Below are 144,179 nucleotides of genomic sequence, written 5' to 3'. Positions count from 1 at the left end.
GCTAGGTTTTCAACACAGCTAGAAAATCCCGCACCCGGACTTGATTCTTTAATATATTTAGACTGTTTCAATCCATATAGTTGTTAATACTCGTAGGAATTTATTGCTGTGTCGCTTACATGTTCTTTTCCTTCCCGGAGCACCTAAGAACACCCCTTCGGTTTTTGTTGAGGTTCGTGTTGCTAAATCTTTAATTGTATATGCTGTGTTTTGTGTGCTGTTGTGTATCTTTTCGACTTAATAGGTCGAAAGTTTCCTTGGTAGCTTAACAATAAACAAACAAACAAACAACAACAACAACAACAACAACAACAACAACAACAACAACAACAACAACAACAACAACAACAACAACAACAACAACAACAACCAAGAGATAAAAAATATAAGTAAATGCGCAAAAAACAGTCACACCAGTTAGTTTTGGTGAAATTCGCTCTAAAGGGGTTGCATTCCCTTACCGAATATCCGTTAAAATGCATTTTGCATTTGAATAGAAACTGCTGAACCTTTTCGGAACATCCAAGTCTAACGTAGCATTCCTGCTGTACAGTCACCGATATATTCCACTTGTTATTCAAATGATGAATGAAGTATTCTATATACTTAAACAAGAGTGCACACACTGAAATGTCTCGCATTCTTTACTAATCATTGATATTATGTTGATAGTCCTAAGTATAAATCTTTATTACAACTGCCACATAAACTTAACATTAACCAAGATAGCTAAACAAAGACCAATGAACCATGAAAATAAAGTCAAGGTCAGATGAACCATGCCAGGCAGACATGTACAGCTAACAATGCTTCCATACAACAAATATAGTTGACCTATTACTTATAGTTTAAGAAAAACAGACAAAAACACAAAAACTTAACACTGTGCAATGAACCGTGAAATTGAGGTCATGGTCAAATAAAACCTGCGGGACTTACATATAGATCATAAAATATTTCCATACACCAAATATAGTTGACCTTTGGAATATAATAATACTAGTAGATAAAAAGACCAAAACTCAAAAACTTAACTTTGACCACTGAACCATGAAAATGAGGTCAAGGTCAGATGACATCTGCCCACTAGATATGTACACCTTACAATCATTCCATACAACAAATATAGTAGACTTATTGCATAAATTATGAGAAAAACAGACAAAAACACAAAAACTTAACTATAACCACTGAACCATGAAAATGAGGTCAAGGTCAAATGACACCTGCCAGTTGGACATGTACACCTTACAGTCCTTCCATACACCTAATATACTAGCCCTATTGATTATACCAAATATAGTTATCCTATTTCTTATAATAAGAGAGAATGCAACATTACAAAAATTCTGAACTTTTTTTTCAAGTGGTCACTGAACTATAAAAATGAGATCAAGGACATTGGACATGTGACTGACAGAAACTTCGTAACATGAGGCATCTATATACAAATTATGAAGCATCCAGTTCTTCCACCTTCTGAAATATAAAGCTTTTAAGAAGTTAGCTAACGCCGCCGACGCTGCCGCCGCCGGATCACTATCCCTATGTCGAGCTTTCTGCAACAAAAGTTGCAGGCTCGACAAAAAAGTCAACATATTGATACTTAAATATTTTTTTGATATGAGTTCGATTAATGAATTTCAGATCAATGGAACATAAAAAACTTAGGATTGGCTTCATTGGAGCTGGTGGTATCCATTTCGGTAGGCCTGGCTCCAAGTTGCCATGGGCTCATGCAACGAGACTTGAAAAGATTGGAAACATTAAAGTTGTGGCAATCGTAGACACTGACATAAAGCTTGCAGAAGATGTTCTCAAGGCAAAACTTTCATCAGACCAAGTAAAACACTTTTATACCGATTGCCAAGTTTTTACTCACTTCAAAGAGTTACTTGCTCAGAAACCAGATGCAGTCTTTATAGGAATTCCCCCTATATATAGAGGTTCACTGGAGATGGACATTGAACTTCAGTTTGTGAAGGCTGGAATACACGTTTTTGTGGAGAAATCTCCATCGGTAGTACCACCCGAAGAGTTTGATAACTATGTAGAGGAAGTTAGAAAAATCAGCATTAAAAACAATGTCGTTGTATCTGTTGGATACATGTTCAGGTATTATATGATATCGGGGGTGAATAAATGGAACACATCTGTAAATAGAAAAAAAAAACACCAATCAGACAACATCATTTAAAGAAGAAGATGTGGTATTATTGCCAATGAGAGAACTCTCCACACGAGACCAAAATGACACATAAATTAACAACTACAATGTATAGGTCATCGTATCGCCTTCAAAAACGAACAAATCCCATACCGCATAGTCAGTTATAAAACTCCCTAATTGAGAAATGTATTCAAGCTAGAAAACTAACGGCCCAATTTATGTAACAAAATATGAACGAAAAACAAGTATGTAACACATCAACGAACGACAACCACTGAATTTCATGCTCCCGACTTGGGACACACACATGCATACAGAATGCATGGCTAAATAAACGCGATGAACAGTTAGACAACTATCTACAAGAAACTACATAGAAAACTAAATTGTTAGTAAAAAGAACCTCGCCAACAATCAGAAGAGATTTCGGATGCTACAGAAGGGGTAAGCAGATCCTGCTCCGTTAATGGCACCCGCAGTGATGTTCATGGCAAGTATACATTCGGTGTTTGTCGCATTCGATTGTGTTATTACAAGTGAACACAGGACAGGGTAGGTGTTGGTACGATAATAAGAACTGTTCTATGTTCATCTATAATATAGATATTCTACAACAGCTAACTTTCACAAGTATGCAATCATTGATTTTATTATCATGTAGAAACGTATGTTCTAATTTGTTTTGTTTTAGTATTTGATATGAAATGGTTCAATTGTTTCAAATAAATTCATAAATAAGATTGTTTATTTATTTTAGGTACCATGCTGGAATAGATAAAATGAAGGAATTAATCATTGACCATGGCGGGAAAGTGATGGCATGTAGGGCAAAGTTCAGTCTTGCTTATTCTAGAGGTCATAAAGGTCGAGACTCCTATAACAACAAAATAACTGGAGGACCAATTGTCGAACAGGCAACACATGTTTGCGATTTGGCTAGATATCTTGCTGGAGATATCAATATAGACTCAGTTCAGACCATCATGCTGAAAGATAGCGACCCATCTGGTGCCGGACATCTTTCACATCTGCCTCATGATGGAGAAAATAATATACAACCTGCCGATAAAGTCCCAAGAGTTACATTTAGTCAATGGAGATTTGTAAACGGAGGAATAGGGACTCTTATGCACACTATTGCTCTACCAGGGAGTAGACATGAAATATCAATCGAGGTTCAAATGGATGGACTACAGATGTCTCTGTTCAAACCTGTCGAAGAAGACAGTTCATTGGTCGTCCGTAGTATCAAAGCAGACGATCCAAACAGAGATACCAATTATACCTTTAACGAACAAGATTCATTCTTAAATGAGTTATCGGCCTTTATAAATGCAGTCAGAACTGAGGACCACACTGGAATTAGGAGTTCTTATGAAGATGCTGCTAAAACATATGAATTCACATGGAAAATTAGAAGGACCGGCGAAGCAAACAGTTGACTCTAACACTAATTCGTTGGTTAAAATGAGAACCAACCGCTTCAGTTGAATTAACAGTTATGGTTATAGCACCGTAATATATGCTACATGCTGGGTTTTATAATTTATAATACCATGGCTGCAATTAGATAGATAAAATAAACAGATTTATTTAAAACAGATTTCATTTTAATTCAGACTAATTTAATAAAAAACAAACATTTCAAGATTGTTATTAAGCCCGCCTTAAGGGGTGGAAGAGGCATTCTTTTTCTTGTCCGGTTCAATTAGGAGAACGAAAATCAATACAGAATTTTAATTGTGTGTAAGACCCCGTTCACACTAGGACATTTTTTATCGATTTGAACTAGACCGGTTCACTTTAGATCGATTTAAGGGCCAATGTGAACGCTTTGAATCGATCTTCAATCGGTCTAAACTAAAACACCAAAAAGAGGTAGTTTAGTTTGAATCGATCTAAAGTAAACCGATCTTACTTTAAATGTGAACGCAGAGATCGGTTTAAACTAGTACGATTGAATCGAAAATAACTTATGCGCATGTACAGCGCCAAAACTATCTCAGATGTTCATTGTTTAACCCATATTTCTCTGTTTACAGACATTTAAAACAAACTGAAAACATTTTGTCTTCGCCATCGCATAGATTTGCGAAATCTGTGTCTTCTTTTCTTTCGATGATTTTTTTTTCTTTTCAGGAACTGCAATATTTCGTCGTGTTGTAACTTCGTTACTACAGATATTTTTTTCAAAATTAAAGAAAACGACAATAACATATGTACCAAAATGTTAACTTCTGATTCAGGAGAAACAATAACTTTGTCCATTTTTTTTTCAAGTGTGTGTGTCAGAGTATCAATAGATGAATTTAATAAATCAGTTCTATTTATACACAATGTTTACAGTTTTACGGGTAAAAAGGTTAGATCGATTGCGTTTTGAATTGTAGTGTGAACGCAGTGGATCGGTTTAGACCGATAGAGATTATTATGATAATGTGAACGCTAACTGTTTTTATTTAGATCGATTGAAAAAAAAAATGCTAGTGTGAACGGGGTCTTAGTGTAGGTCACATGTCAGCAAAGTAGTTTGTTCCTTACAAATCCAAAATAATGCAATAGTTTTATTTATGAAAAATTCAAAGTTCGTTTTTTAATAGTATTTTATTTTTATAGATACGCGTCATAGAAATTGCATTCATTAACAGATATTATAAAACTTAACTAGTTATAACAATTCTTGTTATTGTCAAATGTGTTGCGGAATAGCAATTTTTTCCGGTTGTGGATGTGCATGAAATATTGGCACTGGACGCATCTGTCATGAATCAATCTTTAATTCCATAACATTTGTTCGATTTCGTGGATTAATCATTGTTATGAAATTTGTCTTTAATTATATATCAAATCTTTAATTTCAATTCATAGATTTAATTTTTAAAACAATTTGTTGTTCATAGATAAATTTCCGTTTCGTATATATATTAACTGATCAAAATTACGCAAACGAAACTGTGATATTACCCGTTTTTCTCAAAATTATACAAATTAATTCAGTTAAGGGTTTTTAGTAACACATACACACCTAAACATGTAGCCAACTGACTCACGACATTATTTTCTCTGGGTGCTCCCTCAACCCCATCAACATAAATATCAAACTTCTCTGGTATGAAGGGTACAGAGTTTCAGTTTTTTTTTGTATTTTGGTGGTTTTATGACTTTTTCGGATTGTTTTGGGTGATATTAAAATGATTTTATTTTTGGAAAAACCCTTTTTTATATTATAGTATTAATGAATGGGTATTTTTATAATGGCCCTGTTATATGTCCAAGGTCTGTAATAATGGTCGAGGAAGTCTGTAATGGCCCGAGGCAACGCCAAGGTCCATTACAGACATCCGAGGCCATTATTACTGACCAAGGACATATAACAGGGCCATTATAAAAACACCCATTTCTTAATACATTTATTAACCAACTGAAAAATACATTTATTAACCAACTGAAAAAAAGGTGTATGTGTTGTTGTCAACTTGATGTACTCTCTTACTCTTTTAATGACAGTTTAGTTTGAAAAAAAATAATTTGTACTTCACCGTGATCAAGCTTTAAATATACCAAATATCCAAGATATTAAGTTGAAAGAAGTAATGTGTTGAAAAACAGGATGAATAGTGATCCCTTTATATGGTTCTTTAATATTTGTTGCTGGTTACTAAATTAAATGAAATACAAAAAGGTATTATACTCTTTACAGCTTAATTTTATTAAATTTATTAAAAACCCTAACTGGGCTTAATACAGACAAGCTTGGCATTAATACAGGGCCATTACAGAAATAACAGGGCCATTTCAGAAAAACAGGGCCATTGCAGAAAATATGTTATTTTTAATAAACAGTCATTTTTGGCAATAATGTACTTAGTTGGTTAATAAAGAAGTAGGTCCGGTATGGACCGATTTTGGCCAAATTTCAGGTTCATCTGACGAAAGATTTTGACCACTTTTTAAACACTTTTAAAAGTGTCTATTTCAAGTTAATGTGAACGATTTTGACTGATTTAGTCAGAAAAAATGATCTGATTCAAGCTCAAATATGAAAAATCTACCAAATGTGCAGAAAAATGTCACTTTTCAGATGGTTTTTGTCAAAAATGAAAGTGGCCGCATCCGTGTTTATCCTCAACCTTTATATACGTTATGTATTATCATAAAATACAACTTGCATTTCAATATTAAGGATGAACACGAATGCGGCCACTTCCGTTTTACACGAAAACCATATAAAATTTAACTTAAATGCTAGAATTGTGAAGATTTCAGTAATTTAGCATGACTTCATGGTGCTAGTACCCAATATATGTGCATTGTATTGTCAAAAACAGCCCATATTTATGTAGCAGAAGCATTCTACTATCCAATAAATAACCAAAATAAACCATTTTAACAATTTTGTAAAACTGCTATATTTTGGGGCCAAAAAGGGGTCTTACTGGACATACACCTTTTCATATTGTTCGCATTTTAAAAATGTTTTACTCCGAGATAATATAATGACCAGTGATAATGTAGTGCATAGGTATTGGATCACTTATAAATAATATGTTATACAGTTTGACTACCTAAAATTTCTTTATCTCTATAGTATAAAATACATTTATCACATACATGTTACGAAAAATCCTGACATCGCAGTTATGAAAGGTAAGACCTTGTGTTGAATATTGTCAAATAATGTAGAAAATATATCATAAATATGTTGTTTTTTGTAACTGGATAATTTTTTATGTCCCATTTATGGGCATTATGTTTTCTTGTCTGTGCGTCCGTTTGATCGTTCGTTCGTCTGTTCCTCTTCAGGTTAAAGTTTTTGTTCGGGGTAGTGTTTGATGAAGTTGAAGTCGAACCAACTTAAAACTTAGTACACATGTTCCAAATGATATCAAAATGATGATTTTCTAATTCTAATGCCAAATTAGAGATTTTACCTCATTTTCACGGACAACTGAATATAGAAAAATAAAGTGCGGATGGGGCATCCGTGTACTATGGACACATTCTTGTTTATCTTAATTTGCATTATCAAAACTTCTTAAGCATAACGTCATAGAAGACATTATATAAATCGTTACCCTTATTTTTAATCAATCATAATTATCCTAAGCAATGACGGAAAGGCATAACTCTTTCTATGTAATACATGTTGAGTACCTATGTATATATTTATTAAGATGTTGAACTATATATATACATTAAAAGGCCACACAGCACTACTAGTAGCTTATGTGATTATAAAATACTAAGAGAAGACGACCAAACACAGTGCATTTTCACATTTTTTCTGAATATCATAATGAAAGTACTTCAAGTGTCGTTTAGGCTTTGGATCAGTGTTAGCAATTGGTCAACTCTAAAAAGGCTACCATCAGTCCTGTCCTTTTCAAACAGTGTATACATTTTCAAATACGAAGGCAAAGAAAAACATGAAGGAGGGTATCTTTAATTTTTTAAAATATATTGTAGAATTTACATTCCTGTGTGCAGCCCTAGTGGTGCTTGTAGGATGTAATAGTATAAAGAATATACGAGGTAAGTGATTTCATATTTTTCATTATCCGGAGCTCCTGATTGCTTTGTTACTTATGAGTTTGACGTTCTCTCTGATAATTAACCATAAGGCCTTCAACAATGAGAAAAAAATCATATCGTACAGTCGTATTTATATAAAACTTCCACATGAAAAATATGTAAAAACTATAAGTTTGTTTGAACCATATCTGAATTATCAAGATTTCAGAATAACATGCGAATCATTAAAAAAAGCTGAAACTCTTACAATCCTAAGGATAATACATTTCGTTTTTTTAAGGAAGCAGTCCATCATAAGCACATATGACTTGTTCAGTATTTGATTGAGGCGTTGTATAGCTTAGGACGCCGTATTTTGGTTTGAGTTCGTGTTGTGCCTATTTTTAGTCATGTTGCGCTTGCTCAGTATGTACTTTTCTATGTTGTACCTATTTTTAGTTTCATGTTGCACTTGCTCAGTATGTAGTTTTCTATGTTGTAACATAAATTGGATTTTTTCCTTTGATGTTTTTATGAAACAATTGGCTTGAAAAGTGTGGTGAGGGAAAACCATGGTATATTATATGCAAATTTATGTTGTACCATACTTTGCTAATTAAATATGCAGCTCGACTAGAATCCAAAGGAAAAAAGGCGGAGCTTCAGCCATGGTATAGCATATTCATTTTCATGTTATTCCATGGCTGAAGCTCCACCTTTTTTTTTTTTTTTTAAATGTATCCGCCTTTAAAATAATTAGGAAACTGTAAAACGTACTATAAAAGGTCAAGTCTTCGTTTGTTTTCATTTTATAAGAAAAAGCAATAAATTATGTGTACCACATTTCAAGAAACCCTTTTCAAACTATAAAGGATTGTTACGAATTCCCTTAATTTTGGAAAATTACTAAATGTTTCTTCTTTCAGTTTTGAAAAAAATAAAATGTAAAACTATCATTTCCTTTGCGAAAATTCAATTAAATTTCGATTTAAAAAGGGGGTATCTATACAAAAGGAATAAATATCGGCTACAAATATCTGTGAAAAAAACATGATTAGGGGACGTACACTTTCCACGCTCCTGGATCCGCCACTGTTAAAATATTGTTTTATCATTAAAATTGTGTTTTAATAAATAATCTAATAAAATAACAGAAGAAAAGCATTTTTCAATTAGATGAAAATTCTGTAAAGTATGATTAATCTGTATGATACATTGAAAAAAAAAACTAATTCTCACCGTCATTAGAATAATTGTTTAATCCTTGTCGCTGGAATCCGACATTTTTGTTTACCTCAGTCCAGTGGCGGATCCAGCCATTTAAAAAAAGGGGTGGGGGGGGGGGGGGGGGTCCCAACCCAGAGTAAAAGGGGGTGGGGGGGATTCCAACTATATGCTCCCATTCAAATGCATTGATCGGCAAAAAAAAAGGGGGGTTCCAACCCCCGGAACCCCTCCCCCCTGGATCCGCCACTACAGTCTGATGACATTATGAAATTACCTGCGCCTACAATCATACAGGGGGCGCAAAACTAAAAAAAAAAATCGGGAAAATCCGACATTCTTTACTTTCTGCAAATTCAGGGGTTCTATTACATGAAATATACAGACGATCATACACGAAGCGCAAAAGTGACTTGCGCGAGCTTCCATTTCATTGGATAAAACTGTAACGTGATCAATTTCCAATATTAGTTGAAGGTCTTGAAGCTGTCAATCATTTTATTTATATTACAAATTTTATATACCATGTGTCTTACTGGTCCGTGTAACACTTATCATTTCAAAGTTTTAAAAAGTTTTGAAACTTTAGATTTTTGGAATTTTGATCAAAGTTTTAAAATATCAAAATTTCAAATTGTGTAAAAGTTTTGAAATTTTGAAATTTTAACCAAATTATCAAAATATTAAAATTCTAAATATCGTTTATAAATTTGATAGTTTAGGAATTTTATCAAACTTTTAAAATACTAAACCTAACGTGCAATTTTGATTATTTCACTTTTTGAAAGTTTGATTTTTTAAATTTTTGATTAAAATATCAAAAATAGAAAAGGGGCGAAAAGAGGGGTACCTGTAAACACTGATGTAAACACGGCTCTGATAACAATCATTCTTAGTTATAAATAAATAGCACAAAATATATCAAATCATTTTTAATTACAAAATAAATGATGGAAAGAAGAAGCTTTTTTTTTTTATATATATAAAACATATTAGACATCACATGGGATAACAGTATCCTGAAATTTTATGGTTGTGCAACTATCAAAAAAAAATTTGTTAAACCTATTTAAACCGGAATTAATAAGTTGATTTAAATCTCTTATATAAGGTTACCGTTTGAGATAAATAATTCAGAGCTATTTGGTGTTCCCAGTGCCCAACATTTAGAAGTAACAGTGAAAACTGACCAACTCTCAGTAAACCAAATAGTATTATTCGCCTTTTTGATGTTCCTGATGAAGGTAGATCCAGAAAAAGCGATTCGGTCGCATGCAGCTTTAAACGTTTTGTTTTCTTTTTTATCGATTGCATGACGATAATATATTGCCTTTTATGATTTATTTCAGTTCCAAGAAATAACACGGAAGGAGTACTTAATGTATAGCGTCGCAATGAACGTTGTGCTAGGCGCGCTTCAGCTGGCCCCTAGACAATAAAGTGTACTGGTTCAGTGATTATAGACGTCATACTAAACTTCGAAATATAACAATGAACTAAAATTAAAATCATACAAGACTTAAAAGGACAGAGGCTTCTGAATTGGGACAGGCGCACAAATGCGACGGGGTTAAACATGTTTCGTGAGATCACAACCCTCCTCTATACCTCTAGCCAATAAAGAATTAAAAACACACAGTAATACGAACAGTAAAACGCACTTGAAAAGGAAATACAAGTCCTATGTCAGAATAGGAAACAAACGAAACTGATCAAAATGACAATGATAATAAATTAACAAAGGACTAATATATACTATATATAAAGCTAGCAGTTACTGCCATACGCCAGTTCCAGACCTCAATTAAACTGATTGAAAGGTTATGTCTTCATTATGCACACTCTCTCCCTGTTGTATTTATTGCTAATTTGTTCCGGAACATTCATGAAATATGCGTCACTGGCAACAAAAAATAGATAATTTAAAATAGGTTGTTTACGTACAAATTACGAAGAAACTTAGGATCCAACTCTCTCGGTCAAAGTAGCCCTTATAGATGGATTTTGGTATGTTTTAACTTCACTTTGGCCAAAACCTCTTCAATTTTTTTCGGTTCTTATTTTTCTTGACTTTCAAATTTTAGTTTTCAGCGTTCCATAGTTGAATTCTTTACTTTTACATTGTACTGGTTTTTCGAGAACAACATTGGTGTGTGGCAAAAAATGGAAAAAAATCATCATGCAGCTGACACTGTGGCTTCTCTTTACACGCCCCATTCTGACTGGATGTACCTGTGTTCTTTTAGTTTGCCAAAAGTCGATTGTCGTACGATAACTTAAAAATGTTCAAATAACAAAATGCAAATACGGAACAATAATATCTCTTAATACAAAACAAATCCCTTTCCTTTTATTACTATTTAAAAACAGTGGTTGATCTAGGACCCATAATGGAGCTACATGTAAATGTACGTATATGATAACCAGTCTATAAGGGAGCAACCATTTAACTTTAAAAGTGGGGTGTTGTTGTTTTGTCGAAGCGCTAACAATTTTGTTAAGTAAATCGCTTATATAAACTTTAATTTGAAAAGAATTTTCAATTTTCAAAATGCCGACACCTACAAATAGATAGATGGGCGCTTAATGTAGTACAGCGGCAACTATTACATACATATGAATGCTGAAAATAATGTTTATGGTATACGTTTATATATGATATGAATGGTTTCAACTTTTACAAAACCAGAGCTATAAGTATGATATAAACGTTTAATTTATTTGGCCTTTTTAATTTTATTTGACTTTATTTGCGTTTTTAACTTGATTTGAATCGAGCGTCACTGATAAGTCTTTTGTAGACGAAACGCGCGTCTGGCGCAAAAAAAACCGGCATAATTTATATCCCGGTATCCATCTATGATGAGTTTATGTAGATACCTTGTAACAGAATCTTGGCTCCAATCTACTAATATTTGGTCTTAGTATTCTTAATTTCAGCGTAAACAAGATAAATATACATATAAAAAAATATATATACATGCTCAACCTATTTTTTTTTATACAGAAAGAAAATTCGTAGAACAAAAATTACACACAAAGAAGATATGATGTACGTGTATATATCAAAAACCTCTCACATTGTAGACTAGCACAACCTTAATTGGGACACCATGCATTCAGTATTCCTACCGTACCAAAAAAATATTAACTAAAATCATTAATACAAGGCTACATAATTATGATCGCCATACAACCGATATATAAAAATGAAAACATAACGTTAAAAATTACGACCGAAGCGCTTTTCTGGATCGACCTTCTTAGGGAACGCTCAAAGCTGAATATTAAGGGCCAACAACTTACAAAGAGCAGATTAAATGATATATTCTTTAGCCGACATGATTGCAGAAATTAAGAAGTCGTAGAGCAAAACAGAAAAATTTGAAATCAAAAGAGATAATACACCGTGTATTGAGCCTTTCTATTGCTTAGAGTTCAGTAGAAAATATATATACATGCTCAACCTAAACATACTATTTGACCTACTGCGAGTTGTTCAGTTTTTACTGTTACTCCTGTTTCTCCTAAAGTATGGGTGCTAGAAAAAACAGCAAGTAAAATGGCCAATATCGGATCCGTACGTCTTGTTTTGAAATGAATTCTCTTCTTTTGAGAAATATTTATTTTGTCATCCAATTTTTCACCGCTTACAACTGTCTGTCTGTGGTTTTATTTCATACATTAACTTTTAAGTATCAGTTTGTTTTCAATTCATATAGTTTCGTTTTGTTCCGCTTTTATTTCGTTTCGCTTTTTACAGGTACCCCTCTTTTTGCCCCTTTTCTATTTTTGATATTTTAATCAAAAATTCGAAAAATCAAACTTTCAAAAAGTGACATAATCAACATTGCACGTAAGATTTAATATTTTAGAAGTTTGATCAAAATCCTAAACTATCAAATTTAAAAACAATATTTAGAATTTTAATATTTTAATAATTTGGTTAAAATTTCAAAATTTCAAAACTTTTACACAATTTGAAATTTTGATATTTTAAAACTTTGATCAAAATTCCAAAAATCCAAAATTTCAAAACATTTTAAAACTTTGAATTGATAAGTGTTACACGGACCCTTACTCATTAACATATTGAAACAAACTCATCCTTCGGATTCGTTTGTTTAAATATGTTAACTCGTAAAAACCATGGTATATATAGTACTTGTACCTATTTTAGTTTCCTGTTGCGCTTGCTCAGTATGTAGCTTTCTATGTTGTACCTATTTTAGTTTCCTGTTGCGCTTGCTCAGTATGTAGCTTTCTATGTTGTACCTATTTTTAGTTTCATGTTGCGCTTGCTCAGTGTGTAGCTTTCTATGTTGTACCTATTTTAGTTTCCTGTTGCGCTTGCTCAGTATGTAGCTTTCTATGTTGTACCTATTTTTAGTTTCATGTTGCGCTTGCTCAGTATGTAGCTTTCTATGTTGTACCTATTTTTAGTTTCCTGTTGCGCTTGCTCAGTATGTAGCTTTCTATGTTGTACCTATTTTTAGTTTCCTGTTGCGCTTGCTCAGTATGTAGCTTTCTATGTTGTGTTTTGTCGACTTTTTTTTTGTCTTTTCGTCGTCTTCGTTTTTTGACATGGCTATTTCAGATTGTCTTCTAAGGTCTCTGGTAGATAGTTGTCTGATTGGTATTCATGTATTTTCTTATTTTTGTCGTGAAAAGGGAAAATTATTAATTGTGCAAACAGATTTCCTAATTGAAATTAAACATTTAACCAACTATATCATCTGTGAAATAAAACCACTCAAAATGATATACATGAATTTTCAGAAAAAAATATATACACGTACTTATGTTAAAAAAAACCCATCTACATGATTTGCTCATTTTTGAAGGCCGTACGGTGACCTACAGTGTTATTTTCTGTGTCTTTTTTTCTCTGGTAGAGAGTTGTCATTAGTAAACATACCGCATCCTATTTTTTTTATACAGAAAGAAAATTCGTAGAACAAAAATTACACACAAAGAAGATATGATGTACGTGTAGAAAATGAAAACACAGGAACTTGTAGAAAAAATTATATACATATACTTGTAGAAAAAGAAGATGGTGGCAACATGAATGGTCGCTATCTGGTAGCCAGTGGCGGAAACCAGGGTGTAAATTTTAACGATGACTATAAGAGCAAGGGTCATGAGTACTTTGATGTTTACTCACCAGAGATAGCAACCCATTATGGTGAGGTCTTTTGGACAGACTTAGGAAATAATCCAATTCCAAAAGAAATCATCGACAGATTTGCAGGTATCTTATGTATTATATATTACAACTTCGAGAACCCTCTGGATCTTTACAATATAATGCCATTACTTCCTACTTTTTTCTTCATTTGAACCAATTGTGGTGATCGTCTGTAAACTTACCACGAAAATGGGTTCTTCGTGACGTCTTAACTTTCAAATGTTTGAATTACGAGTGTTGGGGGAGTTGGGGAGGATCCAGGATATTTGAAAGGAGGGTGATTTATTTTGAAAAAATAAAGAAAATAAATGAACTATTTCAAATATAAAATCGAAGGGGGCATAAACCCACTACGAACCCCTTGAATCCGCCATAGCATGAATTTGTAAAAGTGTTTCAGATTTTTTTCAAAAGTTGTTTGACAGTCATTTTAATAAAAAAAAAACCAAAAAAACAGTAACAGATAAAGTACTGGTAAAAACTTATTATTGAAAATCAGACTTTACATGAAGCACTGCAAAGATTACAGTATACCACTTTAACATCACCGTTATGAATCATCTAGAAAAAAACATTTAATAAACTGATTGTTAAGAGTGTTTATACATTGTATATTGATTGTTTTAACGATGTCCGCTGGTTTTATTTTGATTATTTGTAAGAATTTCGGAATTTCGGAATTTCGGAATCATCTAGTTTTATTATTGTAGTGCCATTATAAAAAATGCCCGCCAACCTCTACTTTATCACAAATTCAATTCAATATCTTATAAAATATTATACTTGTCAAAGAAAAGTAGGTACCAATGTGTATGAACAATCTTGAGAGAATCATGATACTTTCCCGCTTAATTTTAAATGGCTCAAATATATGGAGACGTACAGACCTTTTAATATTTTCTGGGTTTTTTTTGCTCAGTTATTTTTATACAACCAATTATTACAGTATTTTAAAAACCTTGTTATTTTGAAACAGAGTAGCTAGTATGCTTAATCAAAACAAAAATAAAGTGAACACCTTTTGTTAATCATTTTTGAGAGCTGTTTGATAAATACTGAATATTGATTGTTTTCCTTGAATGCTTCTATTTTTTGTTATTCAGGAAAAGTCATGGCCATCACTGGTTACGAACAGGACCAAGTAATGGTTAATCCCGTAAGTAAACCAGGACTAAATCCTCAAAACGATGTATCTGTTCCAATCAACTGGGCGTATAACCACCACTACGTAGCATGGATGACTGGAAAATATTCCAAATTGATAAAAATCCCAAATCCTGACCCCAATGACGTCAGTGTTCATGGATCTCCCATGAAATGGAAACCAGTAGATCTTCCATCGGCAAAAGATCGTGAATACAAAAACGTTCCAACAAGTCAAACATTCAGCGCAGGAAATGGAGGAGAGTCTCGAAAGAGTTTCCATGGTTATCCAGATGGATTTGCTCAATTAATTGACTCTCCTGACACATGGCACATTACTCCCATGCAAATTGATACACGTAATCGAGATTGTGGCGCCACACCTCAAGACATTAATAACTGTACCGTCTTCACGCCAGGAGATGAACCACGTCAAGCCAGATTCGGTCGTGGCATTCCGAAAGAGGGAGCCGTTTATTCTGGAATACTAGAGTGTCCATGTACTAGTCGTTATGGTGGTGACCCAGCGATATACGGGTCTAATGTAAAAACAAAATATATTCATCACCATTATTCTCTTGTAGCAGAACAATCTTGTAAAACTTCCCCACAAAGTGCGATAGTTTGTTTTGATGCAGTAGCTATGTTAGGAGTCAAATCAACTAAGAATGTGACATTGACCATCTCCTCAAACGCAGTTCCTAGTGGTTGCAGTGTTGATTCAGAGTCCGATGGAACATTAACTGTTTATTACAACGAGTTTAAAAGTACCAAACAATGCTCTACATCTAGTAAAAGAACCGGTCGTGCCAATTTCGACATCGGAGTATCTATTAAAGCTGCAATTTCTGAGACCAGTACCATATCCTTAACTGGACCTGCAGACGCCTGGTTTGGAGTTGGTTTCAATGCTACAAATATGGCCAATTCTCCGTACACTTTGATTGTAAACTCTACAGGGGTTTTTGAACAACAAATTGGTACGTGTGGAACTGGGGCAGAGCATTGTCCTGGAAATCCTTTAGAAAAAAGCATCACACTTTTGTCAAATTCAGTTTCCGATGGTGTGAGAACTGCCGTCGTGACACGCCCTTTAAAAGGTTTGACGAAAAAACATTACAGCTTTGATGCTATAAATGCACAAATCAACTTAATTTCTGCTGTCGGTTCTTCACAAGTGTTTGCCTACCACAAAGCACATTCTGTCGGCATAATTGCCTTACTAGCAGACAAGGAGCCTAACTGCATTTGTGACGTAGGACAAACGGGGATGATTTGCGAAACCAATGGAACCAATTGTAACCATTTTGTAAAAAATTGCGTTCCACCACCTGCTGGGGAAGTCTTATCTCAAAATAATCCATCGTGCAGTTCAATAGGATATGCCGGGGGACTCCGATGTTGTAGTCACAAGCGTATTCTGCTGGACGCTGATCAATCTGTACGACCGGAACTCTTACGATATCACATGAAATTTCGCTTTTGGTTTCAGGAGTACAAGGTAGACAACTCAAAAGTTTCTCATCATGATTTGACTCGTATTTATTTTCAAACCGAGGCTTGGTCAGGTGAATATGATATTCCCCCAGCATTCGCCATGCCAGGAAAACCCATACCTGGATATGCCAACTGGCCACTTAACACGCCAACTCCTGGAACTAAATGTACTGGAAACTGTCCTTCTGGGGACGATTGTGAATGTATCCATACGATAGAATTCAAATGGACCATCAGCAATTTTAGACTGATCTACGCCGGAGGTCATTGTCATGCGCCATCTTGTTTAGCTATGGAACTTTATAGAAACGACACTGGTCACGAGATGGAGCTGTTATGCAGACAAGTTCCTGTATCCGGAAAAGGAAATGTTAAAGAGAACAAATACGACGAAGCTGGATATATAGCACTGCCTCCATGTCTTTGGGGAGACGATACAGGTTTGGAACGTTCAGTTCTGTTGCCTAGCAACACACCAATTGTTGCCATCAAACACAACATAAACACTAAAATGGGTCACTATGGTGAAATGGCGTACTGGCAGATGAGAGGAGTAAATTTCTAGAATTGTTATGCTATACATGACGACCATTGATCTAACCATTAACGAACTACTTTTTCTGAAATCTTTTTAGAGTGTCAGACGATGTGATAGATTATGTGTATAAACAGTGATTTTTTTCATATGATTGAAGCTTTATTAAACTTTTGTTGTCTTTTTATTTCTTTAACCATGTGACTATGATCTGTACAACCATATGATAACTCTAGATGGGGTTCACAGACCTGAGCGCTAGAGTAATGAGCAAAACGTGCAGAATAAAGGGGGAACATTGAGAAAAAATGCACAAATAAAAAAAGAGAATAGATAAAAATGGGCTCAAAATATCAAGAAATAAAGAATCCGCCTTATCCAAATCGATCATTTTTTGTATAATGTGCAAAATGTATTAGAGTATTTCTTAAAATCCGTTTGGATGTGCTCCTCATTAGGCTTAAATTAAAATATTGTTTGTTTGCAGTTTACCGACCGACCCTTGAAAATCCTCCCGACTGTGAAAATTTTATTGCTTTAAATTTGAAGAAATTTTTTTTAATACTTCTATTGACGCGATCCGGAACTTTGGGTCCTTTCCGGAAATGATTTAAAGTCTGGGTCAATTACGCATTTCAAGTTCGCAATCGTAACTACTCGGCCATTCTCGCTATGCAATACAATTTCTTCGTGCAACCAGAAAAGCCGAGTAGTTCCGATTGTTCAAGTTCGGTTTTTCTTAGCTTCCCGTCAAGCGTTCATGTGAGCATTTAATGATAAAGCACATGGAAATTGTTTACAGGTATCCATGAAGTCACGGAGGAGTACTTTACGCTGTCGTCTCGTGTCAATTTTAAGACAAATAACAAACAAAAAAGTTTATTAGTAAACTGTTTATACAGATTCAGACAGATGATATCATTGACGATGATGCAGCGGATATTCATAACTGACACGATAACCATTCTGTCTCAAACAAATCGGGTACAGAATCTGTGGAGCCTGACTTTATGGAACCAATTTCAGTGGTTAAATAATTCGACAGCAGCTTGAAGTATGGCATATTTTCTACAAATCGTTGTGAAGACGGCAAAGATGAAACCACTCCTCCGTGACTTAAATCTTCATGTGTAAACACGCCTGTACGGAGGAAGGGCTCATTTGAAATGTTAATGGATGTAGATCATGCCAAATCAATAAGAAGCAACCCTAACTACACAAAGATGTAGAGAAAATGAATGGTTAGCTTGAAAAATAAATATACTCTCTCTATATTAAATCTATCTTCGATTGCAATGAGTATGCTCCTTTAGGATAAGGGGGGCTGCCCCACTCATTGCAATTATTCTCTTTCTTACAATATTAAATATACCCAAACTGTGTGGCCTGTGTGAATTCAATTAAAACATGTCCTTAGGAGCTATGCTGCCAATTTTTTTATGCATTAAAAACATTTCAGTACAGACCATTTACTTTTAATGGGGTGCTATGGATTTCACCCCAAACTTTAGATTTCTATGGTTTTCATTAAAGCCTGGCAAAAAATATAACCTTATCACATATAATTAAATATTGTTAGAAATATGAAAACAGTCGAATGTCTTAATACTTTTTTTTCAAGTTGCCTTTTTTCAATTGAGGAAGATTCAATGGTTATTTTTTTTTTATTAAAAATACACTCTTTAATACATTGTCTTATAAGAGGGTGGTAAAGGGGGGTACGGAACACGGAAACACGTGAAATAAAAATCGCAAAAACGTAGCACGAAAAATAAAAATCGGGAAAAACGAAGCACGAGAAATAAAATCGTAAATATTAAGAAAAAAGTACCAGAAGTTATTACACAGCCGTTCTTGGAGATCATGTAGACATTGTTAGTGGACATCAAGACCTTGTGGTCACCTTTTAGCGTATGCTACTTGCATCTGATTTGAAAAAAATATTACTATGATGGACTTTATTACATGTATAGCATACATATACAATAGAAAGTAGAATGGTAAAAATATACATCAATTTCTATTATATTACACAAGTTTCAAAAGCTAACTCACTGACTTTGAGTTACTTCCAATTCACTTTTTAATCAAATGCGGAACAATGCAAGAACGAGAAATTAAGAGCACCGACACGAAACACGGAAAATAAATAAGGGGAAATACGAGGCACGCACATCGAACCAAACACGAGAAAACGAGAAATAAAACACAAAATCACGAAAACACGTAAAATGAAAAGGCCGAAAACGTTGCACGAAAATAACCCTTTACCACCCTCTTATAAATCTTTAATATCTACATTTTTCTGATGAAAATACTCTACTCATGAAAACATTCTAGTCAAGAAGCATACATGTCTGAATATATTTCTTTAAAACAGTTCTAGTCATAATGACATTCCTTGTTTATAAGTGTTCCAGTATCTAATAATTATACCATATTTTATGTCATAAATTGGATAATGACACTGACACTATGTTAAAGTTTCAGTTTTGGTTAAAAAGTTTTTTATCTGAAAATGCCTGTTCATTTGATGTTGGTTTTCAGCATGTCCAGTGTTTGTTGTTTTAAAATGTTGTTTTTTTCTTCACAAGAAACTTGGTTTAGTGTAACTGCTTGTTTAAACTGTATTTTGGCTGATAAAATAAAATATTTTCCCTACCTACCGACCCTTCAGTCTGAAGGTACAGTCGGAAAACTGCAAACAAACATATTTTTAAGGTTGGCCTTAGCAGGAAGAAGATACAGAAAAGAAGAAGTAGAGACAATAACAAATGTAACCGGCAGATTGTTGTGTAAAGGCGGGGGATAGGGTTGGTGGTGGGGGGCTGGGGGGGGGGTATGGGATTTGAAAATGCATATCCTGGTTTGGTACATGAAAAACAGTTAGATGTAAGTAATACGGTATATCACTGACTACATGTGAATTGATTGGTAAACCGCACAGTTAACACGTGTTATTTGTTTGGTTTAAGTACAATTTAAAACCACTGATGTTACCACCCTTTGATATGGTCAGTTTTAAAATTTTGAAATAATGAAAAAAAAAAAAAGTTATTTCTTTTCAACTTAGCTGAAAAATATATAGAAAGATCAATAATCAACATAATAAAAAAAAAAACGAAACAAATAAACAGTTCTTGCTAAATAGGTTAAAATGAAAGAAATACACTTGCACACTTGCATTACAATGTATATAATAAGTATGATAGAAAATGACAACGAAAGAGTGAAAGATAGTGAGAGACAGTGATAACTACTCAACGCTCAACGACTGTGTCAGAGAGAGAGAGAGAGAGAGAGAGAGAGAGAGAGAGAGAGAGAGAGAGAGAGAGAGAGAGAGAGAGAGAGAGAGAGAGAGAGAGAGAGGAGAGAGAGAGGAGAGAGAGAGAGAGAGAGAGAGAGAGAGAGAGAGAGAGAGAGAGAGAGAGAGAGAGAGAGAGAGAGAGAGAGAGGAGAGAGAGAGGAGAGAGAGAGAGAGAGAGAGAGAGAGAGAGAGAGAGAGAGAGAGAGAGAGAGAGAGAGAGAGAGAGAGAGAGAGAGAGAGAGAGAGAGAGAGAATTTGCGAGTGTGGGATTGTGGCAGTTGTGCGACTGTGCAAATAAACTCATCATATATACCAATACTAAGTTTAGTATATACGCCAGACGCGCGTTTCGTCAGCAAAAGACTCATCAGTGACGCTCGAATTAAAAAAAAAGTTAAAAAGGCCAAATAAAGTACGAAGTTGAAGAGCATTAAGTGAGAGAAAAGACTGTGCGAGTGAGAGAGACTGTGGGACTGTGGGGAGAGAGTGTGAGTGAGAGAGAGTGTGGGACTGTACGAGTGAGTAAGAGAGGATGTGGGAGTGAGTGAGAAAGTGAAACAGTGAGTGAGACGGTGAGAGAGAGAGAGAGAGTGCGATAGTAAACGACAGTGTGCGCCAGAGAGAGAGAGAGAGAGTATGCGACTCGGCGAGTTAAAAGCGAACGACTGTGTGAGATAGAGAGACATAGACAGTGCGAGTGATGAGAGAGAGATAGATAGTGTAAGTGAGAGACAGACACAGTGCGAGTGATGAGAGAGAGAGATAGTGTAAGTGAGAGACAGACACAGTGCGAGTGATGAGAGAGAGAGATAGTGTAAGTGAGAGACAGACACAGTGCGAGTGATGAGAGAGAGAGATAGTGTAAGTGAGAGACAGACACAGTGCGTGTTAAAGTGAGATACTAATGTAGATTTTTAAGAAGAATTGACTGCAATAACGGTTAAATACAGCGTCGATTCCTATGTTTTCTATTTATGCATGCACTGTTTTGATGTTTACGTTGATTGGGTCTCAAATAAAGGAAAGTTTTTTTCAGACAAATATTATTTTCTGTATTTCACCGAAAGCTTGCAAAACGAGTATTTGGCCTGTATTTCCTTTAGTTGAAAATTTTAATACTGGTTTAGATTTATTTTTATTCGCATTTTCTCTCGTGTTTGGAACTGAAAAAGGAGGAAAATTTGTTGATTTCTCTATCTGTCCGAACGGATTTAGCAGTTGTGTGTTTTTTCAGAGTATTTTTTTTTATACATGCCCTTGTGGGAATATTTCTTCTCGGTCTGAACAAGACAGTAGCTGCTGAAATTACACCCACACGGAAATGGACGAGCAAAATCCAAGGCGGGATACCACAATGGCTCAATTCGACGAATTAAACCAATCCAATCTTTAAATTTTAGCAACCCTTCAATCTTATAAAGGATATGTCCAATAAGGTCAATGGAGTCTTGGTAAAACTGACTGATGTATAATGAACTATTCGATGCTTATTGATAACAAGGATTTTGGGTAACAGTAATCTCAAGAATATCAAATGTTTACGGAATTTTTCTCCATTGGGTCGATGGTTTTACTGGTGGACTAATAGTCTCCGAGGGTATAACCATCCCAATAGCCGCTATTTCGGCACTGGCATGAAAGTACGTATTGTGTTATTAAAATTGCTGTTACAAAATATTCTTGCCCAACTTTGGCTATACTTTTGGTCTTTTTTGGTTTATAGCTCTTTATGATTTTATAAGCTTTGGATTGTTGAATATTTTGGCCTCGAGCTTCACTTGAGATACATTGATTGTCGAAACAAAATTGTGTCCTTTTGCTTTTATTCATTGGATATTTTAAGAACTTTCAGTCATTATTCCTAATGTACTAGTACGTTGTTTCATAATTTACCGAAAAATCATTGCATTTCATACATTCTTTTCCGTTGTTATATCAACTAGACTTTCAAGCAAAATTTAATTCAAATACAACATTTAATGTTAGTAAGAACTGAGTAAATAAACCACAAACTAGATATGACAATATTTATAAAATAGAAAATATTCGTAACAAAATAAATATTAGACTAAGAAAGAAATTATTTGATATTTTCATAGATGCTGAACACATGGCATTATAATGGTTCTCTGAAGCTGTCGTCACAAAATTGGTAGTTTCCGTTTTACACTTTCCCTTTATTAGCTCGGCAGAACACGAGTTGTACGAAGATAAAGCCCTGAAAGAAGAAGGAAGGGAAAAGTAAAATCACAAAAATATGCATTAATTTTTTGGCTTTCAAAATATCTGCTTTGATTGTACCTGATGAAGGTAAATCCAGATAATCACTAGCATTTCGAACGCATTAAATTTCAATCTCCCATACAGACAGAGTTATCGTCCTTTCCTCCTCAAGATTGAGGAGGAAAGGACGATAACTCTGTCTGTATGGGAGATTGATTAAATTTATAACGTGTTGTTTTTATTTTTTTAATCCGATGTCTCGTGAGACTGCCACACTTTCTACACGTTACGAACCCTTGCAACAACCCTACGAGAAGTCCATAGGTGACCTGTTGCAATTTTGAAAGCTTAATTTCTGTCCGTAGATTAATAAAAAATTGTTCAGTGGCAGTCAAAATTTCCCGCTTTTCACCCCGGTCCACCCTTATTCCTAAATATACATATTGAATGCATTGTAAATAACTTCCTGTCCTGGATATGGGTGATATATTTGCAACTAAACGTAGATGAACTAAATATTAATAATCAAAAATTTAGTATCCTGAGTCACCTCCTGAAAGTTTACATATTGTGATGTCTATTACTTACGCGCATGGTGTTCCTTTGTATTCTGGGTCACCTCCTGGCAGGTAATAAATTGTAATGTCTGTTACTTACGTGCATGGTGTTCCTTTGTATTCTGGGTCACCTCCAGGCAGGTAATAAATTGTAATGTCTGTTACTTACGAGCATGGTGTTCCTTTGTATTCTGGATCACCTCCTGGCAGGTCATAAATTGTAATGTCTGTTACTTACGAGCATGGTGTTTCGTTGTATTCTGGATCAACTCCTGGCAGGTAATAAATTGTAATGTCTGTTACTTACGAGCATGGTGTTTCGTTGTATTCTGGATCACCTCCTGGCAGGTAATACATTGTAATGTCTGTTACTTACGAGCATGGTGTTTCGTTGTATTCTGGATCACCTCCTGAAAGGTTATAAATTGTAATGTCTATTACTTACGAGCATGGTGTTCCTTTGTATTCTGGGTCACCTCCTGACAGGTGCAAATCACTGATCATTGCAACAGTGCATTGATGTAAACCAACTGTTACTCCTTTCTGGGTAAAACATTCAACTGCTAATACCATTTCTGCAAAGTGAGACTGACATTTATCGGTCTATACAGTAAATGCATTTCTTTAAAGTCCAAAGGACGATTTTCATCTGTATTTTCTGTTTTAATTGAGTGTTGTTGATTGGTGCTATTCTATAGTATTTGTTTTTCCTTTATAGTTTTGTACATATAAAACACTGTTAGTTTTTCTCGTTATCATTTTGCTTTATACTCGGTGTGGGTTATGCTCATTGTTGAAGGCCGAATGATGACCTATATATCTGTGAGATACATTGGAATTTTACCACGTCTTCTTATTTTTATATTTATACATTCTTTTAGACATAATAAATCTGTGTTTATTTACCTTCTTTGACTGAACACATTTCTATAAACTGCTCATTGTTGAAGGCCGAATGGTGACCTATATATTTGGAGTGCTATCTCATTGGAGTTATACCACGTCTTCTTATTTCATATTATTACATTATTTTAGACATGATAAATCTGTGAATACCTTCTTTTTCTGAACACATTTCTATAAACTGCTTCCTCAGAGTATGCTGAGAAGGTACGAATTGTACAAAGTTCTGCAGAGCTGAACAACCAGCCATGTATTCTGGTTTGTAACACTTCACTAGGTCATCAATATCTCTTTCAATAAATAAAATACATCATTAAAAACTATCAGTGATTATATAGGGTATGGATGGATGGGGACCGGGTGGGGTCCTTTTTTTGTCTAAAAATAATAACTTTTCTATAATCACTTGATAACTGTTTTCTGGACATCAGTATACTTTTATCGATTTCTTTAGTTTTCGCAAGTTGTTTATTTTTAAGCAACCTAAAAAAAAGTATTCTCTATTCTTTATTTTTTTTCTCATTATTCAAAATTATCCGCTGTTCAAAAGTCAAGAAAACTAAACCAGGATACAAACTAAAACAGAGTGAAACACATCCACTATAAGAGCAAAACAACGGAACAATAAAAACACTGAAGTGTAATAAAAACAGACGCCAACGTACATGTACATAGAATCGGAATATTTTATTACAAAGTTCCGCCTTATTCCAGACTTGGTACAAGACATTTAATGAAAACAAGTGGGTTTTCAGTGGCGGATCCAGAATTTTTCCTAAGGGGGGCCCGCTGACTGACCTAAGGGGGGGCGCTCCATTCATGCTTCAATGATTCCCTATATAATCAACCAAATGTTTCCCACGAAAGGGGGGGGGGGGGTCCGGGCCCCCAGCCCCCCCCCCCCCCTGGATCCGCCTATGGTTTTAGCAAACCACATAGATTCATCATAGTTTATGTTTAATAAAAGGTTTTAGAAGTGGATAAAACAAGCTATCAACTCTCGTTATTGAATTTCACCAATAATGATAATAAACTAGCCGTCACATTTATTTTGATAAAACTTTTTTTCAAGGGTTTATTCATCGTGTATATACGTGCACTTTCTGTACTTATAAAGTTCCTATTCCTACCGAATGTGACTGTGTATTTATTTATCCCGTAGAGCCAAACGGATTATGAGTCTTCTATAGAACTATAGAGAAAACAATTAGGTAAACTATGTAGTTCAAGTCAAATGAGTTATAAAAAACCTTATAAACGACCTTTACATTTTTTTCATACCATTAGCTCTTAATTCATAAACGTTAATGAGAAGTAAAGCACTTAAATTTCAAAATTTGAGTTGCGGGGGAGTTGCGGTCAATGAGTGTAGAATATCACTGTAATATAAACAAAAATTAAAAAAATACATCGTACTCATGCATAGTCAGGGATTTTGTGATTTTTCTTAACAATGTATGCAATAAAACAGATTATAGCTTAAATTTCTGATTTTAAATTAATCGTTGGAGTAAATTAAGAAAAAACAATTTCAAATTTCAAATCATAGACAAAAAACCCAACACATTTATCTAATGGCTTTAGCTGATTGGGGGATACACCATGGTTTAAATATGATTATCGTCAGTTGTTCAGATAAATCTCAATAACAAGTTGACTTGATAACGTTAGAAAATTATTATATAATTAATGTTCTTTTCATTACTTTGTTTGTTTTGCTTAAATAATCAAAGGTTACTTCAACAGATGTGTGATTGCTAATGAGACAAAAAAAAAAATTATTTTCAAAAGAGTATAAATGACGTGGAATTTAAGAACTATAATTGATCACAATCCGGCCTTGAACAATAAGTTAAAACCATAAGGTATTGCCAGCTGTAAAGGGTCGACATGAGAAAATGTAAAACAAATATGAGAAAGTTTAGAACAGTTAACCAAAATTATCATTGTTTTTACATATATTTCTTAAAAAACAACATCGGCTCTGTAGGCTTTATTTAACCGGTCTTTATATATTATTTGGTCTTCAAACTCTATATTACCGTAGTGAAGGTATATTTAAACTCTTGTTTCAAATATTAGGCCGACACAAACTGCAGACTCTACAAGGTAAACATAAAATACCAACCTACAAACGACGGTATAAAATTTTTCCAAATTTTCTTTGTTAAATTTCTTAAGGTCTATTACAGCTTCTTTGATATGAGCTCCTAAATTTCTCATGCAGTTCGTTAGTCCATCACAGTCAGTGGACCTTGTCACAGATAAAAAAGCAACCAACAGGATAACTGAAACGAAAAACATAATACGCCATTGGTCATTATTCGGAGAATTTGTAGCTTGATGATGAGTCCAGTGACAAATCATAATATTATGCATATTCAGGACGAGATCATAGTATTGGAAGTGTATATAACTACATGGACTGGAGTTACAGCCCTTTCACTGTCGGCTCGGTGCATGCAGGCGTTTAGTTAGCATTTAAATGTTTTTGTTGTTGTTACGCTGGAAGAAGGTGGCTATTTTGGTTTTGCTGGATTGATTTGGGTTTTACTGTTGTTGTTTGGTTGCAGTCTACTTTCTTCAAAACGGACCAGATCATGTTGACTTGTTATGAATATGAACCCTGTTTTGTTTTATACCGGCACGCTGAACCTGAATTTCAAATATGCTAGTTAATTAACATTGTTACAGTAATCAGGAAGATAAGTATGTCATCCTAGCCTTCACATTAATACGACGCGCAATGACCAGTCTTTGATATAACTCCAGAATTCAGCGTGTTATGCGCATTTAACCAGACGCGGAAAGACCAGTTTTTGATATAATTCCAGAATGCCGCGTGCTTTGCGCATTTAACCAGACGCAGAAAGACCAGTCTTTGATATAACTCCAGAATGCCGCGTGCTATACGCATTTAATCAGACGCAGAAAGACCAGTCTTTGATATAATTCCAGAATGCCGCGTGCTTTGCGCATTTAACCAGACGCAGAAAGACTAGTCTTTGATATAATTTTAGAATGCCGCGTGCTATGCACATTTAACGAGCCGCAGAAAGACCATTCTTTGATATAACTCCAGAATGCCGCGTGCTATGCACATTTAACGAGCCGCAGAAAGACCATTCTTTGATATAATTCCAGAATGCCGCGTGCTATGCGCATTTAACCAGACGCGGAAAGACCAGTCTTTGATATAATTCCAGAATGCCGCGTGCTATGCGCATTTAACCAGACGCAGAAATACCAGTCTTTGATATAACTCCAGAATGCCGCGTGCTATGCGCATTTCATCAGACGCAGAAAGACCAGTCTTTGATATAACTCCAGAATGCCGCGTGCTATGCGCATTTAATCAGACGCAGAAAGACCAGTCTTTGATATAATTCCAGAATGCCGCGTGCTATGCGTATTAACAGCAAATACCAATTTTAAAGCATTTGTTTTGGCTCGATTAGAACTGTACTTTGTGTCTTATTAATTATGAGGGATGAGTGATGGATAAGTATTCTATCCATTCCGGTTTATTTTTTCTTTCTTAAGCCAGAAGCCTGTAGTTTAGGGGTTATCGTTGGTTCGTGCATTCATGTTTGTTTGTGGTAAACTATTTTGTATTTAATTAAGCATTTAGATTTGTCAAATAATTTTTTCATATTTTTCATGGCGGGGCATTTTTATAGTCGACTCTACGTTTTTGTTGTTGTTTTTTGTGGTGTTTTTATCTCACTATGATAGCCTACAATTGCACTCTTACATCTACTTCATTTGAACTTTGGTGGATATATAGTTGTCTCATTAGTAATCGTACCACATCTCTTTATTTTTATATACACAGTGTTGAACATGACATTTTGTGTAAAATCTCTATATATAGCGTCAAACATGTTTAACTTTTACATATATTTGTTTGCAAATATTGTTGGTTATAGTACAAACTAAATTAAATATAATATATAACAGGAAAAGAAGTGAAATAAGTTTAAACATATTTGTTTATAGTGGAATGGGAAACAAGTTATGGCAACTTATATCAAGCCCTTTCCACTCAAGTTGCGGGTGCGAGTGCTGCCTTGTAGCGGCATTAGCTTACTCTTTTCAGAAATCTACAAACTTGGGTGTCTTTTAGTGGCTAGAGGTTTGGCTCTCTCTTAACACGGGTCAGCCATTTATCGTCATCTTCCGACGGACTATCATCGTAATAAGCTAATGAGAACACAGATAAACCCTGTCTAAGGTAATTACCACAGATAGGGGTTATAAAAAAGGGAAATGAGATGGGAAATAAGTCAATAAGATAATCATCACCCGCCACCGCTCGCAAAAAAAAACAAAAACAAAAAAAAAAAACAACCTCAACGTCCACAACCGAAAAATCTACAGGACATAGAAAACACAATACAAGTTATTAAAAATATCTACAATAAGGGTTAACCTGGTATTACGAGTGCTTAACTTTACATGCGAAATTTAAATAATGATGTGTGCATGTGCATGTTAAATATCCTATTTGAATAATTATGTGTGCATGTTAAATATCCTATTAAAATAATCCCACAAACCACTTTTTAATATAATTCCACAAAACACATCGCTACTAATCATATTATGACGTTAAAGATTTATTACTTTTATTTATGCAATTCTTTAACAAAGAAATTTTGTCCCATTTGTAGTGAGGATTAATATGTCTATTCTCATGCAGTAAAAACCTTGTAACACATTCACGAATTCCAAGTCGGACACGATTCCTTAATTAATTGCATATTTTAAAAATAATGAGATAAGATACCAAGTGGGCATTTGTATGTTGTAATGTACCAATATTGTTTCAGGGTAGGGCGAAAGTTTGTATCTATTAAAACGTTAGACCCGCTGCATTTGTCTGCACTTGTCCAATGGCAGGAACCCGATGTTCGGTGGTTGTCGTTTGTTGATGTGGTTCATAAGTGTTTCTCGTTTCTTATTTGTTTTAAATAGATTAATAGACCGTTGGTTTTTCTGTTTGAATAGTTTTACACGTCATTTTGGGGCCCTTTATAGCTTGCTGTTCGGAGCGAGACAAGGCTCCGTGTTGAAGGCCATTGTTTGACCAATAATGATTTACTTTTACAAATTGTGACTTGGATAGAGAGTTGTCTTATTCACACTCAAACCAAATATCCTTTTAAGTGGTTTCAGTGCCAATGAGACAACTTTCCATTCAAGTCACAATTTGTAAAAGTAACTGATTATACCCGGTAGGTCAAAAAACGAGACCAAGATTTCGCAAACGTTAATAGGGCTTGGCACTTTTTATATCAGAGGTATCGGATTTAACGTCCCCATTCTGATGAATAAGTATTTATACATCCCACACAGCTAAAAGGACGTTACACTTCTGCAATAATTTGACTGTTGGTCGGAAGAAGACAAAACGTTAAGGATGACCAAATTCATATAGCCCAGTTGCCATAGGAGAAGAAATTATAAGTGGTAGGTGTTTGTATATTTAAACACACTCAGCAGAGATATTCATAGCTAAAAGTTTTAATCTTACTAAACAACGACATATAAAATATTAAACAATTAATTTTAATGTACATTTTACAAGGTTAATTATCGCAGTAAATAACGGAAATCTAAACTAATATGATGCACAATTGGTGATTTGATTCATTTGAAAAAAGGAAGAGTGAAGTAGGTCGAGGAAAAACATCTGTTTGAGAAGAAAAAAGACACAACACTTATCTTATAATTTTGACTTTAACTATAAAAGAAGATTTGAGCTATAATTGATATTATATATCAAGGCAGTTGCGAATATATACAAACATACATAGTGTCCTGGTAGTTTACGTTTACTGCTTTTACTAAAAACGGCCTTTGTTTTTCTTTTAATATGCTTGTATCATACAGTGACATTTGTTGAGGGGTGGACAGGGGCTAGGAAACATAGAAATGAGGGCGAGGGAAACTTCTGTCAGGAACATGGAAATCATTGACCCTTGACCAGCCCCACATAGATATCCTTAAATAACTTAGAAATGTAATGACTATCAATGAACAAACTGTTTTTATGATTAAACGTGTAAGAATCTAAAAAATGAAGAACGACATCAAAACAAGTTTAACAAATGCACTATTTATAGACACCAGACTTAAAATTGTGTGCACCAAAGAGGCATTTCATCTATTACAGGCTCATCATTGACGCTCGATTCAAAAATCGAGAAAGGCCATAGCAAATACGAAGTTAAAGAGCATAAATGACCAAAATTCCGAAAGATTTTGCCAAATACAATAAAATTGACTCATTAAACACACCAGACTTAAAATTGTGTACGTCACAGAGGCATTTAGTCATCAAATGACTCACCATTGATGCTCGAATTAAAACTGAAAAAGGCCATAGCAAATATGAAGTTGAAGAGCATTGTGGACGAACATTCCGAAAGGCTTTGCCAAATACAACAGATTTTACTCACCTATATTTGTGCTGAAAAACTGCATTCTGAAACACGTACTTTTGTCAAATGAAAATAATGAAAATTTAAGTAAGTTAATATCACGAATAGTTTGACATGATATGTAAATAGTCTTTGTTTATTTCTTATGTAAATTATATGCTAATTGTTTCACGCCGCCATGCAAATTTAAAATTTAAAAACAAGGTTATTAATCAGCATGGTTATAATGACACAAATTATTATACATTATATGTTACCTTTGTACTAAAAGCTGTTCTATAAAATGTTTACATCTTTTAAAATGAATACTGTTAACTAAGAAATTATTGCGTGCATTTTTATTGCGATTTTGTCATTTTAGACAAACATGCGATTTAAATTTTTGCAATATTGAGAAAAATCCGTTTCAATTCAGGTAAAAAAGTCGAAATACGAGTTTAGATAAATCCGTTTATAACTCTGTCGCACTTTTCGCAATAATAAAATCATCGCAATAATTTCTGAATTTACAGTATCAGTTAAAGGGGCACTAGCTGTCAAATTCATGTTCATCGATTTTGATCAAATTCTCATATTTTGATTTATAACAATATTATTTTTTTTCCAAACTAATAAAAGTCTAGAATAATCAATTAACATGGTACGGGCATGAAAAAACGTAGCTTCGTTACGTGTGTATATTCTAGACGCCATCTAATTGATTATCGAGTTGACCTCTAAAGTCATCCGATGACCATGTAAGCGATGTAAACATACATATACATATAAATAGATTAAGCAAACTCTTGTTGTTGGAATATTCTAGGTCTATTTAATTTCATATTATAAATGAAAAATAAATGTTTATCATCGTTTTTACCTGTATAAGAATGATGTTTTTGCGGATCGAATCAAGTTATCAAATGATTTACCTTTGTTTTACTTTCAATGTAAGCATTCTTTTCCTTTAAAATATTTACACATACAACTCACGGGTTATCCATCTCAAGCTAAGGGGTTAAATTAAAGTTCACATGAAAACGGATTCAATGAGGCCGAGTTATTCACCTGCAAGTGAATAATTCATAATCAATATTCTTTAGCTTATTTTGACAAAATTGAACCATACTAGCTGCTAAAAGCAAATTATTATTTCACTATTTGCATTTCATTAATGATTTAGCAAAACAAATATTTTGTTTATATATCTCGTAGGTATTGACACTTTAATATGTACATTTCACACAAATGAGTGGTTAAACTACCTTACAAACCAGGTTTAATCCAATATTTTCTTGATACGAGAATGCCTGTACCAAGTCAAGAATATGACAGTTGTTTTTCATTCGTTTGATGTGTTGTTCTCCCATTTATTTGTATTGTAATCCTGTCACTTAATGTTGTCATTTTAATGTAATATTTAACATTGCCATAACAGCGGGAGGTTTGATATGTCATTAAACCAGGTTCAACCCACCATTTCTTTTCTTAAAATATTGTACCGAGTAGAATTTTATATTGCACGAGCTTGCGAGTGCAATATCTGTTCTACGAGGGACAATATTCCCCAATATTCATGCAATAACCCTTTTATTGTATAGCAATATAATATTTGAAAGTAAAAATTGGTTTAAACTAAGATTTTGTCGTTGATGACATCATGAATTTTGAAGATTTATTGCACTAGTGCAATATTGGAATTTATTGCCCGCTAACTTTTGGTTACTTTATGTTGGAAATATTATATTGCTATGCAAGAATATAAAAATCAACCCGGAAGTAAGATTTTCCAAATATTATTCAACACATACAGTCAATTTTATTTTCTATCCTGCTTGAAAATGTACATAGCGAAAACGTAGTCAATGAGAGTCTACACGGAGGGTCCTTCAATTGTTATTCTTTAATTTGTTAAGCCTTTTACTTCCATTCTTTAAACATTTTATATGAATGAAAATGTAAAGGAAACTAATATTTACATGATTCTGTTGCGGAAATAAATCGTTAATGCCTTACTGCATTCATCAACATCAAGATTTCATTCACACGACGTCTTTTTTTTTCACCTGATTAACTTCGCACTCATTTCTGGTACATGTGCATGATGGTGCGAGATTACATGTTTTACCTATTCGCCGTTTTAGAATCTACATCCTGTGTAATATTTTCAAATACTCACCAAAACTTTGTGATTGGTTAAAAAATGTCATAACCAATGGACAATGACGTGACGTTATTTTAATTTTGGGATACGAACAATGAAATTACCCATGATTCCTTAGATTTAGAAAAAAAAAAATATTGCCGTGTACATATTCCGATGACAAATTGTTTTTGAATTAAGATATAAAAATTGAAATTCAAAAAATACCGAACACCAAGGAAAATCAAAACAGAAAGTCCATTTTCGAATGGCATCAAACGCTCAAATAAAGGCAACAGTAGTATACCGCTGTTCGAAATTCATAAATTGATTGAGAAAAAAAAAATCCGGGTTACAAACTAAAACTGAGAGAAACGCATCAAATATAAGAGGAGAACTACGACACAACAGAAACACAACATTAAAATGTAGCACACTTGCAGAAACGAACTATAACCTAACAATGGCCATTTTCCTGACTTGGTACAGGACTTTCCGTTAAGTTATCATCTTTTGTTTTTAGGCCAAACGATCAGTTATTACCTATCTAAGCCAAATAATTCAGCTGTTTTCATTTTCAAGGCAAAACATTTACCTGTTTTCGTTCTTCAGGTCAAACGTTTAGTTATGGTCTTTCGTAATTATTGTCAGATACATCTAACACAACAAAAACGTTGTACTTCTTTGACTTTCAATGAATATAAAGACAATATGTGAATAACAAGTAACAGCTTCGCTAATATAATTAGATTATCAGCACTTAAAATATAATTTGGTCGTCTGTCATAAACAAATAAGAAAAAACATGACAAACAAGATGCAAATAGAAAACAATCCATACATTTGTTTCATCACCAAACTAAATAACATTTCAAAGACTATTTTCAGTGGTTGTCGTCTGCTTATGAAGTTCATAAGTGTTTCTCGTTTCTCGTTTTTATATAGTTTTGACCGTGGGTTTTCCCGTTTCAATGGTTTAACACTAATATTTTTGGGGCTCTTTATAGCTTGCTGTTCGGCTTGAACCAAGGCTCCGTGTTGAAGGCCGTACCTTGACCTATCATGGTTTACTTTGATAAATTGTTACTTGGATGGAGAGTTGTCTCATTGGCACACATACCACATCTTCCTATATCTATTATTTAAACTTAATCATGAGAAATAAATATTCATTAGTCTCTTAAAATTTTTTTACAATAATAAATAAAACATTTTATTTTTTTATTTAGATTTATATTTGACTGTTGTTTTCATTCATCTTATAACGTTAATATAACAGTTCAGCCATGCTAAGTTAGATTTAGGATTTGTGTAGGTCATCTAACGTGATTTTGAGTTTAACATGTACTTAAAAAGAACGCTTTTAATATACTTTTATATCATTTTAATGGCTGCGCTTACTTAGATTATGGGCATATAATAGAATTCATGCATTAAAAATCTGAAATTTACTTTTATGAAAATAAGTAATTTTAATTTTGTAAATCATAAAACCTGCTAATCTATGCTTCATTTACTCGTCCGAGTTTAAGATTTTCAATTTAAATATAATATATATATAATTTTCCAACATGAAAATGAATAAGCTGATAAAATTTCTAATAGATAAATTGATGTGCGTACAAAACATTTGGTTTGTAATAAGTATGTCATAAAGACAAATTATGTAGAATAAGATTCTCGTTTTTATGTATGATAATTATTATAATGTCCATCAGGTATCGTTCGCCTCTCTTTTATAAAAGGATTGTGCACATTTTACTTGCAACTGTAATTTCTTATTTGATTGAAAATTTATCCTTTAAAAGTTAAATTTATTTTTAAATACCACTCCACCATAACATTGTGCAGAAGATATTTTATATGCAGGAACACTACAACTATTTTGAAATTTTTTTTAGAATGCAAATAGTTATCAAAGGTACCAGGATTATAATTTAGTACGCCAGACGCGCGTTTTGTCTACACAAGACTCATCAGTGACGCTCATATAAAAATATCTATAAGTCAAATAAGTACGAAGTTGAAGAGTATCGAGGGTCTAAAATTCGAAAAAGTTGTGCCAAATACGGCTAAGGTAATTTATTCATGGGATAAAAAAATCCTTAGTTTTTTCAAAAAATTCAAAGTTTTGTAAACAGGAAATTTATAAAAATGACCACATAATTGATATTCATGTCAACACCGAAGTGCTGACTACTGGGCTGGTGATACCCTCGGGGACGAAACGTCCACCAGCAGTGGCATCGACCCAGTGGTGTAAATAGTTATCAAAGGTACCAGGATTATAATTTAGTACGCCAGATGCGCGTTTCGTCTACATAAGACTCATCAGTGACGCTCATATCAAAATATTTATAAAGCCAAATAAGTACGAAGTTGAAGAGCATTGACGGTCCAAAATTCCGAAAAGTTGTGCCAAATACGGCTAAGGAAATCTATTCCTGGGATAAGAAAATCCTTAGTTTTTCAAAAAATTCAAAGTTTTGTAAACAGGAAATTTATAAAAATGACCACATAATTGATATTCATGTCAACACCGAAGTGCTGCCTACTGGGCTGGTGATACACTCGGGAACGAAACGTCCACCAGCAGTGGCATCGACCCAGTGATGTAAATAATTATCAAAGGTACCAGGATTATAATTTAGTGCGCCAGACGCGCGTTTCGTCTACATAAGACTCATCAGTGACGCTCATATCAAAATATTTATAAAGCCAAATAAGTACGAAGTTGAAGAGCATTAAGGGTCCAAAATTCACAGTAATTCCAATGATAACTATGGCACTATTATCAAAAGATGATGTCCCATGCTAGCACTATTTGGATTTTTTTTTTCACTAAAATTTCTATTCAAGGCAAAAATCTATAGAAATTGATTTTAAAATATTTTATGTTCTATTGATAATGTTCTTCGCTTTGAACCTGGCAGATTTTCAAACTTTTTATTGTTTTCTCTGGTTAACATTGCGAGAAATACACGCATTATATATATTAGGTAATATGTCTTATTATGAATATAAGAAACACAAAATGTATGAAAAAAAATGTGTTTTTTTCGAATTATTTTATTTCTTATTCTTTTCTTAAGCTGTTGAGTATTTTTTCATCAACGTGTGGTCCTTTAATCTTGATCTCAGTTCTTTATTGGTCAACATTCGATTCTGAATTCAAATGTTCCTGTTTTCGTCTGTATTTCCTATTGTGAAAGAGGCGACCATGCCTGATGACGTCATTTTAAAAAAAGGAGTTTGATTGCACATGGTTTCAAAATCGGTAGATAATTAGATGCCACCACCAAATCTTGAGCAATTCGATATTTATCCACTCTCGACCGTCACATTTCAAATATTTAAACGCTCGGCGAGACTAGCATTTTACAATTTGACACTTTAACTGTCTTTTGAGGATAAATATCGTATCCTATTGATAACAGTGGTAGAATTTAAATATATTGACGGGGTATCCACAATTTTCGACATAAGCTAATGCCTTTACCAAGTCAGGAATAAGACAGTTGTTATCCATTCATTTGATGTGTTTGAGCTCTTGATTTTGTCATTTGCTTAGGGACTTTCCGTTTGGAATTTTCCTCGGAGTTCAGTATTTTTGTTTTTTGACTTTTCATTGATGACATACATCATGATGCTAACTGTATATCTTACCAGAAAAATGATGCTGAAATAATATGAAGGTACTGATATTCAAAAATGATATGATGTTACGTGTTATATTTATGAAATTGTGTTAATCATAATATGAATTGGGTTTGATTCAGAGATGAATATAGATGTATGTGAACTTTGTTTCGTTAAAAATATTTAAAATAATTAATAAATCTGTGTAAACTTTAAGTCAAATATAACATGATGGTATTTAGGAATCGGTGCATTTATTTACGTTTGTGTTTATGTTAACCTTCAAAATCAATTTTGTGTGTAGGCCTATTTGATATCTAAATAAACTCATCATAGATACCAGTTTAAATTTTTGTATTTACGCAAGACGTTCGTTTGTCTACAAAAGACTCATCAGTGACGTTCGAATTCCAAAAAGTTAAAAAGTCAAATAAAGTGTGAAGTTGAACAGCATTGAAGACCAAAATTCTTGAAAGTGTTGCCAAATACAGCTAAGGTAATCTATTCCTGAAGTAGTAAATACCATCGGGGAATTAAAACTTCACCAGAGTATCCTGAACTTTTTTTCGCTGAATATATATTCCTAAACAAAATAATTTAAATCGATTTCAATGAACTGATTGAACCAGAATGTTTTTAAGAAGTTTTATTATAAACGGTTCAATAAAGGAGGCAACACTAGTTTACTGGGTCGATGCCACTGCTGGTGGACGTTTCGTCCCCGAGGGTATCACCAGCCTAGTAGTCAGCACTTCGGTGTTGACATGAATATCAATTGTATGGTCATTTTTATAAATTTTCTGTGTACAAAACTTTGAATTTTTCGAAAATCTAAGGATTTTCTTACGCCCAGGAGTAGATTACCTTAGCCGTATTTGGCACAACTTTTTGGAATTTTGGGTCCTCAATGCTCTTCAACTTTGTATTTGTTTGGCTTTTTAATTGTTTTGATCTGAGCGTCACTGATGAGTCTTATGTAGACGAAACGCGCGTCTGGCGTATTAAATTATAATCCTGGTACCTTTGATAACTATTTACAAATGTTCAAATCTCATAAATCGATTAAGGGGAGACTAATCAAGGTAACACACACACACAAGTCAATCTCATAAATCGATTAAGGGGAGACTAATCAAGGTAACACACACAAGTCAATCGGTGAACATTTCTTCTATTTTGAAGATATTTGAACGTTCTGAATTGGCAGGAGGTAGGGTTGACCAGTCATTTTAGCTGATTTACATTGTTTCTTTACCTATCAAACCAAACATACTATTTTGCTGACCGTTTGAGACTTATGTGTTGTCAAGATCGTTCAACTCCCTTTAGTTAAAGAAAAACAATTCTGAAAGTTTTCTGTATGTTTAATGACTACGGTTGCTTTACCAAAAGAGTTAGATTGGCATAGCCTTACCGAGGTTGCAGGTTTTGATTTAACGTACCAAATGTTTTACGTCAGAAGACAACACGAGTTTTGTGTAGACATAATCAATTAAAAGCCTGGTATCTTTGGTAAGTTTTTAGGGGCATAAAAAAAAATTCCCTTGCCGTTTGAGAATGTCCTAATGTCTGTGGAATGGCTGCAATCGCACCAATTAACATTTGTAATAATTAACAAGTCCATATGGCGACTCATTCTTAGATCGCATGTAGATGTGATGGTAAATAGAAGAAAATGACAACAAAGTGATAACAAAATTGCATTTATTAGGTACATTATAGTTTATTTGTTGACACAGGAGAACATACAAATAATATCAATACAGCTCATTTGAAAAAAAATGAAGAAAATATGTTTTGTAAAGAAAGGTCTTTGGGCAAACTGCAAAGGATTCACTGTGGTGATTTTTTCCTGTAAACAAAATGGAAAATTACAGAAATTAAATCAAATTGATGTTCATGAAGTTTGAATAAAGTTTACAGCGAAAGTTTATATGCATTTCAAAACGTTAAGATCGAGCTTTACCATAAAGCAATTATATCTATATGTTTTCGCGCCTTAAGAAAGTATATACAAGACATAATTATTAGTTACATGTTATATTAATTTTCTGTAACCAATCATTGTCTACGAATTACTTGATAATATTGAAAATTCTCTATTGATAAAGTCGGGCAACATACCGCCTTACAAAAGATACCCGACATATTTATTGCAAATGCGTGTAATGTATGGATCCAAATCATATTTTCTCCATCTATGATCCCGTTGGAATGCTTATGATATATGTATCAACTTTTCGTATTCATAATGTTCAAGGGATGGGGAAAATGCATTATCAATCCTCCTCTTGTATCTAATGTTTATTTAAATATATCTGCAATGGTTAAAAAAAACCACGATATAAATTCCATGCATTCAAAGCGCATTTCTGGATTTACCTTCCTCAGGAAAGCCCAAACCCCAAATTCAATAACATACAGTAGTTTGTGCTTACAAATATTTCAAATAATAGAGCAAGAAACCGAAGGAATCACACTATATTCTTATTAGAATGTTTACACATGGTATGTGCCTGTATTATGTCTAATTTTTAAGAAAATTACTAATACGTGGAACAACACGATACAAATTTCATGCATTCATGTACCGATGACGTCACACTGTTAAAGATGCAAAAGAAGATATAACAGTTTCGCGGACTTTTTCATTTGTTGCACTTTTACGCCAAATCATTTTCTTAAATGGAATTAATTTTAATATCATGCATTATAATGGAGATAACTGTATTGTTTTTATGCTTAGCCTTCTGAAATTTTGAGATTAATAACGAAAATACCCGACTTCGCTACGCGTCGTAAGGTAAACTCAGTTTTCGAGAGTAAAATATAGCTTTACGGAAGCCAAGTTTAAAAAACAATACAGTTATCTCTTGAATCCTCTCAATATAATGTGTTAATTTATTATGATTTACGAAATGAGGGCATACTCTGATGCATAATGACATGTGTGGTGTAACTATCTTTTCACTCACATTTCAAAATTAACATATCTAAGTGAATTCGAAATGTCTAACAAATATTATGTGGATTGCAAGATATCAATTGTGTAAAAGGAGTAGAGCCAGGAACCATAATAAATAAAGGCAACAGTAGTATACCGCTGTTGAAGACTCGTTAATTTATGGACAAAAACAAAATCGGGGTAACAAACCAACAACTGAGGGAAACGCATTAAATATAAGAGGTGAACACACGACCCTGTCAAAGTGTTTTTTTCTGTAAATTCAATTATTGTAGTAAATATAATGGTTATGCATTGGTAAATGTATGATACAATTGTATTTATAATAAATTATGATAAATTTATCAATTTTCTCACCTTTTTCCATGATAAGGTTTGTGTCGCCGCTCTCGCCCATTGAAATTTTTATTAAAAAGAATATGGTATATAAAGAATATTTTATCAAAAATATTTGTTGGCGAAATGTGGCGTCATTGTTCATTTTTCAGAAAACTCTCAAAAATTTTCAGAATTCTGCCTGAAAAAACCTAGGTTTTAACGAATTGCCGCTTAATTATGACGCCACAATAATGCCACTAATGACGCAGTTTCTGAGAACAAAGGAGTTGGTACAGTAAGACCCCTTTTTGGCCCCAAAATATAGTAGTTTTACAAAATTGTTAAAATGTAAACTTTCAGTTATTTATTGGAAAGTAGAATGCTTCTGCTACATAAATATGGGCTGTTTTTGACAATACAATGCACATATATCGGGTAGTAGCACCATTAAGTCATGCTAAATTACTGAAATCCTCACAATGTTAGCTTTTTAGTTAAATTTTAGACGGTTTCCATGTAAAACGTAAGTTGCTGCATTCGAGTTCATCCTTACTATTGAAATGTAAGTTGTATTTGAGGATAATACATAACATATATAAGGGTTGAGGATGAACACGGATGCGGCCACTTTCATTTTCGACAAAAACCATCTGAAAAGTGACATTTGTTGGCATATTTGGTAGATTTTTCATATTTGAGCTTGAATCGGATCGTTTGTAATGACTAAATCAATTAAAATCTTTCACATAATCTATTGAATAAAATGAAATAGACACTTAAGTGTTTCAAAAGTGGTCAAAATCTTTCGTCAGATGAACCTGAAATTTGAGGCCAAAATCGTCCCGTACCAACCCGACTCCTTTAAAACTGAAACAATTGAATATTGTAACATATATTTTAATCAAGTTTGTACTACATTATCACAGTAAAATGTTTTCAGATTTTTAGGGCCAAAATTACGAGTTAGTGAAACAACTTCTTTCCTGTTTTATTCTAACTATTCGATTGGATAACATTTCTTACCTGTTTTTTTTTATTTACAACATTTTTTACAACAGCAAATAATTATCACAAGGATAATAATCACAAAAAGTAAACATCCAACAGCTATACCAGCAATCTCCCTAAAATAAATATTTGAAAAGAACGTAGTGGATTTGCAACATACGACTTTGCGCGATTGGAAATAAGTTTTTGGTTGTTTGCAAGACGTAATCAAAGATTCATATTCGTTAACAATAATTATAATCACAAATTTAACTGCAGTTTTTTTTTGCAAATTTGTTTAACGTCTTTTGAAATATCATTTGTTTATCCGTTCATCATGGTAAAAATCACAAAAAAAAAATGCTAGCAATAATTTCTGTTCAAGTGTGTTTGCAATCGTCAATTTGTGATGTTAGTTCTAAAAAGATATTTTAATTCGTAGAAACCTCGTCCTGATAATAGTAAGACTACTTTTACAAATATTTTAGTTAGGTTGATCAATAAATATTATTTCAGTTATTTTGTTACAAATTATAGAGTTCATATTGTAAGGGATAAAAGTATGAATTTCACCTCTTTTCTTAGGGAACAACTGTAAGTAAGGTACATGGCAAATAGAACTATAATGATTTATAGTGCGACAATATGGTTGACGGATGTCTCCCCCGCAAATTTTCGTTTGATTATTTATTCTTCTGAAATAAGATCTTTTTGGATTTGTCAACATTAACTTTGAAATGAAAAATGAATAATATATGAAAGAAACATGGGAACCACGGGAACCTCGGGAACCACGAACATTACATTAATGAACAAAATAACTCATTTTGATTTTTCTGTTATTTGTACTGTTCGTTTGTTGAGTCAACATATATATCTTTTTATTCAATCTTTAAATATTTTATTGTATATATTGCTGCGTGTTTGTTTATTCTACACTGGCTATAGGAAAAGAGGAGGGTTGCGATCTGACAAATAAACTCATCATACATACCAGGAATACAATTTAATATTTACGCCAAACGCGCGTGTCGTCTACAAAAGACTCATCAGTGACACCAAACGTGTTTAACCGAGCCATATTTTCACCTGTACTACGTCAGGAGGCTTTGGCTTATGTTAATCTTGTATACATTTTAGTTTTTTATATATGTTATGGAGTTTAGTATTACGTCTGATTTTACCGAAATAGTACACATTTTTGTATAGAGCCCACCTATTGGTGCGGGATTTTCTCGCTTTGTCGAAGGCCCATTGATGGCTCTCCGGTCGGGTTGTTGTCTCTTTGATACATTCCCAATTTCCATTCTCAATTTTACTTAAATCATCTTCTGTCTTCATTTTTGTAAGAGTCTTAAGTGCCAACATAATTGGTAAAGGATTGCCAAAAAAATGGACCATATTACACACACAGATAAAGTCCAATGATTTTTTTCAACGACACTGATAAAAATAAAATCAAATAAGACGACTTTGCATTTGTTAAAATGATTTTGTTTTTATTCAATTTCATGTGTTATTACATTTATTTAGTACATATGCATTTTATACAAATTCTATATTATTAATACTAATAATTTTTACCCATCTGATAGTGAATTGGTTTCGGAATCTTCTGAAATAGCTGTTTCTGAAAGATATATAGTTAAATGTAATATAAATTAGTTAGTATCACCTAACAAATTAAAACATGCATTCACATTAAAGATGAATTCTACATAATTAGACAATAACTGAACGTAACAAATTTGACGAAAATCAAAATCCTTTGTGCATGTTGTGATATGTCAAGCTCCTTTCAACCACCTCCAATCCAAAATAGGAGAAACGACTTACCAGGGACAATGATAGATGAGATATTGATAATATGAGGCAGTCATTACCTGTGAATGGGGTCGAAGTCTGTATGAATTTGTTTTGTAACTTAAATACTTGTTAAAAAAAAACAAAACACGGAAATACAGAAACGTTTTCGATTTTGGTTTTGTTGTTAGGGATTTTACTTGTGACGTTATTTAAATTATGACGTCATGTTCAATGTAAACAAAGAAACGCAATGCATCAGGTAACGTTTATACATATCAAAGACAAAGAATGATTAAAAATGAAATATTGGTATTGCGTTCCTTGATTTTACTAGACTAATCAAAGTCTCACGACAACAAGACCAGAAGAAGGAAGTAGATTTCGGCGTCCTGCGCAGATCCGGAAATTAAAAAAAGCGACAAAAAAAGTTTGAACGACTTTAAGTTCATAAGTATAATGAAAAATTCGGGAATTGTTTTTTTATTGATTTTTCTACTGGCCGTATTTGGCACAACTTTTTGGAATTTTGGATTCTCTATGCTCTTCAACTTTGTACTTGTTTGGCTTTATAAATAGTTTGATATGAGCTTCACTGATGAGTCTTATGTAGACGAAACGCGCGTCAGCGTCACTGATGAGTCTTATGTAGACGAAACGCGCGTCTGGCATACTAAATTATAATTCTGGTACCTTTGATAACTATTTACACTACTGGGTCGATGCCACTGCTGGTGGACGTTTCGGCCCCGAGGGTATCACCAGCCCAGTAGTCAACACTTCGGTGTTGACATGAATATCAATAATGTGGTCAATTTTATAAATTTCCTGTTTACAAAACTTTGAATTTTTCGAAAAACTAAGGATTTTCTAATTATCCCAGGCATAGATTACCTTAGCCGTATTTGGCACAACTTTTTGGAATTTTGGATTCTCTATGCTCTTCAACTTTGTACTTGTTTGACTTTATAAATATTTTGATTTGAGCTTCAAACGCGCGTCAGCGTCACTGATGAGTCTTATGTAGACGAAACGCGCGTCTGGCGTACTAAATTATAATTCTGGTACCTTTGATAACTATTATTGGGGACTTCGTCCCCATAATATGAGGCAGGCATTACCTGTGAATGAGGACGAAGTCTGTATTTTTTTTTGTTAAAATCAAACAGGTTTTAAAAAGAGAAACGGAAATATCGCAACGTTTCCGATTTTGGTTCTGTTGTTAGAGATTTAGTTGTGACGTTATTTTAAACTGGAATCCGCTTGTATTCGCTTCGTTCAAACAACCGGTATGACCCGATTTTAGGGCATAATTTGCCCTGGAGATTCCAATGAGATTGGACGATACTTTGTTACATACAATGTAGCAACGTACAATATCAGAACATGTAAACAGACAGAACAATTTGTTTCCTTTTGCATAGAAAACCATTAATTAATGCATCAAACATGTCAAATACATCCCTATTCTAAATTTAAATTATCTATTGCATTACATAAAGAAAAATATCGAAAAAGGGTATAAATTTGACAAAAAAATAAAATCCCGCTAAATTTCATGAATAATTTTCGCAAATCAACGTGACGCCATACAAAATAGAAACTTTTAAACTGAAGGCTGTGGTTTCGACAAAACATTTTAACCTGTGAAAAAAAAGGTTCCATTCGATGTTTGGAAGGAAAAAAGATTATTCCTTCTCATTTGCGATAACATTTCTTGGATTGTAGCATTTAATAAAGTTTCATGGGTACAATATAAAGTGCTGTGTAATACACGTAATTTGATTTGTCGACTTATCAGATTCTACAATAGATCGGTTCACACCGTCTGTCTTTGAACAAAGTGTAGTAGTCAGCCGAGAACCAGCTTAACGTTATTTAAGTTATGACGTCATATTCAATGTAAGCAAAGAAACGCTGTCATCAGGTAACGTTATTTTTTTTATTCATAATAAACAATTTTTAAAAATGAATTAGTATTAAGTTCCTTTCTCAGACTGATACATTTTATTCAAAGTCTCATGAAAATAAGACCAGAAACGGAAGTAGATTTCTGCACAGATCTGGAAATTCAAAAACGCGACAAAATTTTTTTTTGAACGATTTTGAGTTCATTAGTACAATGAAAAATTCGGGAAATTTTCCCGATTTTTTTTATTGAATTTTCTACTGTAATAGGACGAAGTCTGTATGATTATTTTTGGTAATTCAAACATGTTGATAAAAGAAACGGAATTACCGTAACATTTCTGATATTGGTTCTGTTGTTAGGGATTTAGTTGTGACGTTATTTAAATTATGACGTCATATTCAATGTAAACAAAGAAACGCTGTTATCCAGGTAACGTTTTTTTTCATATCAAACAATTATCAAAAATGATTGAGTGTTGAATTCCTTCCTATATTTGTTGACAAATATACATTTTATTCAAAGTCTTCATGCAAACAAGATCGGAAACGGAAGTAGATCTGAAAAAAAAGTTAACGATTTTGTGTTTATTAGTAGAATTCCCGAAATTTTTTATTTTTTTTATTGATTTTTCTATCGTAATTCCCATATAAACTCCCTATATGTCTGTTTCACAGCTGTTTGTAATCACGGTCCATACAACAACACGTTCAGAAAAAAATAATTCTGAAAAAGTATATAGCTTTTGATAGCAGTATAATAAATAACAAAAAAAGGGAACTTAACATTACAAACATCACAAATTAATCGAAATTCCAGCATTGTCCTTGTACGTAACCGGTTCATATGAAGCAATACCGGTCTGCAATTTACTTCGATGCATTCACAATTCACCTTTTCATAATCATGGGTAATTTCATTGTTCGTACCCCAAAATAAAAATAACGTCACGTCCTTGGTTGAATTCCCATTGTTTATAACAATTTTAACCAATTACAACGTTTTGGTATACACTTTTGAAAATTTTACCCAGGATGCATAACATTCTGAAAAGGCGAATTGAGGTAAACGACTGATACTGAAATCACTGATCTTGTCTACTGTAAAGGCAGGTAAATACGTAATTACCAGTATCATTTCAGACTTGCTATTAATGAGACGTAAACAATTCTATTTTACTACGTTTTCGATCTATGGTGAATATTTATTGCAAATAAACTCATCATAGATACAAGGATTAAATTTTGTAAAAATTTGATTATCTATAATCATGATCATATAAAAAAGATGTGGTATGATTGCCAATGAGACAACTGACCACAAGAGACCAGACATTAACAACTATAGGTCACCGTACGACCTTCAACAATAAGCAAAGCCCATACCGCATAGTCAGCTATAAAAGACCCTGATAAGACAATATTAACAATTCCAACGAGAAAACTAAGGGCCTTATTTATATAAAAAATGAACAAACAAAAAATATGTAACACATAAACAAACGACAACCACTGAATTACAGGCTCCTGACTTGGCACAGGCACATACATAATGTGGCGGGGTTAAACATGTTAGCGGAATCCCAACCCTCTCCCAACCTGGGACAGTGGTATAACAGTACAAGATAAGAACGAACTATAAAAATCAGTTGAAAAGGCTTGACTCAAATTATGTCGTTTAGAATGTCAAATGGTCAAAATTTATATGAAATGCACAATTGAAAGTCTAAGTATTTAAATGTCTATTAAAAAAAAATGTTATTAGTAGCCTAACTTTTCTGCGAGTGCTGCCTTGTAGCGGCATTATCCTGCTCTTTTTCCAAATCTGCAAGAGTGTCCTGATGTGCAAGTGAAATGGATCTAACACGGGTCAGTCATTTATCGTCCCCTTCCAACGGACTTTCATCGTTTCCTCAAGACCATACTCTCAAAGGGTGTCAAGGGAGAGCCGAAAATTCATGGGGTTTTCTTAACTGTGTATTGCTAACTTATGGCATTTGAGAAAGTACAGAGTTTCTTATTTCAGCCAATCATACTACAAATCTACTGATTTTACAACATGAATCTACAACCCGAGAAAAGTTTCAGAAATTTAACCAAAAAATTAGATGTTAAGGCCACGGATCAATTTCGGGTTCCGATTCCGTACAATGTGACAAAATCAGACAATCCCGGATCTATCTAGAATATACCTTGAATTTTTATTCACTTAAAAACGACTAACAATGAAAATAACGCAAACAATGTCAAATAGAGATCAATTGTCTTTATAATTGCGTACCATTCGCAACCCACTTAGACACTCAAATCATTAATATGTCATTTCAGTTAGGAGTGCTAACAATACGTATTATTGAACAAATTGTAAAAACTAAGAGACCAATTTACTCTTTTTAGCCAAGAGACGACAGAAAAATATTAAGAGTGAACATTAAAAAAACGTGCATGTTAAGGTAGTAGAACACATTTGACCGCGGTTAATTTTTCAAATAGGAAGGTCATTGTGCAATACAATATATTTTTAGATAATTAAAAATAATACAGCCTTCATAGTGGGTTTTCGTGTAGATGAACGTCACGATTTTGTTTTGTATGTTTTGTAGGCCATTTTCGGTTTGACAGTCTGTATTCTTACATCGGTCCTGCGCATAGGTTCAAAACTGATTATTATGCTTTTCAACAATTATTTTACGCTTGCCAATGGGACGGTAGTAATTTCTTGACCATAGGGATAATGTTTGGTTTTTAAGAATTATAATCACTTTCAAACACTGCCCAAGAACCAAAATAGTTAGTGAACTGAATTACTTTTATCATAATATTCATAAAATAAATTTGAATAGGTACCTAAGGCCACTAGTGATTTAATCATGCAATGGATACAAAATAAATGTTCGTACAATTATTTCATTTTTTTACAGCTGATTTATCCCTCAGCTTTAGTAATATGGTCAGTAGATTCTGTACTGTTGGTTCAATTACAGTGTCCAGATCTATTGTGAGGAATGTGAATACGAACGTGCCACCTAAAGTTTTATGGCAAATAAAGGCAACAGTAGTATACCGCTGTTCAAAACTCATAAATCCAGGGACAAAAAACAAAATCGGGGTAACAAACTAAAACCGAGGGAACGCATTAAATATAAGTGGAGAACAACAACATAACACCGAAACGTAACACACACAGAAACGGACCAAGCATCAGACAAAACACCACGAGAATAACAAATATAACAAGAAAACCAAATACATGAATTTGGGATAGACAAGTACCGTGCCACGTCTGATCTCAATATCTCAAAAATAAGAGAAAACACAAACGACTCAACGTTAAAATGCAACACACACAGAAACGAACAATAATATATCAATGGCCATCTTCCTGACTTGGTACAGGACACTTTTAATGAGGTGAAATGCATGAACTTAATTTGACCTCTTAAAAGTAAACACCAATGGTATAAGAGAGGGGCGTAAGATACCGGAAGAACAGTCAAACACATATATCGAAAATAAACTGACAACGCCATAGCTAAAACTGAAGAAGACAAACAGTCAAATAATAGCACACAACATAGAAAAACTAAAAACTAAGCAACACAAACCCCACCAAAACTGGGGGAGATCTAAGGTGCTCCGTAAGGGTAAGCAGATCCTGTTCGTCTTGTGGAAAAGGTATAACTTAAATAGATTTAAACTCTACTTTGAACTAAATTTTGAGGAAATTTTGGCACATTATTACCCCACTTGTTGCAATCAATTAAATAAAAGGTATTATATTTCACCATTTAAACCAGTAGAAAACAAATCTATAGACGATGCTGTTTCCAAACATGTCCACATACATGACACAAACAGCAAGCCTTATTTGTTCGAAAGCAAGGGAAAAAAGGTGGTTAAAATTTTTATATATCAATTTTGACTTTTTACCTTACTGTGTTACTGTGTATTACTTCTTGAAAGTATTATAACAATGCTAATAAGGATAATTTATGGTATACAATTTATAACAATTAATACATATAACTTACCACAGTTTGTTCCTGTAAAACCTGTAGAACAGGTACACGTGTATTGAATATTCTGAGGACTGCATGTTCCACCATTTTGGCATGGCATCTCGATGCATGCTGAAAAAAAATGTTAAAACGATCAATATTTCTGTTTACAAAACTTTTTCGAAAAAAATAGGATTTTCTTTTCCCTGGCATGTATAACCTGTAATAGCCGTATTTGGTACAACTTTTTAGAATTTTGTATCCTCAATGCTCTTTAACTTTGTACTTGTGTTTAATTTTTATAACTATTTTGATCTTTGCGTCACTGATGAGTCTTGTGTAGACGAAACGCGCGTCTGGCGTAATAAATGACAATCATGGTACATTTGATGACTAATTAAAGAATTAAAATGATTTTTATTTCCTCTATAAGTCTATCATCATTAGCAAAGATGTATGAAGACGTGGAGAAGATGTTCATAAGTTATAAAACATGTGTCTGATCCATTTAGCATTTTGAAAAATATGTAATCTTAAACTATTATCTCTTGACAATGGAATTTAAAAAAAGTAGTCTTTTGGTAGCCAAATTCACAGCAGGTAACATGTTTCAAGTAAAATTAACTCAGTTGTTATTGCGTTGGTACTAACACTATTTTAGCACATTTCTAAAATTCCTCCTTGATAGTTTAAAAAAGTAAAAAAAATACCGAACTCTTATAGAAGAATTCACAATGGAAAGTACGTTCTTAAATATTAAGAAACTCTCAAGCAAAGTTGAATTCAGCTGACTTTGTTGTTCTTTTTATGTAACATGCAGTTGCTTAACTTTCTACTTATTTGCACATCTCTGGCAAGCAAATGTTCAGATTTGAGTGTTTTATTTGAAAGGATGCTATTTTGAAAAACCGAAATGATTAATGCTGTTTTAGCACTTGTAGAAAATCAGGCATATGAATACGTACACTGTACCAGGCTTTATTTAGTTACATATTGTAGTGGGGGGAGTAATCTACCCATATCCAAGACATGAAACATCTGTGGGAAAATCAGAACACCTATTTGTTATGATGTATATCATAACTTCTTATTGCAGGTTACATGACAAGGATTAGTATGTGTAGCGAAAGAAAAAGAATCACTCTCCACTTGACATATATTCGATTTACTTTCTGGAAAATGACACTTGAAATTATTCAATTGAACCGACTGTCATGTATGTCTTATACTTATTTACACAACAGAAACAAATAACCATAAATTAAACATAGCATTTCCAAACATCCAAAGAGTTTCTGACACCCAAACAATAATTTATAATACCGTTGATTTAAGGTTTGTGAAAGAACAACATTACACAAATATAAATAGTTGAACATTTACTTGATGAGGAAAAAATAATTCGATCAGTACATTTAAAAACCAAAAATAGTTTCATACTTATGATGTTCAAAAGCAGCTTTCTGTTCAGTCATTGTTGCCATATCTTTATCATTGTTATTTTCTGCAATCAATGTAGTCGATATTTTTCTCGGAATTTCTGTTTTATTTTGAGACGGTACTCTTCTGTTCGAAGACTTATTGTTTTTCTAAGTTTTTCTAATAAATTTCGACAATAGAAGATGGGCGATATCGTTATCCCTTTTTTTGAAAATAGATAACCTCCGGACGGGATGTGTATGAATAAAATGTAGTGTGTGCTGATGTATTTGATACACAAAAGACTGTAAAAAGAGGTCAACATAAAAGTTTCAACGAAAGACAAATACGTTTATAACTTTTAAACATATCTAACACTACTGACATATAATATTTCAGTAAGGCTCATTAATCAATACTTTGATATAAAACCAACTTCACCATTTTATTGCTATAAAACTTAAATTTTGTTTAATTTGGCAGCCAATTTCAACGAAATTACAAAACATTTTGAAATGTATCTCGTGTATCTCTTAACTAAACACAGTTAACAGGCACAATTTGCCCACGAATCTAACACGAAATTCACGTGAAAAAGTTAGCGTGAGGTTCACCTCAAACGAGCTTATACATGAAACTCACTTGAAAATATTCATGTGAATTTCCCATGAACTTTTACAAAATAAAATTGGTAATTTGAATGATATCATTTTACAAATTCAAGTGAATTTCACATACAAAAAATTCATGTGATTTTCATTTGAAGTTCGTATGAGTTTCACATGAAACTCACATTAACTGATTTCACGTAAGTATCACGTATAAGCTAGTTTGAGGTGAAATTCATATGTTTCACGTGAGATTCACATGGATTTAAATTTATGAAACTGATGTCAACGAAATCTGCATGTGTAACCTGTTTTTGTATAGAATAGAAAATTTATCTCTATGTACAAAATATCTCAAAAACACAATTTGAATTTAAACTGCTATGACTCCAATTATGACTCCAATTAAAGGTTTTATTCTCATTCTGAAATAGTGCAATTGTTGAATTATTGATTGGTGTAAAAGCTTTCAAAATGATCATAGGGTCTCTGTGATCAAGTGGTCTAATTAGTTCTACTGTTATCAAAATTTTATGATTGGACAAAACGAAGTATGAACATTACTTTATCTCTTGAATTGTCCACATCTCAAGCAACATTTTCATCTTTTGATCTCAATGGATGATTTTTTAATTTTTTTTCAATTTTTATTTCTTAACAAAATTTTTAACAACATATCATTCCCAATTGCAAGTATACACACATTTTCAAATAATTCAGGTAAAAAACATATACTTACGATCCGGAGGTAATCCTCCATGAACAATTTGTACAAAACTTAAGAAGAAGATTGTAAAACACAAGATTATATTTAAACTTTCCATACTTTTTAGTTTTCCTTAAAATTAAGTTAGTTTGGCGATTTCCAAACCTTATTCAATATCCTTGTGTTTGTTAACCTGGAACACTGGTTATTATGTTGAACGTATGAAATTTTAACATTTTATAACCTTTAAATGACTAAAAAATATCGATTGAAAGATATTGATTGCCAAAAAGGTATTAAAGAGTAGGTGTGTTGCACTAATATTAAAAAAATATTGGTACACGTAAATTAGTATATTGCTGCTAAGATTTTAAACGCAACAAAGCTAATACATTTGCATGAATCCTTTTATGAAATACAGTTAAAAATTCTAATACAATATGATTTTAATGCACTTTTAAGGTGAGAGGTACCTAAATGAACGTCTTTACCGGAAAACGGGAAAATATGACGTTAGTTACTATGAGAGTTATCACCCGTACACAAAAAAAAATCGCTTCGTCGGAATAATGATCTTTTGGTGGGAGAGTATCAAATACATCTCATAAAAAAATAACAAAAATTGAAGTGTGTAATTTAAAATGTCTTATCAGAGTTAAACAGTGCTTTCTTTCTATGAAAATGATAGTAGCTTGGCATGTCGTATAATCGGAGAATGAATGGGTTGAGTTCAGGTCTACAAGCTGACCAATTAAAACTTGCAAGAACTGCTATGCACCTTTGTTTCTAAAACAAACTATTTAAAGTACAAAGAATCGGTCTCGGAAGTATTTTGTACATACCTTGTGGCGACTGTCCATACCTTAACTTAATACAAGCTGGTAAACGGCACATATATTTTAAAAAATCGCGAATGTTGATATGGAACGGGACTCGAAAACAAAATGTAGTTTGTGTAAGAATATTATAAACCCATACACTCGCACAATTACAAATTGAAATTTACTCATAAATTGAAAGTCCATAGCCAATATAATCACAGACTTACGAGACTCGTACATTGAGTCATTTGCATGCAGAGAAATAAATGTATTTATAAGAATAACTGTGAAAACCAAGGAGATATTCAATCCTCGACAAAAAGAGGAAACACACTTTTATATGCTTTCATATTCTTTTTAATACTGATATTCGTGTTTTATAGCCACTTTCTCAATAACATATTAACATATGGATGTATTTACGAATACAAAAAAACAAACTTTGTTTACAGTGCTTTCTTTCACGTCCGCGAAATGGTCTATACATAGAATTTGAAAGTACTAGTACTCATTGTTAAAAAAATTGAAGCAAATAATTATACTTAAAAAATATTTAAACAAAAGAGTTAAATTAATTCTTGACCTGAATTTGGGAAATATACTGGGAAATGTACTTCATAAGAGTCAGCTAGAGAAAAGGAAAATAAAATTGAATGAGAGTCGAAATGGGGACTTGTGTGCACGAACAAACGGGAAGTAAAATAGTTTTTTCAAAATTGAAGAAATAAGAAAAAAAATTTCAAAATTCAAAATTTGAATTGATTGGAAGATGGTAAATAATGAGTTTCCAGCACAAACATGCGGAAAAAAGGAGATCGGCTTTCTTAAAAAATTGAAACTACACTTTTAATGATTTCAGTATATTTCCGAAGCGCTTTTCTGAATTTTACTCCATCAAGAACGCTCAAAGCTAAACATTTGAAATCCGAGGATGTTTAAAATTACCCAAAAATTAAATTAAACTAACAAAGTACCACAGGCACTTGTCTCAGAACTTTTTTTTACTATACATGATTTTTTTTCCCGAGACACGTGCATGTGCAAAGTCCATAAATTATACTGAAGATATAGAAATATATGCGTGCATCAATCAACTCATTTTAAAATAGGCAAAATTGCTTTACTACTTATTGCGATTTCAGTTAATACTGTATATACATGTACAAATGCTGCTATTAACATTAATAATTATAGTTTTTATTATAACTATACGTATTTCTTCTCAATTTTCACAATAATTAGATTTGGCCAAAAATCTAAAGTGCGAACAAGGATATTGTTGGCATTAATTATGATGCACATAATGCCAATGACCATTTGAGGTGGTATGGAGTCTACAATAGAAATCACAGAATTTGTTCCTACTTTGCCAAAACATAGTACAATTGATATATGTTAAAAAAAAACCTTGTTTGAAAACCTGGACCTTAGGTTCTCTCTTTTTGACAATCCAAGATTGCGAAAGACACCAATACCACCTCAAGCCGGAAATTGTCAAAAACTAACTTAAATGCTTAATTTTTTAAGATCTCATTAACTTCGCATACCTCAAAGATACTAGTACTCGATATATATCCATTGCATTGTCAAAACAAGTTCATATTTTTGCAGCAGAAGCATTTTGCTTTCCAATAAAGCACTAAAAGTTTACCTTTTAAAACTGCTATATTTTGGGACCAAACAGATGTCTTACTAGACCTACTTCTTTGACCTGTTGTTCCTTCTTGTAATGATTTCTTGTTTATTTGATATTTACATTTTCAGGGTTATTTCTGGTCTTTAAAACAAGCTTTGATAAGTGTTTAATATTACTATAATTTTTCACTTCTTCGTACTATAAATTGTAAAAAATATTTATTTTCTTTATCAAAAGTGTATACCTAACAACACAACATTTTTTTATTTACCTGTGTCTGATATTATTGTAAAAGGCGGATTTTTTTTCAAGGTAATTGTTGTTTTTTCTGAAAGTGTTTAACATTTTACGGCGTTGTAATACTTATGATATTGTTACTTTTATTATTCATCCCTCATTTCATTGATTTTGTTTTTACGTTGTATCATAGATCAAGTTTATTCGTTCAATGTATGTTCACTTGTGTTAATTTGTCTTTTGGTTTAGTTAAGCCATTTCAATTGATATTTATTGTGTATCTTTTTATGTTGCGATGTTACGCTTTTGTTCAAAATGGGGGTGAATGTTTGGTACAATTAAAACGTTTAAACCCGCAGCAGTTGTTTGCGCATGTCCCGAGTGAGGAATCTGATGTTCAGTTCAGTTTTAGTTTGTTGATGTGGTTCCTGTTTCTTGTTTTTTAATATAGATTAGACAGTTGTTTTCCCGTTGAAATGATTTTATCCTGGTAATATTTAGGGATCTTTATAGCTGGCTATTTGGTGTGAGCAGAGGATCTGCGTTGAAGACCGTATTTTTACTTACAATGACATAGAAGAGAAATTCTGACTGAACTCAATCAAAAACTATGAAATATTAATTGCTCAGCTTTTTTCATGTCATTTCCAAAGTAAAACAAAACCCAAACTACGGCCCAAATACAAATCGTATGTTTCAATGGTATAACATTTTATTATTTTGTGTCCTAGGCACAACTTTTTAGAATTGTTGGTCCTCAATGCTCTCCTGTTCCATATTTGTTTGGCTTTTTAACTATTTTGATCTTAGCGTCACTGATGATTTGTATTTAGACGAAACGCGCGTCTGACGTATCAAATTATAAGCCTGGTACAAAATATACCTTTGATAACTATTGATTGCAAAAAAAGATATTAACACATATTCACAATATTCTTTTACAGTCAACTTTATTTATATTAAGGATTAATTATTTACAGTATCTAAAATTGTTATCAAACCATCGCACAGAGGGAAAACGGTTTTATAACCCACTAGAGCGTAACAAAATGTGATATTTAAAATTTTGATAATGTTTACGTCATGTGTAAAATGAATGCTGTACTTACGTACAAACTATTTATAAATTTTTCAATTTTGTTAAGTGATTCTTCTTTTAAATTGACATAAAAGAAATGAAAAAAGAAATCAATTTTAACTTAATAGATTCAGACGCTATACGACTAGGTTAATCTACATAATTTGATTTTGAACTATTCTAACTTCAAATATGTAACAGTATTTAAAAATACTTTTTACTTTATAAAAAAATGAATGAAATAAATTGTATAAAAAAATAGAAACGTGAAAAGATTTTGTCTCCAGTTGAATACTGTATGATGCAGTCTATCTTTTCATAATGTTTTTTTGTCATGGGGTTGCTGTTTCGTCGTTGTTACATTCATATATTTACATAACGATATATCTTCTCTTATGATATGTTTATTACTGCTTTTGGTTAAATAAAGAGAAGCGAAGTAACCTAAATTGATATAAAAAAAAGACGAAAGATACCATAAATTGAAAATAAACTAACAACGTCATGCCTAAAATAAAAATAAAAACAGAAAAGTAATAGTACAGAAGACACAACATAGAACACTAAAGGCTTAGCAACACGAACCATCAAAATAGAAGGGGGGAGGTTAATCTCCGCACAAACTCACTATATGACAACAAACTGACAATACCATAACAAAAAACTAAACTGAACAAATCAAGAACAACAGCATATAAGAACTAGAAAAACTAACGACTGAACAACAAGATTCCAACTTTAACCTCCGGGCTCATGGTTTCTTTTTTTAAGAATCAACGCTTATCCATTGTATCTATATCACTTAAAAGTCTGTAATGTTTTGGAATGGTAACTTTTATTTTGGTTTTACTGAAATTTTATGTGGCTCAATTCGTACGAAAATATGTCTCTACCAGATGACTTTTCCTTTTTATTTAATCGTTGTGATTGCAAACTAAAATAAAATCATTAGATGATAATGCAATGCTAACGCCCGAAGAGAAATAGTTAAAAACTACACACAAAATTGAATACAAAACCGCACCATGGAAACTGCAAACCATAGTTCAAAGAAGAACTGGTTGAACTAATTACAGACCTATGCAAAAGAAGTGCTAAGGATACCAAGGGGACATTCAAACTTATAGATCGAAAATAAGCTGACAATGACATGGCTAAAAAATAAAAAAAACAATAGTAAAATAATAGTACAGAAGACACATAGAAACATCAGACTAAGCAACACAAACCCAACATTAAACTGGGGTGATTGCATGTGTCCAGAAGGGTAAGCAGATCCTGCTCTACATGTGGCAATCGTCATGTTGCTCATGTTATTACAAACCTTGTAAATAGCTAAGATGTATTTATTGATTATTGTTGATCAGGGTTGTTTCCTGATATGTAAACGTTAAAACCGATAATTTCATTGAAAAGTTTTAAAGGATTATTTATTTTAGTGCAGTTGTATGTGTCATTGTAAGTGTGTATTGCTATCTATATTATGTATTTATTCTACTAAGACAAAAAACGACCCTCAACAACATATCCTTTTACAGTTTATAAAAGTAAATTTTGAATAAACGAGTTATCATATGTACTTTATCCGTAGTAAGATTGACGTCCCTATAATTCTAAAAAAACAACTACGCTTTAAAAGTACTGTACTTGATAAAGAAAGTTATACAAGTACAATCAAATGTTTAATATTCCCTTTCCATTTGTAAAATGCACGATTGACTATTTAAGGATGTATTTAGTGAGGTTTTGGAATTTGTGTCAAATGTTCGGACTCTTGTTTTTTTTCCATACAATACAATGTAAAATATTTTGCCCCATAATACCCATTTATCTTTTTTATAAGACGTAATAGCTTTTAAAGGGTCGTTTGGGAAAATTTGAGCAGATTTTTTGTTTGTGATCCAAATAATACCACTGCAAATATAAGGTAAAAGTCAGAGTCAACTTTTTCCCGCCATATTTTAAAAATAAAATATTTCGAAAAGAAGCTCAATGACCTATTAATATTTTGAGCTTATTTTGTTTCTTAACTAATGCTCTTCTTACTAAAAGTATCAATTTTAAATTCACGATTTTTTTGAATTTCACAAACCCTCAACTTAGTACCAGTATATGATTACATGATTTTCATATCTACAAAATCTAAAGTAGGACTGATCAATTTCATTTTTTCCATTAATGTATACTTCGAATAACCATATTGCCGAAACGACTTTTAAACCCTGACTGTGATGTACTTAAATTCAGAAATATTTACGTATATTAATTGTTACGACCTTTGATAAATAAATAGCTTTGGGAGATTAACTTATGTGACTTAAGGAAAGCTTAATACAGATATATGTATTATATAGAGTAGTTATAATTTGGATTCTCACCCATCCGTATTATATACACATAAAAAACCTCGATACCATTTTATTATTATTGTGTGATTCACATACATTTTAAATGAGGGTACCAAGCATATTACGTTCGCAAAATAAATTCATAATTGTTATTTCTATGCTTATGTAAACACAATAAAAAGAAAAGTAATGCTTTAAAGATAATTAATGAAAGCCTAAAATTAAATGAAATAATAAGAATATCATGAATGATCTTGACAAAACGGATATCATCGAATAGCTATCAACGGTACCAGGATTATAATTTAGTACGCCAGAAAAATAATGTTTTTGAGGTTAGTGTTAATCAATTTCCGATTGTTTTGCATTATTTAAACATTTACACTACAATTTGTTGTGTATATTTTTCTTAATAAAGTAACACAGATATATTTTATGAAATTACAAAAGTTTCATTTAATTACTCGCCATATTGTAATACCAAAAATTATATTAAGGACTGAACGTATCAATCTAATTAAAAACCGATCTCTCATCGCTCCCGTTTCTGATATGTCGCGTGGGAGATCTAACGAAACCGGCTTTGAGGTCACATGTGAGTGAACTAAAAGTGATGAATTTATAAAGATATGCAAATGAGTTGACGACCTATTAATAAGCCAATCAAAAAAGTTTATGAATTATTATGACTGACGATTTCGTCGTAAATAAAATGAGTTACATCCCTTTGCCTTACGTTAAACTTCCAAGATCGTGGAAGACTCAATTTCATTGGTCAAAAAAGACACACCTACGAGGTCACTCACATGTGACCTCAAAGCGGGTTTCGTTAGATCTCCCACGCGACATATCAGAAACAGGAGCGATGAGAGATCGGTTTTTAATTAGATTGTGAACGTATATACATAAAATTTTTGTTATATGAATTCAATGCGCATGTATACACAGTAAGACGCCTAGCAAAACCAATAACAACTATAATGTCAATTTTAACACCTTTCCCACAATCAGGGGTTCATAAAGGAGTGAATATAAGATTCTTTTTTTTTTATCTTGAAATAGCTATCAATGCTGTTTACTATTAATATTTAAAAGTAAACAGCATATTTTTATTAACTAATTTATCTTGTTTAGTATTTTAAATGACAAGTCTATAAATTTAGTTATGGAAATAAAAGAATATTGATGAAACAGTTCAATGCAATTTTTAAATGGTTATTAGTATACATGTTTATAACTTTGTAATAAATTTTACAGTCTCTCATAAGTCAATTTCTTTGGCTGGGTGTAGATTATTTTAATTATTGTATATGTTTTACTGTATATTGTTCGGCTGTTAATCAATACGTGACACTTTAATAAAATAATTTATTATCATTATATCAATGTATATGTTTGAGTTGCAGTATAAAAACAAAAATAGGTCGATGTAATAAAAATATTAACTTTTTTGTACTCGGCACAAAACTGGATAAGGGTTCAGTAATCTTGCCCTTACCCAGTTTCTCAGCCTCATAAAAACAGGTTTATATTTTTCTGATTTTATCTCATATTGTATGTTTTTTTGAATTTCATCTTTGAACACTGTTTCCAATGTTCAGGGATTCATAAAGGGGTGTAGATAAGTTTTAAATTTGTTTACGCCTTAAAAGCTATCAATGTAATTTTTTTAATTTGCAGTATAAAAATAATAGTAGATGTAGGTCAATGTAATAGAAATATAAACTTGTTTGTATTCGGCACAACACTGGGTAAGGGCTCAGAAAAATCTCGCCTTTACCCAGTTTGTCAGCCATATACAAAAACGTTAATATTATTCTGACATTGACCTAATATTTTATGTTTATTAAATTCAGAAGTCATTATTGAGGTTAACCTCATAGTTACAATATATCAAATGTACTTTTGATTGTTAATACATTTGTAGTAACCAATAAACAAAATCTACTTTTGATTGTTAATAAAAACCAATAAACAAAACACTAATAAAATCAAAAACTTTAATTGTACCTACAAATCTTGATATCTCTAATCTGTTTGTAGGTTAAAAAACCCGGTTTGCACATCAATATATATAGCTTTTAAAAATGTGTTACTCCTGTAATACATTCTAAAGATACATCATTCATACTTCATTGATTTACAGTTACATTTTTGACAAATATTTTTAAAAAGTCATCTTTATTAAGTTTGACTCATTGATTAATTGTATGATTTTGTTTGAAAATATTTGCCTAACCAAGAATTGATAAAGGTCATATAAGGCATCTTAGCATTACAAATATAGTTGCAAATATCGATCCTGGTATCTATAGTTTGTTTATTTTTAAACCTCTGTTTCGATGTCACTGCTGGTGAACACTTATTCCCCGAGGGTATCACAAGTCCAGTAGTCAGCACTTCTGTGCTGAAATGACTTATCATTGCTATGGTCAATATTATGAATAAACTGTTGACAAAACTTTGATTCGTTTCATTACTAAGGCTCCGGAAAGGATTACCTTAGCTTTTTTAGGTGAATCTTTAGGATCTTTAGTCCACAATGCTCATCGACCCCGTACTTGGTTGTTACCTTTTAAACTTTATTTCGAGCGTCACTGATACGTATTTTGTAGACGACACGTGCGTCTGGCACAAATAAAATATTCAATCTTGGTATCGATATCTTTGATGAGTTAATAGAAATTTTAATAAAACGTATGGGATTGTCTGTAGTGCTCAATGATTAATCATCTACAAAAAATCAACGATAATTTTGTGCTTATCTTTGTTTATAGGGAACTAGATTAGGTAAGAATTCTAATATGACGACCTATTATAGTATAAGAACAGTATATATACTCTTAGCTGAAGCGCAGATATACACAAAACTTGCTGTTCCGTCCAAATTAATTATAGTACTATGTATTCTGAATTTTCGACATCAACGATTATTTTGTGTTTATCTTTGTTTAAAGGGAACTTAATCAAATGAAAAATGGATCTATTGTATAATCTTCAATTATATACAAAAAGAAAATAATGGTCCAGTTAAAATTATACATTCTTCGTTTTTTTTAAATAAATAAGTTTTGACTGTTTTGATATACGAACGAAGTGATTTATAAAGTAAGTTTTTAAATACCTTTTAGTAAAGGCATGTCACTTATACGAATAATTTGAAGAGCATAAATAATGGAAACAGTAGTTAACCGCTGATCAAAATTGATAAATCGATAGAGAGAAAAAAATCCGGGTTTATAAACAAAATCCGAAAGAAACACATTGTTAATAGAGGAAAACAACGGACCAACTGATAATCTACAGAGCAAAAAAAAAACCAAACATACATAGAAACGGACTATTTGATAACAACTACTTAACATTGTTATCGTATGTCACATAGACCATGTCAAAAGTTTAACATTTGATACCATGAATAAATTTCAACAATAAAATAACTATAAATTGTAAATATTTTTTAATAATTTAAATATTTATATCATAAACTGTACTGTTCATTTTCATATGAATTCATACGGTTAATTCTGACGTAAAAGTGATGTAGAAAAATACTGAGTTAAAGTACATATGTATATAAACTAATTGTGCGATACGACTTTTAAACATAATTTAAATCTAGAGGTAATAATAATAAATGAAAATTGATTTTATTCACCATCAATACATGAAGTGGAATATTTAAAATTTACCACGTAAAAATTAAGGCGACTTCTTTCTTCCCTATGTTTAATATTTAATTAATGTGTTTAAAACATTCCCTTTAAATACCAGCACGACAGACGCGAGTTTTGTCTATAAAAAATAATCAGCGATTGTCAAATCAAAAAAGTAAAAAAGCCAAATACAGTACGAAGTTGAGATTCATAAAGGAAAAAAATCTAAAAGAATATAATATTGTGTTTGTCCTTTACGAAATACAACTATGTCGTTATTTATAAGACCTGGACCCCTATGATATATCACACACCGCAACATCTATTGATTTATATTGATAACTACAGGGTAATTAAAATAATGAAAACTTAACAATTTACAGACTACTGTTTATCTGGCAGGTCGATTTAAAAACATATAAATTTCCACCGCTCCATCAAGTGGTATTCGAATTTCTTTCATTAAATACTGATATATTTTGAAAATTAAAACTTTTTTTTTTATTAAAAATTAAATGTCGATTGTACAGTCAAAAGTAAAACACCCTAATAATATTAATTCACTCACATGGTCTTTGCATCGGAATTGATCAATTCTTAAACCAGTTGTTGGCATGCTACGGGTTATGTTCTTCTCATATATCTTATGATGGTTTGATACGAACCCCCTTACAGGAGGAATTGTACTCAATTTTCATATGATGAAGAAATAATCTTTCAATCAGTTTGATTAAGATGTGGAGCTGGGATGTCAGTAACTGCTATTAGACCTTTGTTAATTTATGTATCATTGTCATTTTTCTTCGTTTCTTCTGACATTGGACTCCGACTTCTTCAAAACTCAATTCTACTGTGCGTATTGTTTTTATGCCACACCTACGAAAGTAGAGGGGCATTATGTTTTCTGGTATGTGCGTCCGTCCGTCCGTTTGTCCGTCCGTCAGTCCCGCTTTAAGTTAAAGTTTTTGGTGAAGATAGTTTTTGATGAAGCTGAAGTCCAATCAACTTTAAACTTAGTACACTTGTTGCTTATGATGTTATCTTTCTTATTCTATAGCCGGATTAGACTCTTGACCCCAATTTTATGGTCCACTGAACGTAGAAAATGAAAGTGGGAGTTTCAGGTTAAAGTTTTTGGTCAAGGTAGTTTTTTGATGAAGCTGATGTCCAATCAACTTGAAACTTAGTACACTTGTTGCTTATGATGTGATCTTTCTGATGTTAAAGCCATATTAGACTTTTAACCCGAATTTCACGATCCACTGAACACAGAAAATGAAAGTGGGAGTTTCGGGTAGAAGTTTTTGGAACGGAGTAGTTTTTGATGAAGCTGAGGTCCAATCAACTTGAAACTTAGTACAATTGTTCCCTATGATATGATCTTTCTGATGTTAAAGCCATTTAGACTTTTAACCCGAATTTCCGGGTCTACTGAACATAGAAAATGAAAGTGGGAGTTTCAGGTTGAAGATTTTGGTCAAAGGTAGTTTTTGATGAAGTTGAAGTCCAATCAACTTGAAACTTAGTACACATGTTCCCTATGGTATGATCTTTCTAATGTTAATGCCAAATTAGATTTTTAACCTAATTGCACGGTCCATTTAACATTGAAAATGATAGAGCGAGCGGGGTATCTGTGTACTTTGGACACATTCTTGTTTATTCTATATTGGCTAGATGATTTGGGGGAGGGTTAAGATCTCACAAAACATGTTTAACCCCTTCACTTGTTTGCGCCTCTCCCGAGTCAGCATCCTCTGGCATATGTTTTAGTTCATTTATATGTGTAGGGTTTTGTATAGTGTCCATTTTCACTGAACTACACTAGTACACATTTTTATTAAGGAGCCTGCTAAACCCCCTCTTCTTGTGCTGGATTTTCTCGCTGCGTTGACGACCTACTGGTGGCCTTTGGCTATTATCTGCTCTTTAGTCGGGTTGTAATTTCCTTGACACATTCCCCATTTCAATCCTCATTTCCTTTATTTCAGTAGTTTAACTTCTATTTTCTCTACGTATTTATGAGGGGGGGGCAAGGGGGTCCCAATAACAGCAAAACAGCAAATTGATTTGGCTCATAACAGATAACAAGGAATTAAAATGGACAAAAACAGATACCAGTAAATGAAATATTAAAATAATTCGGTCTTTGACAAATCAGTATTTCTTATTACGGATACAATCCTTTGTAATGCATTCCATTTTTATGACTATGTTTTTAGTATTAATTTATGTATCTAGAATGTGTTTAAATTACTACTCAATATATTATATTATTGTATAGTAATATAATATTTCCAACAGAAAGTAACCAAAAGTTAGCGTGCAATAAATTCTCTTATTGCACTAGTGCAATAAATCTTCAAAATTCATGACGTCATCAATGACAAAATCTTAGTTTAAACCAATTTTTACTTTCAAATATTATATTGCTATACAATAAAGAGTTATTGCATGAATATTGGGGAATATTGTCCCTCGTAGAACATATATTGCACTCGCAAGCTCGTGCAATATAAAATTCTACTCGGGACAATATTCCCCAATATTCATGCAATAACCCTATAATATTTTTTATACGCTCGTTTACGGAATGTATTATGGTATACTGTTGTCCGTCTGTTGTCAACATGTCGGACATTAACTCAAAAACTCTTTAACCATTTGCATTAAACTTTGGGAAATTGGTAATATCTATTGACGTGAGCTCCCCCTTTTTTTTTTTTTTTTTTTATAAATTTTAGATTTTAAGTTTCTGGGTAATGGGTTTTTATTCAATAAAATTGGTGTTTTTTTCAGTGTTCTGATAATATCTCAAAAATGCTTTCACAAAGCAAGGAATTTTGGTGAATTGTTTATATCTATTAACATGAGGTAACCTCAATTTTTATAAATTTTAGATTTTACGTTTCCGAGTTAACGGGTTTTATTAATTAAAAAGGGGTGATTTTCCAGTTTTCAGACATTAACACAAACATGTTTTCAGCAGTTCTCATGAAACGTTGGTGTATTGTTTATATATATTGACTGAAGCTCCATTTGTTGCTAATAAAAAAAGTGACCTAAAAGAGTTTGAATATTCTGACTTTTTCTAAATGACCATTTAATGAGGTGTGTGAATTTTTCTTAATAAAACTTTGAGGCAAAGTGGTATATAGGGTAGAAAAATCCAAAGCACCAATTATAAGCATGCAATTTATCAAGTACTTCGAACGAATTTTGACACTCTAAAACCAATTTATTCCACTGTTTTCAAAGGCTTATTTGAACAATTTTTTTATCAGCTGAGGGTTTTGATTGTACCAAGTGTACTAGTAAGTAGAATACATAGTTTAGTAGGGAAACAATGGCTTGAAACGAAATAAATCTTTGTTTGTAATGAGTTATGTGCAGCTTCGGACCAGGTACATGGTTGGCACTTTCATTGTACAATGCATTTGGTTCTGCTTTGAAAAGAATCACAGAGCTGAGTCTATGTACCATATTATATAAAAGGTTAAGTGGTTGTTAGGACCTTGTCCTTAATTGAGATCCTTGTCAGATATTCCTGGGCATATGTTTTCCTTTTTGTCATATTAAGAATTGTTTTAATTTAATTTTAATATGTTCGTACGGAAAACAAGGAACATTATTCTCATACAAAAAATTAAGATATTTCTAAATACACATTCATAAACAAATGGAATTTATTACAAAGGATAATCATAAGATATACTTTAATTGTCCTGGACCTCACTTCTGTGGTGGGTATATGTTAATGGAATCCTTCTCTGAATACGGGACAAACATATTAGTAGTGGTAGACCCCAATGGCCAATGATCTTCAATTTATACCGAATATTGACTGTCAAAAAAAATGCTAACATTCCAATTTTCAATAACAGTTAACAGCAAATACATTATCACAATAACAGATAACAAAACAAACTAAAAGCCCAATAACAGCTAACAAAGAATAAGACAATAACAGCTAACAGCAAATATATTTTCAAAATAACAGATAACAAAGAATTAAATTGCCCCATAACAGCATAACAGTTAAACCCCTTGCCCCACTCATTTATAAATCCCTTAGTTTGAAATGTTAGTGTTTTGGCGTTCCTAATTGAGATAAATTCAAAAAAAGGAACTTAAGTGATTTTTGTTTTTACTAAGTCTTGTGGATCAGCCTACATTCCGTCCTCGTGTAGTTGTGTTATTATAATTCAGGTTCAGTCTGTATTAACAGTTTATTTCAGACATCAATGACTCAATCAGATATTTATAGAATTGAAAAACGAATTTTGAAAATGTTTCGTTGTCTATAATTTTTTTCGGATTTTAGAAAAAGTGTAACCACGGAACATTCTATATGGTCCGATCCCAAGTCAGGATCCTGTAACTTAGTAGTTGTCTTCGTTGCTGTTTCTCATATTTGTTTTCGCTAATTACTTCGTATAGTTAGTTGTAATGTTTCGCCGTTGCATCACTGTTCCATGTTAGAGGGCGGGTTTTGTGCCAAAGTTGGTTCACATCCGTCGGCTTTGTTTGCACCTGTCTTACATCAGGAGACTGTTGTTCAGTAGTTGTCGTTTGTTGATGTGGTTCATAAGTGTTTCTTGTATATTTTTAGCTCACCTGGCCCAAAGGGCCAAGTAAGATTTTCTCCTTTCTTGGCTTCCGTCGTCGGTGGTCGTCGTCGTCATTGTCGTCCGTTAACTTTAAGAAAAATCTTCTCCTCTGAAACAACTGGGCCAAATAGAACATAGGGGTAAAATACCGTTTTTGGCTCATAGCTCTGAAACTAAAGCATTTAGAGCAAATGTGATATCGGGTCACTATGTTTATCAGATTAAAATATATCTGACCTGAAATTTTCAAACGCATCAGACAACCCGTTGTTTGGTTGCTGCTCCTACATTGATAATTTTAAGGAAATTTTACAGTTTTTGGTTATTATCTTGAATATTTAAATAGATAGAGATAAACTGTAAAAAGCAAAATTGTTCAGCAAGGTAAAATCTACAAATAAGTCAACATGACCAAAATTGTCAATTGACCCAAAAAAGAATTATTGCGCTTTAAAGTCATGTTTTCACACCTTTACTCGGCCAAACGAAACCAAAGTTGGCCTACATCATTCTTAGGGTATCTTATTTAAAAACGGTCTCCGATGACCCCGCCCATCAACCAAGATGGCTACCATGGATAAATGTAGATAATACATGCTAAATGCAGTTTTTGTATTAAATCTCTGATACCAAGCATTTCAAGCAAATCTGACACGGGATGCACATGTCCATCAGGTCCAGACATATCTGCCCTGAAATTTTTAGACGCATCAGGCAACCTGTCGATGGGTTGCTGTCTAAGAATAAGTAATTTGATAGAAATTTTACAGTTCTTGATTAATATCTTGAATATTATAATAGATAGTGATAAACTGAAAATAGCAAAATTGTTCAATAAAGAAAGATCTACAAATAAATCAAAATGAACTAAATAATCAATTGAACCCTTAAGAGATATTGTCCTTCATAGTCATGTTTTCTTTAAAAACATTTGTAAAGTTTTGTGATCTTGTACAAATTTCTTCTCCTGAAACTACTGAGGCAAATTTAACCAAACTTGGCCAAGTCAAAGAAACTAAACAGATTAAAAGATCAGATATACAAGATCAACAAAAAAAGAGATTGTTGTCATGGTCTATTCTCTTTATACAGTGTTGGAGAGTGCTCTTTGTTTGATATGCCCATAGACCAAGGTGAGCGACACAGACTCTTGAGAGCCTCTAGATTTAAAATAGATTAAACTGTTGGTTGCGCGGAAAGCCGAAGACCATACTTCGGAAGTTGATTGGTTGTTGTCATTCTTATAACGCAAAGCAGGTAATACTCTAGTTCAGGGAAACAATGCGCATGTGCAAGGTCGATCGGGATTTTGCGTTATCGACTGATTAGATACGAGATTTCATGAACTGGGGGCGTTATCAGTTTATTGATTTATCAGATCGGCATCGTTATTACTGTAATCAAATTATTTATAAAAGTGATTGACATAATTGACAACAATAAAAACTCATACCCTGAGGTAGTATGGGAGGACAAGATCATTGTTGTATCGTTAATTGTACTAATAGGAGGAGTTCTATGCCGAAAGGATTTGCTTTTCACCGAATACCTGCTGTACCAATTACAAGACGAAACGCATGGATCAAAGCTTCAGGTAGACAATTAAGAAAGAACATTGGAGAATTGACAGTGACAGAACATACTAAAGTCTGTGGTGCTCATTTTACAACAGGGCGAAAATCAAAAGATCCGACGCACATAGATTATGTGCCAACACTGAATTTGCCTATCCAAAGCAAATCTACACCTCAAAGATTTACAACCAGGAGTAGGCGTGCAATGGAGTATGAATTTGCAATCAGCGAGGCAACTCTGGTAAAGAAAAAGACTTTCGCAAAGTCGGGAAAGGTTTTGTTCCCCATAGACATTAACGACGTTCAACATGAAGTAGTTATTGAAAGTGAATCTGCATGTACACGCAATGTTGAACACCTCACTAACACTGTACGTAAAAACTGTGAAGTGACCCCCATTGATCATGATTATCACATGTATTGGATTGGCCCTGTTGACAACTATAAAGAATCTTCATCACAGACATGTAATGAAAACACTGACAATTTCTCACAAACTATTCCAGATACGTCATGTACAGTTACTGCTAGTATTTAGACAGAAACTTAAAGTTCAACTAAGTCTATTCAGGTTGATACATTTTCTGGACATGTGACTAACTTAACTGATACAAAAATGAAACAGCAATCTAGACTTTTAAGTGAAATGAAATCTAAAATGAAGGTATTGACAAAAGAGAATGACTTATTGCAGAGACAGACATTTTGTGCAGAAAATATGCTGATAAGTGATGGGAATGTACTATTCTACACAGGACTGCCTAACATTATAACATTCAAAGCCTTATTAAGCTACTTTGAACCCAAAGCAAAGAGATTGACATACTGGGAAGGGTGTGACACAACAAGAAGAAGTCATTTCACAAAAGGTCCAAGTAGGAAACTAAATATTGAAAATGAACTTTTTGCTGTTTTAGTAAGACTGAAACTTGGACCTTTGGTAGAAGATATTGCAAGTCGGTTTAAAATTTCTTGTGCACAGTTTTCAAAAATGTTTAATACATGGATTCGTTTTCTGAGTATAGAGCTTGATCATCTTTTTCCATATCCGTCAATGGAGCAAGTGAGAGCATTAATGCCAGAGTCGTTCAATAGATTTCCAAACACTAGAATTATTCTTGATTGTACGGAAATATTTATTCAAAAGCCATCTGTATTGAAAGCCCAGAGACAGACATGGTCAAGTTATAAACATCGGAACACATATAAAGCTTTAATAGGGATAGCACCTTTATATGGAGGAGCTGCGTCAGATAAATTCATAATTAATGATTGTGGGATATTAGACTATATAGAGCCAGATGACAATGTAATGGCTGACAGAGGTTTCGAAATTGCCGATGAACTAAGTAGAAAAGGTGCTTCATTGGACATTCCACCGTTCAGGAATGGTAATTTCCAGTTGAGTGCCCAACAAGTAGAGGTAACAAGACGTATTGCTGAAGTGCGCATTCATGTTGAAAGGGCTATCCAGAGAATTAAGACATGCCACATCTTAGATGGGACTATGCCATGAAGCCTGCAGATTGTGGCAGATGAAATATTCCGCACTTGTTCATTCTTGACAAATTTTTAGACTCCAATAATAAAATGTTAATATCTTGATTTGTTCTGTTTCCCCTTTAACTGATAAATTTTAATCATGATCAATGTTTATTAGTAGGAGTACAAATTAAATCATTATAGGTCAATAAACGGCCTGCAATAGATGTAAATTATAAAAATTGCCAGGGTGTCAACAACGAGCAAAACCCCATATAGCAATCTATTAATGGCCCATCATCAAAATTCAAATACCAAAGCTCACCATGGACTTAACTGTTGGCCTTGTGTATTTCAAGTTAGAACAAGTGTTAAGGATTTTGTTTTATATTGTCGTGAATATGCATGAAATATTTGCCACTGTTATATAAGAAAAAATCAATCTATCAATCGCACCTTTATGTCAATCACCCTTAAAAAACAAAATAAGTATAAATAGCATATAAGAAATATTTTTAATGTCATTCGCTCATGTAAGCTCAAGTCAAGTGGCGGTAATCTAAATTTTACAGATGGATATACAACTTCTGGCAGAAAAATAATATTATAAAACAATATTAACTTTTTCTGCAAATCACTCCAAAATTGTTCATCAAATTGTACTACTTTTGTATGAATATTTTTCTCTGTGCACAAAACAAAGTAACACTTTTCAATTCTGGTGACGGCCATTTGTCCCTGTATTTGTGTGAAAAACTCATGTTTAGAATTCAAGTAAACCTTATTGTTCTCATCAATTTTCAGACATGCAAGTTTTTTTAGCTGCATCTAACAAATTCATTTTCCAGGTTGAGGGCGGATTTTTTAGTTCAAGAACATAAGTCTCTCCGTCCTTCTGCACCACTCCATCAACTGATGCTCCTAGGTAGCATTTTTCAGGAAGTAAAATTACACCCCTCATTTGGACATTTAATCCCATTTTTCCCCTTTTCTCCAATTCCTGTACAAATCTTGTAATTGATGGTTCCTCTTGTTGTAAGCCAAAAAGCATGTCTTTTGTTGGTTTTCTAACATTATAGAGTAAAGTCTTTAAGAGACATGTAGGGTCTGTTTTCTTTCGTCTGAATCCTATTTTGTGGAAAGTGGATGCTGTTATTCCAAATCTTCTTGCACTGTGCCATGCACTGGAATTTGATTGACTTCTGGTACTAGATTCCAACTCATTAATGCCGTTTTAGTCTAATTTTAAAGTGCTTTTAAAGTAAAGGCCTGCTTCCCTAATCTCTTTAATGCTTAGAGGTTAGGTGAAATCATTGAAGTTACGTACAGTATATAAAGGATCTAAACTTTCAGGTTCTATTTTATATGTAAGGATAATCTTGTGGTATTTCATAAATCCACATGTATGGTTTGCAGAAGTAAGTGCATCGCATAATTGTTTTAAAGCTCCCTGATTTAAATGTCTATCTGCAGGATGGCGGGGGTCAAAATTTAGACTAGCAAGTGTATCCCTCTCTTTTGGACTTTTCCCATGTTCCTGCCTGAACAAATAGAAAATGCATACATGTAAAAAACTTTATATTGAAATATACATGTATAATTACTTGCCAAAAAAATGACTAAAAACAAATAATGAAAGACAAATATATCAAATAATCAGACACTTGCTGATTATACACAATTATGTTTTTTCTTTATCAAATTCCATTTTATTGGTGTTTTGTTTTTTAATATCACCAAGAAAAAAACGGGTATGTTTCTTTGCAGGTACAAATTTAGATCAATCATATTAAGCCGACCTGTGGCCGTTAATTACACATCTGGTTGACCGCATGTTAATAAACTCAACAGGTAGCAATATTTAACTTCCTTAGCAGTCAATTGTTAAATGACACCACCCCAATACATTATATCTAAATTCACACGTTAAGAATGTTGTGCTGGTAATTTGTCTTTATTATGTCACAGGATGTAACTGACGATTTAAATATATATATGTTACATCAGATATAAATATTCAAATACAAAAATGTGCCACATTACCTGACTCCAATTAAACTTTATAATAACATGTATTTCTAAAAGTACAAAAAAAACCCGATAAAAACGTTGACTGCATACGATATAGAAATTACAAGAGGCTTATACCATATATAGGACTAATTTATCGCTATTTTGTGCATTTTTCCTTTGATCTTTTTTTGTGATAATTTTTCATATCATGCTACTCGCTTGAGATGAAAATTATCGCTAGAAACTAAGCAGTCACGAGGCGTTGCTAAGGAAATTGACATGAAAGATCATGAAATTGATAACTTCGTCATAGGTAAAATAGCGATAAATAGATTATCATTGGTCATCTCAACTTGATTGACTTTCTCGCTTTTGCCGTCCCGGCTCAAGCGAGAAAATCAATCTCGTTGAGACGACCAACGATAATCTATAAGTATATCCCAAATCTCTTTTTAATCATATTGCATACAAGTTTTGTTATGTTGCTCTACCTAGAAAAAAAGACATCAGGGAATATAGGTAAGTAACATGCATATTCGTATATGGAGCTGATGATTATCACATCAATGACATTTTAGTAAATACATAATAGTAAAAATTTACGTACTTCACAATTCGTATGTCGTGTATTTTTTTGGTTCAATCTTCCGTCTTGCTTGTCGGTTCCACGTGCATAGCTTTTCAGTGCCAGTCTGTTCAGCTGTAAGTTCTTTCAGGCCTTTTAAAACAAAGTCATCTATGGCAAATAGTAAATCAGCGATGTGACTACATGCCTCACCTTTCCTGTAAGATAGAGTAGAAATTTCGTTTTTAAAAAGGGCAAACGGAACAAATTCTGATTTATACTATTTCAATTTTCTATCTTTTTAATGCAATATAATCTATTTGCCTCAGAAAAAAATGGGATAAATATTACGTTTGATACGAAATTTTTACGAATAAATAATACATATAATTATGCAGCAAACAGACCAGACCGAATATTTTCTTTCAAAATGAAATGAAAGATTGCTGTGGTTCAATACTGAAATAGAATTTGTAAAATAAAAACAAAATAAAATACGAATGGGAAAGAAAAATAATCTGAACCCTCCCCCCTTTTCCCCTTTTTATAACAAACTTCTTAAGTAATGAAACGGAAGATGTTTTAAAAACAAACAACTTGTTTGATGTAAATTTAACTTCTCCTTGTTAATTACAAATGAAATTCAGAAATGTACATATACTTACCCTGTTACACAATCACAAGTGCCACCTTTAACTTTTCCCTGAACTAGTGTATTACTTACTATTCTGACAGGATGTGAATATGGAGACAAGAGTGATTTGTGCAAAACAAACATAGCCTCACAGAGCGATACACAGATGTGTTACTGGGGACATAATGCAGATTTATGTTGCGGTTCGTGTTCTCAATATGGGAATATGGCACATCATGGTACGTAACGTTTAATTTTCGCATTTGTGAGATTATATTTGTCCTGCCTTCATACATTGTAACACATAGTGCGTCATTAGTTGTTTTGAAATGGTCAAAATGTCGGAAAGTTTTCTTTTCAAAATGCGTCAGACTTCATTCATTTTGTCATTCAACTAGTTAGTGTTTAGGTTATATACCAAGGAATAATGCTTACAAACAGTTTTCACCCCGAAATAAATAATCATGACAAAATTGGAAGCAATGATGCTTTATTCGGATATTAAAATTAAAGTAATGCAACTGACTTTATTAATATGTTATGACTAATAGGTCCATTGGGCCGGATGTAATTTAAGGTTCATCATAAGGAATTGAAAAATATGGCCGTGTTTACACCTCAAAATTTACTATGAGTACAGACAAACTGGTACATCTAGGAAAGTTTTAAGGCATGGCAGGAACTACATATATAAAAGTTATATGTAGTATACGTTTCAGAAAATTAAAAACTTACCTGGATTTTGATGTCCAGTGTTTACCAGTCTGCAGAAGATAGCAAAATAAACAAACACCCGAGTTTCATTTGATACGGTCCACTCAGTTACACAGTTTAAATCACCTATTGTCTACAAATGTTTATTGTCCATCTATTGTTCATTTAAATCAATACTACTCACAACATGTCTAATATGACTTAGTTTATTTTGGCACCTTCTACGGGAACGAAAAAAACTGGACAGCAAAATCTAGTAAAGTTTTTAATTTTCTAAAACATAAAATGTATTTAAAATTTATATATCTAGTTCCTGCCATTCCTTAAAACTTTTGCAGGTTCATAGGTTTGTCTGTACTCAGAGTAAAGTGTGTGGTGTAAATATGACCATGTAAGCCAAAAGGTTATGATGAACCTTAATAAAGATATTTCAATATTGTATATATTTTTGTTATACACAATATCACTATAATAAACATATTTGTATTGTAATGTATGATATGAATATAAAGGATAATTATGTATATATTATGATACTTATTTTGTTAATGATAGAAATATGAATTTTTTAACATATGTAAATATTTATGATTTTTTAAAAGATAAACGGTCGTGTCCTTTCAGTTCAAATGATAATCCAATAATGAACAGAACTTTGAAAGATTATTATTGCTTGAAATAAAAGGTTGAACGTACAGATGAAACCTTTCTGGTTCGAAGAATGTTTAAGCAAGCAATCGTGTAATCTCGTTTCTGTCCATACGGAATCGGAACACGAAGTTTATACATCTGAAAGTATATTTGAAAATCGTATCCAACAGGTTATGAATATGGAGATAAACAAAGTGGATTGTCTCATCTAGATGAAAATTCAATGCATTTTTTTTTTCTTTTTTTCATTGTTTTATTCAAGTTCAACAGTGCATTAATATCTTGAAATGAACCCAAACGATGTTATATGACTCAATGTTGTTAGCCCTAAGTAAATATTCCCGTAGAGCAATATTAAAAGTGTTGACAAATACAACATGTACAAATCGACATGATTTTGATGTGAAGGATAAATAATTTCTCGTAAAATTTAAATCAAAAGTAGAAAAAATGGAATCATAACCACATGTAGATCTTTTGTCAAAATTTATGTAGAACAAAAAGCTGGCCCGTACCTTATTTTGAGAGTTATCATGGACCTTATCAATAGCCAATAAAAAGTCGCAATTTCGTATTTCACACTGGATAGGCCAACACAATTAAAAATATATTGGTACCACTTATTCATATCACGTTCGGTATACTGTGGATTCATTTATTTTCGTGGGTACCAATTTTCGTGGATAAAGAAAAACTTGAATGTTTGTGGATATTTAATTTCGTGGTTTTGTCGAGGAATATTGATTGATTGATTATTATTGACATAAATCACGAGGTTTTGCAAGCCACAAATCCAGGTTCAGCCCACTTTTTTCTTAAAATGTCCTATACCAAGTCAGAAATATGGCAGTTGTTATTTGATAGTTCGTATTGATGTATGTTGTATTGTAGTGTTTTGTCGTTGTTGTACTTCAGTGATTCTGTTGTTTCGTTATATGTTTTCTTCTTAAGAATCCATATGGGTACCAATTGCGCTCCTCTACTTGAAGATTTGTTTTTGTATTCCTATGAAGCAGAATTTATACAAGGGCTTGTACAGAAAGGAGAAAAGAAATTAGCATGGTCTTTTAATTTCACCTTTCGGTATATTGATGATGTACTGTCTCTTAATGATTATATTCACTAACATTTAATATGTCCAAGTGAACTTGAAATTAAAGATACTACCGACACAGATACATCTGCTTCATATTTAAACCTTTTTTTCTCGAAATGAATACTGATGGTAGGTTAAATACCAAAAGTTTTGACAAACGCGATGATTTTAATTTTCCAATAGTCAACTTTCCATATCTGTGTAGCAACATCCAAGCGGCACCGGCATATGGAGTATATGTGTCTCAATTGATACGTTACTCTAGAGCTAGCTCAAAGTACGTTGATTTTGTTGGACGAGGAATACTGTTTTCTCAACAGTTGCTAACACAGGGCTATAAATCATTCAAATTAAGATCATCACTCAAGGAATTTCCGGTCGCCATCATCAGCTGATTGGCCATTATGACAAAATTGTGTGTCAGAACTCATATATGATATTCTTCCTCGGTCATTATAACGTTCCATCCTTACCAAACTTAACAAAGAAATAACACGACGTATACGGTGCAGGAAATGCTTACCCTTCTGGATCATCTGATTTCACACCCTGTTCTAAGTGGAGTTCGTGTATTTTCTTATTTATTATTTATAACTAATGATGTAAAAGAGGGACGAAAGATACAAAAGGGACAGTCAAACTCATAAGTCGAAAATAAACTGAAAACGCCATGGCTAAAAATGAAAAAGACAAACAGACAAATAATAGTACACATGACACAACATAGAAAACTAAAGCAAAAACAACACGAAACCCACAAAAAACTAGGGGTGATCTCAAGTGCTCCGGAAGGGTAACCAGATCTTTCTCCACATGCGGCACCCGTCGTGTTGCTTATGTGATAAAAAATCTGGTAAATAGTCTAATTCAGTAGGTCATATTCATGAAAGGGAAGATGATTGTAGTGACGACGTAAGGAACATATCCGATATCATTCGTGAAACCGTTATTCCATAACGGTCAACCAACTCGTGATGGCGTCCGTAAAATTTACGAAGGGATGATTTCAACTTCACCATTTGGAAAGCTTGTTTAATAGCTTCCTTGTGAGCAGCAACCCTCTATCAAGAAAATCATGATAGAAAATGCAAGCACGGGAATATCGTATTAATTGGGAGATATATACCCCATATGCTGGTTCTGCTGGAAGGTTGCTACTTAGAAATGGAAAGTACATAATTGGAAAGCTGAAATCATCTCTTTTGTCGTAAAGTTTTGTTTTCAACTGACCCTCATTGTCAATTTCTAGATGTAAGTCAAGATATGAGGCCGGCTTTACTGTATCTGTAGTATCCTTTATCTCTTGTTCGATGGGATAGATGCATTTTACATAGTCACCAAATTTTGAATTATTTAGTGAAGGACATCATCTATATAGCGAAAAGTAGAGTTAAAGGATATCGCTAACTTCTTGTCTTTCTTTCCAAGAAGTTCCTGCATGAAGTCAGCCGCATAATAATAAAGAAACAAGTCGGCAAGTAGAGGGGCACAATTTGTTCCCATTGGAATGCCGACAGTCTGTTGAAAAATACGTTTTCCGAACGTAACAAATATGTTGTCAATCAAAAAAAACAAGCATCTTGATAAAATCAGTTTCTGAAAATTTTTTGTTTTAATCAGAGTGATCCTTTTCAAAGTAAGATTTATCCCTCCCTGAGACAAAGATACTTGCATCTACGTTGGCCTTTCTTTTTTATGAAGCAAAACAATACCAACTCTTTCAATTTGTCTTTTAGTTTGGAATGTGGAATACTTGTGTAAAGAGTAGAAAAGTCAAATGTTTTAATACTGTTACAAGATGAAGGAGAGTTAGAGTGTATGTACCATAAAAGATCTTTGGAATTTTTAAGTATTAAGTTAAATGTCTTTTGGTTTTATGAGTTTTTGTTTACTCCTTGGTTTTGATTGTTATTGTCTTATACATGTTATAGTTGATTTTCCTCCGGTTTCAGTTTGTAACCCGGATTAGTTTTCACCAAAACGATTTATGACTTTTGCACAGCGGTATACCACTGTAGTCTTTTTTATCATTTTATTTTCATTCTATCCTTACACATTGTGAAAATTGTCATCCATATCCGTGTCCATTGCAGTAACATTTCATTATAAGTTAAAAGAGAACCAGTTGAAAAGTTCGTACATGTTTACACACCAACTGCTGACAACAGCTCATCCGTCGAACTTTACAATTTTGTTGATCAGATTTTTTTCATTCGAGTCGTGCATAAAACCAAACAGCAAGCTATAACAATGTATAAAGGGTCTGAAAAATGACAAATGTTAAACTTTATAAACGGGAAAACCAACGGATTAATTCATATAAAGACGAGAACGAGAAACACTTATTTGAACATCGGTATACTACTTTTGCCTTTATAAACCACTGAAAATCAGATTCCAGACTTAGGACAGGTGCAAACAGATGTGCCGTGGGTTGAAATGTTTTAATAGGTACCAACATTGACCCTTATCTTAAACGATAGTGTTGCATCACAACCTCGACAGACAAACTACAAAATGTCAACTGTGATGGCCTTACTCAATCAAAAGACATACTCTTTCGGAGCACCTGAGATCACCCGTAGTTTTTGGTGGGGTTGGTGTTGCTTATTCTTTAGTTTTCTATGTTGTGTCATGTGTTCTATTGATTGTCCTTTTGTTTTTTTCATTTTTAGGTAGGCGTTGCAAGTTTGTTTTTGATTTATGAGTTTTACTGTCCCTTTGGTATCTTTCGTCCCTCTTTTTTAACACAAGTGAACATAAACTAATTGAATAGACTTATGACACAATTTCAATACCTATTTGAAAAATAATGCAATTCTAGCTGTCTGTACTTTTGTGTGTAAATTACTCCAGCGGCTCTCGTGTATGGGTTATCTGTCTTTTAATTTCCGAAAGTTTCTATTTTCATTTTTCCTTAGTATGTTGCCTATAAAGATATAAAAAAGGAAGATGTGGTATGATTGCCAATGAGACAACTGTCCACAACAGACCAAAATGACCCAGACATTAACAACTATAGATCACCATACGGCCTTCAACAATTAGCAAAGCCCACATAGTCAGCTATTAAAGGGCCCGATAAGACAATGTAAAACAATTCAAACGAGAAAACTAACGGCCTTATATATATAAAAAAAAATGAACGAAAAAAAAATATGTAACACATAAAAAACCACAACCACTGAATTACAGGCTCATGAAGAAGCTTTTTGAATCAATGGTTTTGTTTAAGTTTATATTTTAATAATTGCAATTGAGGTGGTACATAACACTACGGGGAGACTATGTAAAATATAAAAACGATTTAATATACATTCTATTGATAAAAGTTCTCGGTGATCAAACTTAGTGTTTGTGAAACTGCTATATGTCCAATGAATTTTTTTTCTCAAGAAACTGCGTGGTTCACTGGTTAACGTTTCGTCCCCGAGGGTATCATCAGCTCAGTAGTCAGCACTTCGGTGTTGACATGAATATCAATTATATTGTCATTTTATAAATTTTCTGTTTACAAAATTATGAACTTTTCGAACTACTAAGGATTTTCTAATCCCAGGCATAGATTACCTTAGCATTTGGCATAACGTTTTGGAATTTTGGGTCCTCAATGCTCCTCAACTTTTTACTTGTTTGGCTTTTTACTATTTTGATCTGAACATCACTGATGAGTCTCATGTAGACGAAACGCGTGTTTAGCGTATTAAAGTCTGGTGCCTTTGATAACAATCAAGCTTTTTGAATTTTTTTCTTATTTTTGTCAAAATGTTATGAAAATTAAACGAGACAATTTAAATTAAGTCAAGGTGTTTAATATCAAGCTGAAGTCGACGTACTATTGAAACACTCATATCTGCATGCATGGCATGACCATACCAACCAATGCAATAGTAGAAAAGAAACTGATCACTCTCATAGTTGATTCATTTTGTTTTGTTAATTTTGTAATTTCTTTAGGGGGGGGGGGGGGGGGGGCGTTCTTCAAACAGTCTTTGTGAAGCATTGTTTTATTCTTTCTTTTTTATTTTTAAAACAAAAACATATATGCTTTAAAGATTTTATTGCATCAAGTACTGCAATGGCATACATCCTCTCTACGGACACACTCTCTGAAAAACACAATATTATAAATTAACAGACACAAAAAAAATGACTACTATCTGAATTAAAAATTAATATATCATGCTACATTTTTGTATATATTTGTATAGGTTAGAAAATATTTGTCAACAAGTGATTAATTGCGCTACTGCTCACTAATGATACACCCGTCCTCTAAAAACATACGTTCAACAGGAAGTTGTTAAGTGATGAAACTGAAAACGCACACCACAGTACAACTGACTTAAATAAAGCTTGAAACCAAATTTCAGAAATCATTGTAGTGTAGTTCCTGAGAATAGCGTGATGGCAATTTTCAATTTGGCTACCATGTGTAAAATGATATAAGTGTTTGGTAAACAGGAAGTTGTTAAGGGATGAATCTTAAAGCCAATCACACGGTATAGCTGACTTATATAAACCCTCAAATCAAATTTTAGAAATCCTAGTATTGTAGTTTCTGAGAAAGATGCGAATAAAAATATCCATTCGATGGACGGACTGTCGGATGGATGGATGGTCGGACGAACAGACAGAAGTAAAACAGTATACCCCCAGTTTCCTTCAAGTGGGGATATAGTTATACGGAACATTGTATTGATTTAAATTGTTATGCATCATGTACAAACCATCATTACTTTATTTACACACATTCAAGTCATATGAATGTAATTGGAAATCTGTAAAACCTGTGAAACTGATATTCTTGATTTCTTCGATGTGATGATGTTTCAACAGTTGGTATATTTGGCTCTTTTACTTTTGTTAATTTCTATAAAATCGAGAATGGAAATGGGGAATGTGTCAAAAAGAAAACAACAACCCCACCATACAGCAGACAACAGCCGAAGTCCACCAATGGGTCTTCAATGCAGCGATAAACTCGCATCTATACATTGTAAAATGTTAAATGGAACAGCTTTATTGTCTCAATATTCTCTCAAAGGTGACGGGAAAATTGATGGTCAATTGTTAGTTTAAGATAGTCGATGTGTTAGAAATTATAAAATTCAATGATAAATATAAACCAAAATGTTAATTTTCTAAATCATATTTTTTTTTACATTTACAATCGTTCTTCTTTTGCGCATGTGAGGCCTCGGTGGTCGAGTGTATAAATAGTAACTACTATAGTCTCTAGCCAGTCAACACCGAAGTTGTGAATCAAACATGGCTCGTGCGGGTGCACTTGACTTCAATTTTAATTGACTATAATTGTCAGTTTTTTTCTATCGAAGGTCGGTAGTTTTCTTCTGGCACTACAGCTTCCTCTACCAATAAAAAAATCTAGCCATCCCGATATGCCCAAAAAGTGGTAATTAAAAGTGACAATGTATTTAAGAGGCATATGTTTGCTTTAGGATTACAATGTCCTTTATCAATTTAAAAAAAATGATACACTAAAGCCAATACAAGACAAGAAAGATATTCTTGAGTTTGGTACGCAATCCACAATTATTAACCGCGTCGGGCAATGATGACATTTTCGTACAAAGGTGTTACTAATGAACAACACTCGACATTGACTGTACTACATGTTATCGGATTATTTATCACAGAGTTTACAATACAAATGAGGTTCAGATATTTGTTCAAATGTACAAGAACAAATTCAAGATATGAGTCTTTTATTGCATACAGTTCTGTCTTATGTAGTAATGCTGTATTTTGATTTGATGAGAAATATGATATTTTTCACCAATTTCCTATATATTGAAATATTCTTTTCTTTGTTGGTGTATTTTTAACAAGGGACTTCCATTTGCTGAAGTATTGGCTAGCAACTACCACGGCATATGGGAAGTACCATGTCTTAAGATAACGCGAATTCTGAAACCTCGGCTAGACTTTTCATAGGATACCTGATTACAATAAACATTCCGAGGTCAAAATGGATACAAAGAGCATTCGTTAGAATTAAACAATTAAATCATGCTAACAAGGGGCATTTGCCAAAAATACCGGTTTCGAGGTTAACATTTTTCCCTCGTACGTACGGCTTCAGAAATTTGCTCTTAACCAGTTTTTTTTTGGCAAGAATCCCTTGTAAGAATACGAGTATGAATACTTTATTTCTCAAAAAGACATACTACCGAATACCAGGCGAGACTAACCTTAAGTTTTCATGATTCATGATGATGTTGTACTAGTAGTTATATATTAAATTTCGAAGGGTTTATAATATTTCTAATTAAAGGCTAAACGAAGGAGTATACTTACTCGTTGATACTCGCATAGGTAGCGATTAAGATGATTAGAATTCCGTTTTGTCCATGACCACGTTTCTTGAAAATAGTCAAACTGTATATCCACATACACTGCCTCAGCATCAATACGAAAATGGGCTGAAAAAATTAACCAAATATTTATTTCGTCAATCCTCCTATCAAGTAAAAAAAGAATACAGCTTCAATGTATACGCTGCCTCGTCTTGTGGAATATCTACATGTATCTGCTGTTTCATAATCTCATAAACAAGTTGTCCCTTAATGTCTAGAGGCACTGTTATATTCGAATATTTTTCTACAATTGATGAAAGAATATCTCTATCCACAATAGTCACCGATATCTTTTCAAGTGCCATTGAACCCGATGCTTTCTCCGATAACTATCTTCCGAATTATAAAAAGAATAATTGTTATAATTTTTCTTGGAAATAACGTCACGTCATTGGTTGAATTTCAACTGTTTATGACGTTTTTAACCAATCAAGACGCTTTGTGTACACTTTGGAAAATATTACCAAGAAGTATTAGAATCTGAAACGGCAAATTAAAGGATAATATTTGGTTAGCGATAATTTACCTCGAATTTTTTTTAAATTTTTTATTTGAAAACATATTCTGAAATGTAATGTCATTGAACAGTACCCATCTAATTTAAAGTAATTACTTTTTGTCTATGGTATATTTTTTTAATTTATTTTTAAATGAGCCCACGGTTATATTACGAGATAGTGTATTTTAAAGCGACACATCGATATATTGAACTATATGGACATCAGTGTAAATGCTGCAATTGTTTGCACTAGTCTTAAAAATTGTCTTCTTCGATACCATTTTTAGAGTTAAATCATTTTTAGATTGTATTAAAAAACATGCGAAATATACAAAAGCGATCGAATTGCATACCCATTAGTCGAAAACAAACTTTATTGCTTGCTGTTCGGTGTGAGCAAAGGCTCCGTGTTGAAGACCGTACTTTGACCTATAATGATTTACTTTAACACATTTTGAGACTTTGATGGAGAGTTGTATCATTGGCACTCATACCACATCTTCTTATATCTATTGACAACGCCATGGGAAAAAAACGAAATTTAACTAAAAGAAATCAGCAGTATACGAAATACAACATATAAAAAATAGAAGTGATATCAGGTGCTCTGGAAGTGTAAAAAAATTCTGCTCAAATAGTGGCCACCGACGGGTTTTAAATGTAAGTAAATACCCGTTCTTTAGTCCAATTCGTAAAAAATATTTTTATTGTTTTTTTCTGTTATATAGTACCTAATGTAAAAGTGCTGATTAGTCTATTGATTTTGTTCTAACTTTTTTTTTATACATTTATTGTTTGTTCCAAGTACTGTTCTTCTGACGCTTTTTTTGTGTTGTTTGTTTACTGTCTCATTGACGTATGGTATATAAACTTTAAACTGTAAATGAATTATATTAAGTACGTCAAATTTACCTGATCCAAATGGGAGAGATGAAAATGGACTATTTTCTATGTCAAATATATAGTTCCCATCCTTGTCTCTATCATTTGCACCAGTCCATACAGAATGTTCACGGACTGTAAAAAGAATTAAATGTAAAATTGAAAATCAGTAGAATAAAAATAAAGTATGAACATAAATACCAACTCCAATGAAATATTTTAAAAACGTCCTTAAAACTTAATAAAATTAATACTTAGCGAAACTGATGGGAAACAACTCTCATATTCCTGACTGGAATTTTTCAAAGAAACAAGATAAATTAATACTGTTGAGGTTGAAGGGAACAACACACATAAGTTACAACGATGTAAACTGTTATGATGCGTAACCATATAGGAACAGATTTAAAAAAAAATGTTTTTCGTAATAAAAGTTAGTTTTGTAAATATGGAAAATATAAATATAAAATAAACATATCAAATGAAACGGTTTTTGTAACATTGACTAAGTTACATATATGTTTCTAAAATCGCTTCGATACTAAAATACAACGAACCTAATCTACATAATCAAAGATAAATTCTTTTCTTGAGTAAGAATTTATTAGAGCCAGAAAGTGGATTTTTTATTAATCAATATCATGAATATAACAATGTACCTTACAATAAAAAGAGCTATAATTCGTTGAATTAGGCAATACATAGAAACTTGGATATTTGTTTATGTACTTTGTTTTGTTTGAAGGGGTTATCCTTAACCAATTTACATTTTTTATGAATATTTTTTGAAAATGAGGTTAATTAACAAAGGATTTTTTTTTTTGAACAATTTTTATAGTTTTCAACAGCTTTATCGTGAACAATATCATGAAATACAGTGAAATGAGATATTAATCAAAGAAGAAAGCCATGAATATATATGTTTGAAAAATGATTTGCACCTTATACGACCATTGTCATACATATCTTCCGTCCTGTACGAAATGGCACACATATAAATCTGTACTTGGCAAGAAATGGTAAACATAGATATATTCCATTGCGTATGAAATAGCAAACATAAGTCTCTTTCGTGAAACACGAAATGGTTTGCATATAAATATTCAAAGAATTATAAAATTTCATTCGTATAAATCTTCCAAAAGGTACAAAATGATTTACATATAAATATTCGTTGAGGTATGAACTGGTCATCGTACGAAATAATCATGGTACAAAATGGGTTTTGTAAGGGAAAGAAATCGGGGAATGAAATTACTATAATTCAACGACTTAGACAGATACACATACATATATATTTAACAAAATAAAACTCAATTTCAATTAAAGAAGTTGCCTTATCTTTTGCAAGTTCTATTATTAAGTCAACTCTTGTAGAATTTCAAACTATTTGTACTGTGAACTATGTTTTTAAGAACGTGTGATGCAATTTTTTAAATACTAAAGTACTGCGAAAATAATGAAAATTGTTCACATGATGTGAGAATTTATGTTCTTGTATGATACGATTTATTATTTGCACGATACAATGTTTTCTGCACCAAATGGTCATGATCGAGGTTAAATTATCAAAAATTTAAAACACAAGGCAAACATTAAACAGCTGATAGAAACAAAACAGATGAACATGTTAAATGTGTTATCATAAAATCAACTGATTTTTTTATTTCACAAGGGCTTCAACTCAATCAGATTGTTTAGTATAGTTTGTGTATGTGTATGTTCATTTGGTAAACACACTCCTCTAATATTGAACTATTGATAATTGATAGTTCCTCATTCCTAATGATAATGGTAAATTTAGGCAAAAGTAGGTAGCATATATCAAATATTTAATACCTTTCTTACATTTGTCGTTTCGGGGGCTTTTATCATTGTTGAAGGCCGTATGGTGACCTATATTATTAATTTATGTGTCATTTGGTCTCTTTTTGGAGAATTGTCTCATTGGCAATCATACCACATTTTCTATTTTCTATTTACATTTGCTTCATTGATATGAAGACTTAAAATTGAACAAATGAAATACTGTGGATTCATAATTATTCGTTGAATCCCAATTATCGTGGATAACGTGTGTAAAGGTGAAACCATGGAATTAAAAGTTCAACGAATTACATATTTCCTATAAACGTGTATGCATATTCCATCAAAACCACGAAATAAAATATTCACGAAAATGTACGTTTAACTTAATCCATGAAAATTGGTCCCCACGAAAATAATTGAACCACAGTAGCTAATATTTAATCAGGCAAAGGCAACTTTAGGTGAATTTGCTGTTCTGTAAAGGTCTTTTTTCCCTAACGCTTCTGCATTATAAAAACTTCCCTAGTTTTTCGATAAAGTCAAAATCACGAATTAAAATCGTTATTACGAAGTGGAAAAATTGTTATCACACCTAAAATTTGTCATCACAATATTGTGGGACTAGTTATAACAGTCTTTCGTATATCTAAATAACAGATTATACTCGTTGTCATATTTTTTCAAATACGTTATAATGGATTATAACGGATTAAGTTCGTTCACACGAATTTTATTGATTTGTTGATTTTTGTAATACGTAATTACTGAATAACTTCATTCACACAGAATTAATGTTATATTCTCAACTTACAGATTTGATCTCTAACAATATTGGCTTCTTGTATAGTGTTCGGTCTCCACAGATAGGCACCTGGTGTACTGGCACAAATCAACTGAAATTTAGTAAGATAACATTCATTTTATTTTTACATTTCGGTCACTAAATTTGTTTGTTCTTAGTTGATTCATTAATATTTGTTGATACCAAGTTTCGTTGATTTAGTGGGTAAAGATAAACCACAAAATTAAATATTCAACCAATAACAAATGTTTTATAGGCTTCATGATGACTTTAGAAAAAAACACGAAATTAAGTATCCACCAACATGCAAGTTTTCCTTAATCCACGAAAATTGGTAACCACGAACATAAACGAATATACAGTAGATAATATGTTTTTTTGCAGAAAAATGTTCTTAGAGTGTCAATACTAGTCATCGTATTAGCCCTGTAAGTATTGTTATCGTTTTAACATATACTTTATACATGTTATTTTGATTTTTTTTGTTTTGGTTAATAGACTGGTTTTTTTTTGTTTTGGTAAACAGACTGGTTTTTTCATATACTTATGTCTCCCATATCGTGACAGCAGTAGTCTATTATCATAATACCAACTTTGAACTCCCGGTTTATAATTTTTCGTCAGGTTCCCACTTTGATAGGATATCCTGGCACTCAGGTAATAACGAACAGCCAAAAGAAGTAAAATCAAATATACAATCGGTGCAATCTTGGGTAATCTTTCATTACGCTTATAATGTAATGATAACGTAGTAAATTACTTAAGTCAGTGATAAAGAATTCTGTAATGTCACTTGATAAATACATAAAAAATATCTGAAGTAATCTTATTTTCTTCCTACAGATTAATAGTGATTAATTAACATACTCACCTTGGCTTTCTCCCACGATTCAGTACTATGACGACCATAGAAATAACAATCAGCACTATTTGCCTGGTTTGCTAATAGCTTGAACCCCATTGGACAAGTTTCCGGAACACATGGCGCTTTTAACACTAAAAATCAATTTGGTTAAATTTGATCCGTAATCGCAATTAAAACATAAACAGATGAAGCGATGGCGTAATTATAATAACGTAATGAATGAATCACTTTGATCAAATGTTGCAGAACGTCATTTAAACATAAATGATACCAAATGTCTGCACCAGATGCGCATTTCGACAATCAATGTCTCGTTAGTGATGCTCGAGGCCAAAATATTTGAAAATCGAATGCTAATTAAAGACATGAAGAGCTATCAACCAAAAAACGGATACAAACATATAGCCAAAGCTGGACAAAGAATCAAAGCTTTGCATGTGGAAAATATATTCCTTCATTTTGAAATTTTGAATGAAACAAACATAATATAGGGATATTGAAATACAGAATATACAGGTATTTCTTTGGAATGATTGGCAATAAAACCACTCTCCACAACAGACAAGCTTGTTGTGCAATTAATGCATAGACATTTTTTTGTTCACATCTGTTTATGAAACAGAAGCCCCACAAATGAGATTTAAATAAATAAAATGAATATAAGAACAAAAGAAAAACAGAGAGGAAAGAAAGACGGAAGGGCAAAACTTACGTTGCAAGTAAATATCAGATTTATGTGTAAAGTTTAAGTTTTTAAAGGGTACAATTATTGCAGTGGAATACTCTTTTGTCGTTAAAATAATTTGTAAAGAAACAGAATACCTTAATTGTGATGTTCTTTTTAATTTTGCATATTGCAATCAAGGCACATAGCGAATTCCAGCGAAGAAATACAGTTGTTTCCTTTTGACCTTTATGCTGATTTAGAAATGAGTGATAACGATATTTTTAAACTTGATTTCACAAAAGGAAACAAATGGAATCTATTATTTTGATTTTGGACGGGTTATTTCTTCTTGCATTTGTACAAAATTAAAAAGAAACAATAATTAAAACCGTTCTTAATGTTGGTGTACAAAAAATCATTTATTGCAAAGATAGAAACAATGTGTTATGCTTTTTTCTATAAAGATATTTTTTAAAAATATAACAATTAAAATTAAAACCTCATTACAATAAGGGTACACATTATATAAGTAAATAATCAAATTATACAGAAGAATGCAAGTTCTATGTGATAAACTAAAAGAGTTTTAAAGGAGATGTGTCTTCTAATTAAAAAAAAATCACAAAAATACTGAACTCCGAGGAAAAGTCTACAGAAAAAGCCAAATGGCTAAATCAAAAGCCCAAACACATCAAATGAAATGATTACAACTGTCGTACACCTGTCTTGGTATAGGCAATGACGTTTATACATTTGCTCTTTACACAATACATTCCAATATATTTATAATATTCTACTGACATACTAGTGGAGTGAGTGCCTACTTTCAATTTGTTTATTTAAGTAGTGAGTAGATGAGACATCCAGTATCAAAATCTGAAACATTACGAAATCTTCAAGGACAAAATGGCAGCTGAAACAACTTTAATTAATTGCTTTTTTTGACTAGAATATTGCAAATGTGATATTTTAAGTACAAACATGACATACTTTAATGTTTTGTCTTTGTTGGTTGTACAAAACGCCATCATCGTCGTTGTTGAGCGAAAAATATTTCAAAAAAGGAATGAAAACTGTTCCATGTTTCTTTTTTTTGTCCAAATATAACTATCTATGTCTATGAAATTCCTTTGCATTCATTCGATTTGATCAACAGTGACAAACACTACTGCCTGCTTTATGTGTCTACTTACGTTTGCAACATGGTTTGCCATTGCAGCATTTTCCGTTGTACGTCCATTCAGACCCGAATGTCTCATTACATGGAACACCTTTCTTTCCACAGGTACCATTGGAGGCGAGGCATATCCCAGAAAGAACTGAATAGTACAGTACTCCGATACAATATAGCATGATTTACTTTGATATATATATACATTAACATTACATAATCAGAATATAGATATAAAGTCATAGTTTATTTCTCAAATTGATTTGCTCAACCATGTTGAATATAGGACACAATGAAGAATTTTGTTAATTTTAAGAAAAGGTCTATATATATATATTGTTGTTGCAGTATGATTTCTCATGAATAAAATTTTCGGAATTTGCTCGAGATGCTCGTAACTCTGCTTAGAAGATTTAAAACATGTTCTTCTTAAAAACAGGTTTTTTTTGTTATTGTTCTTAGGTTAACCTAGGGAAGTAGTGTTGAACAGTTTTGTACAGCTCTGTAGCTCGACGAAAGTATTAATATTATCGTTGTAAACTGAAGGTGTGTATCCCCAAATTACTATAAAAACAAATTGTAGATAATTTCATTAACATGATTGAATATCTGTGACATAAAAAGGTTTTAACTCTGTCTGTCTCATTTTGGCTACCGAATGTAGAACGTTTGATCAGAGTGAAAGTATCGTACTTTTTATGTTATGAGAGAGTCAGGCAGCCTAATCTTTAATCTTCACTACAGCGTTTTAAAGATACAGGATACTTACTGCCGCCATTTGACACATCAATTGTGCAAAAGATGAAAACAATCAAACAACAATTCTTCATCATAATTCTGAAATGAAAACTCGTCTATATGAATTTATATTCCAAGTTATTTAGAAATAAACTCATTATCGATACAGGATTGAAATTTATATTTGCGCCGGATGCGCGTTTCGTCTACAAATATGGCATAATTTAGAAAGAACCGTAAACCTGAAGTTAGCGAAGTGAGCATGTATGTATTAAATGTTATATTTTGATTGCCGATTTGAAGTTCCAAAAACTTGTAACAGTTTTTAAACCAAAGTCCTAACTTACCAATATAAGGGTTTGGGTGATGTATGAAAGCACATTGACGTGTAAGCATTGCAGTGGATTTTAGTTTTGCTTTAAAAATATATTGATAACGAGCATTAACTACCAATACCACTGTAGTTCACTTTTTATGAGTTAAAATTGGAAGTGGGTAATCGGACTGTCAAACAATTGTTTTTTAATTATTTTTGTTAGGGATTCGTATTGATTTGTTTGGTTTTAAATTTTGTTCTTTGTGATTTTCAATTTTAAGTGTCATAGTTGTTTATAAGGATTACAGTTTTATTTAGCAAAAACGTGTTAGAAATTCAACAGGATCAGTCTAGTTCAGGGGTAAGAAAACATCCGAACATTTACAAATTTGGTATGACGTATTGTAAGATAAAATTTAATTACTAGTTCCTAATATCGTAATGCCAAGAAAAGAATGTGTTGTGGAATATCAACATACAATATTTCAAAGAAGTTATTCTATAACAGAAATGTAACAGAACCCGATTAGTGCTTGACAATGGACTAACTAATTCATAATATATATTTGTTACTAGGCTGTAAAAAATAATGTCGTATGGCTAACGTAGCTGATTTCAAATTTCAGTACACTTAAATATGACTTGTGACTTTACAATGATTTTTCATCGCTAGCAAGGTTTGTATTTTAGTCTGTTCGGTGTTCGAATGTCTGTGTGTCTTGTCAAACTCTAAAATTATTTCTGCCTATTAATTAAGTTTGTTGTTTGTTTGATTTGAATAATAATAGTGTACTGTATGATTATTATATAGAGAGTATAAAAAGGGTGTTATTCGACAAAAGACATCAGTCTATCATGATCAGACGATGGAAACAACAAATAGACTAATGTCAGGTAAAAAGATTACATAAAATTTAACGAATAAGCAACTTTTGGTAAATTGTTTAAGTAAAGTAAGATTTTTATATTTTAATTAAATTACTTGCATATTTGACTGAGCTTAACTTTATCTAATGGAATACTCTGTTAGAGTAAAGCCTTCTAAACCGAACTTCTTCTGAGCTTAAGAATTCGTTTGGTTTTGGCCGATGTTCTGTTTTATCAGATTCAGAAACACACACCGTTGGTGTTTAAAACATGGGTTTTTTCAGGTTTTCGATTTATACAGGGTTCGGTTTAGCCATTATTCACTGTAATACCCTTTTTATTTTATTGAACATATTCAGATAACAAGAATACTGTTTGTATAAAAATATTGAAAAACTTACCACAATGTGTAATAGAAGACCTACTGATAGAAAGATAAAATTTTTAATAAAGTGGCTACTTAAATAGCAAGTTAAAATAAAGGGATTGGTGAATTTTCTGCGTGGTTTATATCATCGATTAGTAACATATGTTGATTGTCTGTCTTAATATTTACTGAATCAGCAAATATTCTTAAACGTGTTACTTGCTTTAACTGTTACTTAAATATTTTTCATGTCTTGATCGATATTGTTATTAAATCAGCAAAGTTATACATAAATTAAAAAAGTAGGATTGCCATGAGACAACCCTGACCAAGAGAGAAAATGACACAAAATAGTATTAGTTATAGGTGCAGTGTGGCCTCGAAAAATGCGCAAAATCCAAACTACATAGTCAGCTATAAAAGACCTTAAAATGACAAATGTTAAACCATCCAAACGAGAAAAATTAACTGCTAGATTTATGTACAAAATAATGAACGAAATAAATGTGTAATACATCAACAAACGACAACCATAATTTGGCGTACTAAATTATAATCCTGGTACCGTTGATAACTATTTACATAGTCCAGAATTTGGACAGGCACATACAAAATGAAGCGGGAGTAAACATGTTATCATGATTCTAACCCTTTGTCTTGCCTATGACCCTTTCAACCACTAAACTAAGTGTTATAGACGGGCTCATACAAAATGTGACAGGCTTAAACTAGTTTAAATGTACCAATCTCCCCCTATGACATTAGTGCAACAGTACACCATTACAAAAACCATCAAATGAATACAAATAGAAATACATCTAACAACACGAAACGTAGACGTGGACAGGAACTTTAACATCCGAACCGCATAAAATACACTAAGAACAGATTTGAGAGTACTCTCAGTAACTAACAACTAGCGCAATGCCAAAAACTAACAAAACAAGATTGCACACGCTACAATATCTTGTCTCCTTTACTAGCAATTGATATGGTATTGCTAGTCCTTTTAATATAAAGCTTTACTACGACTATAATATAGACTAAACATGATCCAGACAAAATGAGGCCATGGTCCACTTTTTGTGCTGACATATGAATTATCATTGATATAGTTATATTTATAAATTATCTGTTTACAAAATTTCGAATTTTTGAAATACTTAGACTTTTCTACCTCAGGCATAGATTACCTACTCTGGATTTGACAAAACGTTTAGGAATTTTGGTCCTCAATGCTCTTCAACTTCGTACTTTACTTGTCCTTTTTAACTTTGTTTTTATTCGAGCGTCACTGATGAGTCTTTTGTAGACGAAACGCGCGTCTGGCGTATATACAAAATTTAGTCCTGGTATCTAGGTTATTTTAGTTTATTTACTAACAACCAAACAAGAAAAAAAAACATGTACACCTTACACACATTAATTGCACTTAATAGGGTTGACATATGGCATATAGTTTCTACGAAACATATTTAACAAAGAAAACTAAAATTGACAAATAAACCTTGAAAATGAGGTCAGAGTCAGATGAGCTTTGACAGACAGATATGTTCAGCTTAAATTCCATCCATATAAAAATATAGCTGACCTATTGCTTATTCTATAGTTTAAACAAACACACACAAACTTAACACTGAGAAATGAACTGTGAAAATGAGATAAAAGTCAAATAAAACATGCTCGACTAACATGGAAATCATAAAATATGTCCCTACACCAAATATAGCAGACTTTATAATGCATACAGTATAAGAAAAAGATTAAAACTCAAAACTTAACTTCGACAATTGAACCTTGAACATAAGGTTATGGTCAGATAACTCCTGCCCGGTAGACATTTACACCTTACCATCATACCATACACTAAATAAACTAAACCTTTTGTTTATAATATCTGTAATATGGAGTTGACCATTAAAACGTCTAACAGTGTTCACTGATCAACGAAATCAGGGCGATGTCAAGTGAACACTGTCTGGCGGGCACGAAGACCTTGTAAGGAATGCACATGCCAAATATACATTTGTAGTTGTCCTATAACTCATAATATAAAATATGTTTATATTACAAAAACGTATCAACTTTTCGTTTAAGTAGTCTCTGAACTCTGAACAGCAGATAAATGACAATGTCAACTTCGTAAACTTAAGCATATATATGCATTGTATGCAAAATACAGGTCTTCCACTTCTATACTATAAAGCTTTAAAGTTAGCCAAATCCGCCCGCCAGATGACTATCTCTATGTTGAGTGCTCTGCGACAAAAATCACAGGCTTGACTAAAATCATGCATCTTAGACTAAATTGTCAACCCGTACACATTTGACATGCTATATAAATTAAGTTTTTTTCTTATCCTACATTGAACTTTTAATGTCGTCCCTTACCAAAAGATTATGTAATTAAATAATAAAACTTTTCGTTTGATAAGATTGTGTGGTAGAGTTGTAAAAACAGCTGAAAACTTGCAATACAATCAAATGGACCATCAACATCACTTAATATCTTCTTACACACTGTATAAGAACATCTTTCCTCAGAATCTATTTAATGATTTTAGAAATTACATTGCTCTTATGTTGGCAACACTTTGTCGTGAACAAAACAAATAGACATAATAGGTGATCATAGGGATAAAGCAGTCAACATTATGTTATAACTTTTATCACTATTAATAGTTATAAAATAATTTATGTTTCAAAGAATAACAAAGAGACATATGTACAAAACACATCAGCAGAAATGAAAGACAGGAATACAGATGTTTACCATTGAACAATATCATAATGACAGGGTGTAAAGGTACAGAGTCACGCCATGTGTATCAAAGAAACACAAAAAGGCATATCGATAAGAAAACATCAGCAAAAGTGAGAAGCAAGAATTGAAAACTTATCATAAAACAGTAACATAATGATGGGATGTATAAATACAGAGCCACGTCGTATGTATCAAGGAAACACATAAAGGTATAAAGTCAAACATGAAAGAAAAGAATACACAAAAAAATTATAGAACAATAACAAAATGGCGGGATAATTAAGTACAGAGTTCTGTAAGTTAAGTACAAATGTGCCAAAGTTGTATGATGCTATGTTCCGTACTTTCTTGGTCAATATTATACATGAACTTCCCGCGCTTAAAATATGAAGATTTGTTCTCCAAATAATATTCATATTTCACGACGGCTGTGTCCGAGGGAAACATAATTTTTCGAGATGACAAATCTTCATATCTCCAGAATCCAAAGGAAATTAATGCTTCATTTTACTGCCTATGTTTCGTTTACTCCCTTAAAACATAATATGTGAGTGTGCATATACTATTTTATCCGTTTGTTTTTATCACTTAACACGACTCACACATTGATTAACAGTACTTATCATAAGTTAATTATACTTCCCCGTTTGTTTTAACATGTTTAACGTCTGATATTAATTTCAACTTGATAATGTTGTTTGCTATCGCTATCAAAAACACTTTTAAACGGTATGTACATTAACCGAGCGAAACGTCGCATGGTGTAGTCCCGACATGTCAAAAGGGGATACAATGCTCAGAGGGAAATGTGTGTTAGATGATATTTTGGATAGTCTCAACCAATCAAATATAGTGATTAAACTATTAATATGAGAAAAACAGTGAGACAGAATAACGTACTCCATCATTGATATGACAGTTGGTTCACAAAAGTTGTAATCATTTGTTTAATACATTTAACCATTTCTAAAAAATATCTGATACATGTGTAGAGTATGGTTTTCATTATTTATTTGTATGTTATGTTATTATCGTATTGATAAGGTACTCTGATATCATATTCAGTTATAAAAGCAAATTAAAGATACTTTGGCGATACTAGCTAATTATGCAAAAATGAATAGTGACAGTCCTTGTTTTCCATTATTAATATAATTGATTTTTCAAGTTATGAAGTTCTTGATGATGTACGAGTAACATCTTTCTTACTTAGTCATCAATATGTTAAATATGATCGAATCAGCGGAATTTTACATGTAACTTTCAAAGTACACTAGAAATATAGATAATATGAATTTATATATTTTATTAGTTATTATTATATTAATTGTCCTTATCTGCGTAGTATCGTCTATTCTAGACGATCCGGTACATCTGGTTTGGTATTACGACAATGATGTATATAAAAAAATGTGTATTCAGCCTTGTATTACCATCACTGGTGATCTGATGTCTAAAATCTGTCGTAGAGTAGTGACTGGTTCAGACGTCCTCATAATATAATTATTTATGTAACTGTATCCATCATGAGCTGATTGGCCATTATGACAAAAGTGTGTCAAAAACCGAGCGAAACGTCGCATGGTGTAGTCCCGACATGTCAAAAGGGGATACAATGCCCAGAGGGAAATGTGTGTTAGATGATATTTTGGATAGTCTCAACCAATCAAATATAGTGATTAAACTATAAATATGAGAAAAACAGTGAAACAGAATAACGTACTCCATCATTGATATGACAGTTGGTTCACAAAAGTTGTAATCATTTGTTTAATACATTTAACCATTTCTAAAAAAATATCTGATACATGTGTAGAGTATGGTTTTCATTTATTTATTTGTATGTTATGTTATTATCGTATTGATAAGGTACTCTGATATCATATTCAGTTATAATAGCAAATTAAAGATACTTTGCTAGCTAATTATGCAAAAATGAATAGTGACAGTCCTTGTTTTCCATTGTTAATATAATTGTTTTTCAAGTTATGAATTTCTTGATGATGTACGAGTAACATCTTTCTTACTTAGTCACCAATATGTTAAATATGATCGAATCAGTGGAATTTTACATGTAACTTTCAAAGTACATTAGAAATATAGATAATATGAATTTATATATTTTATTAGTTATTATTATATTAATTGTCCTTATCTGCGTAGTATCGTCTATTCTAGACGATCCGGTACATCTGGTTTGGTATTACGACAATGATGTATATATAGCATGTGTATTCAGCCTTGTATTACCATCACTGGTGATCTGATGTCTAAAATCTGTCGTAGAGTAGTCACTGGTTCAGACGTCCTCATAATATAATTATTTATGTAACTGCATCCATCATGAACTGATTGGCCATTATGACAAAAGTGTGTCAAAAACCGAGCGAAACGTCGCATGGTGTAGTCCCGACATGTCAAAAGGGGATACAATGCTCAGAGGGAAATGTGTGTTAGATGATATTTTGAATAGTCTCAACCAATCAAATATAGTGATTAAACTATTAATATGAGAAAAACAGTGAAACAGAATAACGTACTCCATCATTGATATGACAGTTGGTTGACAAAAGTTGTAATCATTTGTTTAATACATTTAACCATTTCTAAAAAAATATCTGATACATGTGTAGAGTATAGTTTTCATTTATTTATTTGTATGTTATGTTATTATCGTATTGATAAGGTACTCTGATATCATATTCAGTTATAATAGCAAATTAAAGATACTTTGCTAGCTAATTATGCAAAAATGAAAAGTGACAGTCCTTGTTTTCCATTGTTAATATAATTGATTTTTCAAGTTATGAATTTCTTGATGATGTACGAGTAACATCTTTCTTTCTTAGTCATCAATATGTTAAATATGATCGAATCAGTGGAATTTTACATGTAACTTTCAAAATACACTAGAAATATAGATAATATGAATTTATATATTTTATTAGTTATTATTATATTAATTGTCCTTATCTGCGTAGTATCGTCTATTCTAGACGATCCGGTACATCTGGTTTGGTATTACGACAATGATGTATATATAGAATGTGTATTCAGCCTTGTATTACCACCACTGGTGATCTGATGTCTAAAATCTGTCGTAGAGTAGTCACTGGTTCAGACGTCCTCATAATATAATTATTTATGTAACTGCATCCATCATGAGCTGATTGGTCATGATGACAAAAGTGTGTCAAAAATCATATTGGATATCCTTCTTCAGTCATAATAAACTTCCATCAATACTGAACAAAGAAATAACACGACGAGTGTCGTATACGGTGCAGGAAATGCTTACCCTTCTGGAGCACCTGATTTTACTCCCGGATTTTAGTGCAGTTCGTGTTGTTTCTTATTTCTTATTTATAACTGTTGATGAAAATGTCCTTTGGTTTTTTGTGAGTCTTTGTTTACTCCTTGGTTTTGATTGTAATTGTCTATATCAATTTGTAAGATCCTTAGCGATTGATAGTTCGGCTGATGTGTATGAATTCCATCTTCATGCTTAATATATCATTTTCTTTGCTAACACGCTAGACAAAAAATGATGAGAGCTTTATTAATTGTATAAAGCTTAGATAGTCGAGTGGTTTAGCGCGTTGTGCATAGAGAAGGGCGATTCGGTGCCATGATATCTCAGTGGCGTGAGTTCAAGTCAAGGCCAGAGAAGAACAATAAATCTTTTCCGCAAATTTGCAGATCTACTATTGTTGGGTTGATATTGAGACGAATAAAATATATTATAAGGATTAAAAAAAAATGTAAAAAGTACAATTTATATTTTCTCCATTAAAAAAGTAAAATGTTATTAAACTACATGTATATCACAATTTAAATGGGCCTTCAAAGTCCACAACAATAGACGTTAACGACATCAACATTTTTATACCTTTCAAAGGTGAAACAGAGAAAATATTTCACGCTATGGTAAATTTTGTGAAATAGAATTTAGTAATTCAGAATATAAGGTATCCATATTTACAAATCTTAATTGTATTTGTGTTTAACTTTGCGCAAGTTTACGAATTATTCATATATATAATACAACTTAAAATGAAAACAACGTTCAAACCTATGATTGCGTTGGATAAAAACCTCAAAACGTATACGTGTGCATCTAAAAAAATCGTTGTAGAGGGATCTAATTGCAGCATACACAACATTTTTCATGTATAAGGCATATTAAATAATCTGCATATACTATGCCATTTATTTGCAAAGTTTTGATTACCTACATCAGGAAAAGGAATACTATACTTGACAAAGCAATCATCAAGTTTGCCTGACATTCGTCTTTTTCAGAATCAGAAAATAAAAAAATCAAATTGGAAGACATAGACTTCCCAGGCTGTTTTCCATTCATGTTTAATGCAATAACTTATTCTGGCATTGATGGGACATTTCAATAACATAATTTCAATATATCTTATCATTAATATAAATATGTTTCGTTTGCTGTATATATAGAGTATGTATAGAATGGGTTACAGAAACTGTGGAATTTCATTTTTGTATTAGCAGGATATTGATATAATACTTTGATAGATTCAAATACAGGTTTCACTTTGTAAATACAGCTGTTTTTTCTCAAACCACGCTTCTTTTGGGGAGATTTAGAATATTCATAGAAAATTAATTTTGTTTACATACTGGTTCCAAGTTATGCTCTCTGTGTTCAATCTCATAGAGACATAATTTGGGAATGTTACCAGTAAATATACATGTGCATATTTTTTACATTGAAATCTGTGGTATCCCTTCATTCGAGGTTAAAAAAATTAGTGTAAGTTTAAACTCTGAAAAGTTCAGGGCATATAAACGTTGAAAATATGCCGCACAGCCCTATAAATGCAACAAATAAGGGCAAACTAAGGTACTTTGATGATATTAGCTAATATTATACAGCACTGTTTTTCTTTGTTAATATAATTGATTATGCAAATTATGAATTTCTTGATGTTGTTTTTGTAACATCTTTCTTATTTCGTCATCAATATATAAATTATGATTTCATCAGCAAAATTTCACATGTATTTTTCAAAAAACACTGAAAATATAAATAATATGCATATATATATTATTATAATATTTTTTCCTTATTTTCAATACGTTACAGTACATCTTCAATTTTCTGGTTTATAGACGTATATATACATGTATATGGCATATTACATTATCTGCTTTTTATATGTCACTTATTTACAAAGCTTAAAGTAACGTTCCAGAATAAGGAATAGTATTTTTGATTTAGCAGTCATCACCGTAGCCACATTTGATGTATTTCAAAATCGGCGAGGATGTGTATTTGTTATAGATTGATAACGTTCTGATTTACACAAATGACCTCAAAGATTTAGAATATTCTGACAGAATGTCAACGTTTACTTTTCCTTTAACTGATTGCAAGGCATTATCGTGAACTTATTCTATTCTATTCGTATTTGTTGTGTTTCAAATTGATGGAATTCGGCCCTCATATAACATATTTCAACGAGAAGTTTTATTGACAAAATTTAGGTCAAAATTAATGACATGGCCAGCTGAACTATATATCAATAAAGAACAAACGAATCCCGCATACATATTCAACCCCACCACATTACATATGTACGTGCCTGTCCCTAGTCAGGAGCCTGCAAGTGGTTGTCGTTTGGTTATGTGTGACATATTTGTATTTCGTTCATTTTTTGTACATAAATTAGGCCGTTAGTTTTCTCGTTTGAATTGTTTTCACATTGTCATTCCGGAGCTTTTGATTACTGACTATGCGGTATAATTAAAGATCGGCTAGGATGTGTATTTATAGATAGATTAAATTCTGATTTACACCAACGACCTCACAGATTTAAATTATTCTGAGCATGTGTCACCTTTATTTTTCTTTTAGCTAATAGCATGACATTATCCTTATTATAATACTATTTTAGGTGTTTCAAATTGATGAATTTCGGCCTTCATATAACACATTTCGCCGAGAAGTTTTATTGACAATGTTTAGCGTACTAAATTATAATCCTGGTACCTTTGATAACTACTTACACCACTGGGCCGATGCCACTGCTGGTGGACGTTTCATCCCCGAGGGTATCACCAGCCCAGTAGTCAACACTTCGGTGTTGACATGAATATCAATATTGTGGTCAATTTTATAAATTTCCTGTTTACAAAACTTTGAATTTTTCAAAATAATAATGATTTTCTGATCCCAGGAATAGATTACCTTAGCTGTATTTGGCACAACTTTTGGGAATTTTGGATTTTCAATGCTCTTCAACTTTGTACTTGTTTGGCTTTAAAAATATTTTGATATGAGCGTCACTGATGAGTCTTATGTAGACGAAACGCGCGTCTGGCGTACTAAATTATAATCCTGGTACCTTTGATAACTATTTACACCACTGGTTCGATACCACTGCTGGTGGACGTTTCGTCCCCGAGGGTATCACCAGCCGAGTAGTCAACACTTCGGTGTTGACATGAATATCAATATTGTGGTCATTTTTATAAAATTCTCGTTTACAAAACTTTGAATATTTCGAAATACTAAGGATTTTCTGATCCCAGGCATATATTACCTTAGCTGTATTTGGCACAACTTTGGGGAATTTTGGATTTTCAATGCTCTTCAACTTTGTACTTGTTTGGCTTTATAAATATTTTGATATGAGCGTCACTGATGAGTCTTATGTAGACGAAACGCGCGTCTGGCGTACTAAATTATAATCCTGGTACCTTTGATAAATATTTAGGTCAATATTAGGAACGAGGCCAGTTGAATTATTTGTGAATAAAGAATCTGGTGTTTTACACTCAAATTTGTTAATATTGAGATCTTGAAAAACGTGTTTGTAATTGGTTTGGTATAGCTTTAACATACGATAAATATTCAATCTTCAAAGTAGGTAAGTGTGTTTAAGCGAACGAATTCATGATGAAGGTATTGGCTAAGTTTATAGATGGTACAGACCACATACATGTACATCTCAAGCTGTGTTCCTTCCATTTAATACAATAAAATTTTCTGGACATTTCTTTCACATAATTTCACTATGATTTCTTATCATAAATATAAATATGTTTCGTTTGAGATACATGTAGAGTATGGTTAACAGAAACTATGGAATTTCATTTCTTTATTAGTATATTATTTCAGTATGATATTAATATATTACTTTTATAGATTCAAATATGAAAGCTAATTATGCAACATATTTTGTTAATATAATTGATTATGCAAGTTATGTATTTCTTGATATTGTACGTGTGACATCTTTTTACTTCGTATCAATATATTTATAATTATATCGTAAGCGGAATCTTACATGTATCTATCGGACTAGGCTTTCAATTTATTTTTAAAATAAAACGGATTTGCACCACCAATGATGCTACAAAAAGGCGTCTACAAGAAATTAGAAAAAAAAGACATAACCTTGTTGCGCCTTTCCCAATTCAGGAGCCTCTATTCTTTGTTAGCCTTCAAGCAATGATTTCTAATTCAAGTTCATCTATATATTACGGAGTTTAGTTTACGTTCATTTATGTTTAGAAGCCAGATGAAGCTCGAGTCCGGATGTTGGATTTTCTCGCTGCTTAATTTGAAGACACTATGATGGCCATCAGCTTGGTTTTTTTTTCATTGGTCGGGTTGTTGTCTCTTTGAACATTCCCCATTTCCGTTCTCAATGTTATTGATAACGGTTTCTCTCGTGCGGACAACTTCAGCCGAGATGAACGTGTACAATACAAAGACAAAAAGGTCCCGATGATGGCGCTGACTTGATAAGTTATCACACCTGCTCCTCGAAAACTGGAAGCAAATCGAACAATATCCAAAACTATCCAAGATCTGTACCAGTCCACATGTTCTATATTTGTTTAGCCTCAAGCAATTGCTGCAGAGATTTATCATTAAAACCCGCCTCATTGTCTGCTTGCTATTGCAAGGGATGCAAAAACAAACGAATTCTAGCTGAAGAGTTTTAACGGCCACTTCACTGTTACAGATGACACTGCAATGTTAAATGCATGACTATGAATGATGTATATTTCAATAGGGGAATTTGTCAAAAAGACAACAACTCGACCATAGAACAGACAAAAGCTGAAGATCACCAATAGGTCTTCAATGCAGCGAGAAACTCATGCAACCGGAGGCGTCCTCCAGCTGGCCCTAAACAAATGTTTATACTAGTTCAGTGATAATTGACGTCATTCTAAACTCTGAATTTTACACAAGAAGCTTAAATTTAAAATCCTACAAACTAACAAAGGCCAGATGCTCCTGGCTTAGGACAGGCGCAAAAATGCGGCGGGGTTAAACATATTTTTTGAGATCTCAACCCTCCCCCTATTCCTCTAATGCATGTAGAAAAGTAAACGCATAACAATACTTACAGTAAAATTTAGTTCAAAAGAAGTTCGAGTCCGATGTCAGAAGACGTAACAAAAGACAATAAACAAAATGACAATAAAACGTTAATACATAAACATGATACATAACAATAGACTACTAGCAGTTATTGACATGCCAGCTCCCGACCTCAATTAAACTGATTTAGAGATTATGTCTTCATCATATGAATATCAGTAAAAAAAATCCCTCCTGTTAGAGAATTTAGTATTACAGCATCATGAAATATATGAGAAGAACATAACACATGTCATGCAAACAACTGGTTTTAGAATAAATATTTGTAATTCCGATGCAAAGACCCAATAAGTGAATCAATATTAAAGCCAAAATATGCAATCTTCAATAACCTGACAACATTATCGTAACTATATCCCTTCTTGATAAGTTTGTTTAAAGGTTTTGTTAGCTTTTGAGGGGAAAACTGACATTTTTGTGCTTTGTAAAGAATATTACCATAAAAGATTGGATGTGAAATACCTGAACGTATAAGATGTCTGAATGTTGAGTTATATTTAATAATGATGTCCTTGTACCGTTGATAAAATTTAGTAAATGTTTTGACTGGTTTGTGATATCTAAAACCCTGGTTTAATAATATTTCAGTAATAAATAAATTTCTCTCGCCAAAAACTGAAACGTTGTTACATACACTAGCGAATCGTACAAGTTGAGATATATAAACACCATAAGATGGTGACAAGGGACATCACCATCTAAAAATGGATAATTAGCGATTGGAAATAAAAAATCATCTCTTTTATCATATTTTTTTTGTATTTAGCTTTCCGTTAATGATTTCAAAATAAAGGAAAAGGCAGTGGTCGTTGTTAGTATTATCTTTATTTAAAGTAATTTCAACCGGATACATTTCTTTAGGTTGCACTTGTGTAAAACCAGCAATGCAGTTTTCCATAGGAACTGCCTAAATTGCATATGCAGTCACTCTTCATTCAGGAAGTTTTGAGGAGAATGTTATATTTCCCTGGAAAGGAAACATGCACTACCTGTTTTTGCACTAATAAAAACATATAGCTGTGCGGCATATTTTCAAGTTTTACTGCCCTCCATTTATAAACACTGCAGGTTCGCACTGAATTTTTCCATTAAATTTGACTCAACACCCAAATGTCTTCCAGTCCTCCTGAAAAATAAGTTAAATAAATAGACATTTTTTTTTATATCCATTTAATTCTCCAATCAAGTCTTATTTAAAAAAGAATTACTTTTCATCCATGGCAACAACTATGTAAACAGTAGCAGTATTTAATGCACATTCAATTTCTCCCCAAAAGAGGCGTGACTTGCAAATCACACGTGATTTACAAAGTGCAACCTATACTGTACTTTCAAACCCCTTTTAGTATCAAAATATTCTTATATTCTTGTTGTTATTTATGTAAGTAATAGAAAATAATAAGTTACAATGGTAGTTTTTTCATTATTGTATTTATAGTACTTCTAGTAACTATACCCTGTTTGCGGCAAGATGTGTTTTTTTCCTGTACACTATTTTTTTTTTTTTTATTCAAATTATTATTTTTTTTGTCTACTTAATAAACTCATTATATATTTGTGTTTTTCTTGTGCCTTTGTGTAATAGCTATTTGAATCGTGGTTAGTTTTACTACAATCTGTTTATTTTGTAGAATTTTTGTCTTCTTTATGTACTATACCATAAAATGCATAAAAAGTTGTCATACAAGCTTCAAAAAACTATCCCTATAACAAAAACATACACCTTATCTTTACTTTCTGTTTATGTTATAGCACACAAGCCTGTCAGCACTGATAAAAAAATTAAATGAAGAGAGGTCAAATTATATGAACTTGTCAAATTACAAAATAATGAGATTAGCCATCATGATGATTTTTATATGATTTATATAAAATCTTACATCTGGGGTCACCTTCAGTTCCATCAGATATAAACATAAAAACTTAGTCATTCATGATTGTTTAGTTGTAAGGTCCTATATTTGATGTTTAGATATTAAAATACTGGAATAAAGTGCATTTCATGACATCTGAAGAAAATGCAAGCTAGGATTATACTTATTTTAAAATTTCTAGTCCTATATATATTTTCAAGAGCTAAATAGTGCATGGTTTTTATATATAATATATATAAAAACACAGGCAAAGAAAAAAATATGCACTTTTGAGAGTACATTTGATCAAAAAGCTTATTTAAAGAAAACACTATTGTAAGGGAGGTAATTCAAAATAGAATTATTTTCACATTTTCCAAACTTAGTTTAACAAATAAAAAACTAATTCACTTCAATTTTGGCAACATTTTTCAACTTCAGATCAGAGAAAAATAGTTTTCGACTCCTTCGGATCAATGAACTTGAACAGATGTGGAATGAGGTTTTCATAGAACACAGACAAATATCCCCTATGTGTACAGGGTTCATATCATGGGATTTAAGTGCAGAGCAGCAAAGAGGGGCTGCCTGGAGGGAAAAGGCAAGCTGCAATGAGTGTTCTTACCATTCAAAAATGTTAAACCTTTACAATGAGGTGATCGCTAAGAAATGTGGTTGTCGAACAGCAGCTATTAATCTATCCATACAAGTCGCACTTAATCACATAGCTATCAGCACAACTGGTCTACAGAAATTATTTCTTGGTTCTAATATACCAGCTCCTTCCACTTCAAGTATGCAACACAGTGCTAATGTTGTTTCTGAAATTATAGAAGAGTACAATCAAAAGGATTTGGTTCAGAAAAGAAAATTAATTAAGGAAATAAACATATTAAGAGGTGATAATCCTAATATTATTAACATTCAGGCCGACGGAATGTATAATAACCCTATTTATTCCGGAATGGGTAAAACACCATTTCAACCAGCTACCCAATGTACATATAACATGTTAGAAAATAATACTTATAAGCACAGTATTGTAAGCACAAGACAAGTGTCTAAGCTTTGCTCAAATAAGAGTGAACATAAAACAAAAACAAAAGTTAAATCTCACAAAGGTCACTGTTCCGCAAACATTGAAATGCATGACAGCATAGGCAGTGAGGAGCGATGGGCTAAAGACTGCTTGTTAGACCTGAAAAATGATGGTCTGGAAGTTCAAGAAATTACCACTGACCCTGACAGCAGTGCATTTAGAGCTGCAGAGTCTCTTTTTAAAGCTGTTACAACCAATACTCAGCCAATTCATTTTCTAGATACAAGACATGTGTCCGCAAATCATAGAAATTTTATTAAAAAATTTTCAGGTCTGAAGGAAATAATGCCGGCACGATTAGTTTCAGAGAAAGATAAAATGCTAAAAAGGTTTGCATTAGATATGGCGGCACGTTGTCAGGCAGAGTACAATGCTGCCTTTGATAAATTCAATATGGACTCTGTACGGGTAAAAGTTCACCTATCATATGTATGTCATGCTATAGTTTCTTGCTATCAGGGTGATCATAACGGGTGTACAAAATATTCCCTTGTTTGTTCAAATAGGAACAGTTTGAAGACATGGACTGAAAAATCAGCTTATCTGAAAAATAACTTTAAATTAAATAAATCAGAGAACACAGCAGCATTGTTACGTGAATGCGTAAAATATCGCCTTGGACCTACCATGCTAAACCGTACATGCAAAAACACTAACACACAAAAAGCTGAAGCAACTAACCGTGCAATACGTGCAACTGTACCTAGCAATGTAACATTTACCAGAAACTATAAAGGAAGGGTACATACAGCTATACACAATGTAAATAATGGCCCTGGAGAATCCATCGTTAAACTCTGTAAAGCGGCTGGGGTTCCCATCGAACCAGGAAGTCGTGCTGCCCGAGGTCTGAAAAATATTCAACAACACAATGAAAAACATAAATTATATAAGCAGTCAAAGCAGTACACAGATCAGAGATGCTCAAAAAAGCATGAACTATATAAAATTTATGATGAGTATCAAGAGGAAAAAGACTATGAGAAAAACAAACTTTTACCGACAAAACGGCTGGCCGCAAAACAGCCTCAAGAGTATTCGTTTGCCAAAAAACTCCGATCAAGACATGTTAAAAATAAATAAATTACCTGCATCAGATAAGACAACACGGTAAATGATTATTTGTACACTGTTTTGTCCGTCTACAGAAAATTCTCTCTATGTTTATACTGTGCGACTCTAAAATCAGGTGCTCCGATTTAATACATTTGGGGTTATGGCAAAGGTGTGAAATATCTAAAAGATCACCGTTTGGAGAGAAACGGGGAAGATTTTCTTTTAATATTCTTTTATCTAGCATATAAGATAATCTGTGAGCTCTTTCAAGAGTTCTAGTGCCATCAGGCCAATTCATAACTTTTTTTCCATAAACCCCATGCTCCAAAGCTCCAACCCACACTGTACAGTCATAATTTCCATAATTTTTTTCACTTTTCTTAGACAAAGCTAAAGCCAATGCATTCCAAAATGATTCCATGTTGTTTCTGTAAAATGAAAACCCAAAAGGGGTCCGACATTGGGATCCCATGGAGGCTGAGGGGTGAATTCCCATTATTTACCTTATACTGTACTTTCAAACCCCTTTTAGTATCAAAATATTCTTATATTCTTGTTGTTATTTATGTAAGTAATAGAAAATAATAAGTTACAATGGTAGTTTTTTCATTATTGTATTTTTATAGTACTTCTAGTAACTATACCCTGTTTGCGGCAAGATGTGTTTTTTTCCTGTTCACTATTTTTTTTTTTTTATTCAAATTATTATTTTTTTTATCTACTTAATAAACTCATTATATATTTGTGTTTTTCTTGTGCCTTTGTGTAATAGCTATTTGAATCATGGTTAGTTTTACTACAATCTGTTTATTTTGTAGAATTTTTGTCTTCTTTATGTACTATACCATAAAATGCATAAAAAGTTGTCATACAAGCTTCAAAAAACTATCCCTATAACAAAAACATACACCTTATCTTTACTTTCTGTTTATGTTATAGCACACAAGCCTGTCAGCACTGATAAAAAAAAAAAATGAAGAGAGGTCAAATTATATGAACTTGTCAAATTACAAAATAATGAGATTAGCCATCATGATGATTTTTATATGATTTATATAAAAAATCTTACATCTGGGGTCACCTTCAGTTCCATCAGATATAAACAAAAAACTTAGTCATTCATGATTGTTTAGTTGTAAGGTCCTGTATTTGATGTTTAAATATTAAAATACTGGAATAAAGTGCATTTCAAACAATTCTTACAATAACAATGGGTCTAATCCCATGGCGTCTAAGGAAATACACATTTCAGAAAGGAAACATGCCATATAATAAGGGGAAAAAATACAGAAATAAGACTTTACCTGCTGAAAAAGGCAAATTTGTGAGACTACCAAAAGACTTGTATGACTTAGTGACTAAATCTGTTCATAAAAAGAATGTTCAACTAATTCCTGCCTCTACAAAGTCAGCTCGCTTTCTAAGGCCAAAGCCTACGACAAAAACAGAAGTTGAAAAATGTGCCAAAAATGAAACAAAAACAGGGTAAGAATACTTTTTTTGTTATTAAGCTTTCAAAAATAATTAAACTTGCTTAAAAAAGCCATTTATAAACAACTATGAAGAAAAAGGCATGTGTCTTATATGCCAATTCTTTAAATGTGACATCTGAAGAAAATGCAAGCTAGGATTATACTTATTTTAAAATTTCTAGTCCTATATATATTTTCAAGAGCTAAATAGTGCATGGTTTTTATAATATATATATATAAAAACACAGGCAAAGAAAAAAATATGCACTTTTGAGAGTACATTTGATCAAAAAGCTTATTTAAAGAAAACACTATTGTAAGGGAGGTAATTCAAAATAGAATTATTTTCACATTTTCCAAACTTAGTTTAACAAATAAAAAACTAATTCACTTCAATTTTGGCAACATTTTTCAACTTCAGGTCAGAGAAAAATAGTTTTCGACTCCTTCGGATCAATGAACTTGAACAGATGTGGAATGAGGTTTTCATAGAACACAGACAAATATCCCCTATGTGTACAGGGTTCATATCATGGGATTTAAGTGCAGAGCAGCAAAGAGGGGCTGCCTGGAGGGAAAAGGCAAGCTGCAATGAGTGTTCTTACCATTCAAAAATGTTCAACCTTTACAATGAGGTGATCGCTAAGAAACGTGGTCGTCGAACAGCAGCTATTAATCTATCCATACAAGTCGCACTTAATCACATAGCTATCAGCACAACTGGTCTACAGAAATTATTTCTTGGTTCTAATATACCAGCTCCTTCCACTTCAAGTATGCAACACAGTGCTAATGTTGTTTCTGAAATTATAGAAGAGTACAATCAAAAGGATTTGGTTCAGAAAAGAAAATTAATTAAGGAAATAAACATATTAAGAGGTGATAATCCTAATATTATTAACATTCAGGCCGACGGAATGTATAATAACCCTATTTATTCCGGAATGGGTAAAACACCATTTCAACCAGCTACCCAATGTACATATAACATGTTAGAAAATAATACTTATAAGCACAGTATTGTAAGCACAAGACAAGTGTCTAAGCTTTGCTCAAATAAGAGTGAACATAAAACAAAAACAAAAGTTAAATCTCACAAAGGTCACTGTTCCGCAAACATTGAAATGCATGACAGCATAGGCAGTGAGGAGCGATGGGCTAAAGACTGCTTGTTAGACCTGAAAAATGATGGTCTGGAAGTTCAAGAAATTACCACTGACCCTGACAGCAGTGCATTTAGAGCTGCAGAGTCTCTTTTTAAAGCTGTTACAACCAATACTCAGCCAATTCATTTTCTAGATACAAGACATGTGTCCGCAAATCATAGAAATTTTATTAAAAAATTTTCAGGTCTGAAGGAAATAATGCCGGCACGATTAGTTTCAGAGAAAGATAAAATGCTAAAAAGGTTTGCATTAGATATGGCGGCACGTTGTCAGGCAGAGTACAATGCTGCCTTTGATAAATTCAATATGGACTCTGTACGGGTAAAAGTTCACCTATCATATGTATGTCATGCTATAGTTTCTTGCTATCAGGGTGATCATAACGGGTGTACAAAATATTCCCTTGTTTGTTCAAATAGGAACAGTTTGAAGACATGGACTGAAAAATCAGCTTATCTGAAAAATACCTTTAAATTAAATAAATCAGAGAACACAGCAGCATTGTTACGTGAATGCGTAAAATATCGCCTTGGACCTACCATGCTAAACCGTACATGCAAAAACACTAACACACAAAAAGCTGAAGCAACTAACCGTGCAATACGTGCAACTGTACCTAGCAATGTAACATTTACCAGAAACTATAAAGGAAGGGTACATACAGCTATACACAATGTAAATAATGGCCCTGGAGAATCCATCGTTAAACTCTGTAAAGCGGCTGGGGTTCTCATCGAACCAGGAAGTCGTGCTGCCCGAGGTCTGAAAAATATTCAACAACACAATGAAAAACATAAATTATATAAGCAGTCAAAGCAGTACACAGATCAGAGATGCTCAAAAAAGCATGAACTATATAAAATTTATGATGAGTATCAAGAGGAAAAAGACTATGAGAAAAACAAACTTTTACCGACAAAACGGCTGGCCGCAAAACAGCCTCAAGAGTATTCGTTTGCCAAAAAACTCCGATCAAGACATGTTAAAAATAAATAAATTACCTGCATCAGATAAGACAACACGGTAAATGATTATTTGTACACTGTTTTGTCTGTCTACAGAAAATTCTCTCTATGTTTATACTGTGCGACTCTAAAATCAGGTGCTCTGGTTTAATACATTTGGGGTTATGGCAAAGGTGTGAAATATCTAAAAGATCACCATTTGGAGAGAAACGGGGAAGATTTTCTTTTAATATTCTTTTATCTAGCATATAAGATAATCTGTGAGCTCTTTCAAGAGTTCTAGTGCCATCAGGCCAATTCATAACTTTTTCCCCATAGACCCCATGCTCCAAAGCTCCAACCCACACTGTTCAGTCATAATTTCCATAATTTTTTTCACTTTTCTTAGACAAAGCTAAAGCCAATGCATTCCAAAATGATTCCATGTTGTTTCTGTAAAATGAAAACCCAAAAGGGGTCCGAAATTGGGATCCCATGGAGGCTGAGGGGTGAATTCCCATTATTTACCTTATATAGAGGTTGCACTTGTGTAAAACCAGCAATGCAGTTTTCCATAGGAACTGCCTAAATTGCATATGCAGTCACTCTTCATTCAGGAAGTTTTGAGGAGAATGTTATATTTCCCTGGAAAGGAGACATGCACTACTTTTTTTTGCACTAATAAAAACATATAGCTGTGCGGCATATTTTTCAAGTTTTACTGCCCTCCATTTATAAACATTGCAGGTTCGCACTGAATTTTTCCATTAAATTTGACTCAACACCCAAATGTCTTCCAGTCCTCCTGAAAAATAAGTTAAATAAATAGACATTTTTATTTATATCCATTTAATTCTCCAATCAAGTCTTATTTAAAAAAGAATTACTTTGCATCCATGGCAACAACTATGTAAACAGTAGCAGTATTTAATGCACATTCAATTTCTCCCCAAAAGAGGCGTGACTTGCAAATCACACGTGATTTACAAAGCGTGTGATTTGCAAAGTGCAACCTATACTGTACTTTCAAACCCCTTTTAGTATCAAAATATTCTTATATTCTTGTTGTTATTTATGTAAGTAATAGAAAATAATAAGTTACAATGGTAGTTTTTTCATTATTGTATTTTTATAGTACTTCTAGTAACTATACCCTGTTTGCGGCAAGATGTGTTTTTTTCCTGTTCACTATTTTTTTTTTTTATTCAAATTATTATTTTTTTTGTCTACTTAACAAACTCATTATATATTTGTGTTTTTCTTGTGCCTTTGTGTAATAGCTATTTGAATCATGGTTAGTTTTACTACAATCTGTTTATTTTGTAGAATTTTTGTCTTCTTTATGTACTATACCATAAAATGCATAAAAAGTTGTCATACAAGCTTCAAAAAACTATCCCTATAACAAAAACATACACCTTATCTTTACTTTCTGCTTATGTTATAGCACACAAGCCTGTCAGCACTGATAAAAAAATTAAATGAAGAGAGGTCAAATTATATGAACTTGTCAAATTACAAAATAATGAGATTAGCCATCATGATGATTTTTATATGATTTATATAAAAAATCTTACATCTGGGGTCACCTTCAGTTCTATCAGATATAAACAAAAAACTTAGTCATTCATGATTGTTTAGTTGTAAGGTCCTATATTTGATGTTTAAATATTAAAATACTGGAATAAAGTGCATTTCAAACAATTCTTACAATAACAATGGGTCTAATCCCATGGCGTCTAAGGAAATACACATTTCAGAAAGGAAACAAGCCATATAATAAGGGGAAAAAATACAGAAATAAGACTTTACCTGCTGAAAAAGGCAAATTTGTGAGACTACCAAAAGACTTGTATGACTTAGTGACTAAATCTGTTCATAAAAAGAATGTTCAACTAATTCCTGCCTCTACAAAGTCAGCTCGCTTTCTAAGGCCGAAGCCTACGACAAAAACAGAAGTTGAAAAATGTGCCGAAAATGAAACAAAAACAGGGTAAGAATACTTTTTTGTTATTAAGCTTTCAAAAATAATTAAACTTGCTTAAAAAAGCCATTTATAAACAACTATGAAGAAAAAGGCATGTGTCTTATATGCCAATTCTTTAAATGTGACATCTGAAGAAAATGCAAGCTAGGATTATACTTATTTTAAAATTTCTAGTCCTATATATATTTTCAAGAGCTAAATAGTGCATGGTTTTTATATATAATATATATAAAAACACAGGCAAAGAAAAAAATATGCACTTTTGAGAGTACATTTGATCAAAAAGCTTATTTAAAGAAAACACTATTGTAAGGGAGGTAATTCAAAATAGAATTATTTTCACATTTTCCAAACTTAGTTTAACAAATAAAAAACTAATTCACTTCAATTTTGGCAACATTTTTCAACTTCAGATCAGAGAAAAATAGTTTTCGACTCCTTCGGATCAATGAACTTGAACAGATGTGGAATGAGGTTTTCATAGAACACAGACAAATATCCCCTATGTGTACAGGGTTCATATCATGGGATTTAAGTGCAGAGCAGCAAAGAGGGGCTGCCTGGAGGGAAAAGGCAAGCTGCAATGAGTGTTCTTACCATTCAAAAATGTTCAACCTTTACAATGAGGTGATCGCTAAGAAACGTGGTTGTCGAACAGCAGCTATTAATCTATCCATACAAGTCGCACTTAATCACATAGCTATCAGCACAACTGGTCTACAGAAATTATTTCTTGGTTCTAATATACCAGCTCCTTCCACTTCAAGTATGCAACACAGTGCTAATGTTGTTTCTGAAATTATAGAAGAGTACAATCAAAAGGATTTGGTTCAGAAAAGAAAATTAATTAAGGAAATAAACATATTAAGAGGTGATAATCCTTATATTATTAACATTCAGGCCGACGGAATGTATAATAACCCTATTTATTCCGGAATGGGTAAAACACCATTTCAACCAGCTACCCAATGTACATATAACATGTTAGAAAATAATACTTATAAGCACAGTATTGTAAGCACAAGACAAGTGTCTAAGCTTTGCTCAAATAAGAGTGAACATAAAACAAAAACAAAAGTTAAATCTCACAAAGGTCACTGTTCCGCAAACATTGAAATGCATGACAGCATAGGCAGTGAGGAGCGATGGGCTAAAGACTGCTTGTTAGACCTGAAAAATGATGGTCTGGAAGTTCAAGAAATTACCACTGACCCTGACAGCAGTGCATTTAGAGCTGCAGAGTCTCTTTTTAAAGCTGTTACAACCAATACTCAGCCAATTCATTTTCTAGATACAAGACATGTGTCTGCAAATCATAGAAATTTTATTAAAAAAATGTCAGGTCTGAAGGAAATAATGCCGGCACGATTAGTTTCAGAGAAAGATAAAATGCTAAAAAGGTTTGCATTAGATATGGCGGCACGTTGTCAGGCAGAGTACAATGCTGCCTTTGATAAATTCAATATGGACTCTGTACGGGTAAAAGTTCACCTATCATATGTATGTCATGCTATAGTTTCTTGCTATCAGGGTGATCATAACGGGTGTACAAAATATTCCCTTGTTTGTTCAAATAGGAACAGTTTGAAGACATGGACTGAAAAATCAGCTTATCTGAAAAATACCTTTAAATTAAATAAATCAGAGAACACAGCAGCATTGTTACGTGAATGCGTAAAATATCGCCTTGGACCTACCATGCTAAACCGTACATGCAAAAACACTAACACACAAAAAGCTGAAGCAACTAACCGTGCAATACGTGCAACTGTACCTAGCAATGTAACATTTACCAGAAACTATAAAGGAAGGGTACATACAGCTATACACAATGTAAATAATGGCCCTGGAGAATCCATCGTTAAACTCTGTAAAGCGGCTGGGGTTCTCATCGAACCAGGAAGTCGTGCTGCCCGAGGTCTGAAAAATATTCAACAACACAATGAAAAACATAAATTATATAAGCAGTCAAAGCAGTACACAGATCAGAGATGCTCAAAAAAGCATGAACTATATAAAATTTATGATGAGTATCAAGAGGAAAAAGACTATGAGAAAAACAAACTTTTACCGACAAAACGGCTGGCCGCAAAACAGCCTCAAGAGTATTCGTTTGCCAAAAAACTCCGATCAAGACATGTTAAAAATAAATAAATTACCTGCATCAGATAAGACAACACGGTAAATGATTATTTGTACACTGTTTTGTCTGTCTACAGAAAATTCTCTCTATGTTTATACTGTGCGACTCTAAAATCAGGTGCTCCGGTTTAATACATTTGGGGTTATGGCAAAGGTGTGAAATATCTAAAAGATCACCATTTGGAGAGAAACGGGGAAGATTTTCTTTTAATATTCTTTTATCTAGCATATAAGATAATCTGTGAGCTCTTTCAAGAGTTCTAGTGCCATCAGGCCAATTCATAACTTTTTTCCCATAGACCCCATGCTCCAAAGCTCCAACCCACACTGTTCAGTCATAATTTCCATAATTTTTTTCACTTTTCTTAGACAAAGCTAAAGCCAATGCATTCCAAAATGATTCCATGTTGTTTCTGTAAAATGAAAACCCAAAAGGGGTCCGAAATTGGGATCCCATGGAGGCTGAGGGGTGAATTCCCATTATTTACCTTATATAGAGGTTGCACTTGTGTAAAACCAGCAATGCAGTTTTCCATAGGAACTGCCTAAATTGCATATGCAGTCACTCTTCATTCAGGAAGTTTTGAGGAGAATGTTATATTTCCCTGGAAAGGAGACATGCACTACTTTTTTTTGCACTAATAAAAACATATAGCTGTGCGGCATATTTTTTAAGTTTTACTGCCCTCCATTTATAAACATTGCAGGTTCGCACTGAATTTTTCCATTAAATTTGACTCAACACCCAAATGTCTTCCAGTCCTCCTGAAAAATAAGTTAAATAAATAGACATTTTTATTTATATCCATTTAATTCTCCAATCAAGTCTTATTTAAAAAAGAATTACTTTGCATCCATGGCAACAACTATGTAAACAGTAGCAGTATTTAATGCACATTCAATTTCTCCCCAAAAGAGGCGTGACTTGCAAATCACACGTGATTTACAAAGCGTGTGATTTGCAAAGTGCAACCTATACTGTACTTTCAAACCCCTTTTAGTATCAAAATATTCTTATATTCTTGTTGTTATTTATGTAAGTAATAGAAAATAATAAGTTACAATGGTAGTTTTTTCATTATTGTATTTTTATAGTACTTCTAGTAACTATACCCTGTTTGCGGCAAGATGTGTTTTTTTCCTGTTCACTATTTTTTTTTTTTATTCAAATTATTATTTTTTTTGTCTACTTAACAAACTCATTATATATTTGTGTTTTTCTTGTGCCTTTGTGTAATAGCTATTTGAATCATGGTTAGTTTTACTACAATCTGTTTATTTTGTAGAATTTTTGTCTTCTTTATGTACTATACCATAAAATGCATAAAAAGTTGTCATACAAGCTTCAAAAAACTATCCCTATAACAAAAACATACACCTTATCTTTACTTTCTGCTTATGTTATAGCACACAAGCCTGTCAGCACTGATAAAAAAATTAAATGAAGAGAGGTCAAATTATATGAACTTGTCAAATTACAAAATAATGAGATTAGCCATCATGATGATTTTTATATGATTTATATAAAAAATCTTACATCTGGGGTCACCTTCAGTTCCATCAGATATAAACAAAAAAATTAGTCATTCATGATTGTTTAGTTGTAAGGTCCTATATTTGATGTTTAAATATTAAAATACTGGAATAAAGTGCATTTCAAACAATTCTTACAATAACAATGGGTCTAATCCCATGGCGTCTAAGGAAATACACATTTCAGAAAGGAAACAAGCCATATAATAAGGGGAAAAAATACAGAAATAAGACTTTACCTGCTGAAAAAGGCAAATTTGTGAGACTACCAAAAGACTTGTATGACTTAGTGACTAAATCTGTTCATAAAAAGAATGTTCAACTAATTCCTGCCTCTACAAAGTCAGCTCGCTTTCTAAGGCCGAAGCCTACGACAAAAACAGAAGTTGAAAAATGTGCCGAAAATGAAACAAAAACAGGGTAAGAATACTTTTTTTGTTATTAAGCTTTCAAAAATAATTAAACTTGCTTAAAAAAGCCATTTATAAACAACTATGAAGAAAAAGGCATGTGTCTTATATGCCAATTCTTTAAATGTGACATCTGAAGAAAATGCAAGCTAGGATTATACTTATTTTAAAATTTCTAGTCCTATATATATTTTCAAGAGCTAAATAGTGCATGGTTTTTATATATAATATATATAAAAACACAGGCAAAGAAAAAAATATGCACTTTTGAGAGTACATTTGATCAAAAAGCTTATTTAAAGAAAACACTATTGTAAGGGAGGTAATTCAAAATAGAATTATTTTCACATTTTCCAAACTTAGTTTAACAAATAAAAAACTAATTCACTTCAATTTTGGCAACATTTTTCAACTTCAGATCAGAGAAAAATAGTTTTCGACTCCTTCGGATCAATGAACTTGAACAGATGTGGAATGAGGTTTTCATAGAACACAGACAAATATCCCCTATGTGTACAGGGTTCATATCATGGGATTTAAGTGCAGAGCAGCAAAGAGGGGCTGCCTGGAGGGAAAAGGCAAGCTGCAATGAGTGTTCTTACCATTCAAAAATGTTCAACCTTTACAATGAGGTAATCGCTAAGAAACGTGGTTGTCGAACAGCAGCTATTAATCTATCCATACAAGTCGCACTTAATCACATAGCTATCAGCACAACTGGTCTACAGAAATTATTTCTTGGTTCTAATATACCAGCTCCTTCCACTTCAAGTATGCAACACAGTGCTAATGTTGTTTCTGAAATTATAGAAGAGTACAATCAAAAGGACTTGGTTCAGAAAAGAAAATTAATTAAGGAAATAAACATATTAAGAGGTGATAATCCTAATATTATTAACATTCAGGCCGACGGAATGTATAATAACCCTATTTATTCCGGAATGGGTAAAACACCATTTCAACCAGCTACCCAATGTACATATAACATGTTAGAAAATAATACTTATAAGCACAGTATTGTAAGCACAAGACAAGTGTCTAAGCTTTGCTCAAATAAGAGTGAACATAAAACAAAAACAAAAGTTAAATCTCACAAAGGTCACTGTTCCGCAAACATTGAAATGCATGACAGCATAGGCAGTGAGGAGCGATGGGCTAAAGACTGCTTGTTAGACCTGAAAAATGATGGTCTGGAAGTTCAAGAAATTACCACTGACCCTGACAGCAGTGCATTTAGAGCTGCAGAGTCTCTTTTTAAAGCTGTTACAACCAATACTCAGCCAATTCATTTTCTAGATACAAGACATGTGTCTGCAAATCATAGAAATTTTATTAAAAAAATGTCAGGTCTGAAGGAAATAATGCCGGCACGATTAGTTTCAGAGAAAGATAAAATGCTAAAAAGGTTTGCATTAGATATGGCGGCAAGTTGTCAGGCAGAGTACAATGCTGCCTTTGATAAATTCAATATGGACTCTGTACGGGTAAAAGTTCACCTATCATATGTATGTCATGCTATAGTTTCTTGCTATCAGGGTGATCATAACGGGTGTACAAAATATTCCCTTGTTTGTTCAAATAGGAACAGTTTGAAGACATGGACTGAAAAATCAGCTTATCTGAAAAATACCTTTAAATTAAATAAATCAGAGAACACAGCAGCATTGTTACGTGAATGCGTAAAATATCGCCTTGGACCTACCATGCTAAACCGTACATGCAAAAACACTAACACACATAAAGCTGAAGCAACTAACCGTGCAATACGTGCAACTGTACCTAGCAATGTAACATTTACCAGAAACTATAAAGGAAGGGTACATACAGCTATACACAATGTAAATAATGGCCCTGGAGAATCCATCGTTAAACTCTGTAAAGCGGCTGGGGTTCTCATCGAACCAGGAAGTCGTGCTGCCCGAGGTCTGAAAAATATTCAACAACACAATGAAAAACATAAATTATATAAGCAGTCAAAGCAGTACACAGATCAGAGATGCTCAAAAAAGCATGAACTATATAAAATGTATGCTGAGTATCAAGAGGAAAAAGACTATGAGAAAAACAAACTTTTACCGACAAAACGGCTGGCCGCAAAACAGCCTCAAGAGTATTCGTTTGCCAAAAAACTCCGATCAAGACATGTTAAAAATAAATAAATTACCTGCATCAGATAAGACAACACGGTAAATGATTATTTGTACACTGTTTTGTCTGTCTACAGAAAATTCTCTCTATGTTTATACTGTGCGACTCTAAAATCAGGTGCTCCGGTTTAATACATTTGGGGTTATGGCAAAGGTGTGAAATATCTAAAAGATCACCATTTGGAGAGAAACGGGGAAGATTTTCTTTTAATATTCTTTTATCTAGCATATAAGATAATCTGTGAGCTCTTTCAAGAGTTCTAGTGCCATCAGGCCAATTCATAACTTTTTTCCCATAGACCCCATGCTCCAAAGCTCCAACCCACACTGTTCAGTCATAATTTCCATAATTTTTTTCACTTTTCTTAGACAAAGCTAAAGCCAATGCATTCCAAAATGATTCCATGTTGTTTCTGTAAAATGAAAACCCAAAAGGGGTCCGAAATTGGGATCCCATGGAGGCTCAGGGGTGAATTCCCATTATTTACCTTATATAGAGGTTGCACTTGTGTAAAACCAGCAATGCAGTTTTCCATAGGAACTGCCTAAATTGCATATGCAGTCACTCTTCATTCAGGAAGTTTTGAGGAGAATGTTATATTTCCCTGGAAAGGAGACATGCACTACTTTTTTTTGCACTAATGAAAACATATAGCTGTGCGGCATATTTTTTAAGTTTTACTGACCTCCATTTATAAACATTGCAGGTTCGCACTGAATTTTTCCATTAAATTTGACTCAACACCCAAATGTCTTCCAGTCCTCCTGAAAAATAAGTTAAATAAATAGACATTTTTATTTATATCCATTTAATTCTCCAATCAAGTCTTATTTAAAAAAGAATTACTTTGCATCCATGGCAACAACTATGTAAACAGTAGCAGTATTTAATGCACATTCAATTTCTCCCCAAAAGAGGCGTGACTTGCAAATCACACGTGATTTACAAAGCGTGTGATTTGCAAAGTGCAACCTATACTGTACTTTCAAACCCCTTTTAGTATCAAAATATTCTTATATTCTTGTTGTTATTTATGTAAGTAATAGAAAATAATAAGTTACAATGGTAGTTTTTTCATTATTGTATTTTTATAGTACTTCTAGTAACTATACCCTGTTTGCGGCAAGATGTGTTTTTTTCCTGTTCACTATTTTTTTTTTTATTCAAATTATTATTTTTTTTGTCTACTTAACAAACTCATTATATATTTGTGTTTTTCTTGTGCCTTTGTGTAATAGCTATTTGAATCATGGTTAGTTTTACTACAATCTGTTTATTTTGTAGAATTTTTGTCTTCTTTATGTACTATACCATAAAATGCATAAAAAGTTGTCATACAAGCTTCAAAAAACTATCCCTATAACAAAAACATACACCTTATCTTTACTTTCTGCTTATGTTATAGCACACAAGCCTGTCAGCACTGATAAAAAAATTAAATGAAGAGAGGTCAAATTATATGAACTTGTCAAATTACAAAATTATGAGATTAGCCATCATGATGATTTTTATATGATTTATATAAAAAATCTTACATCTGGGGTCACCTTCAGTTCCATCAGATATAAACAAAAAACTTAGTCATTCATGATTGTTTAGTTGTAAGGTCCTATATTTGATGTTTAAATATTAAAATACTGGAATAAAGTGCATTTCAAACAATTCTTACAATAACAATGGGTCTAATCCCATGGCGTCTAAGGAAATACACATTTCAGAAAGGAAACAAGCCATATAATAAGGGGAAAAAATACAGAAATAAGACTTTACCTGCTGAAAAAGGCAAATTTGTGAGACTACCAAAAGACTTGTATGACTTAGTGACTAAATCTGTTCATAAAAAGAATGTTCAACTAATTCCTGCCTCTACAAAGTCAGCTCGTTTTCTAAGGCCGAAGCCTACGACAAAAACAGAAGTTGAAAAATGTGCCGAAAATGAAACAAAAACAGGGTAAGAATACTTTTTTTGTTATTAAGCTTTCAAAAATAATTAAACTTGCTTAAAAAAGCCATTTATAAACAACTATGAAGAAAAAGGCATGTGTCTTATATGCCAATTCTTTAAATGTGACATCTGAAGAAAATGCAAGCTAGGATTATACTTATTTTAAAATTTCTAGTCCTATATATATTTTCAAGAGCTAAATAGTGCATGGTTTTTATATATAATATATATAAAAACACAGGCAAAGAAAAAAATATGCACTTTTGAGAGTACATTTGATCAAAAAGCTTATTTAAAGAAAACACTATTGTAAGGGAGGTAATTCAAAATAGAATTATTTTCACATTTTCCAAACTTAGTTTAACAAATAAAAAACTAATTCACTTCAATTTTGGCAACATTTTTCAACTTCAGATCAGAGAAAAATAGTTTTCGACTCCTTCGGATCAATGAACTTGAACAGATGTGGAATGAGGTTTTCATAGAACACAGACAAATATCCCCTATGTGTACAGGGTTCATATCATGGGATTTAAGTGCAGAGCAGCAAAGAGGGGCTGCCTGGAGGGAAAAGGCAAGCTGCAATGAGTGTTCTTACCATTCAAAAATGTTCAACCTTTACAATGAGGTGATCGCTAAGAAACGTGGTTGTCGAACAGCAGCTATTAATCTATCCATACAAGTTGCACTTAATCACATAGCTATCAGCACAACTGGTCTACAGAAATTATTTCTTGGTTCTAATATACCAGCTCCTTCCACTTCAAGTATGCAACACAGTGCTAATGTTGTTTCTGAAATTATAGAAGAGTACAATCAAAAGGACTTGGTTCAGAAAAGAAAATTAATTAAGGAAATAAACATATTAAGAGGTGATAATCCTAATATTATTAACATTCAGGCCGACGGAATGTATAATAACCCTATTTATTCCGGAATGGGTAAAACACCATTTCAACCAGCTACCCAATGTACATATAACATGTTAGAAAATAATACTTATAAGCACAGTATTGTAAGCACAAGACAAGTGTCTAAGCTTTGCTCAAATAAGAGTGAACATAAAACAAAAACAAAAGTTAAATCTCACAAAGGTCACTGTTCCGCAAACATTGAAATGCATGACAGCATAGGCAGTGAGGAGCGATGGGCTAAAGACTGCTTGTTAGACCTGAAAAATGATGGTCTGGAAGTTCAAGAAATTACCACTGACCCTGACAGCAGTGCATTTAGAGCTGCAGAGTCTCTTTTTAAAGCTGTTACAACCAATACTCAGCCAATTCATTTTCTAGATACAAGACATGTGTCTGCAAATCATAGAAATTTTATTAAAAAAATGTCAGGTCTGAAGGAAATAATGCCGGCACGATTAGTTTCAGAGAAAGATAAAATGCTAAAAAGGTTTGCATTAGATATGGCGGCACGTTGTCAGGCAGAGTACAATGCTGCCTTTGATAAATTCAATATGGACTCTGTACGGGTAAAAGTTCACCTATCATATGTATGTCATGCTATAGTTTCTTGCTATCAGGGTGATCATAACGGGTGTACAAAATATTCCCTTGTTTGTTCAAATAGGAACAGTTTAAAGACATGGACTGAAAAATCAGCTTATCTGAAAAATACCTTTAAATTAAATAAATCAGAGAACACAGCAGCATTGTTACGTGAATGCGTAAAATATCGCCTTGGACCTACCATGCTAAACCGTACATGCAAAAACACTAACACACAAAAAGCTGAAGCAACTAACCGTGCAATACGTGCAACTGTACCTAGCAATGTAACATTTACCAGAAACTATAAAGGAAGGGTACATACAGCTATACACAATGTAAATAATGGCCCTGGAGAATCCATCGTTAAACTCTGTAAAGCGGCTGGGGTTCTCATCGAACCAGGAAGTCGTGCTGCCCGAGGTCTGAAAAATATTCAACAACACAATGAAAAACATAAATTATATAAGCAGTCAAAGCAGTACACAGATCAGAGATGCTCAAAAAAGCATGAACTATATAAAATTTATGCTGAGTATCAAGAGGAAAAAGACTATGAGAAAAACAAACTTTTACCGACAAAACGGCTGGCCGCAAAACAGCCTCAAGAGTATTCGTTTGCCAAAAAACTCCGATCAAGACATGTTAAAAATAAATAAATTACCTGCATCAGATAAGACAACACGGTAAATGATTATTTGTACACTGTTTTGTCTGTCTACAGAAAATTCTCTCTATGTTTATACTGTGCGACTCTAAAATCAGGTGCTCCGGTTTAATACATTTGGGGTTATGGCAAAGGTGTGAAATATCTAAAAGATCACCATTTGGAGAGAAACGGGGAAGATTTTCTTTTAATATTCTTTTATCTAGCATATAAGATAATCTGTGAGCTCTTTCAAGAGTTCTAGTGCCATCAGGCCAATTCATAACTTTTTTCCCATAGACCCCATGCTCCAAAGCTCCAACCCACACTGTTCAGTCATAATTTCCATAATTTTTTTCACTTTTCTTAGACAAAGCTAAAGCCAATGCATTCCAAAATGATTCCATGTTGTTTCTGTAAAATGAAAACCCAAAAGGGGTCCGAAATTGGGATCCCATGGAGGCTCAGGGGTGAATTCCCATTATTTACCTTATATAGAGGTTGCACTTGTGTAAAACCAGCAATGCAGTTTTCCATAGGAACTGCCTAAATTGCATATGCAGTCACTCTTCATTCAGGAAGTTTTGAGGAGAATGTTATATTTCCCTGGAAAGGAGACATGCACTACTTTTTTTTGCACTAATGAAAACATATAGCTGTGCGGCATATTTTTTAAGTTTTACTGACCTCCATTTATAAACATTGCAGGTTCGCACTGAATTTTTCCATTAAATTTGACTCAACACCCAAATGTCTTCCAGTCCTCCTGAAAAATAAGTTAAATAAATAGACATTTTTATTTATATCCATTTAATTCTCCAATCAAGTCTTATTTAAAAAAGAATTACTTTGCATCCATGGCAACAACTATGTAAACAGTAGCAGTATTTAATGCACATTCAATTTCTCCCCAAAAGAGGCGTGACTTGCAAATCACACGTGATTTACAAAGCGTGTGATTTGCAAAGTGCAACCTATACTGTACTTTCAAACCCCTTTTAGTATCAAAATATTCTTATATTCTTGTTGTTATTTATGTAAGTAATAGAAAATAATAAGTTACAATGGTAGTTTTTTCATTATTGTATTTTTATAGTACTTCTAGTAACTATACACTGTTTGCGGCAAGATGTGTTTTTTTCCTGTTCACTATTTTTTTTTTTATTCAAATTATTATTTTTTTTGTCTACTTAACAAACTCATTATATATTTGTGTTTTTCTTGTGCCTTTGTGTAATAGCTATTTGAATCATGGTTAGTTTTACTACAATCTGTTTATTTTGTAGAATTTTTGTCTTCTTTATGTACTATACCATAAAATGCATAAAAAGTTGTCATACAAGCTTCAAAAAACTATCCCTATAACAAAAACATACACCTTATCTTTACTTTCTGCTTATGTTATAGCACACAAGCCTGTCAGCACTGATAAAAAAATTAAATGAAGAGAGGTCAAATTATATGAACTTGTCAAATTACAAAATAATGAGATTAGCCATCATGATGATTTTTATATGATTTATATAAAAAATCTTACATCTGGGGTCACCTTCAGTTCCATCAGATATAAACAAAAAACTTAGTCATTCATGATTGTTTAGTTGTAAGGTCCTATATTTGATGTTTAAATATTAAAATACTGGAATAAAGTGCATTTCAAACAATTCTTACAATAACAATGGGTCTAATCCCATGGCGTCTAAGGAAATACACATTTCAGAAAGGAAACAAGCCATATAATAAGGGGAAAAAATACAGAAATAAGACTTTACCTGCTGAAAAAGGCAAATTTGTGAGACTACCAAAAGACTTGTATGACTTAGTGACTAAATCTGTTCATAAAAAGAATGTTCAACTAATTCCTGCCTCTACAAAGTCAGCTCGCTTTCTAAGGCCGAAGCCTACGACAAAAACAGAAGTTGAAAAATGTGCCGAAAATGAAACAAAAACAGGGTAAGAATACTTTTTTTGTTATTAAGCTTTCAAAAATAATTAAACTTGCTTAAAAAAGCCATTTATAAACAACTATGAAGAAAAAGGCATGTGTCTTATATGCCAATTCTTTAAATGTGACATCTGAAGAAAATGCAAGCTAGGATTATACTTATTTTAAAATTTCTAGTCCTATATATATTTTCAAGAGCTAAATAGTGCATGGTTTTTATATATAATATATATAAAAACACAGGCAAAGAAAAAAATATGCACTTTTGAGAGTACATTTGATCAAAAAGCTTATTTAAAGAAAACACTATTGTAAGGGAGGTAATTCAAAATAGAATTATTTTCACATTTTCCAAACTTAGTTTAACAAATAAAAAACTAATTCACTTCAATTTTGGCAACATTTTTCAACTTCAGATCAGAGAAAAATAGTTTTCGACTCCTTCGGATCAATGAACTTGAACAGATGTGGAATGAGGTTTTCATAGAACACAGACAAATATCCCCTATGTGTACAGGGTTCATATCATGGGATTTAAGTGCAGAGCAGCAAAGAGGGGCTGCCTGGAGGGAAAAGGCAAGCTGCAATGAGTGTTCTTACCATTCAAAAATGTTCAACCTTTACAATGAGGTGATCGCTAAGAAACGTGGTTGTCGAACAGCAGCTATTAATCTATCCATACAAGTCGCACTTAATCACATAGCTATCAGCACAACTGGTCTACAGAAATTATTTCTTGGTTCTAATATACCAGCTCCTTCCACTTCAAGTATGCAACACAGTGCTAATGTTGTTTCTGAAATTATAGAAGAGTACAATCAAAAGGATTTGGTTCAGAAAAGAAAATTAATTAAGGAAATAAACATATTAAGAGGTGATAATCCTTATATTATTAACATTCAGGCCGACGGAATGTATAATAACCCTATTTATTCCGGAATGGGTAAAACACCATTTCAACCAGCTATCCAATGTACATATAACATGTTAGAAAATAATACTTATAAGCACAGTATTGTAAGCACAAGACAAGTGTCTAAGCTTTGCTCAAATAAGAGTGAACATAAAACAAAAACAAAAGTTAAATCTCACAAAGGTCACTGTTCCGCAAACATTGAAATGCATGACAGCATAGGCAGTGAGGAGCGATGGGCCTGCTTGTTAGACCTGAAAAATGATGGTCTGGAAGTTCAAGAAATTACCACTGACCCTGACAGCAGTGCATTTAGAGCTGCAGAGTCTCTTTTTAAAGCTGTTACAACCAATACTCAGCCAATTCATTTTCTAGATACAAGACATGTGTCCGCAAATCATAGAAATTTTATTAAAAAAATGTCAGGTCTGAAGGAAATAATGCCGGCACGATTAGTTTCAGAGAAAGATAAAATGCTAAAAAGGTTTGCATTAGATATGGCGGCACGTTGTCAGGCAGAGTACAATGCTGCCTTTGATAAATTCAATATGGACTCTGTACGGGTAAAAGTTCACCTATCATATGTATGTCATGCTATAGTTTCTTGCTATCAGGGTGATCATAACGGGTGTACAAAATATTCCCTTGTTTGTTCAAATAGGAACAGTTTGAAGACATGGACTGAAAAATCAGCTTATCTGAAAAATACCTTTAAATTAAATAAATCAGAGAACACAGCAGCATTGTTACGTGAATGCGTAAAATATCGCCTTGGACCTACCATGCTAAACCGTACATGCAAAAACACTAACACACAAAAAGCTGAAGCAACTAACCGTGCAATACGTGCAACTGTACCTAGCAATGTAACATTTACCAGAAACTATAAAGGAAGGGTACATACAGCTATACACAATGTAAATAATGGCCCTGGAGAATCCATCGTTAAACTCTGTAAAGCGGCTGGGGTTCTCATCGAACCAGGAAGTCGTGCTGCCCGAGGTCTGAAAAATATTCAACAACACAATGAAAAACATAAATTATATAAGCAGTCAAAGCAGTACACAGATCAGAGATGCTCAAAAAAGCATGAACTATATAAAATTTATGATGAGTATCAAGAGGAAAAAGACTATGAGAAAAACAAACTTTTACCGACAAAACGGCTGGCCGCAAAACAGCCTCAGGAGTATTCGTTTGCCAAAAAACTCCGATCAAGACATGTTAAAAATAAATAAATTACCTGCATCAGATAAGACAACACGGTAAATGATTATTTGTACACTGTTTTGTCTGTCTACAGAAAATTCTCTCTATGTTTATACTGTGCGACTCTAAAATCAGGTGCTCCGGTTTAATACATTTGGGGTTATGGCAAAGGTGTGAAATATCTAAAAGATCACCATTTGGAGAGAAACGGGGAAGATTTTCTTTTAATATTCTTTTATCTAGCATATAAGATAATCTGTGAGCTCTTTCAAGAGTTCTAGTGCCATCAGGCCAATTCATAACTTTTTTCCCATAGACCCCATGCTCCAAAGCTCCAACCCACACTGTTCAGTCATAATTTCCATAATTTTTTTCACTTTTCTTAGACAAAGCTAAAGCCAATGCATTCCAAAATGATTCCATGTTGTTTCTGTAAAATGAAAACCCAAAAGGGGTCCGAAATTGGGATCCCATGGAGGCTCAGGGGTGAATTCCCATTATTTACCTTATATAGAGGTTGCACTTGTGTAAAACCAGCAATGCAGTTTTCCATAGGAACTGCCTAAATTGCATATGCAGTCACTCTTCATTCAGGAAGTTTTGAGGAGAATGTTATATTTCCCTGGAAAGGAGACATGCACTACTTTTTTTTGCACTAATAAAAACATATAGCTGTGCGGCATATTTTTTAAGTTTTACTGCCCTCCATTTATAAACATTGCAGGTTCGCACTGAATTTTTCCATTAAATTTGACTCAACACCCAAATGTCTTCCAGTCCTCCTGAAAAATAAGTTAAATAAATAGACATTTTTATTTATATCCATTTAATTCTCCAATCAAGTCTTATTTAAAAAAGAATTACTTTGCATCCATGGCAACAACTATGTAAACAGTAGCAGTATTTAATGCACATTCAATTTCTCCCCAAAAGAGGCGTGACTTGCAAATCACACGTGATTTACAAAGCGTGTGATTTGCAAAGTGCAACCTATACTGTACTTTCAAACCCCTTTTAGTATCAAAATATTCTTATATTCTTGTTGTTATTTATGTAAGTAATAGAAAATAATAAGTTACAATGGTAGTTTTTTCATTATTGTATTTTTATAGTACTTCTAGTAACTATACCCTGTTTGCGGCAAGATGTGTTTTTTTCCTGTTCACTATTTTTTTTTTTTATTCAAATTATTATTTTTTTTGTCTACTTAACAAACTCATTATATATTTGTGTTTTTCTTGTGCCTTTGTGTAATAGCTATTTGAATCATGGTTAGTTTTACTACAATCTGTTTATTTTGTAGAATTTTTGTCTTCTTTATGTACTATACCATAAAATGCATAAAAAGTTGTCATACAAGCTTCAAAAAACTATCCCTATAACAAAAACATACACCTTATCTTTACTTTCTGCTTATGTTATAGCACACAAGCCTGTCAGCACTGATAAAAAAATTAAATGAAGAGAGGTCAAATTATATGAACTTGTCAAATTACAAAATAATGAGATTAGCCATCATGATGATTTTTATATGATTTATATAAAAAATCTTACATCTGGGGTCACCTTCAGTTCCATCAGATATAAACAAAAAACTTAGTCATTCATGATTGTTTAGTTGTAAGGTCCTATATTTGATGTTTAAATATTAAAATACTGGAATAAAGTGCATTTCAAACAATTCTTACAATAACAATGGGTCTAATCCCATGGCGTCTAAGGAAATACACATTTCAGAAAGGAAACAAGCCATATAATAAGGGGAAAAAATACAGAAATAAGACTTTACCTGCTGAAAAAGGCAAATTTGTGAGACTACCAAAAGACTTGTATGACTTAGTGACTAAATCTGTTCATAAAAAGAATGTTCAACTAATTCCTGCCTCTACAAAGTCAGCTCGCTTTCTAAGGCCGAAGCCTACGACAAAAACAGAAGTTGAAAAATGTGCCGAAAATGAAACAAAAACAGGGTAAGAATACTTTTTTTGTTATTAAGCTTTCAAAAATAATTAAACTTGCTTAAAAAAGCCATTTATAAACAACTATGAAGAAAAAGGCATGTGTCTTATATGCCAATTCTTTAAATGTGACATCTGAAGAAAATGCAAGCTAGGATTATACTTATTTTAAAATTTCTAGTCCTATATATATTTTCAAGAGCTAAATAGTGCATGGTTTTTATATATAATATATATAAAAACACAGGCAAAGAAAAAAATATGCACTTTTGAGAGTACATTTGATCAAAAAGCTTATTTAAAGAAAACACTATTGTAAGGGAGGTAATTCAAAATAGAATTATTTTCACATTTTCCAAACTTAGTTTAACAAATAAAAAACTAATACCTATGTATCTTGTCATACTTTGAATGACAAAATTATTTTATTCATTAATATTACTTTTACTGTTAACCAACTTTTTTTGTGATATACATTTTACGTGACTCTGTACTTATGTATCACGTCATACTTTGAACCACACTATTATTTTTTATTTATTATTATTACTTTAACTGCTAAGTCAATGTTTGTTATATCTATTTTGCGTGACTGTATTTATGCATCCCGTCATACTTTGAACGACAAAATTATTTCATGTCTACCTGTGCGAATTTCAAACGCGCAATTTTACACCAGTACCCATACCCTCCTTCCTTGATGGGTGCATTTTACATAGACAAATATAATCGTATAATATAATCAAAATGAGGATGTTAATTTGATGTATGCCTTTTTGTGCTTCTTCGTTACATTTGTTGTTTTTATAGTGATTAAGATGATAACACAATGTTGACTGCTGTACCCCTATTTTTGACATTTTTACCTATTATGTCTGTTTGTTTTGTTCACGCATCGGTGACTATATAATGGAATTTGATGCGACTGTCATACAAGTGAGAGGTTTAGCTAGCTATAAAACCAGGTTCAATCCACCATTTTCTACATTTGAAAATGCCTGTACCAAGTCAGGAATATGACAGTTCTTGTCCATTCGTTTTTGATGTGTTTTGTTATTTGATTTTGCCATGTGATTATGGACTTTCCGAATTGATTTTCCTCTGAGTTCAGTATTTTTGTGATATTACTTTTCACTTCAATTTTGGCAACATTTTTCAACTTCAGATCAGAGAAAAATAGTTTTCGACTCCTTCGGATCAATGAACTTGAACAGATGTGGAATGAGGTTTTCATAGAACACAGACAAATATCCCCTATGTGTACAGGGTTCATATCATGGGATTTAAGTGCAGAGCAGCAAAGAGGGGCTGCCTGGAGGGAAAAGGCAAGCTGCAATGAGTGTTCTTACCATTCAAAAATGTTCAACCTTTACAATGAGGTGATCGCTAAGAAACGTGGTTGTCGAACAGCAGCTATTAATCTATCCATACAAGTCGCACTTAATCACATAGCTATCAGCACAACTGGTCTACAGAAATTATTTCTTGGTTCTAATATACCAGCTCCTTCCACTTCAAGTATGCAACACAGTGCTAATGTTGTTTCTGAAATTATAGAAGAGTACAATCAAAAGGATTTGGTTCAGAAAAGAAAATTAATTAAGGAAATAAACATATTAAGAGGTGATAATCCTAATATTATTAACATTCAGGCCGACGGAATGTATAATAACCCTATTTATTCCGGAATGGGTAAAACACCATTTCAACCAGCTACCCAATGTACATATAACATGTTAGAAAATAATACTTATAAGCACAGTATTGTAAGCACAAGACAAGTGTCTAAGCTTTGCTCAAATAAGAGTGAACATAAAACAAAAACAAAAGTTAAATCTCACAAAGGTCACTGTTCCGCAAACATTGAAATGCATGACAGCATAGGCAGTGAGGAGCGATGGGCTAAAGACTGCTTGTTAGACCTGAAAAATGATGGTCTGGAAGTTCAAGAAATTACCACTGACCCTGACAGCAGTGCATTTAGAGCTGCAGAGTCTCTTTTTAAAGCTGTTACAACCAATACTCAGCCAATTCATTTTCTAGATACAAGACATGTGTCCGCAAATCATAGAAATTTTATTAAAAAAATGTCAGGTCTGAAGGAAATAATGCCGGCACGATTAGTTTCAGAGAAAGATAAAATGCTAAAAAGGTTTGCATTAGATATGGCGGAACGTTGTCAGGCAGAGTACAATGCTGCCTTTGATAAATTCAATATGGACTCTGTACGGGTAAAAGTTCAGCTATCATATGTATGTCATGCTATAGTTTCTTGCTATCAGGGTGATCATAACGGGTGTACAAAGTATTCCCTTGTTTGTTCAAATAGGATCAGTTTGAAGACATGGACTGAAAAATCAGCTTATCTGAAAAATACCTTTAAATTAAATAAATCAGAGAACACAGCAGCATTGTTACGTGAATGCGTAAAATATCGCCTTGGACCTACCATGCTAAACCGTACATGCAAAAACACTAACACACAAAAAGCTGAAGCAACTAACCGTGCAATACGTGCAACTGTACCTAGCAATGTAACATTTACCAGAAACTATAAAGGAAGGGTACATACAGCTATACACAATGTAAATAATGGCCCTGGAGAATCCATCGTTAAACTCTGTAAAGCGGCTGGGGTTCTCATCGAACCAGGAAGTCGTGCTGCCCGAGGTCTGAAAAATATTCAACAACACAATGAAAAACATAAATTATATAAGCAGTCAAAGCAGTACACAGATCAGAGATGCTCAAAAAAGCATGAACTATATAAAATTTATGATGAGTATCAAGAGGAAAAAGACTATGAGAAAAACAAACTTTTACCGACAAAACGGCTGGCCGCAAAACAGCCTCAAGAGTATTCGTTTGCCAAAAAACTCCGATCAAGACATGTTAAAAATAAATATTTTACCTGCATCAGATAAGACAACACGGTAAATGATTATTTGTACACTGTTTTGTCTGTCTACAGAAAATTCTCTCTATGTTTATACTGTGCGACTCTAAAATCAGGTGCTCCGGTTTGATACATTTGGGGTTATGGCAAAGGTGTGAAATATCTAAAAGATCACCATTTGGAGAGAAACGGGGAAGATTTTCTTTTAATATTCTTTTATCTAGCATATAAGATAATCTGTGAGCTCTTTCAAGAGTTCTAGTGCCATCAGGCCAATTCATAACTTTTTTCCCATAGACCCCATGCTCCAAAGCTCCAACCCACACTGTTCAGTCATAATTTCCATAATTTTTTTCACTTTTCTTAGACAAAGCTAAAGCCAATGCATTCCAAAATGATTCCATGTTGTTTCTGTAAAATGAAAACCCAAAAGGGGTCCGAAATTGGGATCCCATGGAGGCTCAGGGGTGAATTCCCATTATTTACCTTATATAGAGGTTGCACTTGTGTAAAACCAGCAATGCAGTTTTCCATAGGAACTGCCTAAATTGCATATGCAGTCACTCTTCATTCAGGAAGTTTTGAGGAGAATGTTATATTTCCCTGGAAAGGAGACATGCACTACTTTTTTTTGCACTAATAAAAACATATAGCTGTGCGGCATATTTTTTAAGTTTTACTGCCCTCCATTTATAAACATTGCAGGTTCGCACTGAATTTTTCCATTTAATTTGACTCAACACCCAAATGTCTTCCAGTCCTCCTGAAAAATAAGTTAAATAAATAGACATTTTTATTTATATCCATTTAATTCTCCAATCAAGTCTTATTTAAAAAAGAATTACTTTGCATCCATGGCAACAACTATGTAAACAGTAGCAGTATTTAATGCACATTCAATTTCTCCCCAAAAGAGGCGTGACTTGCAAATCACACGTGATTTACAAAGCGTGTGATTTGCAAAGTGCAACCTATACTGTACTTTCAAACCCCTTTTAGTATCAAAATATTCTTATATTCTTGTTGTTATTTATGTAAGTAATAGAAAATAATAAGTTACAATGGTAGTTTTTTCATTATTGTATTTTTATAGTACTTCTAGTAACTATACCCTGTTTGCGGCAAGATGTGTTTTTTTCCTGTTCACTATTTTTTTTTTTTATTCAAATTATTATTTTTTTTGTCTACTTAACAAACTCATTATATATTTGTGTTTTTCTTGTGCCTTTGTGTAATAGCTATTTGAATCATGGTTAGTTTTACTACAATCTGTTTATTTTGTAGAATTTTTGTCTTCTTTATGTACTATACCATAAAATGCATAAAAAGTTGTCATACAAGCTTCAAAAAACTATCCCTATAACAAAAACATACACCTTATCTTTACTTTCTGCTTATGTTATAGCACACAAGCCTGTCAGCACTGATAAAAAAATTAAATGAAGAGAGGTCAAATTATATGAACTTGTCAAATTACAAAATAATGAGATTAGCCATCATGATGATTTTTATATGATTTATATAAAAAATCTTACATCTGGGGTCACCTTCAGTTCCATCAGATATAAACAAAAAACTTAGTCATTCATGATTGTTTAGTTGTAAGGTCCTATATTTGATGTTTAAATATTAAAATACTGGAATAAAGTGCATTTCAAACAATTCTTACAATAACAATGGGTCTAATCCCATGGCGTCTAAGGAAATACACATTTCAGAAAGGAAACAAGCCATATAATAAGGGGAAAAAATACAGAAATAAGACTTTACCTGCTGAAAAAGGCAAATTTGTGAGACTACCAAAAGACTTGTATGACTTAGTGACTAAATCTGTTCATAAAAAGAATGTTCAACTAATTCCTGCCTCTACAAAGTCAGCTCGCTTTCTAAGGCCGAAGCCTACGACAAAAACAGAAGTTGAAAAATGTGCCGAAAATGAAACAAAAACAGGGTAAGAATACTTTTTTTGTTATTAAGCTTTCAAAAATAATTAAACTTGCTTAAAAAAGCCATTTATAAACAACTATGAAGAAAAAGGCATGTGTCTTATATGCCAATTCTTTAAATGTGACATCTGAAGAAAATGCAAGCTAGGATTATACTTATTTTAAAATTTCTAGTCCTATATATATTTTCAAGAGCTAAATAGTGCATGGTTTTTATATATAATATATATAAAAACACAGGCAAAGAAAAAAATATGCACTTTTGAGAGTACATTTGATCAAAAAGCTTATTTAAAGAAAACACTATTGTAAGGGAGGTAATTCAAAATAGAATTATTTTCACATTTTCCAAACTTAGTTTAACAAATAAAAAACTAATACCTATGTATCTTGTCATACTTTGAATGACAAAATTATTTTATTCATTAATATTACTTTTACTGTTAACCAACTTTTTTTGTGATATACATTTTACGTGACTCTGTACTTATGTATCACGTCATACTTTGAACCACACTATTATTTTTTATTTATTATTATTACTTTAACTGCTAAGTCAATGTTTGTTATATCTATTTTGCGTGACTGTATTTATGCATCCCGTCATACTTTGAACGACAAAATTATTTCATGTCTACCTGTGCGAATTTCAAACGCGCAATTTTACACCAGTACCCATACCCTCCTTCCTTGATGGGTGCATTTTACATAGACAAATATAATCGTATAATATAATCAAAATGAGGATGTTAATTTGATGTATGCCTTTTTGTGCTTCTTCGTTACATTTGTTGTTTTTATAGTGATTAAGATGATAACACAATGTTGACTGCTGTACCCCTATTTTTGACATTTTTACCTATTATGTCTGTTTGTTTTGTTCACGCATCGGTGACTATATAATGGAATTTGATGCGACTGTCATACAAGTGAGAGGTTTAGCTAGCTATAAAACCAGGTTCAATCCACCATTTTCTACATTTGAAAATGCCTGTACCAAGTCAGGAATATGACAGTTCTTGTCCATTCGTTTTTGATGTGTTTTGTTATTTGATTTTGCCATGTGATTATGGACTTTCCGAATTGATTTTCCTCTGAGTTCAGTATTTTTGTGATATTACTTTTCACTTCAATTTTGGCAACATTTTTCAACTTCAGATCAGAGAAAAATAGTTTTCGACTCCTTCGGATCAATGAACTTGAACAGATGTGGAATGAGGTTTTCATAGAACACAGACAAATATCCCCTATGTGTACAGGGTTCATATCATGGGATTTAAGTGCAGAGCAGCAAAGAGGGGCTGCCTGGAGGGAAAAGGCAAGCTGCAATGAGTGTTCTTACCATTCAAAAATGTTCAACCTTTACAATGAGGTGATCGCTAAGAAACGTGGTTGTCGAACAGCAGCTATTAATCTATCCATACAAGTCGCACTTAATCACATAGCTATCAGCACAACTGGTCTACAGAAATTATTTCTTGGTTCTAATATACCAGCTCCTTCCACTTCAAGTATGCAACACAGTGCTAATGTTGTTTCTGAAATTATAGAAGAGTACAATCAAAAGGATTTGGTTCAGAAAAGAAAATTAATTAAGGAAATAAACATATTAAGAGGTGATAATCCTAATATTATTAACATTCAGGCCGACGGAATGTATAATAACCCTATTTATTCCGGAATGGGTAAAACACCATTTCAACCAGCTACCCAATGTACATATAACATGTTAGAAAATAATACTTATAAGCACAGTATTGTAAGCACAAGACAAGTGTCTAAGCTTTGCTCAAATAAGAGTGAACATAAAACAAAAACAAAAGTTAAATCTCACAAAGGTCACTGTTCCGCAAACATTGAAATGCATGACAGCATAGGCAGTGAGGAGCGATGGGCTAAAGACTGCTTGTTAGACCTGAAAAATGATGGTCTGGAAGTTCAAGAAATTACCACTGACCCTGACAGCAGTGCATTTAGAGCTGCAGAGTCTCTTTTTAAAGCTGTTACAACCAATACTCAGCCAATTCATTTTCTAGATACAAGACATGTGTCCGCAAATCATAGAAATTTTATTAAAAAAATGTCAGGTCTGAAGGAAATAATGCCGGCACGATTAGTTTCAGAGAAAGATAAAATGCTAAAAAGGTTTGCATTAGATATGGCGGAACGTTGTCAGGCAGAGTACAATGCTGCCTTTGATAAATTCAATATGGACTCTGTACGGGTAAAAGTTCAGCTATCATATGTATGTCATGCTATAGTTTCTTGCTATCAGGGTGATCATAACGGGTGTACAAAGTATTCCCTTGTTTGTTCAAATAGGATCAGTTTGAAGACATGGACTGAAAAATCAGCTTATCTGAAAAATACCTTTAAATTAAATAAATCAGAGAACACAGCAGCATTGTTACGTGAATGCGTAAAATATCGCCTTGGACCTACCATGCTAAACCGTACATGCAAAAACACTAACACACAAAAAGCTGAAGCAACTAACCGTGCAATACGTGCAACTGTACCTAGCAATGTAACATTTACCAGAAACTATAAAGGAAGGGTACATACAGCTATACACAATGTAAATAATGGCCCTGGAGAATCCATCGTTAAACTCTGTAAAGCGGCTGGGGTTCTCATCGAACCAGGAAGTCGTGCTGCCCGAGGTCTGAAAAATATTCAACAACACAATGAAAAACATAAATTATATAAGCAGTCAAAGCAGTACACAGATCAGAGATGCTCAAAAAAGCATGAACTATATAAAATTTATGATGAGTATCAAGAGGAAAAAGACTATGAGAAAAACAAACTTTTACCGACAAAACGGCTGGCCGCAAAACAGCCTCAAGAGTATTCGTTTGCCAAAAAACTCCGATCAAGACATGTTAAAAATAAATATTTTACCTGCATCAGATAAGACAACACGGTAAATGATTATTTGTACACTGTTTTGTCTGTCTACAGAAAATTCTCTCTATGTTTATACTGTGCGACTCTAAAATCAGGTGCTCCGGTTTGATACATTTGGGGTTATGGCAAAGGTGTGAAATATCTAAAAGATCACCATTTGGAGAGAAACGGGGAAGATTTTCTTTTAATATTCTTTTATCTAGCATATAAGATAATCTGTGAGCTCTTTCAAGAGTTCTAGTGCCATCAGGCCAATTCATAACTTTTTTCCCATAGACCCCATGCTCCAAAGCTCCAACCCACACTGTTCAGTCATAATTTCCATAATTTTTTTCACTTTTCTTAGACAAAGCTAAAGCCAATGCATTCCAAAATGATTCCATGTTGTTTCTGTAAAATGAAAACCCAAAAGGGGTCCGAAATTGGGATCCCATGGAGGCTCAGGGGTGAATTCCCATTATTTACCTTATATAGAGGTTGCACTTGTGTAAAACCAGCAATGCAGTTTTCCATAGGAACTGCCTAAATTGCATATGCAGTCACTCTTCATTCAGGAAGTTTTGAGGAGAATGTTATATTTCCCTGGAAAGGAGACATGCACTACTTTTTTTTGCACTAATAAAAACATATAGCTGTGCGGCATATTTTTTAAGTTTTACTGCCCTCCATTTATAAACATTGCAGGTTCGCACTGAATTTTTCCATTTAATTTGACTCAACACCCAAATGTCTTCCAGTCCTCCTGAAAAATAAGTTAAATAAATAGACATTTTTATTTATATCCATTTAATTCTCCAATCAAGTCTTATTTAAAAAAGAATTACTTTGCATCCATGGCAACAACTATGTAAACAGTAGCAGTATTTAATGCACATTCAATTTCTCCCCAAAAGAGGCGTGACTTGCAAATCACACGTGATTTACAAAGCGTGTGATTTGCAAAGTGCAACCTATACTGTACTTTCAAACCCCTTTTAGTATCAAAATATTCTTATATTCTTGTTGTTATTTATGTAAGTAATAGAAAATAATAAGTTACAATGGTAGTTTTTTCATTATTGTATTTTTATAGTACTTCTAGTAACTATACCCTGTTTGCGGCAAGATGTGTTTTTTTCCTGTTCACTATTTTTTTTTTTTATTCAAATTATTATTTTTTTTGTCTACTTAACAAACTCATTATATATTTGTGTTTTTCTTGTGCCTTTGTGTAATAGCTATTTGAATCATGGTTAGTTTTACTACAATCTGTTTATTTTGTAGAATTTTTGTCTTCTTTATGTACTATACCATAAAATGCATAAAAAGTTGTCATACAAGCTTCAAAAAACTATCCCTATAACAAAAACATACACCTTATCTTTACTTTCTGCTTATGTTATAGCACACAAGCCTGTCAGCACTGATAAAAAAATTAAATGAAGAGAGGTCAAATTATATGAACTTGTCAAATTACAAAATAATGAGATTAGCCATCATGATGATTTTTATATGATTTATATAAAAAATCTTACATCTGGGGTCACCTTCAGTTCCATCAGATATAAACAAAAAACTTAGTCATTCATGATTGTTTAGTTGTAAGGTCCTATATTTGATGTTTAAATATTAAAATACTGGAATAAAGTGCATTTCAAACAATTCTTACAATAACAATGGGTCTAATCCCATGGCGTCTAAGGAAATACACATTTCAGAAAGGAAACAAGCCATATAATAAGGGGAAAAAATACAGAAATAAGACTTTACCTGCTGAAAAAGGCAAATTTGTGAGACTACCAAAAGACTTGTATGACTTAGTGACTAAATCTGTTCATAAAAAGAATGTTCAACTAATTCCTGCCTCTACAAAGTCAGCTCGCTTTCTAAGGCCGAAGCCTACGACAAAAACAGAAGTTGAAAAATGTGCCGAAAATGAAACAAAAACAGGGTAAGAATACTTTTTTTGTTATTAAGCTTTCAAAAATAATTAAACTTGCTTAAAAAAGCCATTTATAAACAACTATGAAGAAAAAGGCATGTGTCTTATATGCCAATTCTTTAAATGTGACATCTGAAGAAAATGCAAGCTAGGATTATACTTATTTTAAAATTTCTAGTCCTATATATATTTTCAAGAGCTAAATAGTGCATGGTTTTTATATATAATATATATAAAAACACAGGCAAAGAAAAAAATATGCACTTTTGAGAGTACATTTGATCAAAAAGCTTATTTAAAGAAAACACTATTGTAAGGGAGGTAATTCAAAATAGAATTATTTTCACATTTTCCAAACTTAGTTTAACAAATAAAAAACTAATACCTATGTATCTTGTCATACTTTGAATGACAAAATTATTTTATTCATTAATATTACTTTTACTGTTAACCAACTTTTTTTGTGATATACATTTTACGTGACTCTGTACTTATGTATCACGTCATACTTTGAACCACACTATTATTTTTTATTTATTATTATTACTTTAACTGCTAAGTCAATGTTTGTTATATCTATTTTGCGTGACTGTATTTATGCATCCCGTCATACTTTGAACGACAAAATTATTTCATGTCTACCTGTGCGAATTTCAAACGCGCAATTTTACACCAGTACCCATACCCTCCTTCCTTGATGGGTGCATTTTACATAGACAAATATAATCGTATAATATAATCAAAATGAGGATGTTAATTTGATGTATGCCTTTTTGTGCTTCTTCGTTACATTTGTTGTTTTTATAGTGATTAAGATGATAACACAATGTTGACTGCTGTACCCCTATTTTTGACATTTTTACCTATTATGTCTGTTTGTTTTGTTCACGCATCGGTGACTATATAATGGAATTTGATGCGACTGTCATACAAGTGAGAGGTTTAGCTAGCTATAAAACCAGGTTCAATCCACCATTTTCTACATTTGAAAATGCCTGTACCAAGTCAGGAATATGACAGTTCTTGTCCATTCGTTTTTGATGTGTTTTGTTATTTGATTTTGCCATGTGATTATGGACTTTCCGAATTGATTTTCCTCTGAGTTCAGTATTTTTGTGATATTACTTTTCACTTCAATTTTGGCAACATTTTTCAACTTCAGATCAGAGAAAAATAGTTTTCGACTCCTTCGGATCAATGAACTTGAACAGATGTGGAATGAGGTTTTCATAGAACACAGACAAATATCCCCTATGTGTACAGGGTTCATATCATGGGATTTAAGTGCAGAGCAGCAAAGAGGGGCTGCCTGGAGGGAAAAGGCAAGCTGCAATGAGTGTTCTTACCATTCAAAAATGTTCAACCTTTACAATGAGGTGATCGCTAAGAAACGTGGTTGTCGAACAGCAGCTATTAATCTATCCATACAAGTCGCACTTAATCACATAGCTATCAGCACAACTGGTCTACAGAAATTATTTCTTGGTTCTAATATACCAGCTCCTTCCACTTCAAGTATGCAACACAGTGCTAATGTTGTTTCTGAAATTATAGAAGAGTACAATCAAAAGGATTTGGTTCAGAAAAGAAAATTAATTAAGGAAATAAACATATTAAGAGGTGATAATCCTAATATTATTAACATTCAGGCCGACGGAATGTATAATAACCCTATTTATTCCGGAATGGGTAAAACACCATTTCAACCAGCTACCCAATGTACATATAACATGTTAGAAAATAATACTTATAAGCACAGTATTGTAAGCACAAGACAAGTGTCTAAGCTTTGCTCAAATAAGAGTGAACATAAAACAAAAACAAAAGTTAAATCTCACAAAGGTCACTGTTCCGCAAACATTGAAATGCATGACAGCATAGGCAGTGAGGAGCGATGGGCTAAAGACTGCTTGTTAGACCTGAAAAATGATGGTCTGGAAGTTCAAGAAATTACCACTGACCCTGACAGCAGTGCATTTAGAGCTGCAGAGTCTCTTTTTAAAGCTGTTACAACCAATACTCAGCCAATTCATTTTCTAGATACAAGACATGTGTCCGCAAATCATAGAAATTTTATTAAAAAAATGTCAGGTCTGAAGGAAATAATGCCGGCACGATTAGTTTCAGAGAAAGATAAAATGCTAAAAAGGTTTGCATTAGATATGGCGGAACGTTGTCAGGCAGAGTACAATGCTGCCTTTGATAAATTCAATATGGACTCTGTACGGGTAAAAGTTCAGCTATCATATGTATGTCATGCTATAGTTTCTTGCTATCAGGGTGATCATAACGGGTGTACAAAGTATTCCCTTGTTTGTTCAAATAGGATCAGTTTGAAGACATGGACTGAAAAATCAGCTTATCTGAAAAATACCTTTAAATTAAATAAATCAGAGAACACAGCAGCATTGTTACGTGAATGCGTAAAATATCGCCTTGGACCTACCATGCTAAACCGTACATGCAAAAACACTAACACACAAAAAGCTGAAGCAACTAACCGTGCAATACGTGCAACTGTACCTAGCAATGTAACATTTACCAGAAACTATAAAGGAAGGGTACATACAGCTATACACAATGTAAATAATGGCCCTGGAGAATCCATCGTTAAACTCTGTAAAGCGGCTGGGGTTCTCATCGAACCAGGAAGTCGTGCTGCCCGAGGTCTGAAAAATATTCAACAACACAATGAAAAACATAAATTATATAAGCAGTCAAAGCAGTACACAGATCAGAGATGCTCAAAAAAGCATGAACTATATAAAATTTATGATGAGTATCAAGAGGAAAAAGACTATGAGAAAAACAAACTTTTACCGACAAAACGGCTGGCCGCAAAACAGCCTCAAGAGTATTCGTTTGCCAAAAAACTCCGATCAAGACATGTTAAAAATAAATATTTTACCTGCATCAGATAAGACAACACGGTAAATGATTATTTGTACACTGTTTTGTCTGTCTACAGAAAATTCTCTCTATGTTTATACTGTGCGACTCTAAAATCAGGTGCTCCGGTTTGATACATTTGGGGTTATGGCAAAGGTGTGAAATATCTAAAAGATCACCATTTGGAGAGAAACGGGGAAGATTTTCTTTTAATATTCTTTTATCTAGCATATAAGATAATCTGTGAGCTCTTTCAAGAGTTCTAGTGCCATCAGGCCAATTCATAACTTTTTTCCCATAGACCCCATGCTCCAAAGCTCCAACCCACACTGTTCAGTCATAATTTCCATAATTTTTTTCACTTTTCTTAGACAAAGCTAAAGCCAATGCATTCCAAAATGATTCCATGTTGTTTCTGTAAAATGAAAACCCAAAAGGGGTCCGAAATTGGGATCCCATGGAGGCTCAGGGGTGAATTCCCATTATTTACCTTATATAGAGGTTGCACTTGTGTAAAACCAGCAATGCAGTTTTCCATAGGAACTGCCTAAATTGCATATGCAGTCACTCTTCATTCAGGAAGTTTTGAGGAGAATGTTATATTTCCCTGGAAAGGAGACATGCACTACTTTTTTTTGCACTAATAAAAACATATAGCTGTGCGGCATATTTTTTAAGTTTTACTGCCCTCCATTTATAAACATTGCAGGTTCGCACTGAATTTTTCCATTTAATTTGACTCAACACCCAAATGTCTTCCAGTCCTCCTGAAAAATAAGTTAAATAAATAGACATTTTTATTTATATCCATTTAATTCTCCAATCAAGTCTTATTTAAAAAAGAATTACTTTGCATCCATGGCAACAACTATGTAAACAGTAGCAGTATTTAATGCACATTCAATTTCTCCCCAAAAGAGGCGTGACTTGCAAATCACACGTGATTTACAAAGCGTGTGATTTGCAAAGTGCAACCTATACTGTACTTTCAAACCCCTTTTAGTATCAAAATATTCTTATATTCTTGTTGTTATTTATGTAAGTAATAGAAAATAATAAGTTACAATGGTAGTTTTTTCATTATTGTATTTTTATAGTACTTCTAGTAACTATACCCTGTTTGCGGCAAGATGTGTTTTTTTCCTGTTCACTATTTTTTTTTTTTATTCAAATTATTATTTTTTTTGTCTACTTAACAAACTCATTATATATTTGTGTTTTTCTTGTGCCTTTGTGTAATAGCTATTTGAATCATGGTTAGTTTTACTACAATCTGTTTATTTTGTAGAATTTTTGTCTTCTTTATGTACTATACCATAAAATGCATAAAAAGTTGTCATACAAGCTTCAAAAAACTATCCCTATAACAAAAACATACACCTTATCTTTACTTTCTGCTTATGTTATAGCACACAAGCCTGTCAGCACTGATAAAAAAATTAAATGAAGAGAGGTCAAATTATATGAACTTGTCAAATTACAAAATAATGAGATTAGCCATCATGATGATTTTTATATGATTTATATAAAAAATCTTACATCTGGGGTCACCTTCAGTTCCATCAGATATAAACAAAAAACTTAGTCATTCATGATTGTTTAGTTGTAAGGTCCTATATTTGATGTTTAAATATTAAAATACTGGAATAAAGTGCATTTCAAACAATTCTTACAATAACAATGGGTCTAATCCCATGGCGTCTAAGGAAATACACATTTCAGAAAGGAAACAAGCCATATAATAAGGGGAAAAAATACAGAAATAAGACTTTACCTGCTGAAAAAGGCAAATTTGTGAGACTACCAAAAGACTTGTATGACTTAGTGACTAAATCTGTTCATAAAAAGAATGTTCAACTAATTCCTGCCTCTACAAAGTCAGCTCGCTTTCTAAGGCCGAAGCCTACGACAAAAACAGAAGTTGAAAAATGTGCCGAAAATGAAACAAAAACAGGGTAAGAATACTTTTTTTGTTATTAAGCTTTCAAAAATAATTAAACTTGCTTAAAAAAGCCATTTATAAACAACTATGAAGAAAAAGGCATGTGTCTTATATGCCAATTCTTTAAATGTGACATCTGAAGAAAATGCAAGCTAGGATTATACTTATTTTAAAATTTCTAGTCCTATATATATTTTCAAGAGCTAAATAGTGCATGGTTTTTATATATAATATATATAAAAACACAGGCAAAGAAAAAAATATGCACTTTTGAGAGTACATTTGATCAAAAAGCTTATTTAAAGAAAACACTATTGTAAGGGAGGTAATTCAAAATAGAATTATTTTCACATTTTCCAAACTTAGTTTAACAAATAAAAAACTAATTCACTTCAATTTTGGCAACATTTTTCAACTTCAGATCAGAGAAAAATAGTTTTCGACTCCTTCGGATCAATGAACTTGAACAGATGTGGAATGAGGTTTTCATAGAACACAGACAAATATCCCCTATGTGTACAGGGTTCATATCATGGGATTTAAGTGCAGAGCAGCAAAGAGGGGCTGCCTGGAGGGAAAAGGCAAGCTGCAATGAGTGTTCTTACCATTCAAAAATGTTCAACCTTTACAATGAGGTGATCGCTAAGAAACGTGGTTGTCGAACAGCAGCTATTAATCTATCCATACAAGTCGCACTTAATCACATAGCTATCAGCACAACTGGTCTACAGAAATTATTTCTTGGTTCTAATATACCAGCTCCTTCCACTTCAAGTATGCAACACAGTGCTAATGTTGTTTCTGAAATTATAGAAGAGTACAATCAAAAGGATTTGGTTCAGAAAAGAAAATTAATTAAGGAAATAAACATATTAAAAGGTGATAATCCTAATATTATTAACATTCAGGCCGACGGAATGTATAATAACCCTATTTATTCCGGAATGGGTAAAACACCATTTCAACCAGCTACCCAATGTACATATAACATGTTAGAAAATAATACTTATAAGCACAGTATTGTAAGCACAAGACAAGTGTCTAAGCTTTGCTCAAATAAGAGTGAACATAAAACAAAAACAAAAGTTAAATCTCACAAAGGTCACTGTTCCGCAAACATTGAAATGCATGACAGCATAGGCAGTGAGGAGCGATGGGCTAAAGACTGCTTGTTAGACCTGAAAAATGATGGTCTGGAAGTTCAAGAAATTACCACTGACCCTGACAGCAGTGCATTTAGAGCTGCAGAGTCTCTTTTTAAAGCTGTTACAACCAATACTCAGCCAATTCATTTTCTAGATACAAGACATGTGTCCGCAAATCATAGAAATTTTATTAAAAAAATGTCAGGTCTGAAGGAAATAATGCCGGCACGATTAGTTTCAGAGAAAGATAAAATGCTAAAAAGGTTTGCATTAGATATGGCGGCACGTTGTCAGGCAGAGTACAATGCTGCCTTTGATAAATTCAATATGGACTCTGTACGGGTAAAAGTTCACCTATCATATGTATGTCATGCTATAGTTTCTTGCTATCAGGGTGATCATAACGGGTGTACAAAATATTCCCTTGTTTGTTCAAATAGGAACAGTTTGAAGACATGGACTGAAAAATCAGCTTATCTGAAAAATACCTTTAAATTAAATAAATCAGAGAACACAGCAGCATTGTTACGTGAATGCGTAAAATATCGCCTTGGACCTACCATGCTAAACCGTACATGCAAAAACACTAACACACAAAAAGCTGAAGCAACTAACCGTGCAATACGTGCAACTGTACCTAGCAATGTAACATTTACCAGAAACTATAAAGGAAGGGTACATACAGCTATACACAATGTAAATAATGGCCCTGGAGAATCCATCGTTAAACTCTGTAAAGCGGCTGGGGTTCTCATCGAACCAGGAAGTCGTGCTGCCCGAGGTCTGAAAAATATTCAACAACACAATGAAAAACATAAATTATATAAGCAGTCAAAGCAGTACACAGATCAGAGATGCTCAAAAAAGCATGAACTATATAAAATTTATGATGAGTATCAAGAGGAAAAAGACTATGAGAAAAACAAACTTTTACCGACAAAACGGCTGGCCGCAAAACAGCCTCAAGAGTATTCGTTTGCCAAAATCCCATGGCGTCTAAGGAAATACACATTTCAGAAAGGAAACAAGCCATATAATAAGGGGAAAAAATACAGAAATAAGACTTTACCTGCTGAAAAAGGCAAATTTGTGAGACTACCAAAAGACTTGTATGACTTAGTGACTAAATCTGTTCATAAAAAGAATGTTCAACTAATTCCTGCCTCTACAAAGTCAGCTCGCTTTCTAAGGCCGAAGCCTACGACAAAAACAGAAGCTGAAAAATGTGCCGAAAATGAAACAAAAACAGGGTAAGAATACTTTTTTTGTTATTAAGCTTTCAAAAATAATTAAACTTGCTTAAAAAAGCCATTTATAAACAACTATGAAGAAAAAGGCATGTGTCTTATATGCCAATTCTTTAAATGTGACATCTGAAGAAAATGCAAGCTAGGATTATACTTATTTTAAAATTTCTAGCCCTATATATATTTTCAAGAGCTAAATAGTGCATGGTTTTTATATATAATATATATAAAAACACAGGCAAAGAAAAAAATATGCACTTTTGAGAGTACATTTGATCAAAAAGCTTATTTAAAGAAAACACTATTGTAAGGGAGGTAATTCAAAATAGAATTATTTTCACATTTTCCAAACTTAGTTTAACAAATAAAAAACTAATTCACTTCAATTTTGGCAACATTTTTCAACTTCAGGTCAGAGAAAAATAGTTTTCGACTCCTTCGGATCAATGAACTTGAACAGATGTGGAATGAGGTTTTCATAGAACACAGACAAATATCCCCTATGTGT

At 32.9% G+C, this 144,179-nt stretch overlaps 6 protein-coding genes and 4 long non-coding RNA genes across 10 annotated transcripts in view; 3 read left to right on the top strand and 7 right to left on the bottom strand.

Moving 5' to 3' along the window:
* Positions 1 to 4,695, top strand: part of LOC139486392 (uncharacterized) — a 4,884-nt gene extending 189 nt beyond the window's left edge. The window contains exons 2-3 of the mRNA XM_071271267.1: positions 1,648 to 2,115; positions 2,928 to 4,695. Coding sequence (XP_071127368.1) covers positions 1,652 to 2,115; positions 2,928 to 3,612 — 1,149 coding nt within the window. The 5' untranslated portion in view covers positions 1,648 to 1,651 and the 3' untranslated portion in view covers positions 3,613 to 4,695. The remainder of the gene's footprint in view (positions 1 to 1,647; positions 2,116 to 2,927) is intronic.
* A 2,073-nt stretch (positions 4,696 to 6,768) lies between these two features.
* Positions 6,769 to 17,444, top strand: LOC139486391 (uncharacterized). The gene is made up of 4 exons (XM_071271266.1): positions 6,769 to 6,817; positions 7,637 to 7,702; positions 13,953 to 14,159; positions 15,200 to 17,444. Exons 1-4 carry the CDS (start codon positions 6,811 to 6,813, stop codon positions 17,299 to 17,301), a joined length of 2,382 nt encoding a protein of 793 aa, XP_071127367.1. The 5' UTR covers positions 6,769 to 6,810; the 3' UTR covers positions 17,302 to 17,444.
* A 5,147-nt stretch (positions 17,445 to 22,591) lies between these two features.
* On the bottom strand, positions 22,592 to 30,852 carry LOC139486390 (uncharacterized). Its single transcript, XM_071271265.1, has 5 exons — positions 30,726 to 30,852; positions 26,390 to 26,549; positions 24,415 to 24,551; positions 23,804 to 23,933; positions 22,592 to 22,796 (listed from the first exon to the last, which is right to left on the bottom strand). The coding sequence occupies exons 1-5, from the start codon at positions 30,748 to 30,750 to the stop codon at positions 22,607 to 22,609; spliced, it is 642 nt and encodes a 213-aa protein (XP_071127366.1). The 5' UTR covers positions 30,751 to 30,852; the 3' UTR covers positions 22,592 to 22,606.
* Positions 30,853 to 40,782: 9,930 nt separating this feature from the next.
* LOC139486389 (fibropellin-3-like) lies at positions 40,783 to 51,367 on the bottom strand. The gene is made up of 4 exons (XM_071271264.1): positions 51,214 to 51,367; positions 48,481 to 48,579; positions 42,323 to 42,368; positions 40,783 to 40,875 (listed from the first exon to the last, which is right to left on the bottom strand). The coding sequence occupies exons 1-4, from the start codon at positions 51,296 to 51,298 to the stop codon at positions 40,785 to 40,787; spliced, it is 321 nt and encodes a 106-aa protein (XP_071127365.1). The 5' UTR covers positions 51,299 to 51,367; the 3' UTR covers positions 40,783 to 40,784.
* A 16,389-nt stretch (positions 51,368 to 67,756) lies between these two features.
* LOC139484428 (uncharacterized) lies at positions 67,757 to 68,656 on the top strand. Its single transcript, XM_071268160.1, has one exon. The coding sequence runs from the start codon at positions 67,757 to 67,759 to the stop codon at positions 68,654 to 68,656; it is 900 nt and encodes a 299-aa protein (XP_071124261.1).
* Positions 68,657 to 78,340: 9,684 nt separating this feature from the next.
* LOC139487142 (uncharacterized) lies at positions 78,341 to 89,757 on the bottom strand. Its single transcript, XM_071272125.1, has 8 exons — positions 89,693 to 89,757; positions 88,140 to 88,207; positions 87,393 to 87,518; positions 85,539 to 85,663; positions 84,677 to 84,758; positions 82,087 to 82,191; positions 80,617 to 80,741; positions 78,341 to 78,404 (listed from the first exon to the last, which is right to left on the bottom strand). The coding sequence occupies exons 2-8, from the start codon at positions 88,201 to 88,203 to the stop codon at positions 78,390 to 78,392; spliced, it is 642 nt and encodes a 213-aa protein (XP_071128226.1). The 5' UTR covers positions 88,204 to 88,207; positions 89,693 to 89,757; the 3' UTR covers positions 78,341 to 78,389.
* A 13,574-nt stretch (positions 89,758 to 103,331) lies between these two features.
* On the bottom strand, positions 103,332 to 108,262 carry LOC139486388 (uncharacterized). Its single transcript, XR_011655574.1, has 4 exons — positions 108,162 to 108,262; positions 106,939 to 107,134; positions 104,555 to 104,654; positions 103,332 to 103,527 (listed from the first exon to the last, which is right to left on the bottom strand). It is a non-coding gene; the product is annotated as an uncharacterized lncRNA (long non-coding RNA).
* A 687-nt stretch (positions 108,263 to 108,949) lies between these two features.
* Positions 108,950 to 112,575, bottom strand: LOC139486387 (uncharacterized). Its single transcript, XR_011655573.1, has 3 exons — positions 112,251 to 112,575; positions 111,028 to 111,223; positions 108,950 to 109,248 (listed from the first exon to the last, which is right to left on the bottom strand). It is a non-coding gene; the product is annotated as an uncharacterized lncRNA (long non-coding RNA).
* Positions 112,576 to 121,436: 8,861 nt separating this feature from the next.
* On the bottom strand, positions 121,437 to 124,594 carry LOC139487141 (uncharacterized). Its single transcript, XR_011655769.1, has 3 exons — positions 124,513 to 124,594; positions 123,296 to 123,491; positions 121,437 to 121,516 (listed from the first exon to the last, which is right to left on the bottom strand). It is a non-coding gene; the product is annotated as an uncharacterized lncRNA (long non-coding RNA).
* A 734-nt stretch (positions 124,595 to 125,328) lies between these two features.
* LOC139487140 (uncharacterized) lies at positions 125,329 to 129,429 on the bottom strand. The gene is made up of 3 exons (XR_011655768.1): positions 129,348 to 129,429; positions 128,125 to 128,320; positions 125,329 to 125,599 (listed from the first exon to the last, which is right to left on the bottom strand). It is a non-coding gene; the product is annotated as an uncharacterized lncRNA (long non-coding RNA).
* Between the last annotated feature and the right edge of the window lie 14,750 nt (positions 129,430 to 144,179).

Source organism: Mytilus edulis, chromosome 8 (genome assembly GCF_963676685.1).
Source record: "Mytilus edulis chromosome 8, xbMytEdul2.2, whole genome shotgun sequence".
Classification (NCBI taxonomy): domain Eukaryota; kingdom Metazoa; phylum Mollusca; class Bivalvia; order Mytilida; family Mytilidae; genus Mytilus; species Mytilus edulis.
The sequence above is the reverse complement of the archived record's forward strand: the minus strand, read 5'-3'. Positions and strand labels throughout refer to the sequence as shown.

What these genes read in the sequence shown, in the direction of transcription:
- LOC139486391 (XM_071271266.1), top strand. An exon ending in TAGTATAAAGAATATACGAG is followed by an intron (nt 7,703 to 13,952) that starts GTAAGTGATTTC and finishes ATATACTTGTAG; the next exon opens with AAAAAGAAGATGGTGGCAAC. An exon ending in AATCATCGACAGATTTGCAG is followed by an intron (nt 14,160 to 15,199) that starts GTATCTTATGTA and finishes TTTGTTATTCAG; the next exon opens with GAAAAGTCATGGCCATCACT.
- LOC139487142 (XM_071272125.1), bottom strand. Translation starts at nt 88,203, where the DNA reads ATGATGAAGAATTGTTGTTTGATTGTTTTCATCTTTTGCACAATTGAT. An exon ending in TGATGTGTCAAATGGCGGCA is followed by an intron (nt 87,519 to 88,139) that starts GTAAGTATCCTG and finishes TGTACTATTCAG; the next exon opens with TTCTTTCTGGGATATGCCTC. An exon ending in TGGCAAACCATGTTGCAAAC is followed by an intron (nt 85,664 to 87,392) that starts GTAAGTAGACAC and finishes ATTGATTTTTAG; the next exon opens with TGTTAAAAGCGCCATGTGTT.
- LOC139486389 (XM_071271264.1), bottom strand. Translation starts at nt 51,298, where the DNA reads ATGGAAAGTTTAAATATAATCTTGTGTTTTACAATCTTCTTCTTAAGT. An exon ending in TGGAGGATTACCTCCGGATC is followed by an intron (nt 48,580 to 51,213) that starts GTAAGTATATGT and finishes ATTTTTTTTCAG; the next exon opens with CATGCATCGAGATGCCATGC. An exon ending in TTTTACAGGAACAAACTGTG is followed by an intron (nt 42,369 to 48,480) that starts GTAAGTTATATG and finishes TATATCTTTCAG; the next exon opens with AAACAGCTATTTCAGAAGAT.
- LOC139484428 (XM_071268160.1), top strand. Translation starts at nt 67,757, where the DNA reads ATGAAACAGCAATCTAGACTTTTAAGTGAAATGAAATCTAAAATGAAG.
- LOC139486390 (XM_071271265.1), bottom strand. Translation starts at nt 30,750, where the DNA reads ATGCAGTTTTTCAGCACAAATATAG. An exon ending in GTTTTTCAGCACAAATATAG is followed by an intron (nt 26,550 to 30,725) that starts GTGAGTAAAATC and finishes TTTTCGTTTCAG; the next exon opens with TTATCCTGTTGGTTGCTTTT. An exon ending in TACAAAGGAACACCATGCTC is followed by an intron (nt 22,797 to 23,803) that starts GTAAGTAATAGA and finishes TTCTTCTTTCAG; the next exon opens with GGCTTTATCTTCGTACAACT.